The sequence below is a fragment of the Phodopus roborovskii genome, unplaced genomic scaffold (assembly GCF_943737965.1).
Source record: "Phodopus roborovskii unplaced genomic scaffold, PHOROB, whole genome shotgun sequence".
Classification (NCBI taxonomy): domain Eukaryota; kingdom Metazoa; phylum Chordata; class Mammalia; order Rodentia; family Cricetidae; genus Phodopus; species Phodopus roborovskii.
Window position 1 is genome coordinate 11,859,549 of NW_026126540.1, and position 144,179 is coordinate 12,003,727.

Consider the following 144,179-nt stretch of genomic DNA (forward strand, 5'->3'; position numbering starts at 1 on the left):
TAAATACATCCATATTTTTCACCCTGTATAAAACTCAAATTCAACTTGATCTAACCTCAATGTAAAAGCAGACACACTGATTCTGAAAAAAAAAAAATTAGGTGATAACCTTTAAACTAGTCATACTTGAAACAACTTTCTGAGCAGAACACCTGTAACACAATCATTGAGATCAACATGTACACATAGAATGGTTAGGAGTTCATGAAACTGAAAAGCTTCACTAAGGTAAAGGACAAATTGACTGCCCCCAGGATGGTTTTTTTGTTTTGTTTTTTGGTTTTTTTTTTTTTTTTTTGTTTGTTTTCCACAATCTTTACACAATCCACATACAATGGAGTACCGTTATACAAAATATATAAACAAACCAAATAATTCAATTAAAAAATGGGATTCAGTGTTCCTCTTACACCATATCTTCTCCAAAAAAAACTATCATCTGTGATTTTCATCTTAGCCATTCTGACAGTTGTAAGATGGTATCTCAGAATCCTTTTGATTTGAAATTTGCTGGTGACTTTGGATGTTGAGCAATTTTTTAAATGTCTTCCAGCTATTTGATATTCTTCTGCTGAGAATTCTGTTTAGACCTGTACCCTATTTTTTTAACTGGATTATTTGGTATTTTAATGTCTAGTTCCTTGAGTATTTTATCTATATTGGAGGTCAGGCTTTGTTCCCATGCTCCCATGTGGGGTTGTTAAAGATCTTTTCCCATTATGCAAGCTGATGTTTTGTCTTATTACTGTGTACTTTGCCTTACAGAAACTTTTGAGTTTCAGGAAGTCCAATTTGCTAATTTTGTCTATCAGTTTCAATGTAACTGGAATTATGTTGAGGTTTTAATCAACTTGAGTTTTGTGCATGACAATACATATGAATCTATTCACATTCTTCTACATGTTGACATTCAGTTATGCCAGCACTGTTTGTTGAAGATGTTTTCTATTGTCCATTGTTACATTTTGGCCTCTTTGTCAAAAATCAGGTTTTCATAGGTGTGTAGATTAATTTAAGAGTCTACACTTTGATTCCATTGATCCACATGTCTGTTTTTATGCCATTTCGAAGCTGTTTATATTATTATAGCTCTACAGTAGAGCTTTGATTGACTTGTTGCCCAAGGGGTTCCTGAATAGATTTCCAAGCAACCCAGAATAGTATTAGGACAGAGTGTTGCTACCTACCACCTGACTTTAGGGCACCATCAACACAGCTCATTTTATGTAGAGAGGCATAGCTGGTGCCTGAATAAATCCTTTACCCTTATGTTCTATATACTTTTGTACATAAAAATTCTCTGCATGCTACCAAAAGAGAACCTGGGCACCAACGCAGACACATAAGCTTTGACCTGCAATCTGTCATACCTGTAAAATGGACTGCTGCACTAGTGGTATAGAACCTATATGCCAACCAATGCATGTTTTTACTTGAGGTCCACTCCACAAGAGGAAGCCCATGCCCTACACATCCTGCATGGCCAAGAACCTAAAACTGGATTATCCACAGGCTTATGGCAGATACAAACACACAAAAAGAATCAGTGAAATGATTCCTGAATATATTATGCTATCAAAAGCTGAGACTCACAGTCAGTATTATACAAACAGAATTTAAATTCGAGGTCTCCATGAGGTCCCTCCCCTTGGACATCTGAGGACCTGGAGAAAAACTGAAGGAAAGAATATAGGAGTCAGAGGGATTGAAATTCAACAGAAGAACATGAACCCCTGAATCCAATAAGCTGGTCTCATATTTGCTCATAGAGACCAAATATTGGCAAGTGTTTGTCTTGCATGCATTGGCACAAGGTTCTTTGTGTATATTTTAAGTCTATTAGCTTGGTATTTTGTGGGGGTAGGAGTGTGTGTGTATCTTGATACTAGTACCTTCTCTTCATTTTTATTGTGTTGCCTTGACCAGTCTCAATATGAGGACTTTTGCCTTGTCTTTTCATATAATTTTTTGTTTTTGTGCTTGGTTGTTATCTCTTGGAGACATGCTCTTTTGTGTATGGGAAGGTAGGAGAATTGTCTGGATCATATGGAATGTAGGGGTGTAGCTGGAAGAAGTATATGGAATAGCAAATTTCACTGGAGTATAATATGGTAAAAAAAAGAATTTGTAGTCAATAAAAATGTATGTAATAAGTAAATAAATAAATAAACAAATAAATGATACCTTGTACATTAAAGTAGAAATCCTAAATTTTATCCTTATGTGCCAGAAAATCTTAGTAACAATGTTACTGTTTTATTTTTCACTTATGGTTTTCAAAACAAAGTAAAAACTAAACATTATAGTAGTTACAGAGCTTTGGGCTTACAATGAGTTTGAATCCCTTCAAATAAGGTCATGAATACAGTATAATAATGGAAAAGATTTTTTTAAGTGATTCCATAATGGCAGGTGCCGAGAAAATTTATTAAAACACTCTCAAATCTGAAATTCAAATAGAAGAGATTGCCATTCTTTACTCTGTTGAGTACTGATTCACTCATTGTGGAGATGTAAGGCCCTAACAAGATTTTCTCACTCACAGAGTATAAAATTTTAACAGTAATGTAGAGCTTCTGAATTTGGTTATTTACTTAAAAGGGGAAGGGGACTGATTAATTACTGCAATTACAGACAATTTTATATTACTGTGGTCTTATAGTATCAATGATAAAATAATTTTGCTCAAGTAAAATCAAGACTACAATACTGCGTAGTATTTATGTCTCTCTAATTTTCACAATAAATGCCAAAAGGACAATCCACATAGCTGAATTTGTTTTACTTTTTAGTATATTTTACTCCTCTCAGTAAGAGCTAACAAAGGGCTTAAGGCATAAGACACTTTTACTATTAGAGACATGAGTATTGATATATTTGTAAAACTCAGTTTCTAAACATTTTTGGTACAAAGTTACAATTAGAGTCACAGTTTCTTAGGATGAAACATGTAAACAAACTTTATAATTTTATCTTGTAACTATACACACAATTTCCTATTAGACAGTTTTTAATTATTTGTAATTACAAGAATACCTGTATATTGTAGGAGTTTGTGTATGATGTTTTATGTATGTACATGCATATGTATTTTTCTATATGAGCACTTGGGCAGACCTGTGGTTCATAATGTTTGTCAATTTCTACTCCATCTTTTTTTCTGATATGGGGTCTCTCATTGGATTGGAACATTTGTTTTGTAGATGTCCAGTGAGCTGTGAAGGTCATCTTGTCACTATCCCCTATTCCTGTGCATGATGAAATTGCTGACATTCACCACCATACCTGACATTTACAAGAGTGCTGTGCATTCAAATTCAAGTCCTTATCCTTGCACTGTAAACACTTTACCCAATGGCACATTACATAGTGTGCCTGGTATATTTCAACACAAATATCACTGCAATCGCTTCCTCTTTCACTATATTATTAAAATTGACATAATTTTGCTTTAATAATTTTACACTCATTTGTTTTCAATTGCTGTACAGCTAAATTAGTTGAAATCACCCTATAATAGAAAACAATAATAAATATAATGTAAAATTTGTATTATCATGAATTTTAAACTTATATTTATTATAATTTAATATTTGTTTTAAAAACAGAGAGTTAAGCAAAATACCTTTATACTCTAATCTTCTAAACTTTCCCAGTATTAACATTTAATTGTAGATCATATTCTTACTCATTGTAAAACAAAAGCAGTAGTATTAGTCAAACAACTTATTACATGTTATTTTCAAATTTCAGACTTCTGCATATAGACACATGTGACTGGAAATATGTGTATAATCTATTTTGCCATGATTTTTTTTTCCTGAGGAACTAAAAAAATCTAATTTATATCAAAGGGGAGCAAATGCCTCTCAGCTCATAAAACAACACTTTTGGTTAGAGAGATTTTTATATATTGATTCTATGATCAGTTGGATCTTCAACACTGAAATGTCTTATGTTCAAGTTCTAAGTCTATGGATTTAAAAATGTTACAGATTTTAAAAATCATAAAAATAAAAAGATAAAAGCAAGCAATGTCAGCTCTCAGGAGAGAATGTGTACTTGCCGAGAATTTATGGTGTACATTGCCAATATGAGAGATGGGTTACCCCAGTTTAAACCATGCTGTGGCTGCAGCAGTGATGATTCAGATTTAAGAATGCTAATCTTGCGAAGTAGAGAAGTGTGGAGCCCCTTTCATTCATACAAACACTACTCTCATTTGTGAGAAACTTCTATAAAAAACAGTACTTTTCAAATCTCTATGGTATGTCTTGTAGTCTTTTTTTTATTCTAACCCCTAGGGAAAATACAAAAATAAAAATAAAAAAATCTCTGCTATAAAACTTACCTGAAGAAAGTGCCCTAAGGAGCTATGACCTATATCCTTTCAGTCACAAGGAGACACAACAGACAAGCACCAATCACAATAGTCTTTTCAAGCTGACTGACTGAACACTATATAGTCATTATGATTGACTTACATTTAAAATGCAAGCACAAGGACCAATACCTAAGGAACCATGTCAGATCACCTGAGATTATTACATGGGAAGTAAACTAGTGAAATCATTAGTATCTCAGAGATTTGACACAAAATAAAATGTAAATAAGCAGTTATAAAGAAAGATTGCCCATGTCTGGTGAAATACATTAGTTTATTTCTGTCTCAGTCTGTTCTTGGATCAGCTGTCTGTGAAGCTGGGCAAACATTCACAGGTGAGTCCTTTCGGGCAGCAGCAAGACCATTTTATCCAGCCTTTCTTTTGCTCAGAAGGGCTTGGTGCACAGAGAGTTGCTTAAAAAAGAGAAATCCTTGATCTAAATCACATCTGTTCTCCACAGGTCTTGGAAATAAATTATAGTTGCCATTGCTAATCCAAAATATAAATTATTTGGAACTCCATTTGGAGTACTGGTCCCAATTGTGAATGTGTCAATGATAATCTCTTTAGATCATAATTTCTGGTGACTTACAGCCTACAAACATTTTAAAATGCTACAGCCAAATTTACTGCTAAAAATTCAGGTATTTGGCACCCTTCCATTCTGTTATCTTCTCAAGTGGAGTTCCTTAGTTGTTTCATGAGTTTACCTGTCCCAAAGGGAACATATAACAAATACCTTACTATTTGCACACACACACACACACACACACACACACACACACACACACACACACACTGCATCCTGGGTAAGCACAAATCTCCTGTCTATATTTGTGGCACTGATGTCAAAAAAGACTATAAAAGTGCTTCAGAATGGTTTGTCTCTTCTAGTTTATAGGTCCTTTAAATTTATTCCACAATATTTTTTTAGTGAGAAGTTTATTTAGAAAGGGGAGTGATGGGGAAGGAAGGATACATAGAGGCACCAGGAACAGAGAGAGAGAGAGAGAGAGAGAGAGAGAGAGAGAGAGAGAGAGAGAGAGAGAGAGAGGAGCTGGAAAGAGAGCAAAGAATAAAGAAAGCAAAGAGAGCATAAGTTGTCAGGGGGTCTGTCTTCTAAAGGGGTCCTTTACTCCTGCATACAGACTAGTACTCATGGAATCCTGGGCTGAAAAGAGTACTGCCTGAGTTCATTCTGCCAGGTGGCAGGAGTAGACCAGCATAATGCCTGATTCCTTATATACCCACCATTACTTATTATTAAAAAGGTGAATAGTTAGGCATGGCAGGTTAGGAAATAAGGACTACTTCCTGCTGACCTGGGGCGCATTGATCATCTTTGGGGGACCCGAGATTTCTGGGGTGCTGCCATGGTTGTTTCATTGCAGTCCAAGCTATATGAGACTCTGGCATCTCTTTGAGACTTGGCAAGATATTGGCAGAGCAGAGGATGAGGTTAAGTTTAGAAAAAAATTTTTTTTCTTAGGTCCTGGTACTTGAGGAGAGAATTGTAAGATGAGTGAGGGGTTCCTGAGGTGAGGGAAAGGAGTCCCGGGAACAGGGAAAGGTTGAATAATATTTATTTGGAGTGTATCTGTCCTGTTTGGGAGGATCCAATTTAGGATCCTGCAACTTACAAGAATCTTTTGAGTTTGTGAAAACCTAAATATAAGGCACATTAGCAGCATACTCATATCAGTAATGACTTGGATGAAAGAATTAACACTTTTAAAACTGACCAATATCTTTAGCACAATGAAAAGCACCTTATTTTTGAACTTGTAGTTATGGTTATGTAGTTATGCATAGTATGATGTTTAGTACTCTGTCAGAATTGGATCAGTAGCTCATTAAAGCTTCATTGATAAATGTCAAGACTATGGACAGTAGCATAATGAGAAAGAGAAAAATCTGAAACATGTTTCATTCATTTGAATGTCTCACATCACTGTTTTGTCATGACTTAAGCCTTTTCCTCCTCAGACTGTCATAACTTGAATTCATATACCTTACTCAATCATTTTAGACCTTTCCATCCTCAGACGTTTCTGTCCTCATACTTTCATAACTTGCATTTATCACTTAATTTTTGTTTTATTGTTACTAATAGAGAATGGATTTTGTAAATTACATTCCTATTCTCCAACATAATATTTTTATTGATTATTTGGAATTTTCACAAAATGCACCCCAATCCCACTCACTTTCCAGCTCTTCCAGGATCACAACTCTGTAGCTGGGTCCTAATGGCTCCCTCAAGAGAGGGGTTGAGAAGGCTTGGTGCCAACACTACAGAGTCCAGAAGTCAGTGGAAAGGGAAAGAACAGACTGGATTACTTAGCAATGGAAAGAACCTTATATATCCTCCCAGCACCCAAGCATTCTGATCCTCTGACAAGGCTGTACCTCAATGGCTAGGCATGACTAGGACTAGGAACTCCTATAGTACCACAGAGACTCTAGGATTGCTTTTCTCCTGGCCTTATAGGCCTTAATTTCCTACATATAAACACTTTTTTATTTAGTACATGGGCATTCAGTGAGAGTCAGAATTATTTGCTCAGGTCTTGCTGATCCAGACTTAGGAGGGCACAGCAACTTGACTGTGGCTTTCTTAGGTTGGCCTGCTCAACATGATCTTACCGGTCATGGACTACCAGCCCTCCAAAAGCATCAGTTCCTGGACAGTTGCCAGTATGATTGTGTGTGTGTGTGGGAGGGGGGGCTGTAGTCTTTTAAATTTCAGATAATTAGATGTACATAACCTTCTGCAGAAGACTGCAAGATGGATGTCTAAGAGCCATTAAATCCTGAACAATCACCTCAGTTGCTGCGCACTGCTGTTGAATATGCATCAGGAGATATTTAAAGGGAGTAAGGATTAACAATACAATCCAGCGAATTAACGTACATATAAACATCCAGGATGATATTATGCCAAAAATTTCTTTTCAAAAAATGAAGAGTCAAAGGCCATAACCTCTTTTTTTTTTTCTTTATGGAGAAGCTATTTTTATAAATTAAAACAAAATGTGCAGGAATTATTTCTACATATAAGGTTATTTTTTTTTTAAAAGCACACCACCAAAAAAGGTACACTGAGACAATATCAGTTATCTAATAGCAGGGCTCAGGGCAGAAATGAAAATACCATAAAAAGCATTAAACAAATTAAAATTAAATTATAAGAAGTTCATCTTTTAAAAAGCCAGTCTAAAAACAAAATATGCAAAAAGAAACTAAGTGGAATTAATTAGTAAAATGATGTTAACACAATTAAGAAAAAAAATGACCATAAATGCTGACTGATTTGGATACAATATGCATATGTGTAAACTTCAGAACTAAGGGAAAAAACAACAACAAATATTTATGTACATAAGTAATAAACTATTTTTGAGACTATGATGAAAACCCAAACTTACAACCTTCACTCTTAATAAATTATTTTGCTTGGGGAAGGACAATGAGAGCAAAAAAAAAGAAAGTATATACATTACCTATCCTGGGCTATTCTTTCCTTGGTATCAGGCTGACCCATGCCCTGGAGCACATCCATTATTGGGATCCATATTGATACTGTGGCAATCTCACGAAATACATAAGCCTATTCTTTCCCACATATTTCCAGGGGTCTGGCAACTCTCATTGGAAGGAAATAGGATCTCTCCATCTCACCATGGACAGGGATGTAATTTTTGGCAGAGATGCCTAGCGCTTATAGGCTAGGCTGAGCCCCTTGTTCTCTCACTGCAGGAGTTGAGGAGTTTCCCATCTGTAGTTTAAAGGGCAGGTTCTGCAGCAAGCTGTTTGCTGCAATCATTTTCCCAATGAAATCTCTTATTGCATATTGTTTGTTAGTTCCTAGGTTTTTCCTGGACAAGACCTAGATTTCCACATCCCCAGCAAGTTTCATCTACTTGAAGGCCATTGGGTGTGTCATTGGAGAGATGCCTGTTAGCAAGAAGGGCATCCAGAAAAGTGGTGAGGGCAGCAATGGGAGATTACTGGGATCAAGGTCTCTTGTGGCAAGTACCCGCTTGTGAATGTCCTCATTGCATACTGCTCTGGCTGTATTGCATGTTGGGGCATTAAGCCTTATGCAAACACTTTGTTTTGTTAACATTTTCCTGTTGGGCCAGGTGTATTCTCCACTACCTTATTAATAGGTGCAAGATAATCAGAAAAAAAGTTTTCCTGGCTTTTGAATAATATTGCTGAAATAAGTGGAAGGGTGCCATGGTGTAAATACCTTACTATGGATAGGATGAACAAAGTCATCTTATCAGTGAGCAAGGATTATTTAAACACTAATAAAGAGGTTCGTCCATGCTTGAGCTTCTGCTTGATCATTGGAAGCTGATTTCCAGCTAAGAAAGGCAGCCAGCTCAACCACAAGTTTAAATAGACTATACTAATACAAGTACATCTGTAGAGGCAATGCCTATTGAGTGAGAACCTGTTCAAAATGTAAGGTGAATCCGGGCTTGACTCATTAGCTGATTTCAGGACAAGGGAGAGTTCAGCTATATGGGTGGGAATCCAGTCCTAGCTAAGGGCATTTTGTCCCAGGTTGACCAGGAAGATTGTTGACTTTTGAGCTCTGAGATGGGGCTATACCATTTGGGGGTCATACCATGTTGGGAGTGGAGCTGACAGGGAAGTGGCACATGAGGTATTGACTGTGGCCACTCTCTCATTAGCATGTTTCAGAGGGCTTGAAATGTGTTCTCATCATTAGATGTCAAAGAGAGATCAGATATGGATGGGATAGAGATGAAGAGGAGGGTACCCATTTTGTAGAGCGAGACTATAGTCAACCGGGGTAGAAAATTTTGTCTGAAATTTACGTTTTATGCTTAGTGGGGGACGTCTGTTGCTTTTAATGCCACAGCTGTATGTATGCTCACATGGTGTCTCCAGATGAGGATGGAGTTCTGGAGTCAAGCCTTGATCCCACCACCTTAGGGGGGTGTGTTATCCTTTATGTGGAGGTTTGAAGTGAAGTGAAACATAAAAGCATATGCCTTCTAACTGGATGGGCAAACAAAGATGACAGACAACACAAAAGAAGTAAACAATGGGTGTTCCAGTGCTTACCTGTCAAAGGGACTGAGAACACACAACTTCAAGGGGCCTTCTCACTGAAAATATAACATCTTTGAGGTGCTATTCAATGCCAGGAGTGAGAAGAGGATGATGACCTGAGCCTGTTACAGGCAAAACTCAAAATTTACAGCCATAAAGAAAGAAAGAAAGAAAAAAAAAAAAAAAAAGACTTTAAGCAGGCAAGCTCAAAATGCTAAAAATCCACTGTAGAATCCCCTTTTCAGGTACCAGATGTAACTGCATCCTAGCAGTTCCATTGTGAGAATGGGAGAGAAGGTGCTGTGTCAACAGCACAGTCACAGAGAGTCAGGTGAAAAGGAAACAGCAGACATATTTATTTAGCAAATGGGGGGGCATTATCTACTCTCCAACTATGTAAGTGTTCTGATCCATTGACATTACATGTTTTTGTCCTCATTGGCTAGGCATGGTAAGAGGCTCTGGCAATGACTATTACTAGGCCTACAGGTAGCATTGTGTGGCCCCTCAATGGCTAGACATGACCAAGACCTCTGACAGTGCCAGGTAAACTCTAGGTTGGCTTATTTGTCAGACTTGTAGGCCTTAACTTCCTATACCACTCCATTCTTGTAACCCACCCCGGAAAAAAAAAAGGAAGAAGAAAACAAAATGAACAAACAAAATACCTTCAAGTACAATTTGTTTTGCTCATGTTCTCAATGAAGTATGGCCAGTGCCTAACCCATTAAAGAAAACTTAATTCATCCATACCATCATCCCCATTGGAAGCCATCAATTGTGGAGAGCTACACTTCAGAATTCTTATCCCAATTTTAAGAGTTCTCTTGGATAGCTTCCTGTCTAGGCTGTTACTTCTTCTTAGGGGATTAGGGTTTATCATGGAAACCTTCTATGACTCTCTTTCCAAACTATAATTCTGAAGTCATCATTACCACTGCAAAAGTGACATTCATGCACTTTACAGGAAGCTACATACAACATACATTATGAGACTTCACATGTTTTTTTTTGGGGGGGACAGAATGGACCAAACACGTTTACATAGCCTCCAGCATCAGCATATGGTGTGGGCCTCAACATGGTCTCTGATGGCAATACCAACCATGAACATCAACATTGTCCATGCTCAGCATGACCAGAGTCCCCAACATGATCCTTGGCAGTACCAATGTCCACAGACATAAACATGGCTTTAAACGACAGGATATACCAAGATATTCACCTAGCTTTCAGTGGCATTAAAACCACACACATTAACGTGGCATCTGGTGGACCATGGGCTATGGAAACTAGCTTGGCCTCTTGTGTTAGCCAAGTCTGTAGACATTCATCTGGTTTCTTGTGATAGCACATTCCACAGACAATGGCATGGCCTCCAGTGGCAGCCCAGACTTTGAACATCCATATGAACCTTGAGCTTCACCAAGCATAGAACAACAGCACAAACCATGAAAGTCTTTTAAAGAGGTCCAAACAGATAATGAACTATTGTTCAATATAGAAATCATTCTGTTGGTCAGACTTACTTAGAATGATTGTGCATATGTGGACATATGTGGACATAACTTCCAAGAGTGTCATTCCACCCTGCCAGACCTGTACATGTCCCCCATTGATTGTAATCTTCTTTCACTGCTGTTTTGAGTCTCTAGTGTAGCTGCTATCCACCACACACATTCCTACATCTTCTCTACCTCTCCAGTGCATATTCTTTCATGGTAGTGCAGCTGGAAACTGAAGTATGTCACATAGTATAAAAATTTTGCTCAAACAGCCTTACATTGCAATTAATTGTTGGTCTGGTTCAAGGTTTCTGGTTTCAGACACAACATAAAAACCCGATGATCACTGAGACTCATCTGGAATTCCTGCTATTGCCCAGAATCAGAGTAATCTTGAATCTAGGCAGGGTATCTGGGGCCAGGTTCTGTTTGAGCTTCAGGCTGCTACACACTTTCAAGTGACCTATGGGCCTAGGATCAGCCCTAATCAGTAATGACATCTGATTATGAAGGACCAACTTCCATACATGTTCCAGCAATTCTTAGATAGGTTAGATGTTTTGGAAAGACTGACTCAAAATGCTGGGTCTGGTCCCAGATGGCAGCACAGTTGATCATATTTGACCTTTCTCCTACCCAAGCAGAACTTTCTTAGTCCTAAGACTACATATTTGCATAGTAAACTTATTTGAAGTAAAGTCTGAGTTTGAATTAGAATTAACAGTATGAACTCAAGTGTCCATATACACAAAAAAGATATAGTATGTAAATGGAAGATTGGGTGCATTGATTTATGCTCTGAACTTTTTATTATTATATATCAGAATACTTAGCATTCTATAATATGTCTCTATTTAATTTCTAGCTTCCTTCCTATGGCAACAGTAGCCAGAAGAAATAAAATTATAGCAGTCAAAGTTGGTTTATAAATCTGATTACCAACACAAATACCTTGTTCCATAAATATTTACAGTCTTCCAAGAATAGTAAGGACATGTTAAAAAATAAAATCACAGATGCCAGGTAGTATGCTGCATGCCTGTGGTGACTGATATAGGACAGTGGGGAAAAAATCATTAAAATGGCTATATTTCATGTCAAAACTCAGGACCAGGCAGGTGAAAATTCAATTATCTATTGCTACATCTCAAACAAGTATGATATGCAGAGCATCACGATTAGGTTATAATTGCTTAAACAAACTGGTCGATTCACTTGATCTAAAGTTAGATTGGTTAGAAAAAAAGTAGTAATAGTAATAATCAAGGGAAATGTAATGGAATAGACCAGGCAGACTCACCGAGTTTGAGAAAAGAAGAGTGAATAGGGAATCTAAATGCCTGAACCATTAATAGTACAAATTCATGAAATCTAACTCAATAAACTCCCTAATATCCTACTGAAATCACACTGTAATAGAACAATTTTCACTGAGTAATAAATTTATATTTGCCCATTCATACAGAAATTGAAATTCAGAATGCTCACACATTCTATGGTGGTCTATGTAATATTTTATTTATTTATGATTATTATTATTTTAGTTTTAGTACTTTTGTTAATTCTTTGAGAATTTTCTACAATGTAATTTAATTTTGTATACTCTTCTACCCCATCCTAGATACACAATCACTTTTTCTATCCACGCAAATGTGTATTCTTAAAAAAAAAAAAAAAATGAACTAAAAATAAAGTATATTGAGTCCATTGTGTGTTGCCTATATACACTTGGGTATGGTGTATGGTGTTATCCCCTGGAGTATGGCATCTTTATCAGGGGACATACTTTTAAAGGAAATTGATTCTATTCCTCCTAGCAATTACCAACTGAAAAAAAAATTTCTTTAGTTAGGCATCTGAATTTGTACCCATCTCCCCTCCTCCATTAGAGGACTTTATCTTTTTTGAGGTTATGCAGGTCACTCACATACCATTGCAACATGTGTGAGTTTGGGTGTTCAATAACTATGGCATGTCGAAAAATGCTGTTTCCTCAATTACATCTCTTCCTCCGTGATTCTGGAGCCTAAGGTTGAAGAGTTTTGGTATAATTATCTCATTTAGAACTGAGAATTTTCCAATCTTTTATGCACTACACTTGTCCCAGTTGTGGGTTTCTGTATTCACCACAGATAAACAGATAAAGGAAATGTCTCTGGGTACAGTTGGGAGATGAGCAAATCTGGGAACACAGATTCATAGATTTTGCAGAATGATGGTTGTAGGTTCTTCCTAGAGACTTCATCCTGTTTAGTAACAGTTGTTTTTTTGTTTGTTTGTTTTTGTTGTTTTGTTTTAATGTTTATAACTGCCACATATTCAAGCTTATAATATAGGCCTTAAATTTAACCTTAAGCTGGTTGGTTATTTCCTTGACTTTCAGGCACTATTGTGCCAGTTGGTATACTGTGATAGGTAACTTATTATTGTAGCTCAGAGTTCACATCTAAATAAAAATGATGATTACTTTTCCTGTCTAGTAGTGTGCACAGTTTCTTCTAGGACTGATAAAGTAAAACTCTAGGTATAGAGATTCCAATTTAGTAGAAGTTTGATTTCACTATGATCAATCTTATGATATCTTCATAAATAGTGTCATATTGTCAGTTTTTGAAAATTAACAAAAACAAAAACAATGCATTTAAGGGACCCTAGTCAGTGACAGCTCCAAAAAAGGTAACCGATTCTTGGCAATCAACTTTTGTTAGCCACTGTTCTCTAGTAGGAACATTGTCACTGAGTTACTGATAACAGCATTTGAACTCTTTGTTATATTTCTGCATATATATATATATATATATATATATATATATATATAATTTTAAAACATTTCTATGACGGAATGTTTCCTTTTCATGTTTTTCAAATAGTTTCTTTTATATTATATTGGAGAATCCAAAATGAAATGGAAAACTTTAATACCCAGTTTGAGTATGTCAGATGGAATACATTAGCACTTGTATATGAAAGTAACACTGTGAAATATAAGTACCTGCTTTCCTTCTTGGGTAATAAAATGTGAACATATCCTCTATCAGAGGATGTTCTTCACTGGTTGGGAGAATATCTCAATAGCAATTTATTTGTTTGCATGTTTAAGTAAAAACTTGCAGTTCTGAATACTGTTGTGATGAATGAAATTTATTATGTAGTAAGAAATTCTATAAGAAAGACAGTGACAAGATTGGAAATGCACCAGAACAGAGGGTAAATTCATGGAAATTTTTGGGGATCGTAAGAAAAGTACAAGAATGAGAATTGTATGCTACTGTGAAGACATACTGTTTCTTTGTGCCTTGCATTATTTGTTTAAAATACCAATTACACAGAGCAACTTTTTGACAGAGAAAGTGTGCCTTCCCAGGGTTTATTTTGCTGTGGTAAGATATAGACCCAAAACAACAGAGAGAACTTAAAATTTATTGTAGAAATGTGGAAGACACTGTAGTATACCTCCAAAATACCTCTTCTTTTCTTTCTCTTCTTCCTCTTCTCACCACTCCCATCCATTGCTATGAATGCAAATTCCTTTTTTTTAAAAAAACTTCTAACATAAATGTGAATTTATTGGTTATAAAAAATAATCTATTCTGTCTTAGGTCAATGTGAGATTCATAGCATTGCAAATACCTTCATAATCATTACAAAAAGGTGGTGACAATGTCGTAAGCAATATTTTTTTCTGTTTTTTTTTCTTATTTTACATATAGATCCCAGTTCCCTCTTCCTCTCTTCCTTTTTTCCTCCCTCCCTCTCTCCCATGGCCCCCAACCACCCTCCCTTCCCATTCCCACCCACCTACACAGGAAGAGGAATTATTTTTAATGATTGAAAGTTGGTAAAGAAGCAAGAAGGAAAGATGGAAAAGTCTGGTATTATGGATGATAGTTCTATCATTCGGTCTAAATGGCTGTTCCTAGTGTTCTGAATATAATTTATGTGCAGCACAATTGGTGGGGAATTTCCTCATGTTACTTGTTTTTGTTCTCATGAGCATTTTTAGGATTTTATATTTTCAATCACTCTTGGTAACACACACCTTTAATTTCAGAACTTGGGAGGCAGAAGCAGGTAGAAATCTGTGAGACCAGCTGGTCTACAAAGAGAGTTCCAGGATAACCAGGGCTGTACACAAAGAAACCCTTTTAAAAAACCCACATTATTCCTGGAAAATCATATGCCTGAACATCTACTTTTAAGAAGTTTTAAAAAGACTAATGTGCACAACACACAAAAATATGATGTGTAAATTATATATGTTTTGCAAATATATGCGAGTTCACCTTCTTAGTTCACTAATTTAAAACTAGGGTTCCTTATCTTAATAAATAATTTCTAACCATGGAAGTAAGTAAGTCAAAGGGAATTTTTATAATTATCAGCTCTGGGGATGTTTATATTGTTAATTTTAAACACCATATATGAAATTATAAAATATTTTATGTGTAAAGTTGTTTTACAATTAAAAAATAGTATTTATTGGAAAACCTATAGTTGCCGACAACTAGAACTGCTAACTATAAAAACTGTTGCTATGTGATTTGTCTGTTTCTATTATGTTACCTCTCATTTTATATAATTTATTGTTGATGTCTTATGTGATGCTGTACTTTCATTACTCATTTCAAGTATTTAACCTTCACATTATAATTTGTCTGAAGGCTTAGTTTACTCATTCACTGGAAACAAGTGAAATATAAGAAATCAGTTTATATAATGAAAAACATAGTATAATATTATCATTTCATTGATATTAAATTTATTGAGGTAAATAGCACAACATTTTAATAATTTAGAATTATTATAATAAGAGAAGAGTCAATTTTGATGTTGAGGTATTTCAGAACATATTATGGGATGCTGAGTTCATTCAGATAATGATTCTTGTGGATCATACTAAAATTCAAGTAAAATAGGGTGTTTCCAAACAGTTAAGCAGATACTCTATTGAAACTTGACTCCCATTCTATAAATCACAGCTAGAACTTTAGCTCATTCTATCTATAGTTTCACTGTGCAATATTAACCCTTAAAGAAACTAAAACATGACTTTGGGATTTTGATATATTTTTGGCTTAAACAAATAATTTCATATGTTCAAATATGCAAAACACTTTTATAAAGTTAGAATATCATCATTGTCATCCTTCTCATAATCATCATTACCTTGATCTTATTGAGAATAAGTCTTATAGTCTCAATTACTCAGTATTCTGGAATTCTGTATATAGTCTAGATGGGTCTTCAATTCACGTTTTTGTCTCGGCCTAATAAGTGCAAGGATTACATCTTTATATTATTATACTCGGTTCTAAGTTTTGCTAGAATTTTTGGTATTTTTTGATTTGAAGATAATACAATAAATATGAGTAGAAATACTATGCAGAGTCTCACAGCTTGGCAAATGATGTGTCATGATGCATCTTCACAGCAATGTCACCATATAGGACATGTGAATTTTGTTTTCAAAATAGTCAGTAATGAATATAAAGACATGTGATTAAAACAGCTTAAATGTTTGATTTTAATTCACATTAATTTTGCATTGTCCAATCATTTATTTTACTAATATTGGCAATCAATTTTACTTCAGATGTTAATAATTTTTGAAATAAGAAATAGGGGAATGATTCATTTTTCCATGTTATTAAACATGGAAATAGAGAGATCAGTTAATAATTATATAGACTCTAGGAACCATGCCAGCATTTCAAGTAATAGGCATAACCTGAGTCACGTGGCAATTCTTTCATGGTTAAACAAGACATATGTGTCCTTATAACTTATCCAGTTAATATTCAGCAGAAGATAGTAAGTAAAGACGTCAGCATAGAGACAGCAAAGGAACACTCTCATACACATGAAGTTGGGAAAAAAAATACAAGAAAGTGGATTGTTACCTAAAATACATGGTTGAACAAATTCTATTTGATTAACTTGTATGAATTGGGGGGGGGAGAAATTGGAAACTATAAGAAGTTAAAAGAAGGATTGGCATAGTCAGTTGCCAAATTTTGCTTAATAAAGAATATTTAACATAGACTAAAATGCACATTTTAAGGAGTATTATGCCTTATATGGTTACTATAAAGAAATAACAGAGACCTGAGCTATAACAGAGACATGAACTATATAAAACAGATGAGTGCAGAAGGGCAGGAAATAGATTTGCAAGAATGATCTGTCTGATTATGTGAGAGTTCAGGTCAGACAAGATCTATGTTTTAACAGTTGTAGTCTAATGAGTTCACAAGTCATATTAGAAAAGTACCTCATTTTCTCTTTCTGGAACCATTTGTATGTGCTTTATATTTGTGAATATCAATTTTCCTTTCTTATGATTAGATGGATTAATTTATTGATGAATGTCATAATATATCACAAAGCTTATGAATAAAATTCTGACTCACCATTATGAAGTTATTCTTGAACCTCAAGTAACTACGGAGCTGGAAAAACAGGAATCTACCCCTATAGAAAGGAATAATCAATAGATTTTTTTTTTTTTTTGGCAAATGGTAAGTGACCATATATCTGAAATAAAAGGCAATGGAAATATTACAAGAGTGACCTTGGGTTTATACCCGAGAGCAGGAATCAAATACAAACATAGACTTCAGTACACTGCTGCCATCTTAACATACTGATGAATAGAAAAATGATTTTATCAAAGTTTTCATATGACAAAAGTTAATTGGAATTTTGCCATTTTTGAATAAAACTGGTTTCTTTTAGTCGTAAGGGATTCTCCAGTAGCCTGGCAAAGGTTTTATTGAGTATTCATACTAATATTTTTTTTCTTTCATGAGCTACTTGCTTTTCTTAGTAGATAACAGATTCAAAGGGCCAATCCAGATCTTCTGCTCACAAATTTATCTTACCTTCATACCATTCTCCCATACATAGTCTGCACACTGAATTCACCCATAGCATCTTGTCTCTAAAAACAAAATATGTACAAGTCTTCTCCTGAAGAAATGTAGAAGGAAAAGAGTGGAAAATGGTGATAAGTTGATCTTGTTCCTACTAAATACTATCATGGTCTAAAAGGAAGGATTGAGAACAAAGATCCAGCTGCTGATTAGCAGTTAAATCTTGTGTAAAACCCACATAGCTGCTTTTGTGGTATTCAAAAACACAGTTAGAGCTTAAGAAATAATTATAAACTATGGCAAGATTTAGGACAGCGTCCCTGGAATTTTATTATGAGCATATACAATAGGCATATCTGAAATATATATCTTAATGATCAAGCTTTTATTCACTTACTGTCACTGTCTTAGGTTATGATATTTGCTTGCCTGGAAAGTTACTAGGGAGCAAAGGTAACAACAGCATGGCTGTTTTAACCATATACAAATCAATGGTCCATGTTGTATAAAGAATAAATAATGCCTCCTTGAAGACACCAAATGTATGGGATTGAAATACATAATGATCATATTATTTAAATTCAGAAGATAAATTCCCTTCTAAAGTTATATTCTTTGGAATGGCCAAGTATAACATTCATCATCAAAGCTATCAATACTGTGCTAATGAGAAATGTCTTACCATCACTAATTTGTCAATGATAGTGTTTCCTTTAAGGCCTGGTCACATCATATAAATAATAAAATGGAAATAGCAGTTGGCTGTTATAGATTAGGCATCATGCATTTACAGTATGCAGTCACAATGGTAGCTATTAAGTACAGAAGTTATCAAAGGGCTCTACAACATAGAGAAATGCTAAATAAGGCACAGTATCTATAGCAGAAAACTTTTCAGAAGGTATAATAACTACTAGCCTTAAAAGAAATTAGGAATGTTGAGCATTTCCTTAAGTCCCTTTCTGCTATTTGAGACTGCTCTGTTGAGAAGTCTCTGTTTAGATCTGTACCCCCTTTTTTAATTGGATTATTTGGTAATTTGATATCTAGTTTCCTGAGTTCTTTGTATATTTTGAAGATCAGCCCTCTGCCAGATGTGGGGTTGGTAAAGATATTTTCCCATTCTGTAGGGAACTGTTTTATCTTCTTGACCTTGTTTTTTGCTTTACAGAAGCTTCTCAGAATTTTTTTTTAAAGTAAACACTGTAAAAATAAAAGAATTAATAAATCAGAGATATGTAAATCATTGTGTTTGTAATATATTCTAATGCTTAATAGAACAAAATAAAATTCATATAAGGGGTTAATATAGGGCTCAGTATCTAAAGTGACTGCTTTACAAACAATAATCTGACCTAAAATTAGCAGCTCATCCTAAATGTCTGATGTACAGGTCTATAAGTATACATTCTTACAGGTATAAAATGAGGAAGGGTATAAAAACAGGAGAATAATAGGATCTTTCCTAGTCATCTGGTCTAGCTGAGTTAGAATGAAGCTCAATATTCACAGAGCAAATCAGCTTTAAAATAAATAATGCAGTAAGTATTAAAGCAAAGAAAACATAATGTCTACCTTCAGCCTTCATATGTGTACAGACACCAAAACAAAAAATAATTAAAGCAATAAATAAGTGAAGGACAAAGGAAGGGAGAAGGAATGCTTTTTGGCTATCTGTATACTTTCTTTGATATAAATTCTATTTAAACTCTTCATCAGTTTTAATTTTCATTTTTTCTTTAAAAAGTTTCCATTTATAAGTGATTATTTTATGCACTTATGCAGTAGTGACTAACCAGCCTTCCTCCATCTTAGACTCAAAAGCCAACTTTCAATAAAAAACAACCAGATCCATTCCTGTTTATGCTTAAATCTGCTTTTCAAGGATAGGACTTTATAAACCACCTGCAACTTAACTTCAAATGGTTCTGTGCTAGCTTTTACAGAAAAGGGAAACTATAATTTTGTTTCAAAGGATATTATGACCAAATTTTTATTACTACATTGTTATGACCATACTGTTAAAACCACCTTTTTATGACTATTCTTTTATGATACCTTGTTATGAACACCTTGCACCCATGCCTTTGTTTCAGGAGGTTCTTATGAGCAACTAACTATGCTTTATTTTCTTCTTCTGTAATCCCATCTATGTGTCTAAGAGAAACATACATGGTCCCCAGCAGAACGGGAAAGGGAAAAGATCTCCTGAGCAAACTGGGAGCGGGGCGGAGGGGGGGTTGTTGAGGAAAGAGAAAATCAGGAGAAAGAGAACAAGAGAACTGGAGAAGAGGAGGGGAAAGGAGAACACGAGGGAGCAGGAAGATTGAGTTGGGGGAAGAATAGAACAAGAAAAGAGGTATCATACAAGAGGGAGCCATTGTAGGTTTAAAGAGAAATCTCGAAATAGAGCCTTCATCGAGTAGCTGAACAAAGCAGAGGCAGACACTTGTAACGAGTATGGTTTTTTCCTCCCGCCACCGCTGGTCTTGTCCCACCGCCGCACCAGCCCCAATTAACACACAGAGACTCTGTATTTGATATTATGCTGTTGGCCAGGTGCTAGTTTCTTATCGGCTAGCTCTGTCTTGATTATTAACCCATTTCTATGTATTTCCATGTGGTCTTACCGAGAATGGAGGAATGGCAGTTCTGTTCTCTCCAGGCTCTCAATCTTGACTTGCCTTGCTACTTCCTCTTTCCTTCTTGTCTCCTAGTCCCACCTCTCTTGCTTTCCTATTGGCCAACAGTGCTTTATTCATTAAACCAGTATGAGAAACATATACAGAATGACATCTCCCATCAGACACTCACATCTAAATACTGAACTGAACTCCTGGAATCCGATTGTAGAGAGGGAGAAGTGATGATCAAAGTGGTCAAGACCAGGCTGGAGAAACCCATAGAAATGGCTGACCTGAACAAGAGGGAGCTCATGGACTCCAGACTGATAGCTGGGAATCCAGCATAGTATTGACCCAGATCCCCTCAATGGGGGTCTCAGGAGGCCTGAGCAGCCTGTCGTATCTCTGACAGTGGAATCAGGATGTATCCCCGGTGAATGAAAGGACGTCAGGAGTACATTTCTCATGAAGAAATATTCCCTTAGCCTAGAGACATTGGGGAAGGCCTAGGCCCTACCCCAAATGACATGACAGATTTTGATGATCCCTGCTGAAAGGCCTCACCCTCCCTGGGGAATGGATGGGGGTTGGTGGGTGGCATGGGAGGATAAGAGGGAGAGGGAACTGGGGTCTATATGTAAAATAAGAAAAAAATATCATAGCAGAGCAAAGAAAAAAAATCTATGTATCATTTTTGCATATTGGTGTAAATAATTAAGATAGATTCCACATCTCAGCCATTGTGCATGGTTCTTAAATAATGAACACATGTTGTTGATTTGATGATTTCATGTCCTCAGAAGCCAAATTGATCCATATTGTGATTATATAATTGTATGATGTTTTCCAATTCTTCTTAAATTTTATAAATGAATCCAGTAGGCAGTAGTACAGAATTCAATGACAAAAGTGGTTGTACAGGCAATACTGAATTTTTGAAATACAGGCAACACAAATAAACAAAAACCTATAATAAATTTATTTAAAGAAACAAAATATCATCATATTGACAACTATAAAGCATTGTTCATGAAAACTGTAAAGGATAGACCAAATAGTATCACACATGATGGCTGGAAGGAAATATTAAATGTCTGTAATACCTGAGCTCATAAGCATAAGCATTTCAATCTATGCAAATGATGTTTTAAAAGCAAGGGGAAAACTGTTTAAAATGCATATGAAAGAATAAATGACCACAAAAGGTCAAAACACTGAAGCTAAATAGTACAAGACCAAAGCTAGAGGCATCACAATAGGAATTCAGCATGTGAAGAATGTGACAATAGTAACAAGACTTGATCTTGTAGGCACTAAATCAGACACATGATGGTAGCAAATAGGTCATGCTGCTAAAAAATAAAGTAATTTACCTATTGTCAAGTGAGTTTATAAAAGTACCAAGAATTTAGACTTCAAATAGTATATTCTCCTCGATAAATGATTTGTGAAAAATGTTAATCATGTTCAACAGAGTAAAATTAGAGTCTTATATCAGGTACAAGAATGAACTGAACATAGAATAAGAACTTATATATAAGACCTGGTCATTTTTGAAGTATTACAAGAAAATGTAGCACAGAACTTCATGGCAGGACATGGATGTTTTATATTCAACCTCAGAAGCATGGTGACAGAAGTGAAAACAAAATGTTTATCCCATCAAAACAATGAATTCTAAAAAGCATGTATCACAGTTATGTTTCTGTTGCTGTGAAAACACACTGACCCAAACCAACTTATATAAAAAAGGATTATTTTGGCTTACATATCCAGCTCCCAGAAGGGATACCTGGAGGTAGGAACTAAAGCAGAGACTGGGCAGCATTGCTGCTTACTGGCTTGCTCTTCATGGCTTACTTTCCCTACTTTCTTAAACCACCCTAGACTATCTTCCTAGGGTTGGTACTGCCCCAGTGGATTGAATTCTCCTGTATCAATAATTTATCAAGAATGTGTCCAACAGCCTGGTGCAACTCAACCCAATAGGGGAATTGTAGCAATTGTGGTTCCTTTTTCCATAGAACTCAAGCTTTTGTCTAGTTGAAATAACTAGCTAGGACACAAGAAAACAAATAGAAAAGAAATAAGAAACTTACAAAATGGCATAGTAACAGCAATAATAAATAAATAATGATAATATACTGAAAATGAAGGCTATAAAGGCTCATTACTGTAGCATTTATACATTCATTTATGCATTATTTCAAGATTAAGTAGCACTTGTTGCCTAAATTGTATAGAACTAAACACTGAATTAGAAAGATGGAAAGATTCACATACATAAGAAAGAAGGATATTGATATAAACTATACAAGCATCTATATATTCCTGTAATTCCACATACATACATTATAAGGAAAAGCTTCCTTATCTTAGAAATGTATTATTTTTCCAGACATATCATAAAACAGTCACTACAAATGACAACAGAGAACATTATTAAGAGTTCATAATACCCAGCAACAAAGTAAGCAGCAAACAACTTTAGTTTTGAAGAAATTCCAAAGGCAGAAAAAGAATTGGGAACATTTTGCCAGAAAATAAAAACAAAAACTTCAGATACACTCCATTTAGTGGTGCTTTACTTAGCATGGAGAATCTGAAGGTAGGTGAACTATACCCTGTGCATTTTATGTGACTAAAATGAGTAACTCAACACAGAAGCCTGTGTGTCTTTTAGAATTAAGGGTTAATTTTAGAATTAACTATGTAGAGGCTATTGTAGATGACCAGTCCCAAACGTTGTGAAATTACAGTAGTATGCACATAAAAAAACAGTCCTTATCTTAAAGGAATAAGTATCAAACACAGCACATGGAGATTCAGAATGAAGGGTGCTTCTTTTGACATAATGTCTATGTCATGAGCTTACTTTGATTTAGTTGTTAGATCTTATCTTAGTCTCTTCATGTTACAGTTTATAATGGAGTAATTATTTCTATAGGGTATATGTATATAGGAGACATTTATGGTCTTTGACTTGTAATGAATTCAAGGGGAAATTACATGTGTCTGATTCCCATTACTAGAGTAATGCAGAATTTTCCTCTGCTATTTTCACTGGAATCTAAAGACATATAGTCAAAAAGAAAAAACACAATGTCATTTTTTGACCAACTTATGATAGCAATAAAATAAGGATGCTATGTTCTAAATTAATATTCGTAAGAATGAGGAAAGTATGAGGGAAACATTGTGCATGGATGATGAACCACTGCTAATAATCTACAGATTTAAATGAGAATGAGTGTAAGAAATAATGGATGAGAAATAGAACATGAGCTATGCAGAGCTCTTGGTCTGAGGTCTCACATCAAAGTCATACTAAAGAAAATCATCTGTTTATTTATCATGCTTTCTTGAACTAACTACATTGCTTTCTATAGTTCTAGAGTGTTTTATTTAATTACTTATTTAGTTTTGCTTGGATATTCTAAGGAAAAATAGCAGAGGTTGTTTGAAAGTATTGGTCTGAGTGGCTTCTGTCTCAGGTTTTCTTTGTTTTCATCTTTCCAGCTGACTCCTCTTACCTGAATGCACTCCCAAAACCCTGTATTTCTCAGGTAAACACTCAAGTAAAAGTTCAACATTAAATACATGAGTAGCAAAATTAACAGGAAAACAAAACCAAAAGAAAAATCACATATATTTTCATGGGTGATAAACAGTAGTTATCCAAATAATAACCCTGATTCTGTCTCATGTATCTCCTTTATGTGCTAAATAAGTAAATGTGCTGTGATGAAATATTATTCTGCACTAATAAATAAAAATTAACACCTTCAATGAAAAAATCTATACCTATATATTTATTCTTTATATACCAAACACTAATTCCAATGGAAAATTTACATGTGAGCCAAAGACATAAAAAATTAACTTTGTTCTATTCAGTGATTGGAATCAGCTGTTCCCTCTGAGAGAACCACAGGAAAAATATTCTGTGGCATAAATGGTTCTTCAGTAGAGGGAACCACAAACATAAACTTTGCTTCATTACAATGCAAAATTTCTCTGACTTTTGGTATCACTTGGTGTCCTATACTCAATCTTTGCATGTATATCAAAACAAACTATTTTAATTTAATATCTTTACTTGCTCACTAAGGGCAAACAGTATTCACAATTTCATTATTTGATTTGACAATATAGCCTTGAGAATTAATTTCCAAAAGAAAAGAGAACAACAAAAATATATTACATTACATGGAATAACAAAAATAATGTTAGTAATAGGATAAGAAGAAATGTACTGCTTCTAAGTTAGGTCATCAAATGGACAGGTAAAGCCTAGGTAAAAAAACTGAAGATAAAAAGCTAAGGGGCACAATTCAGAGAACAGCTTGTCTTTGGTAGTGACTGTCCACCTAAGTAAAGACTTATAAGCTATGAAGAACAAATCAACAAGTAAAAGAGTTCCTGTGCACATCATACCTGGATAAAAGTCAGTGACCATTCATTGTAAAGTAAATACAGATGGTACCATGATGTACTTTCTGTAAGAGGGAGGAATTAGTCAAAGATCATCAAGGGAGATTAATTTTTGAATTCAGTCTACATTACAAGAAGATCATCACTATTGGTTCTATCTCAAGAAGATGGCAGAGAAATAGGAATTGTAAAACTTGTAGTTTTACAACCAACTGTGGGGTTTGTTGGCCTAGAGAAACTAGGAAAGTCCTATTTCCTAGATGTTTATTTGATTTGATGAGCATAATTGTTGTTTTCTAGTTGGTCCTGACTTGCAAATAGAAACAAGGTAGGCATACTCCTGTCCATTATCCATCTTATGTGGTTTGTGCTGCTTGCTTATGGGAAAATATGCGTGGCTTCCTTCACTGACTGTTGAAGAATTACAGTGTTCACAGTTTGCATCTTAGGTTATTTCTGGAAGACATTGAGGGATAGAGCTCTCCCATCATGTGTAATCTGACAGAGTACCTTATCTATGACAAGACTGAAAGACCATGCTGCTTCGTTTGTGTCTGGTTGGCAACTGGGCTTTCTTCTTACCTTATGCCTAGATACTGGCCATTCAACCTCAGTCCTTAGGAATGTGGATGTCATATTCTCTAGATTTTTTTCCTGTTGTCTGAGGAGGGTTATGGTAACTTTAGGGGACCCTGAGAAAATTGAAATAAAGGTCAAGTCCTGGGGAATCTAGCTTTGTTACTTTTTTGGGGCAACCTCTGTGTGATGGGAAAGTGTAGAACTTATCTGGTCTTGATTGTATAATTTGTGAAACTGGACCATCTCAGTAGTAGCTTTGAAGTTATTCTGGTTGCAAATTTTGGATGAGACTGGAACACATGCCTTCTGAGAGGCTTGATCATTGGGATACTTGCCTTTATTGGTGTATTGTCCATTTTTTCCTTAAAATATAAACTTTTAAAGGAAACACTCACATAAATATATGTATGTATTAACACAAATATAGAATGTGCAGTATATAAAAGTCAGTGAAAGGTGATCTTTTGCCTTATGTATAAACAAGTAAACTTCTATGTTTCTTTGGAATATATAACCAAACCTCTATCCATGAAATATGAAATGATGGCATGCAATAATAAGTTATTAGAACTCTGTAGCCAACAGGATTTATCATGTCTAAACCAGTTTCAGAGCTTTTCTCATAGTAGAGGGATCAGAATATATGTTATCTGTCTTATAGTCTGCTTTGATTTCATTTCATATCTGTAACTAAGATTTTCAGTAGGTTTCCCCCAATCAGATATTATCTTTATTAATTTTGAAGGGATACATGACTTTTTCCCACTTTGGACACAAAGGCATAGCCTCTTCCCAAATGAAGCATATTTTCTGACTTCCATCTTGAAGTTAAGATATTTTTATAATATATATGATGGGTTAATTTAGCAGTTTCCATAATCTAATCCACTGTTTTTCAAAGCCATTGTTTTTTTATCATTTAAAAAACCAAAGCCAACAAATTATCATGCAAGATCCATATACCTTATAATATATATATATATATTAAAAGGTATAATATATATATATATATACATACATACATACATACATACATACATACATAAGGACTTTACTATTTTAAACTATTTTTTCATGATTATCTATACCCACTCTTTAATATATCTATTTAAATGTTTACTCAGTCTGGACCTCTTTACTGTGCAATTGTAGTCTCCTCAGACTGTGAGACAAACCTCAAATGCCCATGCCAGCCACCTTGAAGCTCTCGTTGCTGGCTCTGCTCCCCTTGCTTCTCTGAGAGCTTTGTCTTATGGTATCAAGTTTACTACCCCAGCTTAGGAAGTGGCTGTGTTCACTATGTATCGGGCATTTCCCCCTAGAAAACTGGCTGATCAAGTGCTCTGCTGCATATCAGAGCCTCTTAAAAGAGTTGTGTCTTTGTATGCTAAGCCTACCCAAGAGACCACTTTCCTAAATCCTGTGTAGATATTTGAGGCTCCATGTTGGATGACATATGTAACTGGTCTTTGTCTGTACCAGCAGATAGGTCCCACATTATGACATGGAGACTTATTATTGTTCCTGAACAATCTGTCTTGGCTTAGGCTTGTCCCAGTAGGTCTTACATCTTAAATTAACTCATTTATTGTAATCTACATTCTTGATAATTCACCTCCTCATAGTGTTCATGTTCTTTCTTCTTTATCTGTCTGGCAACTCAGACTTCTTTTTCTGAGGGTTCCTCCTCTGGAAGCCCTACCTATACCTCCTGCCTAGCTATTGGCTGTTCAGTTTTCTATTGCACCAATCACAACAATACAATTTCACACAGTGTCTCAATATCCCACAACAATTACCTGTTCATATTAATAGTCCACATATCACTCAGTGTCTCCTATTATGTAAAAATGGTATAAACAACATTAAATGATAGTTTATGTTTTATTAGCTGTGGTGGCTTAGAAGGGCAGGTATGAAAACAGTATGAAACCAAGATAGAGCTCACAAGATCATACCCCCAGTAATCTACATTCTCCTAGTATAATCCTAGCTCCTAACACTTCCACATACATCTCCAAACATATTACCTACCTGAAAAATCACCTGATTCATCAAAATAAATTACACTAAAATGTACAATATCAAAATATTGTCAAATACGTCAGTGTATACAAGTGTAGACAAAAGCAGTCCAAGAGCAGTAACAACTTTTATTGATGTAGGGAGGACATGTTAAAATGGCCACAAAAGAGAAGGAATGCATCATGCACATGTACACAGCACATGTACACAATTATCAAATAATATATTAATTGAAGAAAAGAGACATTTTGCAGGTTTTACCTAGTGGCCTAAAGAATGTTATGTCACATTAATAGGTGTGCAATGAATGGCTCTAAGTGGAATAATAATAGCTTAAGAAAACTCTAGCAAATGTTATTCACATTTGAAGTCTCCACTATCAGGAAATTCTAACCAGCCAACCAGTTTACAGGAGCTTCAGCATATGTTTGCTTTTAAAGGAAATGTCAATAGGACAGCGATTACAGGATTATCTTTTAGGAATGAATGAAAAATTGTATAAATGTAGTGTGGTAATTGGTTGTGGTTGCTTATTTTTGTTTGTGTGTGGGTGTGTGCTTATGTGTACCTAACTGCTACATTTATATTAACCCACATTTATTAACTGTGCTTTGCCATGAGGCTAATGGCTTGTTACTTCATTTTCTACATGTTCTGCTTTGGTGGATGGATGGCATCTCCCATTACTCTACCCTTCTTCATCCCAATATTTTCAGTTAGATTGTTCTAACTCTGCGTGGCTACCAGCCAATCAGCTTTCTATTAAACCAATTCTAGTGATAAATCTTTATGGTGTGCAAAACGATTGTTTCACAACATATGTGCACATGTATGGATGTGTAAATGTGGTTTCCACATGACACATCACACATCTGAAGGATGAACTTGAATATTGGCCTTCATCTCCTTCCCTGTTTGAGACAGGTTTGAGACAGAGTCTGCTATACTTTGCTTTCTGCTGTCATAAAATACTTAAGAGGAAAAAAAAAAAAAAAGGCATGGGAAGGGAAGTGCTAATCTTGTTAATCTTGTTTTACAGATTAGAGTTCCTCATCTAGATAAACTACACAGGAGGTAAAGCAGGACCCTGGAGGCAGGAAGTGAAGCAAAGGCCTTGGAGGAATGCTGTTTACTGGGTAGATTTCCTACCTTTGCCTAGCTCTGCATTCTAATACAATCTAGGATCTCCTGCCCAGGCTTTCCACCACCACCAGAATGAGGAGTCTTCCAGTTTCGGTCGGTACCCCAAGAACTCAATGTCCAGTCCAGTTGCTGCAAAACCCAAGAGGCTTTAATGAACAGGAAACGTTTGCGCAAACCAGCTCCTCCAGCATGCAGGCTAGAGAGAAGCCCCCTTCCCTGGGCCCAGGTGTTTTAAAGGCAAACCCACAAGCTTAGGGAGGGGGTGGGACCCTCTGTCCATTGAGTACGTGACCCTTGGAGGCCAGATGGTCTGCTATTAAGGTCAACAGACCTTAGGGCCTCAGGGTGTGCTAATTAATTTTGTCTGGGCATACCAGAGTTGCAGCTATCTCTATTTCCTAACAACCCTATTTACCACCTGTTGACTCACAGGAAAGGAGGGGCAGAAAGGAGCGGCAGTGTGAATTTTTGTTATCTCAGGGCCTTGTGAGAGGAAGTTAGCAAATTCCAAGGAACAGATATTGGTTTCCAGGTCAGTCCTTCATTAACTTTTCTCTTTTGTCCTTCATGGACCATTCCAAATTAACCATCATTTAAGAAAATATCCCCCAAATTTGATGGAGGCTTTTTTTTTTTTTTTTTTTTTTTTTCCAGTTGAAACTCCTTCAGGTAACTTTCGGCTGTCTAGTTGGTAGTGTGGCTAACTACAACAGAGCACCTTTGTTATTCCATGGATTAGCTGGCCCATGTGTTCTCAAGGTTCTCCCATTTCTGTCTCTCTGCAGGCTCACTCAGACTACTGATGCTACTCCTACTGGGTCTAGTTTACATGACAATTCGGGGGATTCAAGCAAGCACAGCAAGTGTTTTTACAAGTGATATGGGTTTTAATCACAATTAATAATCTAAGATTATTCATGATTTTTAGACTCTGCCACCAGAAACAAACAAACAAACAAACAAAATTAAAGATGTAGAATTCAAAGAGAGCCTGAATGGATAAACTGGCTCATGATAACAGCTGAGTTCTATATACTAATTCTGATTCGTGAGCCCAGTAATATACTCAGACACAGCCCCTCTAGCTCATCAAGTTACCCTGGTTCAAAGATCAGTACAATCTCCCTATAAGCTCTGACTATGTCATTTACAGCCACTAGGTATCATATAGATTATTTTTTTGTGTAACATTACCTACAAAGATACCATTTAAAATAATTTGCATGGAAAATCAGGTAGTGTACAAAGAGGTAGAAGTGGAATCTTAATTTCACAGGATAAAACACTATTATATTTCATCTCAGTCAAATTGCTGAGGGAAAAATCTCTTTCAGAATATTTATGTTTTATTTTTGTACTATTAAAAGATATATGTGTATACTTTTAAATATACACATATATATTTGGGACAATATCTCACTATTATGCTTGACTATCCTGGATCTCAGTATTTATGGGCAAGTCTGAACTCAATCACAGATATATGCCTGTCTGTGCCTCCTGAGTGTTGGGATTGAAGGCATGTTCCTTAACACTCACTACTTAAAAACTATCATTCATTTTAACACTACTAAGTCACCTAATAGTTTTTCCTCAGGAGATTCCTTCTTGAAGTACATTATCAAATATAAACCAAATTTAGAAATAGATGAATTGCACTTCATAAAAAAGCAATCAATCCATAAGCAAAATGCATATATGAACAATTACTCAAAGTTGTCCATATGTGATAAATTAGTTTTCTCAGTTTACAGTCAACTTGTATATATATATATATATATATATATATATATATATATACAAAACAACAAGTTATATACATATATATGTAAAGTGGAAGATAATGATTAAAATACAAGTAATCCTTTGTAAATATTACAATAACCAATATTTATTGACACATTTTCTCCTGGCATTTTCCTGTGTGCTTATCAATGGAAATCATTGCTTTCCAATGACAAAACTCTCTCTTCAAGTATGTAGGTTAGAACTTGAGCGACTTTCATACTGAAAAATAGAATATCAGCGATTTTGTATTTATGGCTCTTAGACATGAGAGCATTACTACAACAGAATACAAGAAAACAACTTTATAAAGAGTGAAAAAAAATGTGATTCTGCGTTAGCAAGTTCACTGAACAGGAGAAGGGGTTGTTATTGGGATAAAAAAGACAGAAAGTGAAGAGATGATATGGATCTGAACAACAATTGAGGTTAAAGCCACAAAACTCAAAAAGAGAATGTATCTATGCACAGAGGAAATTTACAATCAAGGGCTGACAATTACCAACACTGTCAGATTTTTCAAATTGAAGCCGCTTCATTTGAACACACACACACACACACACACACACTGCAGAGAAAAATGGCAAATAAATATTCATTATTGAAATAAACAGGTACATGAAAACTCAGATATATATTGGTTATTTCATTAAAATACCATATCATTGATGCACTCATTTCTAGACCTTTCTGCAAATACTCAGCATTTGTTGACCATTTTTTATCTTGGATAGCCATTCTGACTGGGGCAATATTAGGTACCAAAAAAGTGTTTCTATTTCCTTTGCTTAATTTTGAATTTGTTTATTCTTAAATGTTTTAACTAATTCTTTGAGAATCATACACTGCATTTTTTATCAGATTCATTTGCACCCAAACTTCTTCCTGGTCCACCAACCCATTGCATTCATGTACAACTTTGTATACTCATTCTTTTATTAGTTCTTGAGTCTAATTACTACTTCCCATGCTGTGTTTGTTCACCCAATGAAAAATATGAAAACTGCACAGTGTTCCTTTCTTAAAGAAAAATAATACCTCCACTCCACTTTAAGTAGTTCAATATCCAAAAGAAACTTTTCTGCTAAGAGTGGTGCTCCCTGAATATCTACCTGCCTGAGCTTTTCCTTTCCTTTCTTTTCTTTTTTCTTTTTTCTTTACATTTTAATTGCAGATTTTTCCCCAATCTGTCCTTTCTTTTTTTATGAATAAATTAGAAACAATCTTATTTTGCAAATCAATCTATTTCCCTCTCTCTCCCATCCTCCCACCCCCCTCAACCTCTCCCCCACCCAATCCCCCAACCATTCTCCAGGGAGAGTGAGGCCTTCCATGGAGTATCATCCAAGTCTGTCTAGTCATTTGAAGGAGAACCTATGCCACCCCAGTGTATCTAGGCTGAGAGAGTAGCCCTCCATGGAGAATGGGCCCCCAAAGTCCACTTGTACACTAGGCATAATTACTGGTGCTGCTTTCAGAGGTCACATAGACTGCCCAGGCCTCCTATCTGTCACCCATGTTCTGGGTTCTGGGTCAGTTCAAAGCTTGTTCTCCAGCTGTTTGGCTGTGGTCCATGAGTTCCCACTTGCTCAGGCCACCAGTTTCTGTGGGTTTCTCCAACATGGTATTGACACCATTGTTCATCACTCACTCCTCCATCTCTACAACTGGATTCCAGGAGTTCACATCAGTGCTTAGCTGTGGATCTCTGCTTCCTCTTCCCTTAGCTACTGGATGAAGGCTCTAGGATGGCATTTAAAGTAGTCATCAGTCTCATTATAGGGGAAGGGCATTTAAGGTAGCCTCTCCACTATTGCTTAGATTGATATTTGGTATCTTTGTAGATCTCTGGGCATTTCCCTGGTGCCAGATTTCTCCTTAAATCTATCATGGATCCTTCCATTAGGTATCTCTTTTCTTGATCTCCTTTATTATTCCCACACTCAATCTTCCTGATCACTCATGTTCTCTTCTTCTCTCCCCTTTCTCCTACATCCCTCCCATCTCCCTTATGCTCCCAATTTGTTCAGCAGCTCTTGTCTGTTTTTTCTTCTCCGGGGTGTGGATTATACTGCAGTAGCTCTCAAGGCTGGAATTTTGTCTGGCTTGAGATTGCATATCTTGTGCATGCTATTACAACCTGAGTGTTCATCCATGCATATTTCCTTTTGGTTCTTAAAATCATTATTTCCTTGCAATCTGCTACAGTCTCTCAAAATGTTTCTACTCATTCATCAACAATAATTTCTGAGATTTAAAGGGAAGAAAATATAATATAGTTGTCTCTTTTAGAATTCTGCTTCACTGTCTCTTATTCTATACATGTTGACCAGTTGTGGTCTCTGTGTGAAATGCCATCTTCTACAAGAAGAAGCATCCTGTTGTGAGGTTGGAAGAGGCCCTCCTCTTTGTGTATAATGGGAGCACACATAGCAATCAGTTAAATAGGATTACACTAATTACCAGGATAACAACAAGTTCTTCCCTAGGGCCCACTATTTATCCAGCTATAGGTTCTGGTGACTGATCCATGTATGAGAGTTCCATTCATGAAGAGTTTAATGGATAATACAATATAGTACATTTATATAAGAGAATATGATTTGGCTGTTAACACAAGTGAAATTATGGATTTTGTAGGTAAATGGGCTTCACTGATCTCCAGTGAAGCAACACAGACACAGAAAGACAAATACTCAATTTTCCCTCATTTGTGGAAGGATGGCAGCTTAGACTATTTAAGATAACAATTTAAAAGTCCAAAGCTAGCAATAAGTTATCTCTATTGGAGTCATTACACAAAAATTTACATAGATTCCAAAATATAAAAGGCTGCTTCTATTATTGTAGGCTATGCTATAGAATTCAATGCTAAAAAGCCAAAAACACATATTTGATTCAAAATCTAGGGAAAATTCAACTTATTATTGACATGGAAGCTTAATGCCCATTGGATAGCTTTCATAGTTTTGGAATGTGCAGTGTATCTTACCAGAGGATAAAAGCTGTTATGACTCTTGGTCAGCTGTGAGCCATATAAGATGTAGTAATAACAAGCCTAGCAAGATATGTATGCCACTGACACAATAGTGGTGTAAATGTTTTCCAAGTAACAAGCCATTTTCCCATTGCATTTAAAGATGAATTTTTGTAAATTGAAAGTTGAAATAACTATTTTATACTAGACAGTATAATATCGGAAGATTCATTGAAAATATATGTGATGCATGAAAATTAATAAAGTCTTGGCTTCACTTGCTATTGTTCAGTCCCTTGAAGTACAGTAAGCTTTCCATTTATCAAAAAAAATGCAAGAACATTTTACTCTGTGAAATAAATTAAAATGAATGTAATTATAAGTTCAAGAACCCATTGTTTTAGTGCATCAAAATATTCAAACAAACCAATTATTTAAAAATGATCAAACCAAATTATTAGCTCAATTAATGCTTACTAAACACTGAGAACATCTGACATATACTTTAATATTTTTGGTGATCTAGTAGACAGAACATAAAGTAGATCTATTAGGCAAATTATAAATGGCAGTTCATCTTACTTATTTTATAAATAATTATATTTATATAAAACCACAAAAGATCATATGCTATATTACATTTAAATAATAGTAGCACACATCAAGGAAGCATAACTGCATAGAAGGCTATGGGTAATATGGTTAATACAGAATCATCCTAACTTACTCAGGAGAGCTTGTATATTTTCCCTTTCCAGGGGAATACATGTATGTCTCTCTTAAGGCCATGCTTTTAACTTAGCTTATCTCGAGTTGGTATCTTTTGCTTTATGTCTAATATCCACTTATGAATGAGTTCATACCATGTTAGTTTTTCTATTAATTCATCTGAAAATTTAAAATTGTCATTGTTTCTTACCACTAAGAAATATTCCATTGTATAAATGTACCACATTTTCTTTATCCATTTTTCAGTTGAGAGATATCTAGGTTGTTTCTAGATTCTAGCTATTATGAACAATACTACTATGAATATAGTTGAGGAAATATCCTTGTGAAATGAGTGTGGATCCTTTGAGTATATACTCAAGAGTGGTATTGATGGGTCTTTTGGTAGACTGTTTCCCAGTTTTTTGAGAAACCAATGTATTGATTTCCAGAGAAACTATACAAGTTTGCACTCCCACAAAAAGTGAAGGAGTGTTCCATTTACACATCCTTTTCAGCATGAGCTTTCATCAGTGATTTTGACCTTAAGTGTAACATGGAATAAAAGAGTGGTTTGGTTTGCATTGCCCTGATGACTAAGGACATTGAACATTTCCTTAAGTGTCTTTTGGCCATTTGAGATTCCTCTGTTGAGAACTCTCTGTTTAGATCTGTACAACATTTTAAAATACATTATTTGGCAGCATAGGGGAGAATAGAGGAAGTTGATAAGAGAAGTGAAAAGGGAGGAGAACATGAGGAAACAGGATAGTTCAGTTGAGGGAAGCACAGGGAGAGATAGGGAGCAAGGGGAGGGGGGAACAAGAAAACCTTGAAAAAGGGAGCCATTAGGGGGTTAGTGAGAAATCTTGCTCTATTGAAATTCCTAAGAATACACAAGGATACAACCCTATACAATAAAAGCACTTCAGGAGGCATCACCATTCCTGACCTTAAGCCCTACTACAGAGCTATAGTTCTGAAAGCAACAGTATTGGCACAAAAATAGACAAGTAGACCAATGGAATCAAATTGAAAATCCTCGTGTTAACCCACACACCAATGAACACCTGATTTTTGACAAAACAGATAAAATTATACAATGGGGCAAAGAGAGCATCTTCAACAAATGGTGCTGGTACAATTGGATGAGTGTATGTAGAAGACTGCAGATCGACCCATGACTGTCGCCATGCAAAAAACTCAACTCCAAATGGAAAAAAGACCTCAACATCAATCCAGCCACAGTGAACCTCATAGAAGAGAAAGTAGGAGGTACCCTTGAACACATTGGTATAGGAGACCACTTCCTGAACATAACTCCATGGGCACAGACACTGAGAGAAACAATTAATAAATGGGACCTCTTCAAACTTAGAAACTTCTGTAAGGCAAAGGACACAGTGGACAAGACCAAATGGCAGCTCACAGACTGGGAAAAGATTTTCACCAGTCCTATATCTGACAAAGGGCTGATCTCCAAAATATACAAAGAACTCAAGAAACTAGTCAACAAAACACCAAAATAACCCTATTAAAAAATGGGGTACAGAACGGAAGAAAGAATTCTCAATAGAGGAAATCAAAAAGGCTGAAAGACACAAGAAAGTTCTCAACATCCATAGCTATCAGGGAAATGCAAATCAAAACAACTTTGAGATATCATCTTACGCCTGCCAGAATGGCTAAAATTAGAAACACCAATGACAACTCATTCTGGAGAGAATGTGGAGAAAGGGAACACTCCTCCGCTGCTGGTAGGAGTGCAAACTCATACAGGCATTTTGGAGATCATTATGGTGGTTCCTCAGGAAAATGGGAATTAGTTTACCACAGAACCTGACAATCCCCCTATTAGGCATATGCACAAATGATCCACATCCATGCAACAAAAACATCTGTTCAACTATGTTCATAGCAGCACTATTTGTAATAGCAAGAACCTGGAAGCAACCTAGATGCCCCTCAATTGAAGAATGGATAATGAAGATGTGGCACATCTACACAATGGAATACTACGCTGCAGAAAAAATAATGGCATCTTGAAATTCACAGGCAAGTGGATGGCACCTGAAGAAACCATCCTGAATGAGGTAACCCAGTCACAAAAAAGAGGAACATAGTATGTACTCAATCATATATGGATTTTAGACCTAGAACAAAGGACCACCAGCCTGTAATTCATACTACCAGAGGAACTAGGATACAAGGTGTATTCTAAGAGATTCTTATAAAGTCCTTCACAGAATCAGGAAGGGACAAGTTCCCCCCAGAGCACAGGGCAAGTGTGGGGGGGCAGCAAATGGAGAGAGAAGTAGGAGAAAATGAGGGGGTGGACATGTGTGATTAGGAAGATTGAGCCCGGTTAGGAATAGAAGACAGAAGAGAGAGAGAAAGAGAGAGAGAGAACATAAAAGAGGGAGCCAATATTGGTTTGAAGAGAAAACTGAACACAAAGAAAGGTCTAGAGAACTACAAGACTGCTGCCAACTAACAATTTGAGCATCCCTGGAAAGGCTACCATAAATGCCCTTCCCGGATAGTGAGATCAACAACTAACTTATCCATGGAGCCCTCATCTAATTCCTGTTGGAAGTAGGAACAAATACCCATACATAATCACTGAGTCAAAGTAGAACCCAGATGCAGAAGGAGAGGACAAGACCAGGAGGCAGAAACACATAGAGACAGCTGACCTGAAAAGGAAGAGTTAACGGGTCCTCAGACTGATAGCTGAGAAGCCAGCATGGACCTGACTCAGGCCCACCTGAATATAGGTCTCAGCCAGAAGGACTGAGCACTCTAAGGGACCTCAGACAGTAGAGCCAGGATGTATCCCTGGTGCACAAAAGGACCTTGCAACACATCACCCATGGAGGGATAACTGCCTTATCCTAGAGACAGGAGAGAAGCCCTAGTCCCTACTTCATATGACCTGTCAGATCTACATGACCCCAACTGGATGGCATTCCCCTACATATGGAATTGGGGTGGGGGTTTGGGAGGGGAGGATGGTTTGGGTGCATGTGAGAGGGCCAAGAGGGTAAAAGTGAGGCAGGGACGGAGGGAAGGAGGGAGGGAGGGAGGGAGAGGGAACTGGGATCAATATGTGAAATAATAAATTAAAAATAAATAAATAAATTAAAAAATGCTTTGACTTCAAAATTTAAGTTTAAGGACAAGTTACTGTGGAAAAGGATTTCTATTTTTGTTTCCACAGAAAATGAAAAGTGGTGGAATCCTTCCAGAATAATGTGGTTTCTTCAAGCCAGACCACCTGAAACATAGTACCAGTTGATTTTACAATCAAAACAGCTGGACAAAGCAGCCTTGCAGACTATAGCCAGGATTTGTGCATCTTCTTAGAATCCCCTATGACAGAGCCCCTTACCAGCAGGAAGTAGTTTGGAAAGAATGATGCCCAAATTCCCAAATATTGTCTATAAGTGTTTGTTTTCATTTAAATGGACTTGGTTATATATATATATATATATATATATATATATATATATATATATATATAAATCCACAGCTAAGCACTGGGCTGAGCTCCCAGAGTTTGAGAGGAAGAGGTTAAGGAGCAAGTGACAATATAAGCAGAAAGGTCAAGACCATGATGGGGAAATCCACAGAGAGAGCTCACCCAAGCTAGTGAGAGCTCAATGACTCTGGACTGACAGCTGGGCTTGGACAGTTTGTGCAGCCACTGGCAGTGGCCCAGTATTTATGCCTAGTGAATAAACTGGCTTTTTGGATCCCATTCCTTATGAAGTGATACTTTTCTCAGTCTACATACATAGAGAAGGGACTTCCTCCTGCTCTAACATGGTATGACATGAGAGATCTCACACTCTCTGATGAGTATATGGGAGATAGGGCTGGGGAGATGATGTGGGAGCACTATGAGGGAAGGAAGAGAGAAGTGGAATGGATATGTAAAATTAAAAAAATAATGTTTTTTTTTGAAATGCATTATTTAAACTTAATTTTAAAAAAATGGTATCATTCTGTTATCCTGTAATTCAGTAGCTCAGTACATATCCCCAAATTAAAGACAAAAGCTCTACCTCATTCTGTTAAGGCTTCTCATGCAGTAGAATAATCTGGGTGACATATAACTAGTGCAAGTTTCTTGAGTGTGAATCAGGAGAACCAAGAACACTAAATTTTCTTCCTAGTGTTACAGATGGTTATTTCTCATTGGAAAGAAACACCCCAAAGTTGCTATACAGTGGCACCAATTCCAAGCATGTAAGAACTCTATTCCCCAAATTTCCACCTATATAGTAATCTCTTAATATAGTAATAATAAATATAGTAATAACTATAATAATGATGAGATGTATAAATATTTAGCTAATAGCAGACTTGAGCCACTTGTTTAAAATTACAATAATAAAAAGAAGAGCATTCTTTTTGTCCTACTGGGCCCACTGCTCAGTGGGAGCATTGGGCCAGAGTGTGAGTCCAATACCCCCTCCACCTCCATGGAACATCCTGGATCAGCTCTGAGCACACTGGACACACCTATCCACACGGGACAACCTTGAGGCTGCACTCACCAGATCTTTGGGCTCCATCACCTGCCATGTGCTAGAGTAGAGACCTCCAAGAGAGCATGGGTCATCCAAAGTTACAGACATTGAACTCTGGACCCATCTATGTCCACAAACACAGCAGGGTAGAGAGACAGAAACTCTACCTGTACCACCTGTAAGTAGCAATACAAGGAAGATGGCAATACAAGAAATCATCCAACCATAGAAACACCACTATGACATCACCAAAATCTTGGGGATCTACATTAACTAGACCTGAACACCCCAAAGCAGATGAAGCAGAAGGGAAGGACTTTAAAAATACCGTCTTAAAAATGATAGAGGCCCTCAAAGATGATTTGAGAAAATCTGTTAAAGAAGTGGAAGAAAGGAACAACAACAACAACGAAATTGGAAGAAATAGAGGAAAAGACTAAACAAAAAAAATGCAAGAAATGAACAAATCTCTTAAAGAAATTATGGAACACCAAGTAAAAACAATCAAACAGATGAAGGAAACAATTCAAATAGTTCAAGACCTGAAAACTGAAATAGAGACAATAAAGAAAACACAAACTGGGGGAATGCTGAAAAACTGGTTAAACAATCAAGAACTACAGTTACAAAGCATAACTAACAGAATACAAGTGATGGAAGAGAGAATCTCAGATGCTTAAGAGAAACTAGTGGAAATAGATCATAGACCAAAGAAAATATTAAATACAAAAAATCCTTAACACAAAACCACCAGGAAATGTGGTGAACTTTGAAAAGGATAAACCTAAGAATAATAGGCATGGAAGAAGGTGAAGAAGGCAAGCTCAAATGTTCAGAAAACATATTTAGCAAAATCACTGAAGAAAACTTTCCCAATCCCAATCTGAAGAATGGAATGCCTATAAAAATACAAGAAGCATACCAAACACCAAATAGACTGAACCAATAAATAAATAAATAAATAAATAAATAAATAAATAAAAGTCCCTTTGCCACATAATAATCAAAACACCTAAAATACAGAATAAAGAAAGAATATTAAGAGCAGGGAAGGAAAAAGACAGGTAACATATAAAGGCAGACCTATCAAAATTATACCTGATTTCTCCATGGAAACTCTCAAGGCCAGAAGGTCTTGGATAGATGTTCTACAAGTACTAAGAATCCACGGGTGCCAGCCCAAGCTGCTATTCCCAGCAAAACTCTTAATCACTAAAGATGGAGAAAACAAGATTCAATGACAAAGCCAGATTTTCACAATACATATCCACAAATCCATCCCTACAGAAAGTTCTAGAAGGAGAACTCCAGCCCAAGGAAGTTAATAACACTTACAAAGACATGGGCAATATATAATCCAAATTTACCAGAACCCAAAGAAAAACAAAGGGCAAATATGCTCACAATACCAACAACAACAAATCTAAAACAAACATGAATTAACAATCAATGGTCCTTAGTCTCCTTCAACATTAGTGGTCTTAACTGGCCTATAAAAAGACACAGGCTAAAAGAATGGATAAGAAGACAGAATCCATCCTTCAGCTCCATACAAGAAACACATCTAAACTTCAAAGACAAATATTATTACCTCAGGGTAAAGGGTTAGGAAAAGATATTCCAATCAAATGGACCCAAGAGGCAAGCAGGTATGGTTATCTTAATATGAAAATAGTTAGACTTCAAACCAATAACACTCAAAAGAGATGGAAACAATCATTTCATACTCATCACAGGAGAAATCCATCAGCACAGATTTTCAATTCTGAACATTGATACTTCAATACAAATGCACCCACATTTGTAAAAGAAATGCTACTAAAATTCAAAGTGCACATAAAACCTCAAACACTCATAGTGGGAGATTTCAACACCCCATACTTGCTGCTAGGCAGGACCAGCAGACAGAAACTTAACAAAGAAACAAAGGAACTAACAGAATTTATGTCTCAACTGGGTTTAACAGACATCTATAGAACATTCCATCCAAACCCAAAAGAATTTACTTTCTCAGCTCCACGTGGAACCTTCTCTAACATTGACCACATACTAGGCAATATAGCAAACCTCAACAGACAAAAAAAAAAAAAAAAAAAAAAAAAAAAATTGGAATAGCTTCCTGTATCTTATCAGACCACCATGCTTTAAAGTTGTAATTCAACAACACAAATTGCAGAAACACTACAAACTCATGGAAACGAAACAATGTGCAATTGTACCACACCTGGTTTAAGGAAGAAATAAGGAAAGAAATTAAAGATTTCCTAGAATTCAATGAAAATGAAGACACAACATACCTGAACTTTTGGGAGCACATTCCTCATGGAGGGATATTCTCTTAGCTTAGAGACAGTGGTGAGGCCTAGACCCAGATTTGACAGATTTTTATGATCCCTCCTGGAGTGTGTCACCCTCCCTGTGGAGTTGGGGGGAATGAGATGGAAGGGGTGTCAGTTGGCATGGGAGGCAGGGAAGGAGAGTAAACTGGGATCTATATGTAAAATAAAAATTATATATATGTATATATATACATATATATATACACACTCATATATATATATATATATATATATATATATATATATATAGAGAGAGAGAGAGAGAGAGAGCATTATACCATAACTTTGTTGATTTTTATTCTAAATGTTAATTTGATTTGGACTAAATTCTTATACCAAAAATAAATATGATTTAATATATTTTTGAGATTTTTGTTTTAATATCATAATAAAGGTTTTAAAATGCAAGTAAAGTACAGTAAACAAAGGTTAATCCAAAGCAGGAAAAACACATCTGTAGAGTTGCTTATAGGAAAGATAGCATCCATGATTAGATTCTGTCTATACAAGGTTATCTACTGAAAGTTAATGGCAAAGGGTATTTATTTATTTTAATGTATTATCAGCTATTAAATAACCTTTTGTTTATTTCTGCTTTATATTAACCTGCCACTACTCAAAATTATAAATAAATGCTTTCACTCAATGGGATTTATGACATTGTTATTCAGAATTCAACAACTGCATGTGTATCTACTTTAACACTGAACACTGAAGAATTTTTTTCATTGATGATTACTGAGCTGATTTATTAAGCAGATCTGTTTCATTGTTCATTACTGATGTATTCACTAAAATGGCATTAACTAACTCTCCTTAGTTTTTTTTTTAAATAAATTATATTTTTATTAATGTTTAAATTTGATATAGTAAAAAGTTTTTATTCGGGTGAGTTATTACATACACAATGTACATGTGTGTGCAGTATGCACAAGAATTGTGCCATTCTATCATGTCTGCAGCAGGAATTGATGGGTATTGTATAAAAAAAAAATACCTACAGGCAGCCAGTGTTTTTCTCTATTGTCAATAATGAGACAAGGATGAGAAACAATTATAGTGAAAAAAAAGTCTAAGGAGACATTATGAATAATAATAACAAGGTCTCTTGAATGGAAGCTTTGCACACAAAATAGTATTACCTCTAAGGAAAACAAAAGATAGATGACAGGGTTGTCCCTTTTTATTACTAATGCATCAGTACTAGGCGATGATCTGTGACAGATGGTAAATTTTTCTACTTTTGTTTTGCCAGAGAAATGTAATTCACATCTTTGCTTTGTAAAGATCTGTGATTTCAGCTAAATTTACTCTTTTGTTTGTATCCTTGGTGATATAAATATATATATTTGTGTGTGTGTATGTGTGTATGTATGTATTATGTATTAAATACATGACTGATATGAACACTTGTGTAAACTGTCTACAGATAACCCCAAGGGACAATAATATATACCCCAAATTTAACTAGACAGAATGATAATTACAAATTCTGCATATAAAGTAAAGTAAATATAAATAAAACAAAGTATTACTAGTGATGACACAAAATTGCATTACAGAATTACAGACAAAGCAAAAATTTTACTTGTCAAGAGAAACATTAAAGGAATACTTATGCAAAGGTATTAAAACCATAACATCCTAGAGTAGAATCTATAGGACAGCATGGAAGCAAAGAGGGGAAGCTAGTGACAGGGATTTTTAACATCTACATCTGATGATGATCCAAATCAAATGAATAGAAAACCTCTGCATAGTCATGAGATTTGAGGTAGTTTTACACCTTGGAGAGCATATCTCTTCTGGGAAGGGTCAAACTGAAAGAGTGCAGATTTCTTTGATTGATAACACTTTTTAAAACTATCTCCTTAGTTCATTTCTGTAAGAGGCACACTTTTGAGCTATTAACTTTGAACTGACTATGTTTCTTACAAGACCTACTTTCAAAGGAGGAAATACTTTGTAATTGCAAGTGCTGTAAATGAAAACGCCAAGAACAGAGAACTCTCTGTGGTTCAATCACAAAACTTGTGTCTGTGGTTAGAGGGAAGCCAACAGCCTACAGGCAGAAATCAGCAGGAGTAAAACCATTCAGAACAACAAAAATGTCTTATTACTGACAAGAAAGAAACCTGGCTAGTGTATTCCTATTATTGCATTTTTAAAAGTAACCTTAAAAAACAATCACCCCTCTTCTACAATGATCACTGAGACACATGGGATGTTATATAGATGCCCAATATGCTCCATTAAATGGCCCTACACTTATCCCTATGCAAGCAAAACTAAGTGGACTCTGTTAAAAAAATACACAAGAAGGTGAGAGAGAAAAATGATGGATATCTAAGGAATCAATTAGAGGGGAAAGACTGGAATAGGTATAATCCAAACATTATATTCATGTATGAAATCCTCAATAAAAAAACCTTAAAAATATATGTGATGTTGTACTCATGCATATTCATTTTCCAAATGTTTGTTCTTTTATTTTAGATAAAGGACAAAATCACAACTGTGATATATTTCACATAATTATGCACAGAAACTTACATACAGTTAAGTGAGATAAAAAATGATGTATTACTAAAATAAACATAAACATATTGTCTATGTGTAAATATATATCTTACAAATATCAACCTAAGATTTATTGTAATTTATGGTATAAATTATGATTTTATATTTGAATGGTATAAAGGTGCAAAAGCAAGTACTGAGCAATGTGAAAACAAACAGGTATAATTTTTATGAAAATATGGTACTCTATTTTAAAGTAGTAGGGTGATTGGAATATAATAGACAAGAAATTTTTTTTAATTTTATGGTCTAATTCAATAGCATTATTATATGAATGATTTATGGAGCTTTCAAAGCCTGAGTGATGCTCAATAAAGAGCTTGATGAAGATATTAGTTCAGATTCTTAACAAATTTTTAATTAAAGGAACATCAAAAAAACCCAAAACAACAAACAACAAAACAAAACACAAACAAACAAAAAACAAAACAAAAAGAGGTAAGGCCAATATCTGCAACCCACCCTAAAATGGTAGAGACAGGAGGGTCCTTGGAGTTCATTAGTCAACCAGTCTAGTACTGTCTCAGTATATTAGATATAGATTGATTGAGAAAGACATTAGAGGTTGACCCCTTCCCTCCACAAACAGACATGAATAAGAATACCTATAATTTCATACAGTATACACATCTAGATATATCACACATAAAATATGACTTGGTTCTCATTTTATATGTAGTGTAATTATTATATAAATTTTCTTTAATTTCTTTTCTCAAAAGTTAATATGATAGCATATTAGCTAAAGTATCTGCACTATGTTTGTGAATTACTGATATATAGTCTTGTTGTTTATAGAACCGGTAGAACTGTAAATTTACAAAATTTACTCCTCCAACAATGTTTTTCTAGCTCATTTTTTTCCCACATAAACACATGCCCTTGGTGCCATGCCTTAATCAACTACTTCAACATCTCAAGGATTTAAGTTATAAATCATATTTTTGCTTTAGGTATTATTTTCAGTCTGGTCATAACGTATTTGAACAAATAAAAAATACATTTTTAATTACCTTGAATAAAAACAATTTAAAATCTGTAAGCGTAATTTATTATTATTCTTTGAAATAACACCTACCATCAAAGCTCGACCTTAATACTGTGTCTGTGAGAAAAAAAAAAAATCTACTCAATGGGAAGCAACCTCTCAACATATCCCCATTGAATTCTCTAAATGATATCACTGATTAATTGGTCTTAGCAGAACAAATTGAATGGCAGTTAATGTCTTGGTCCTTGGAATGAGGTAACACTTACCTAGTGAAAAAACAAATGTTCCATGAGAGAATATATCTCAAACTTAAAATTGTTCATTTAAAAGAGGTGTATTTCATTATCTATATTATACATATATTTGAAAGCATCCACAAAACAGGATAATATGTAACATTTAACCTTTTATAGTGATGTTTTAAAATATTGGATTTTCCAATTTTTAAGTCATAGATATAAGAAATATATATATATTGGCCATTATGGGCATACCTGCACAAATAAAAACTGAAAGTGCTCCAGTATATTTCTCCAACAAACTGAAACAGGTTTTTGAGTATTATAAAATAAAGCATATAACTGATATACTACCCAATCTTACAGGACAAGCAGTAGTTGAGAGATCCAATCATACTTTAAAAGAAATGCTCCATAAACAGGCAGGAGGAACCAAGACACCCAAACACAGATTACATAATGCTTTATTAACATTAACCTTTTTTAATGCTAATTAAAAAACAAACAGCTGCAGAAAAACACTGGACAATAGAAAAAACTTCTGAACTAAATCAGCCGGTATACATCAAGGATGTATTGACCTCGGTATGGAAACCAGGATATATGTTACATTGGGGTAGGGGTTTCACATTTATATCTACAGGAGAATAAAAGTTATGGATACCATCTAAGATAATCAGTATCCGAGTTGAACAAGAGAAACCTCTTAATGAAGAGAAATGACAAGAAATCCACCAATTTGAATCCCATGAGATGTGTGGAGAACTCTCAAAGGTAGGGGAACAGAGAACACCCATCTTCAAACAGACAAAAGACACTGAAAATGTACATACCAACAGAAGAGTAGATAGCTCTCCAGAAAGAATTACTTAATGAAGAGAAATCTGATTTATGATAAAAATCATTTAATTCTAATAAACTATTTCTATACAGAAATCTATTTCTCTTTACTATCTATTATTCCTCTAGTCCCAATTCATGTATACCAATGCTGGCTTTGGAGTTGGATTAGTGTTTCCTTCTCTAAATTCAAGCATGTTGTTAAGATTAAATTCACAGTTTCTGCCTTATATCAAGTAGCCAATTGGTGTAAGACAGAAGAAAACAAATCTGGGAACTCACTTGCTTATACACATTTTTCTCTCTGAAATCCTAAATTTCTCAAATACATTTTAATGCTTATTGTTGCCTTTCCCTATATGCATACCTTAAAACTTGAAATTTTTACTTTGATACTGATGTTTAGTTTTTCCAAAAGGAATAATAATTCCTAACAGCAATCATTGAACTCTCTGGAAAGAAGATAGGGCCCCACTTAGTCATTTCCAATTGACTCAACCTGATGCATCTGAACTACAAACATGACCCTAAAACTGGTTTGAGACTGTTTTGCTTGCGACAACTCATGACTAGCTAGCGGTAATGGTGCACCTTCTTATTACACCTTGGCCAGAATTGTAGATAGAACTCCAGTCAAGCATTTACTGCCACATAGTGACTAGCTACATATGTCACAGCTAATCCTGTTGAGAAATTTGGTTGCTAAAAATTTTCATCTTACAGGATCCCATGGAGCAATCATAGTCCCATTTCAGCAAGAAGTAATCTTAAAATAATGATGGCCCCTTTCCCTACTCTTGGAATTTAGGAATAATATTCATCTTCTTAGGGTTGGTTTTAGTTACTTAGGGTTGGGTATGGAAGCTAATGTTTAGATTCAGGTATCTCTTTTAGACAGGAATAGGGTATGGTTCGGAAAACTATGGTTTAGATGGGATATAGGTAGATTTGCCCATCTTCTTGTGAATTATTTTAGTAATAGTGGGATATTAGTATTATACAGCTTACTATAATATATATATATATATATATATATATATATATATATATATATATGGATGGCAATGTATGTAAAATTAAGTTCATATTCCTTTCACTGAAGAATTGTATATTTTGTCATATTGTATAAATTCTTTCGATTCATGATGTTTTATGCCCATTATCCTTACCATATTCTATGTATGTATACTTTTATTTATGTTCAAGACATTTTGCATATTGACACAATTTAGGATATTTTTTCATGCTGTCCTTTCTAGTTATACCTCGGGTCTAGACATTTTTACTCTACCTCTGTTTTAGGGATTTATATGTATTTTTAAATACATAGTTATATTGCTTAGGTATCTGTCCCTGCTTTGCTCAGGGAAGTTTCAGTCATTTTTCTTTAGCAAGATCCTGAGTATTACAGATTCTTCACACATGTTTCCTATACCTATGAGGTTAGTCAGACATAGATGCTTAATCTTCAATCACTTCGTAGATCTGCAGAACATGGTATTTAAATGTTTTAATATCAGTACTCCATTAACATGAAACACTATTTCTCATGACAGAATTGTGCATTTTCCTGAAAATATGTTAGACACTGTTTTCGCTCCTTCTGGAGTCTATTCTCGCTTTGGCCAATGGCCTGTTTGGCAAGGAACTGTCCCCACCTCGACCACTGATTTGGACATGTGGTCCTATGTGCTTGCAGGACACAAACATAGAAGAGTGCTGAAATTTGCCAAGTCAGGGTAAGACAGCCTTTCTACCACCCTGCTTTTGTTGTGGTCTGTCAGGTACTCTTGACTTTAGCCAAACCTGGCTGTACCAATATTTATGTGAGACCTTGGGTGACTCTCCAGATAGCCTGCTGTTTCTGTTCTTGCTTTGGAAGTTGCTGCAGTTCCTCTCTACCCTATGTGATTTTCCTTTTCAGGTCTTTGATGAAGTTGAAGATTAAACTATCACAACTATTATCCTCTCTTTTATAGGTATATAAAAGCTATATTAGGTACTATACTTAAGTTTTCCAGCTTATGACAATTCTATTGTAAACTCCATTATGCCTTCACCCTAGGATTAGATATATAGGTCTTAAGTTTGTATGTTCTTGATTTTCCTTTTCTTAGAGCTCACTTATTCACTATTTTTGTATATAGTTTTGTATCAAGCCTAAATCTTTTCTTTAAACTAAAAGGGGAATTGTAGTGAGATATTCACTTTGTCCTCATCTGTGGCACTGACCACACCCATTAGGGGTGGAGACAGGGGCAGAAGTGACCTGGGAAACTAGGTCTGAGAAGAAGCCCCAGAGTGCTCTCTCACTGGTGGGATGAGGACAAGAGAGCATCTGGTGGAAGCTGCTGGTGTTCATCTGTCTATGTTGTAAGTTATTTCTCCCTGAATAAACATCTGTTCTGCCTATTTGTTTATCTTGATCCTTATTAAACCACGAAAATCTATAACAAGTATTGCAAGGAAATGGAAAGAGGAACAAAACATGTTGAAAAATATCTGTGGCTTCTGAATTATATAATCTGTAAGTGAAAAGCAAACGGATGTAGACAGAGTTTTTTGTTACTCTTAGTCCCACAGCAATGTAGACCCCAAATAAACCCACAGAGGCTTATATTACTTATAAACTGTTGGTCAATGGTTCAGGCTTCTATTTGGCTAGCTGTATCTTAATTATTAATCCATTTCCATTAATCTAAGTATTTCCACTTGATCTTATCTTACCAGAGAGTGCTCTAGCTTCAGCAGCTAATAGTGTCCTCTCTCCACAACACTCCTCCTCTGGTAGCTGCACCTATACTTCCTTCCTGACTACTGGACAGTCAGTGTTTTATTTATCAACTAATAAGAGAAACATATTTACAGGACATCGTCCATCATCTCTTTTCTGTCTAAACAAAAAAGGAAGTTTTTAACTTTAACAGTAAAATATTATATATATATATATATATATATATACATATATTCATATATGTATATAGTTATCTAGCAAGAAGTATAGTTAACAAAATTTAGTTCATTAATATTTGAAAAAATTTAAAGAAAGTATTTTGTCATCTATCATCTTTATGAATCTAAAGTTTTATGTATAATTTAGCTTTTATCGTAATTAAGGAAAACCATAAAAGACCTCAGAAAGATCACATATAAACTCTATAGTTGACAGAGACATCTCCCTGCCTGGACAGTCAGCCAAAGTTCTTCTGTAACATTAGGGCATCCATCTTCATCCTATAGGCCTAGAGTATCTGGCAGACTTCTCACTGAAGCAGGGACTTTGAAACTGTCCTGCCTGTATTTGTCTGTCATTTTTCTCTGTGTCCTGCAGACTGTCTGGTAAACTCTTCTATGAGGCAGGAATCCTGACAGACTGTTCCTTTCTTGTTCTGGCAAGTTCAGCAGTAACTTTCCTGTGGGTCCTGCATGTACAGTTTTGACATCATGTTGTCAAGCAGTCCATACAAGAGCAATTTCTTGTCCAATAGGCTATTTTTGCCACATTGAAGACTAGCTCCATAACAAGTTTCTTCGATGCCCATCTTCCTCTCTGACAAAATTGGTGTTGACTGGAACAATTGTATGTCTTTGTCATGGAAAACCCTAATACAAATTTTTAAATACCATTTTCTGTAGTTCTTTGAAAGGTTTGAAAAATATCTATCCATATGAAATATACCTCTGTATATCTGGAAAACCCACGTAACATAGGTTTTGACTTATAGGGTACTATATATAATCTGTATTTAATTATATAATACATTGTTAAATGAGCTATATAAACACAATAACTAAACAAGAGTAAATATATATATATATATATATATATATATATATATATATATATATAACAAAATCGACTTTAAATCCATGTCAATAAACCAAAATTCAAATCAATGTAAATCATTCATTTCTATCCCATATTGCCTCTTTTCTTTAAAAAGAGATTGATTATGATCATTAACAGTTTGTAACCAACTTCACTTAAATGCAATAAACATTTATAAACAATATTTTGGAATTTGGGTATCATTATCTCCAAACTGCTTCCTGTTGTTTAGTTTAGGGGTTGATGTCAGTCCCAAGATGATCCTGAGAAAACAGAAACCTGTCCAAATCCTGTCTGTAGTAGTCTGTGGCTGCATCATTTCACCTGTTTTGGAGGTTGGATCACCTGAGCCACTGCTTCAGGGGGTCTTGTTTGATCAAATCACAGTAGTCTAGAAGGAATCCACAGCTTTTCATTTTCTGTGGAAACAAAAGCAGAATTTCTTTTTCAAAAAAACATATTCTTGTAGATCAGGCAACACTCAAATATCTTTTAGCATCTGTTGCTCATTTCTCAGAAGTCAAACTATTAAAAAAAAAAAAAAAGGTTCCAGACTCTATTTTACACCTTTGTGTGGCTTTTTTATTACTCTATTTTTTTATTGTTCTTAATTACTGACCAATCAGAGTTTTATTCATCATTCCCTAAGAGAAACATACGTGCAGAAGGCCATCCTCCATCAGATACATAACAAATATACATAAATGTTCAAGTCTATGATCCATTTCCTCTAACATTATTTGAATATTCATGCTGCTACTTCTGGTATAGTTTTTTTATTTATAATTTTTATCTATTTAAAACCATGTTACTCTTAAGATCTCGTATATTAAAAGGAAAATACTAACATCTAAAAATATAGGCACTAATAACATGCTGAGAAGAACTTCACAACCTGTATTAAAGTTAAGTTCATTGCCATTACACTACAAATTCATCCAAAGGAATGACCTAGCTATGAGATAAAAATATTAGAAACCACCAACACTGAACACAAAATTAATTAAAAGAAAATGCACACACTTTAAAATGAAATGAAATGTATTTTATTTCCAATAATAACAAGGAGAAGTGCTGACATGTCTTCTGAATTTGAAGCTGGCTGGTGCCCACTTTACAATAGACATCATGTATGAATGATTGAGTCAGACCATGCTACATGCATTTGTAAAAGAAACATGAATCACATGAAATCCCAGAATAACAGAACATTCCAACATTTCATATTATAAATGGGATTCTTCCTGTTTATATTTAAAGTAATAAAAAATTATTAATAGTTATTCCATTATGTCCTGGAAGTTGCTATGTAGCCTAAGCTTGTTTAAACTTCATAACAATCTTTTTGCCTTAGAGTCCAGTGGTTTTGTTTTCTTATAGTTCACATTTCCAATGTGGTGTTGGCATTACCTAGTATTTAAAATATGGTTTGTTCAAAATTGACAGCAGCTGTGAGTAGAAACTGGGCTTGGGTTCTTTATTCTAAACACATGTGAAGAATCAAAGTTTTAATATTTCTTTAAGTCATTGGAAAATGACATAATTTGAGATCTGAAGTATATTAATGTTGGTAAAATAGGCTTAATTTTCACATAACTTTTTAAAATTAAATTCACACAGTATTTGTAAGAGTAAACTGTCTTTTGTTTTAAAACGTTAGACATTTATTTTAAAACTATGGAAATGATTTCTTCTGGGCATTTTGACTAAGATCAAGCATAAAATTAAGGAAACAAAAAAATGAAAGTTAATAGAAAATATTAATAATATTTTATGCCATGAACAATGAAAAAATACTTCCATCAATTTTTTTCTTCTACATTTTGGGATTATTGTCTCTACTCATTTGTATTTTCAAAATACATAATGCCTTTATTAAAACTATGATTATTTTTCAAGTTGTTGCTTGGGAAAACTCAGATGTCTCCCAAACAAAATTTACTATTGATATCATTATTGATTACCTGCCAGAAATTTATTGTGAGATCAGATTGCTCAAGAGTGACACTTTGATCACATGACATAGAGACATGTATCAGAAACTGGACTGTCTAGAAGCTTCCTCCCTGCTGGCAAGATTTAAAAGAATTAGAAAATGCTTTGAAGCTGCTAAGGAAAAAAAAATATTCAATAGTCATACTCAGTTTTGAACCTTGTGAGCTATATTGTTTTGACTGGTATCACAAAATATGAAACAATATCTTGGTGAACTATTGGCATGACTGTAATGAGAATAGCAAACATCATTTTAGGCAAGATTTAAAACCTGTCCCAAAGAAAAGAGCTCATCATGTTTGGTACGGAAATCCTGGGCAAAATCCTGTGCCTAGAGAAGTGATAGGACTTATGACCTTTATTTTGATGAGAAACACATTAACAACCTGCCCTCTGAGTAAGTATTTGTATACCTGTAGACTAATCCTTCTCTCACTCCTCATCAGAAAAGCCTCTTCATGAGTCAGATGCCAGTTATTAGACAATTTTTTCAAAGTGCAGAGAATATGTGACTATGGAGTGTCTTCTATCTCACTTAATAAAATTAATATAAAATAGCACTATAATATTGTATTATAAGGCAATAAATTATTTAGGAGACTAATTTAATATTTAAATCATAGCAATATTGTAGTGAGGTAGTCCTGTAGCACTGACCACGCCCATTGGGGGGTGGAGCGATGGGCGGAGAGGACCTGAAGAAGGAGGTCAGAGGGGGCCAGGAAGGCGCTCTCTTTTGCTGGCGTGACTCCGACAGGAGAGGATCGGGTTGAATTTCCTGGTGTTCATCTGTCTAGGTTGTAAGCCCCACATCATCATTTCCACTTGACTCAACCTGATGCATCGGAACTACAAACATCACCCTAAAACCGGTTTGAGACTGTTTTGCTCGAGACAACTCATGACTAGCTAGCTGTAATGGTGCACCTTTTTATTACACCCTGGCCAGTTTCAAATAGAACTACAGTCAAGAATTTTCTGCCACACAGTGACTAACTACATATGTCACAGCCAGTTCTGTTGAGAAATTTGGTTGCTAAAAATTTTCTTCCTACAGGATCCATTGGAGCAATCATCGTCCCATTTCAGCAGGAAGTAATCTTAATATGACTACGCCCCCTTTCCCTACCCTTGGAATTTTGGGATAATAGTCATCGTCTTTGGGTTGGTTTTAATTATTTGGGATTGGGTGATGCTTACACTCGGGTTTATCTTTTAGACAGGAATAGGGAATGGTGGGTAAAGGTATGGTTTAGATGGGATATAAGTAGATTAGCCTATTTCCTTGAGAATTTGAGTATGAATGAGATAGTATTTTACAGCTTACATTGTTATGTATTCCTATGCGGTAAGCTATGCAAAATTAAGTTTATATTTTGTTATATTGTGTTAAATGTTTCCACTTATAATATTTTATGCACATTATTTTTTACCATATTCTATGTATGTATACTTTTCCTGTATTCAAGACATTTTGTATATTGATACAATTTGGGATATTTATCTTGCTGCCCTTTATAGTTCTACCTCTTGTCTTGACACTTATACTCTACCTCTATTTTAGGGATTTACATGTAGGTATATGTAAATAGTTATATTGTTTAAGTATTTGTTCCTGCTTTACTCAGGAAAGTTTTAATAAGTCTTTTTAGCTAAGTTCCCGAGTATTACAGATTATCTTCACTCACATTTCCTGTACCTATGAGATTAGTCAGATATAGATACTTAATCTTCAATCACTTCATAGACATACAGAACATGGCATTTAAATGTTTTAATATTAGTACTCCATTGACATGAGACACTGTTGCTCCTGACAGCACCGTGCACTTTCCTGAAAATATGTTGGACACTGTTGTTGCTCCTGCTGGAGTTCAATCTCGCCTCAGCTAATGGCCTGTTGGGCATAGAATTGCCCCCACCTTGACCACTGATTTGGAAATGCAGTCCTATGTGCTTGCAGGAGACAAATATAAAAGACTGCTTGACTTTGCCAAGTCAGGGTAAGACAGCCATTCTATTTCCCTGCTGTTGTTGTGGTCTGTCAAGTTCTCTTGGCCTTAGCCAAATCTGGGTGTACCAACGTCGCTGTGAGACCTAGGGTGACGGTTCAGGTGGCTTGCTGTTTCTGTCCTTGCTGCACCTTTTGGAAGTTGTCCATCCGCATTTCCTGTCTACTCTAGTATTGTTAATTTCCTTCACAGGTCTTGATGAGGTTGAAGATTAAACTATCACAATTATTATTCTCTCTTCCTAGTTAGATATATTAGGTACTAGACTTACGTTTTCCAGCTTAGGACAACTCTATTGTAAACTCCATTATGCCCTACCCTAGGACTAGATATGTAGGTCATTTTGTTCTCGATTTTCCTTTTCTTGGAGCACACTTGTTATTCACTGTTTTGTATATAGTTTTGTATTAAGCCTAAATCTTTTCTTTAGACTAAAAGGGGAATTGTAGTGAGATAGTCCTTCTTGGCACTGACCACGCCCATTGGGGGTGGAGCCATGGGTGGAAGTGACCTGTGGAAGGAGGTCGGAGGGGGCCAGGAAGGCGCTCTCTTTCTGGCGTGACTCAGACAGGAGAGGATCGGGTTGAATTTCCTGGTGTTCATCTGTCTAGGTTGTAAGTTATTTCTCCCTGAATAAACATCTATTCGGCCTATTTGTTTATCCTGATCCTTATTTACCACAATACAATATATTTGTAGCACTTGTGCTGGCAGTGATAAAAGGTAGAATCATTTAGGAAGATGCCACATCAATTAAATATATATATATATATATATATATATATATATATATATATATATATTCTTCACTAGGTTGGACTGAGGGCAAACCTGTAGTGCACTTTGTTGATTTCTGAGTTTTAGGAGGGTACAGTTAAATATAAGATATTGACACCCTACTATTTTGGTTCTGAGTGCTATAAGAAAGCTATATGAGCAAAACATGAGCAGAAAACTAGTCATCAACATGCCTCAATGCATTCTACATCACCTCCTGCCCAGGTTCCTCCCTTATTTGATTTTCTACTCTGAGTTCCTACTATGAGGAATTGTAACATGAAAGTGAAAATAAAATCAACCCTTTCCTCTCTAAGTTGCCTTTGGTCATGATATTTTAACACAGAAATGGGAACCCTAACAAACAGTGGATACAACAACACAGGGAAGGTAATTTATTCTTTAGACAAAGTTGCAGAAGATTTGACCTAAACATGCATTTCAACAAAATCAATATAGCCTCTAGCTTTTTAGGGACCAGCATTTACTAAGGAAAGTATCATCAATGGAGGTTTGGTGTGATAACAAAATTACAAATACTATAACAGAGTATTCTTACTATCTCTTTACATTTTACCACCAGTGTGGAAACAATGGATAGACCTTTGCAAGTTTTACTTTGGAATAAATATATTTCTACTGCTGAAAATCTTTTGGACTCAGTACAACTCCCTGAACAACTACCTGGGTATCACTATTAAAGACGCTTAGTTGAGCATAATTACTGAAGACAACAAATTGCTCATCACCACTGAAGTCTGTTTCCTTTGTAGTCTGTAGTCTGATATGTGACATTCATTGGAATGTTGTCAGCTTGCCCTGGGACAGCCACAGGAATATGCAGATTTGTGAGAACTATTCATGTTCACAGACATACATGTTTCTTAACACTTCATTTCTTAAATAGAAACAAACAAATACAAAAATGTCATTTATCAAAAGCCAAGTAAAAAAATTAAATATCAAATGACGAAGCAAAAGAAAAAGTAGCAATGTATGTAGATTAAGAATAATAGAACAATTTAGATGAATATATTAGAAGAACAGTATCAATGAGAACGGAGACATTCGACTTCTGGGAGTGGCTCTGAACACAGGAGACCTGCCTATCCATGCAGAACACCAGTAATTTCCACCTGGTCTCTGACTTCCAACATCAGTCCTCTACTGGAGTTCTGGGCCCCACCCAGAGATCTGCCTATCTCTATAGGACCACTCTGAGTTTTTCTCTGCAGGATCCTTGACCCCCATCTCAGGGCCTCTGCTAAAGAGGCCTCAGCTGGAGAGTGCCAGGTCCCAGCTAGATCAGCCTATCGGTGCAGAAATAACCTGAATATCAGCCCAGGCTTTGTCTCCTATCACCAGGCTTTGGCTAGAGGTGAGTCTGGGATCAATTTGGATGGACTCTCCCCTACACCCTTCCTCAGAAATTCCCTGTGTTGGCCCCTGATCCCCCTGTCCCTGTGTGCTGTCCCCATAGAGAGCATTCTTAGAGCTCTGATATACCCTCACCCACCTGAACGGACAGCCATAACCTGCCCACTGTCCCAACACTCTGGTTGAGCACTGGGGCAGAGGGAGGAACCAACAATCCAGACACCTTCGGGGAACTTCCTAGAGCTGCTTTGAACACAGGAGACCTGCTTATCCAAGGGGACCAACCTTAATTTCCACCTGCATGGTCTCTGACCCCCACAGCCAGTCCTCTACTGGAGTTCCAGGCCCCGCCCAGAGATTTGGCTATCTCAGCAGAACCACTCTGAGTCCCTGCCTACAGGATCCTAGACCCCCATGTCAGGGCCTCTGCAAAGAGGCCTCAGCTGGAGAGTGCCAGACACAGGCTAGATCTGCATATAGGCACAAGGAATGACCTGAGTACCAGCCTTTGGGATCTTTGACCACCATCGCCAGTCTTAAAAATCAATGGTCCTTACTCTCCATCAACATTAATGATCTTAACTTGCATATAAAAAGACACAGGCTAACAGGATGGATATGAAGACAGAATCCATCCTTCTGCTGCATACAAGAAACATATCTAAGCCTCAAAGATAGATATTATCTCAGGGTAAAGGACTGGGAAATGATCTTACAATCAAATGGCCCCAAGAAGCAAACAGGTGTGGCTACCCTAATATCTAACAAGTTAGATTTCAAAACAAAATTTACCAAAAGAGATGAAGACAGTCATTTTGTATTCATCGCAGGAGAAATCCATCACCACAAAGTCTCAATTCTGAACATCTATGCCACAAATTCAAAGGCACCCACATTAGTAAAAGAAACACTACTAAAACTCAAAGCTCACATAAAACCTCACACACTTATAGTGGGAGACTTCAACAAGCCACTCTCACCACTAGAAAGAACCACCATTTAGAAACTCAACAAAGAAACAAAAGAACTAACAGAAGTTATGTCTCAACTGGAGTTAACAGACATCTATAGAACATTCCATCCAAACCCAAAAGAATATACCTTCTTCTCTGCTCCACATGGAATCTTCTCTAAAATCGACCACATACTAGGTGGCATAACAAACCTCAACAGATACAAGAGAATTGGAATAGTTCCCTGTATCTTATCAAACCACAATTCTTTAAAATTGGAATTCAACAACAAAACAAATTGCAGGAAACCTACAAACTCATGGAAACTAAACAATGTACAATTGTACCACACCTGGGTCAAAGAAGAAATAAAGAAAGAAATTAAGGACTGTTTAAATTCAATGAGAATGAGGATACAACATACACAAACATATGGGACACCTTTAAAGCAGTGTTACGAGGGAAGATCATTGCACTAAGTGCCCATATGAAGAAAACAGAGGATAGTTATGTAAGAGAATTAACAGCACAACTGAAAACCTTAGAACAGAGAGAAGCAAACTCATCCCAGAGGAGTTTGAGGGCTGAAATCAACAAAATATAAACCAGGAAAACAATACAAAAAATCAATATAAACAAGAATTGTTTTTTTTTTTTTGAGAAAATCAACAAGATAGATAAACCTTTATCCAAACTAACAAAAAAGCAGAGAGAGAATATGCAAATTAACAAAACAGGAACGAAAAGTGGAACATAACAATGGACGTACAGGAAATCCAGACAATTTTCAGGTCATATATTGAAAACCTGTATTCCACAAAAATTTAAAATTCAAAGGAAATGGACAAATTACTGGATAACTATCACTTACCAAAATTAAATCAAGAACAGGCAAACAAGTAAAATAGACCTATAACCCACAATGAAATAGAAGTAGTTATCGAAAGCCTTCCAACCAAAAAAAAAAAAAAAAAAAAAAGTTCAGGGCCAGATGGCTTCAGTGCAGAATTCTACCAGACATTCAAGGAAGAACTAATACCAATACTTCTCAAATTGTTCCACACAATAGAAACAGAACACTCATTTTCAAACACTTTGTACAAAGCCACAATAACTTGGGTACCTAAGCCTCACAAAGACACAACTAAGAAAGAAAACTACAGACCAATATCCCTGATGAACATCCATGCAAAAATACTCAATAAAATACTGGCAAACAGAATCTAAGAATACATCAGAGAAAACATCTACCATGACCAAGTACGCTTCATCCCTGGGTTGCAGGGATGGTTTAACATACAAAATCCTATCAACGTGATCCACCATATAAACAAACTGGAAAAGAAAAAAAAAACATATGATCATCTCCCTAGATGCTGAAAAAGCCTTTGACAAAATTCAACAGCCTTTCATGATAAAGGTGTTGGTGAGATCAGGGATAACAGGAACATACCTAAACAAAATAAGAGCAATATACAGCAAACCAAGAGCCAACATCAAACTGAATGGAGAGAAGCTTCAGGCCATTCCTCTAAAATCAAGAACAAGACAAGGCTGTCCTCTCTCTCCATATCTCTTCAATATCATACTTTAAGTTCTAGCTAAAGCTATAAGACAACAAAAGTAAATCAAGGGTAACCAAATTGGAAAGGAAGAAGTCAAACTGTCTCTATTTGCAGATGATATGATAGTTTATATAAGCAACCCAATAAACTCTACCAGGGAACTCCTACAGCTGATGAACACCTTCAACAAACTAGCAGAATACAAGATAAACTCAAAAAAAGCAGTAGCCCTACTTTATTCAGATGACAACAAGGTTGAGAAAGAAATCAAAGAAACATCACCAAACATAGCCACAAACAATATAAAGAATCTTGGAGTAATGCTTACTAAACAAGTAAAAGACCTATATAATAAACTTTGTGGCTCTAAAGAAAGAAATTAAAGAAGATACCAGAAAATGGAAAGATCTCACATGTTCTAGGATAGGCAGGATAAATATGGTAAAAATGGCAATCTTGCCAAAAGCAATCTACAGATTCAATGCAATCCCCTTTAAAATCCCTGCACAATTCTTCACTGAGCTTGAAAGGATAATAAGCAATTTTATATAGAAAAACAAAAGACCCAGAATAGCCAAAACAATCCTGTACAATAAAAGTACTTCAGGAGGCATCACAATTCCTGACTTTAAGCTCTACTACAGAGGTTTAGTTTTGAAAACAGCCTGGTATTGGCACAACAATAGACAGGTATACCAATGGAATTGAATTGAAAATCCTGATATAAACCCTCACACCTGTGAACACTTGATTTTCGACAAAACAGCTAAAATTATACAATGGGACGAGGACAGCATCTTCAACAAATGGTGCTTACCTAATTGGATGATGATGTTTATGAGACTGCAGATAGTCCCATGTCTGCCACAATGCACAAAACCCAAGTCCAAATGGATCAATGACTCAACATAAATCTAGCCACAACTGAACCTCTCAGAAGAGATAGATCAAGTTACCCTTCAACAGATTGGTATATTACATTTCTTCCTGAACATAAATGCAGGAGCACAGACCCTGAGATCATCAATTATAAATGGGAATTCTTCAAACTTAGAACCTTCTGTAAGGGAAACAATCCAGGTATAATACATCAGAGAATATGCTACAAAGAAACTAAATCAGCATAACACTGGGCCATCTATACATCTTTGTTTTCTGTAGCATTATTCACATAACAAATTACAAAATCAGTCTAGATATGCACCACTAGAAAAATGGACATATAAAATTACATATTTAGATATAGATATAGGTATAGATATAGATATAGATAGCATTTATATTGATGATATAAACAGCCATAATGAATGAAATTGTGTTCTGTCCTAAAAATAAAAATTGATGCAACTAGAAATCATACTAATCAACATAATCCTGATTAAAAAAATTACAGTTGGCTAATAGTTCGTTTTATTTGTGTGTCTCAAAATTCTTCATAGAGATATAAAACAATATGCATGTATGTAATTTACATAAACATATATGTATATATTTATATATACACACTCAGATATATAAACATATATGAATGCAAAAGGGAAATATAGGAAGGAAGAAGACAGTATTGGCAGTTTGAGAAGGATGGGGAGGGATAACTAGGGATAAGGAACAGAATGTTTTAAAAAAGGTCAATATATTTGACATACATTAAATATTCTTTATAAAAACTCAGTATTTTTTAATGACTACATACCTATAAAAAAACTGTTAAACCATTGCATGTAGATCATAGAAAGAATTTAAGAAACAGCCAACAACAGTCAATATTGTTGTTTAAAAATAAGCCGTTGGGTGCCTTACTGAAGATTAATGATCTAAGCAGGAACACACTTAGAAACAAGTTTATGATCATGACAAGTAAGTATGATAATCCTTAACTGTTGGTACACTGAACAAGATATTCTTAAAGAGTTCACATGAATACTAAACTCTCTAAAATGGCTTGATTATCAATATACAGATATTCCCAGATGGTATCAATTATCGATATAACTTAATAAAGAATAAATTAATCTTTTTCCAACAGGTACTAGATGAGGGCTCCATGATGGTGGATAAATTAGTTGTTGATCTCACTATCAGGGAAGGGCATTTAAGATAGCCTTTCCACAGTTGCTCAAATTGTTAGTTGGAGTCCATCAAGTACCCATAACTAAACACTGAGTCAAACTAGAATCAAATGCAGAGAGAGAGGACAAAACCAGGTTGCAGAAACACATAAAAAGAGCTGACCTGAACAAGGAGGAGCTAACAGGCCCCCAGACTGATAGCTGGGAATCCAGCATGGGACTGACGAAGACCCCTGAATATGGGTCCCAGCTAGAAGGACTGAACAGTCTAAGGAACCTCAGACAGTGGAACCAGGATGTATTTCTGGTGCACAAAAGGACCTTTTGTACTCATCCCCCATGGAGGGATACTGCCTTATCCTAGAGACAGGAGAGAAGTCCTAGTCCCTACTTCAAATGACTTGACAGATTTACATGATCCCACCTGGATGGCATAGCGCTACATGTGGAATTGGGGTGGGGGTATTGGAGGGAAGGGTGGTCAGAGTGCATGTGAAGTCAGAGAGTATAACAGAGAGGGAGGGAGGCAGAGGGACATGTAAAATAATAAATAAATAAATAGATAAATAAAGGGGAAGTTCTTCATACAGGTAATGATCTTTGGATTAGTTTAGAAGCATCAGATACATTCCCGATATTACTCATTATTACTGTTTATGTTTATTGAATTATACTAAACCTCTCTGTAGCAACCATAAGATGATTTTTTTTTCTTTTTGGTATTTTGAGAGGTAGGCAGAAATCTGTGAGTTTGAGGTCAGCTTGTTCTACAGAGTGAGTTTTAGCACTGGCTAGGATAGCTAATTAAATCCATGTCCCAAAAAAATTGAAAAACCATAAGAGGATTTTTAAAAGCTGTGTGGTATTTTCCCTGTAGAGAGATTAAAAGATGTATACTCACCCAAGATAGGGAACCAATGTGAGTGAAAAAGAAAATTAGTTTGATTAGTTAATGAGTTACTGGGGTAAGTATGAAGGTTTACTTGCAGGAACATCAGTGACTGAATAGCAACTACACTAACCAAATACCTAGGGCAGTGGTGTTTATGAAAACATTCCTGCCCAACTAGAAGACAGCTCTATTGCAGTGGTCCTCTTCCTCAGCAATGCATACTACTGTTACAGACCCAGGAAGGGCCTTTGTATAATTCCAAGCTCCCTGAATCTCATGTGCTTCATTAGTTTTCATTATCTTATGACTAAAATTGGGAGGGGAAAAGTAGCATCACTTGAGCTGCCTTGTATAAGGACAGCAATCTCTCTCTCTCTCTCTTTCTTTCTCTCTCTCTTTCTTTCTCTCTCTCTTTCTCTCTCTTTCTCTCTTTCTCTCTCTCTTTCTCTCTTTTCTCTCTCTTTCTCTCTCTCTTTCCTTCTCTCTCTCTCTTTCTCTCTCTCTCTCTCTCTCTCTCTCTCTCTCTCTCTCTCTCATAGCAGGTTACCACTTCAGAGAGGCTTGAGCACAGTCCATTCCTCTGCTCTGACAGTCACTAATCTGGCATTATTTTGTTTATGCATTGGCTAGCTGGAGAAAAGGCCCAGGGCTGTTAAAACTTCATACACCCCAGTGGAAGGAAAATCTATTTCACATGACCCACTTTACCTTCTACTCTCTTTTCCACTTAGCTGAAATGTTACTTGGGTTTTAAAGCCTTCTGAAACTCACAGACACAGCATTTGGCTTGCCACCATTCTTTTTTTTTTTTTTTTTTTCTTCTAGAAACTGCAGCCACATTTAATTTCAAGTAACTTAGGCTGACCCTTTGTCTGCCTTTCTTTTTTATTTTCTCCACAGGATTGCTTTAGTGCCTATGCACCTGACTTATGTGCTGACCTAAAATGTTCTTATCTTCCATGGCCTTTCCTGGCTCATAAAGATCACTTCCTACCCAGGTCCTTGCTGACTTTACTTCTTCTTCTTTTTTATTTTTTTTCTTTCCTTTCTTATGAATACAATCCTGGAAAGGTGGGCACAGACTACTTTTTCACTATAAAGGAAAAGTATTTTATTCTAATTTGTTGAGAATTTCATAGGCAGTTGCCCTATTCCTCATTAATGCCTTTCTTTGTTCTGTTGTCTACCATTCATGAGGGACTTGAGCCATGGATATCCAAATACCCTTAGTGGTTACCATTTGCTGCTCCAAGAATGAACAACTTCCCTCATATTGCCTAAGGTTATATAACATTGGTCTCAAAGGAGGAGTTGTTATGTTCCTCATTTTCTCTGTCCCCAAGGCACTCAGACTTAACCCATCTTCCTTGGTGTCCTACAGTCTCATGAACAGACTTTCACCTATAATTTAAAACTCATTCTCAAGTCAAGAACTTTAGAATAACAATATTCCCTAATTAGCAAGTATACCTTTACTGGTCTCTTAATAAGAACCCTGCCTACAAACTGAATTATAGATCTTCCTTTTCTCTGAATTGAAGTTCAGATGTGAGGACTAGCCTCTGCAATTCTTAATATTTTCTCTCTTTTTACTTTGCCCAAGTTCTCTGCATGAATTCCAAATTCTTGGTATCTAAGAGGACTCTTCTGCACACATATAATTTGCATTATATTTCCTTAATGTCTTCTCATCTCTAAGAAAAGGCTAAGTTACATGTTTATCTCATTCTTCCTTTTATGATTACTATGTATTAGTTTTAATAATTTGTATGTGTATGGACATGCACATGTGCATTCAAGGGACATGGGAAGGCATAAGATTCCATTTGTGATTATAGTTACTGATGGGTATGAGCTATTTGACATGGGCTTGGGACACAAATTCCAATTTCTGAAAGGTATGTAAAAGACTATTAACTTCTTAACCATCTCCAACTCCATCATCTTTTCTTTTCAAGTTTCTTATCAAGTCAGAAACTAGCTCAAAGATAGTTCAATGATACAATCCAAATATCTTGTTTTCACTGTACTTTTCTTCTCTGTATGAGCAAGCACATTCTGGGCATACAGTTGAGCCTCCATTGCATCTAATAGCACCCACAGGAAGAGGCATGCAACCGTCAGCACAGAGTGATTACTATTCTATCCCATACATGCCACTTTTTGGGTCTTGTCTATTAACCATTTCGGGGATATTTGCCTGGCAGACTTCATTCGTAAAAGAGGCATTCCATAATACAGCCTAGAAAAAGACAGTCACACTGGGAATATCCCCCAAAATACTATATCATCAGAAGTTCAACTTGGGAGTCCACACTACTTTGGGGGAATTCTCGGAGCAACTCTGAACACAGGACACCTGCCTATCCATGTGGGACCACACGTAATTTCTACCTGCTTGGCCTATGACCCCCACCTCCAGTCCTCGGCTGGAATCCTGACCCCAACCAGAGATGTGCCTATCTCTGCGGGACCACTCTGAGTTCTTGCCAGGATCTTACACTGGATCCTCATCGCTGACCGCATCACCAGACACCTGTTTGCAAGGGGCCTCCTAGAGAGCCTGGACCACCCAGAGCTACAGATATTGAACCTCTGACCCTCATTAGCCCACCGGGGAAGTACCATAGAGAGAGGGAGAGACCCCACAAACACCTACTGGAAGAAGCTATGGGAAGACAGTAATACAAGAAAACATGTAACAACAGAAAGACAAGCATGACACCACCAGAATCTAGGGAATCTACCCCAAATAGAATGGAACACAACAACAAAGCAGAAGATGCAGGAGGGAATGACTTAGAAATTACCATCATAAAAATGACAGAGGATCTCAAAGAAGATGTGAGAAAATCCCTTAAAGAAACAGAAGCAAAAACAAACAAAAAAGTGGAAGAAATTAACACATTTCTTAAGGAAAGTAAAGAAAGTACAGAAAGCCAAGAAAAAACAGTTAAGCAGGTGAAAGAAATGGTTCAAGAATTGAAAACTAAAATAGAGAAAATAAAGGCAATACAAACCGAAGGAATGCTGGAAATAGAAAAACTGGGCAAAAAATCGGGAACTACAGACGCAAGCATAACCAACAGAATTCAAGAGATGGAAGAGAGAATCTCAGGCACAGAAGATAAACAAGAAGAAATAGACTCATTGACCAAAGAAAATCATAAATCTAACAAATCCTTAACACAAAAACATCCAGAAAATGTGGGGCACCATGAAAAGGCCAAACCTAAGAATAATAGGCATAGAGGAAGGGGAAGAAGCCAAGCTCAAAGGTGCCAAAAACATATTCATCAAAATCATCAAGGAAAACTTTCCCAATCTGAAGATGGACATGCCCACGAAAGTACAAGAAGCATACCAAACACCAAACAGGCTGGACCAAACTAAAAAGACCCCTAGACATATAATAATCAAAACACCTAGCATACAGAATAAAGAAAGAATATTAAGAGCAGTGAAGGAAAAAGACAGGTAACATATAAAGGCAGACCTATCAAAATTACACCTGACTTCTCCATGGAAACCCTCAAGGCCAGTAGGTCCTGGATAGATGTTCTACAAGCAATAAGAGAATACGTGTGCCAGCCCAGGCTACTATAACCAGCAAAACTCTCAATCACTATAGATAGAGAAAACAAGATATTTAATGACAAAGCCAGATTTTCCCTATACGTATCTACAACTCCAGCACTACAGAAAGTATTTGAAGGAAAACTCCAACCCAAGGAAGGTAACTACGGCCACAAAATGTAGACAACTGATAATCTAACTACACCAGAAACCAAGGGTCAAGCAGAACAAATATAGTCACAATACCACTGCCAACAACAAACCTAAAACAAACAAGCATCAACAATGAATGGTCCTTACTCACCCTCAACATTAATGATCTTAATTCACCTATAAAAAGACACAGGCTAACAGAATGGATATGAAGACAGAATCCTTCCTTCTGCTGCATACAAGAAACATATCTAAGCTTCAAAGATAGACATTCCCTCAGGGTAAAGGGTTGGGAAAATATCTTCCAATCAAATGGAACCAAGAAGGAAGCAGGTGTGGCTATCCTAATATCTAACAATCTAGACTTCAAACCAAAATTACTCAAAAGAGATGAAGGCGGTCATTTTGTATTCATAGCAGGAGAAATTTATCAACACAAAGTGTCAGTTGTGAACATCTATGCACCAAATACAAAGGCACCCACTTTAGTAAAAGAAACACTACTAAAACTCAAACCTCAATTAAAACCTCACACACTTATATCAGGAGACTTTAATACACCACTCTCAATACTAGACAGGTCCACAAATCAGAAACTCAACAAAGCATCAAAAGAACTAACTGAGGTTATGTCTCAACTGGGGTTAACAGAAATCTATAGAACATTCCATCCATACAAGAATATACTTCTTCTCTGTTCCACATAGAAAGTTCTCTAAAATCGACCACATACTCAACAGATATAAGAAAATAGGAATAGCCCCCTCTACCTTATCAGACCACCATACTTTATAATTGGAATACAACTACAACACAAGTAGCAGAAAACCTGCAAACTCATGTAATGGGAGATATCATTATGTATATATGTTTCTCATACTGGTTAATGAATAAAGCACTGTTGGCCAATAGGAAAGAAAGATAGGAGGGACTACGAGACAAGGAGGAAAGAGGAAGTATTAAGGAGGAGTCAATATGTAGAGTCTGGAGAGAACAGAACCCCCAATCCTCCACTCTCAGTAAGACCATGTGGAAATACATAGAAATGGGTTAATACTTAAGACAGAGCTAGCCGATAAGAAACAAGTAACTGGCCAACAGCATAATATCAAATACAGAGTCTCTGTGTGTTATTCGGGGTTGGTGGTGCAGCAGCAGGACAAGATGAGGCCGAGGGTGGAAAAACCATACTCCTTACACTCATGGAAACTGAACAATGTGCAATTGCACCACACCTAGGTCAAAGAAGAAATAAAGAAAGAAATGAAGACTTTCTAATATTCAATGATAATGAGGAAACAAAATACCTAAACTTATGGGACACCTTGAAAGCAGTGCTAAGAGGGAAGTTCATTGCACTAAGTGCCCATATGAAGAAATCAGAGGATAGTCACACAAGAGAATTAACAGCACAACAGAAAGCCTTAGAACAGAGAGAAGCAAACTCACCCCGTAGGAGTAGTCACCAGGAAATAATCAACTTGAGGGCTGAAACCAGCAAAATAGAAACCAGGAAAACAATAAAAAATTCAATTCAACAAAGAGTTGGTTTTTGTAGAAAATCAACAAGGTAGACAAACCTTTATCCAAACTAACGAAAAAGCATAGAGAGAACATGCCAATTAACAAAACCAGAAATGAAAAGGGGAACACAACAACAGACACAGAGGAAATCTAGACAGTTTTCAGGTCATACTTTGAACACCTGTATTCCACAAAAATTGAAAATTCAAAGGAAATGGACAAATTTCTGAATAAATATCACTTACCAAATTAAATCAAGAACAGACAAACAACTTAAATAGACCTATAACCCACAATGAAATAGAAGTATTTACTGAAAGCTTTCCAACGAAAAAAAGTCCAGTGCAAGATGGATTCAGTGCAGAATTCTACCAGACATTCAAGGAAGAACTAATAACCATACTCCCCTAACTGTTCCACAAAATGGAAAAAGAAGGTTTATTGCCAAACTCTTTTTATGAGGCCACAATAACCTTGGTACCCAAGCCTCACAAAGACACAACTAAGAAAGAAAACTACAGACCAATATCCCTGATGAACATCGATGCAAAAATACTCAATAAAATACTGGCAAACCTAATTAAAAAATATCAGAGAAATCATGCATCATGACCAAGTAGGCGTCGTCACTGGATTGCAGGAATGGTTTAAAATATGAAAATCTATCAACGTGATCCACCATATAACCAAACTGAAAAAGAAAACCCATATGATCATCTCCATAGATGCTGAAAAAGCCTTAGACAAAATTCAACACCCTTTCATGGTAAAGGTCTTGGAGAGATCACCGATAACAGGCACATATCTAAACATAATAAGAGCCATATACAGAAAGAAACTGCCAACATCAATCTGAATGGAGAGAAACTAAAGCCAATTCCTCTAAAATCAGGAACAAGACAAGGCTGCCCTATTTCTCCATATCTCTTCAGTATCATATTTTAAGTTTTATCTAAAGCTATATGACAACAATAGTAGATCAAGGGTATCCAAATTGGAAAGGAAAAAGTCAAACTGTCTCTATTTGCAGATGATATGATAGTTTACATAAGCGACCTAATAAACTCTACCAGGGAATTCTTACAACCGATAATCACCTTCAGCAAACTAGCAGGATACAAGACAAACTCAAAAAAAAGCTGTAGCCCTACTTTTTTCAGACGACAAAGAGACAGAGAAAGAAATCAGAGAAACATCACCCTTTACAATAGCCACAAGCAACATAAAGTATCTTGGTGTAATGCCTACCAAACAAGTAAAAGACCTATATAATACGAACTTTGTGGCTCAAAAGAAAGAAATTAAAGAAGATACCAGAAAATGGAAAGATCTCCCATGATGTTGGATAGGTAGGATGAACATAGTGAAAATGGCAATCTTGCCAAAAGAAATCTACAGATTCAATGCAATCCCCATTAAAATCCCAACACAATTCTTCACTGGCCTTGAAAGGATAATAAGCAATTTTATATGGAAAAACAAAAGACCCAGGATAGCCAAAACAACCCTGTACAATAAAAGAACTTCAGGAGGCATCACCATTCCTGACTTTAAGCTCTACTACAGAGCTATAGTTCTGAAAATAGCCTGGTATTGGCATAAAAATAGACAGGTAGACCAATGGAATCGAATTGAAAATCCTGATATAAACTCACACACCTATGAACACCTGATTTTTGACAAAACAGCTAAAATTATACAATGGGGTGAAGACAGCATCTTTAACAAATTGTGCTGGCACAATTGGATAAGGGTGTGTAGAAGAAGAAGACTGCAGATAGACCCATGCAGCCACATTGAACTTGTTAGAAGAGAAAATAGGAGGTACCCTGGAACAAATTTGTATAGGAGACCTCCTTCCTAACATAAATCCAGAGGCACAGACACTGAAAGCAACAAGTAATAAATGGGACCTCTTCAAACTTAGAAGCTTCTGTAAGGAAAAAGGACATAGTGGAGAGGACCAAACAGCAGCCCACAGACTGGGAAAAGATTTCCACCAATCCTATATCTGACAAAGGGCTCACCTCCAAAATATACAAAGAACTCAAGAAACTAGTCAACAAAACACCAAATAACCCTATTTAAAAAATAAAAAAATGGGGTATAGAACTGAAGAGAGAATTCTCAGCAGAGCAAATCAATAAGGCTGAAAGAAACTTAAGAAAGTGCTCAACATCCATAGCTATCAGGGAAATGCAAATCAAAACAACTTTGAGATTCCATCTTACTCCTGCCAGAATGGCTGAAATTAGAGACACCAATGGCAACTCCTGTTGGAGAGGATGTGGAGAAAGGGGAACACTCCTCCACTGCTGGTGGGAGTGCAAACTCATACAGCCATTTTGGAGATCAGTATGGCGGTTCCTCAGGAAAATGGGAATTAGTTTACCACAGGACCCAGCAACCCCATCTTAGGCATATACCCAAATGATCCATATCCTTGCAACAAAGACATCTGTTCAACTATGTTCATAGCAGCACTATTTGTAATAGCAAGAACCTGGAAGCAACCTAGATGCCCCTCAATTGAAGAATGGATAATGAAGATGTGGCACATCTACGCAATGAATACTACTCTGTAGAGAAAAAATAATGGTATCTTGAAATTTGCAGGCAACTGGATGGCACTTGAAGAAACTATCCTGAATGAGGTAAGTCAGTCACAAAAAGAGGAACATTGCATGTACTCACTCATATATGGATTTTAGACCTAGATCAAATGATCACCAGCGTATAATTCACCCCACCAGAGAAACTAGGATACAAGGTGTATTCTAAGAGTGTCATATAAATTCTCTCACAGAGCACTGGGGTGGTGCATGGAGAGAGAGATGTAGGAGAAAGCGAGGGGGAGGAGAGGAAAACACTTGTGAGTAGGAAGATTGTGTCCAGGTAGGAATAGAAGGCAAGATAGAGACAGAGACAGAGAGAGAGAGAGATAATGAGAAAGAGAGAACATAAAAGTCGGAGCTAATATAGTTTTGAAGAGAAAATTGAACCCAAAGAAATGTCTAGAGAACTACAAGACTGCCGCCAACTAACAATTTGAGCTTCTGTGGAAAGGCTACCATAAATGCCCTTCCTGGATAGGGAGATCAACTACTAACTTGTAGGTAGGGAGTGAAGGATAGAGGGAGTAGGGAGGGAGAGAAGCCGGGAGGGAGGGATGAGGGAAAGGGAACTGGGAACGACATGTAAAATAATAAATTAAAAAAAAAAGAATCTACCCATCCTGATACTTGTGGGTCTGAGTAGCCATATGTGGCCTTTTTTCCTGAACACTAATTATAGTTTGGATCAAGCAGCTATACAATTACACTTTCATCCAAAGGAGAAGAATTCCACCTTCATCTTAGGCACTGTGTTCTGGTTCCCTTCTTTTTGTTGTAAATAATGCTACTAATTTTTGGAGAAAGTTTCAATTATTCTCAGCAGGTCTGCCGACTGTAACAGCTGTCTTGTGCCATGTATCCCAGGTGTGCAGCAGAGAGGAATGGAGATTCAGGGATCGCGACTGCCAGTGCTGCCTTCACCACTGAAGCAATAGTTTCTACCATAGCCCTCTTCCAATCTGTAAATACTGCATGCACAGTGGATCAACTATCATGTGATTTGGCTTAAGCCTTAGCTACCCAAAGCCCACTTGATTATCTAGTACAAATTGGCATTTTAAAACTAAATTTACAAAGTAACTTCCTATAGGAACACTTGAAGTTTTGTGAGCTCATATGGCCTCTTGTCTTCTGTCTTTCACACGTCCCTGCGTTAATGCATCATTTTTCTCCAGAAACCCTGGTGTGATCAGTTTTTAAGTTATACACATGCTTTAGCCATGCAGATCATTAACATCTATGAAACCTGACTGCCCCTTGCCAGTGCGGAAGGCCTTTTACAAGGACTTCAACTTGTGGGCAGAACATTGGGGATTGTAGCCCTTGCACTTAGTGTTACTTTGCCACAGCATTAGATAGGCCCATGCCAACTTTCAAACAAGACAGATACTGTCTTTGGCTCAAGAGAAAATGCCTTTGCCCATGTGTGGCTGACAAACTATTCACCAGTGATAGGTAAGGCAGAGGGGGCAAATATCCAGCCTAAGACAGGAAGGTTACAGGCCTGGGTGACCTCTCCAATGAAGGTAAGGAATTATGCTGAGGTCCTCTGCCACCTAAGGCAGGTGTTAGTTTATATTAAAAGAAAGGGGAACCTGTAGGCCCCTGCATGGACCCCCGAGGCACCTTGAGCAAGCCTGAAGCTGTTGGCCATAATTCCTTGCCCCAAGGCTTTTGTTGGCCCTCTTGCTGTTTTGATGACACACACCACATAACAACACACACCTCGTGACAACACACACACTTCATAGGGAAGAGCTAAGCCTATAAAATTCCTGTAATTTCCCACTGTGCTGTAAGTAGGTATTTAAGCCCATTCTTTCCCCTCAATAAACAACATGGCATTTGGCATTCTGACTTTGCCATTGAACGAAAAAAATAAAAGTTCAACCTTGGTTGCATGTTTTGCCATCCACAGCAGGTGGCATACAACTGTCACTGCAACAAGGGAACTCTAATCCATAGCAGGGAAGGAAAAGAAGCCTTAACTGAATCTCAACCTTCAGTCTTATCTTACATTACAGGGGTCATACAACTGATGTTCCTCAAGTCATCCTTAGCCTGTTAATAATTGGTTTGCAAACTAAATGTGCAATAAAATATTTTAGAGATGAGAACAATGTTACTCCAACTGATAGGATACTAAGAGCAGCCAAATGGATCCACCAACTATATAGTGTCCATCAATTCCACTCAACTGTAGCTTGGTGAAACACCGAGTTCATTAGGCTCACTCACAGGAGAAATGGTGAGGAGTTTTTTGGAGTAGCTAAAACATTAAGCATTCACCCTTCAATCTTCCTGCATAGCCCTTAGACAGCTTTATCAGAGAATCTTCTCTTTCACAGCAGTAGTTTACTCTCTATAGATGCTCAAAGACAACTTCATAAATCTTGTGGCTTTCTCAAATGCCTTTTAATTGTATGTGTCCAAGGAGCTTTCTGGACTGGATAAGTGTCATTTCCTTCTCACGAGGACCCATTTCTCACAAATAGAAAATGTTTCAACTCAGAAGACCTGCCTATACAAGTTTTTTTGAAAATTATAAAAGAAATTAAGCTGTGATATAAAAAATTCCTCAAAACATAAAATACAAGGTCAAGAATATAATGAGATAATTAACTGAATGATGATTTTTATCTCAAAACACCATTTCATTTTTGACACAGTATCACTGAAATTTGTTGTAGAGAAAATAGCATTGTGGTTGGAATTAGATGGCTGTTCCCTGAACTGCCCTGAAAGATTAGCTACAAAAGAAAGCAGTTAAAATATGCTTGCAAGTAAGTTAAGAGATAAATTTACATGTGTCTCACAGTATAATTTCCCCAATGTCAAGAAGGAAACACCAGGAATATGTAAACAGCCACACATTGATTAATATTGGTGAGAAGTCTGTAATTGTGAGCAGGAGAGACTGTATTGGTCTCATGGCATCAGCTGTGATATTTACCATTAATTGGCTTCATGTTTCATTCTCACAGTATGGCAGAAGCTCATATATATCCCTGGCTAGCTTGGATCATGATTTTTAGACAAAGCTGACTTTGAACTTACAAAGATCAGCCAGACCTTGTGCTTGTATTAAAGGAATGAAATATCATTTTAGCAATTATCTTTATTTTTCAACACATGCTTATGCAAAAACTTTGAACAAAATATTATTATAAATACATCCATGCTTTGTATTAACTTTTACCTCTAATCTTTTGTATTTTTTTATTTAGAAACAATCATTTTACATATCAATCCCCCATTCCTTCTCCCTTCCATCCTCACATGACCCTTATTAACACCCCTAACAACTCCCCCAACCACTCCCCAAAGATGGTGAAGCCTTCCATGGGGGATCATCAAAGTCTATCACATCATTTGGGGGAGGGCCTAGGTCCTCCTCTCTGTATCTGACCTGAAATATTCCTCCATATGGAATGGGCTTCTAAAGTCCATTTGTGCACTAGGGATAAATACTGGTTCTGCTTTTAGAGGACCCATGAACTGCCTAGTCCTCCTAACTAGCACCCAAATTCAGACGGCTTGGTTCTGTCCAATGCTGATCCCCAGCTTTATATATGTGAGGTCTCTATACTCTCACTAGGTCAGGTCTTCTCCATTTGAATACCTTAATTGCCATCCTAGTAGCTGATGGAAACAGAAGCAGGCACCCACAGCTAAGAACTGGACCATACTCCTAGAATCCAGTTGTAGAAAGAGAGGTGAGATGAGCAAAGGAATCAAGACCTTTTATAAGTTTTAAAACCTGTGTTTATTAATGCATTTTAAACATCATGATACTTTCAGATAATTTTGTAGAATCCTTGTATGTGCCTTTGTCTTTTTCTTCATGCTATTTTTTCCTAAAAATTTGAATTAGCAGTCTGTAAAGGTAATATCAACATCATCTTTTTAATACAGAATCTGGAAGATAGTGCCTTGAATCAAATCACTCTTAAGAAGCTATATATAAAACACTAGTGCTTTGGTTACATTTTAGTGAATACTTCATAAACAGAAAAAAGAGTACTTGCTACTTGGTGTCTGTATATAATTTTTTGCTTTCCTTACGGCTATCCCCCTCAAGGATTTTCCCCACTCCTTTTATTTATTTTTTTTCTGAAGAAAAAGCACTATATCCTTGAGTGCATTCAATATTGTGTAAATGTCAGTATGCTGTCTTATGTGTGAAAGAACCTATTCAGAATAAAGATTGGTCTGTTAAAAACTGCAAAGCTGAAAGTCTGTCAGACCAGTTGAAATAATGAAGATTTATAAAGCAGTAACAAATTCAAACATATGAAATGTAATGTAAAAGATTTATGGTAACATATGTGGCTTCATTATCAGATAATTGAGGTGTGTATAGTTGCTACTGGATCATCATTAATAACATTATTTCATAAGCCAATGGTTATGCACATATCCAATGACTATTTAATTTCCCATTAATAAATATAGAAATTAATACAAATAGCTGAAGATGTCACTAAAAGGTATTCCTCTTATAGAAATTCATTTTGACATCATTTGATTGGTGTCTTCATTTTAGTATTGTAATTATTTAAAAAGAGATAAAAAAGAATTAACAACAGTAGTGCATATACATTTGGAGGGTGTAACATCACAGAAGTGCTATAGGTAATAGGAATATTAAAACTATTTTTCTAGTTAAAAGTTTACCACTTTATACATGTCAGTATACAGAATCACAATATACAACAATTACAATTTTGAAATAAAACTTAAAGTGATTTTATTAATTAAAAAACTAAGCAACATAAATATCAAAATTTAGTGCTTTCTCTTCATGCTTACCTTACTGGATAACATGAGAATTTTCTAGAAATGAAATGAATGAGTAAAATTCCTCTCATTGATGTTCATAGAAGAACAAAGTGACAATTCTCCAGCGCTAGCTGCTCCTCCATGCTTGTTTGAGCCCTAAGTCAGTTTTCTAAAATTAAGTCTGAATATGACATTAGAGATAGTCTGTCCGCTATACCAAAGAAAGAACAAGTGCTTATCATTATTTTTTATAAAAGCAATTATTACCTCATTACAAAAACCAGAAACAACATAAAACCATAAATGTTTTTGTAAAGGTTAATTTCTATAAATTAAATATTCTTTGCTAAAAAAGAGAAGAGGAAGAAGAAAGGCCTAATGCCATTAATAGCTTCAACAATTCTAATTTTACTAATGTTTGGTATTATTCATAGCTTCTTTATCTATTTTCTTTTCATATATATATATATATATATATATATATATATTCTTATTTTACATATCAAACTCATTACCCTCTCACTCCCTCCCATGTCCTCTGACCCTGCTCCTATCCCACCCACTCCCACATACACTCCACAGGGAGGGTGATGCCTTCCAGGAGGGATCATCAAAATTTGTCAAGTCATTTGGAGTAAAGTCTAGCCCCCCCACCCCGCCTCCTGCTTCTAGGCTAAGGGAGTATCTCTCCATGGGGAATGTGGTCCTAAAGTCCTTTTGTGCCCCCTGGGATACATCCCGTTTCCACTCTCAGAGGTCCCTTTAGACTGCCCAGGCCTTCTGAGTCTTATGTCCAGGGGGCTGAGTCATCTAATGCTGGTTTCCTAGCTATCAGTCTGGGGGAGTCCATGACCTCCACCTTGTTCAGGTCAGCTGTCTCTGGGATTCTGTAGCCTGGTCTTCACCCCTTTTCTTATCATACTTTCAAAAAGCCTTTTTCTTTCAGATAATCACGATGGAGTCATATACCTCCATTTATTTAACTACTGAATGACTTTTACAGCAGCACTTTTTATTTCAAATCATCTCTAAGTTCAGCCTAATTATCAATCTATGTTTTATCCTCAATAACTGACCTAAGAAGAAAATACCATTCCTCTGCTTTTAAGGATTGTTTCATTTCTAGGTAAGAAGAGTTTGTGAGTGAGTGAGTTTGGCCAGGTGAGCCTTGCTTCTGCTTGTTTAGCTAGCCAACTTCCATTTATTTTCTTCATAGATTTGGGCTGATCAGACCTCTATTTGTATTCCTCACTTCCATGGGAAGACTAAAGACCTCCCTCTGAATGCTAATCATAGTATAACTATGACAATATTTTTTTCCCACACAGGCTTCCTCTCTGGAAATATGTCCATCACTTTATTATTACCATAGAGTATGTGCAAACCCTTTTATTACTTTGTTAGATTTTATATAAATAATCTAGATTCTATATTGTGTTTGACCTGGGAACTGAAAATTAGTAAAAGGGGCTAGATTTAGCCCCATGCACCCAGGAACATGCCCATTTCTTTTCAATTAGTGATTTCTTTAAAATCAAAGTGTTGAAGTTTGACATTGGTAATATGGTCCACTGAATCAGCTAAGAAGTGCATACATTGACTCATAGACCTGAAGAGGTAATCATGAGACCTCCAAGGGTTTGCAGTATGTCCTCTGTGTATATATTATAGCTGTTAGCTTGATGCTTCTAGGGGCTCCCTAACTTTGGTAGCCAGTGTGTCTATGATTCTTTTGCCTGTTCTTGAGACTCTTTTCTTCCTATTGGGTTACCTTGTCCAGTATTGGCAAGAGTGCTTTAGCCCTGTCTAGTTGTATTTTGTTTGGTCATGATTGTTGTTTCTTGAAAGTCTGCTCTTTTCTGAAAGAAGATGGTAGGGGAGTTGATCCAGGGAAGAGGGGAAGTTGTTTGGAGCTAAGAGGAGGGAAATGAGGGGAAAGAAAAGAAGGAAGGGAAACTAGTTGGGATGTATTGTATAAGAGAGAAATCTACTTTCATTAAAAAAATTTTAACCACAGTCATTTTCCATAAAGAGTTACATCACTGCTTGCCAAGCTTATAAAGTAATCTTTTCTCTTGCATGCAAATTATATTTGACCAATTATAAGCAATTCCAAATAACATATAATAAATTCATTAGGGTTATTTTTAGTGGGACACATGATTCACACATATTTCGAGTTACATTATGGTCATACGAAACATGTACACAACATGTGATTTTCAAAACAAAATAAAAACTGTTTCCATCTCCTCAAATGTTTTGATGACACTGGCATCCTCTTCTTCTGACATTGAAATATATCCTACTGTGTTTTCACTAAAAGTTGCTTTACTCCACTTTAGAAAACCAAAGCCAATTCTTCTTTATATCTTATATCTATATTTTTCTTTCCAAACACCACAGTGTTTCTAATCCTATATATACTTTTAGCATATATAATGTACAATGAGATCACCTGTCATTAATTAGTTCAAATTCAGACCATCCGCAAATTATTTTCTAATAATTCGAAATTATTATTTAATTATTTTAACGATGCTTCTCTGTCAGCTCAAGATTATGAAATACACAAATTACATGAAAATAGGGACCCACTGACTTTTATTTATATATTGCCTGATGAATTCTGACATCTTCCTGAAATAAACTGCTGTATTATGTATGACTATTATGTATGACTATTCTCTGTGCATTTCTGTTTTTCTGAACTTATGGATGAAAGCTTCTGTCAAAATGTATCATATTTACACAAAATGCAGGAATTTGAATTTAAAACAGTATGTATGGCATAAAGGAATCCCTAGATGAATTTAGAGAGAGAGGAAAGGACAGGGAAGTATAAGGAATTTTTACAGTATAATTTTCAGAACACAACAAAAATAGTGATTAGAATTGAGTGATAGGATTTTTCCAAATGACAATGAGACGGCATGTCAAATAAAAGACAAGAATAATACCTTAGGGAATCTAGTTGGAGGATCGCATTTCATGAGAAATGGTCTTTTTGAAGGATATATAGACAAAAAATGAACTTAATGTGATCTATAATTGTATTTAACTCTATGAGAATATACAGGGTTTCTTAAAACATACATATTTAAATTTTAAGTCAATTGAAGACATAAAAATATTAAGAACACTAGATTTAATAATAGAGCTTTAATTTTAAATTGCCTACTAAAACATTACATATATACATGAAACAAACAAAAAAGTAGTTTATCTAAAATAATCTTGCAAAATAAAAGAACGGCTGGAAGTATAACAATGTAAGATGTCAAGTCCTACTGCAAAGTTATTGTTCTTTTGTTACAATTATAGAAGTAAAGCTGGAGAAGGGGCTGTCCCGCATGGGGGTCCCAAGATAAGGGAACATGTGGGAAAGCATAGAAGGTTACATAGCAGGTAAGGGTGACCGAACGGAGGGATGTCAGGCAGACAGAGCTTGAGTGAGAATTTTATTTAGAAAGGGGAGTAAGAAGGAAAGTAAAGAGTCATAGAGACACCAGGAACAGAAGACACACACACACACACACACACACACACACACACACACACACAGAGAGAGAGAGAGAGAGAGAGAGAGAGAGAGAGAGAGAGAGAGAGAGAGAGAGAGGAGAGCATAAGTGGGTGGGGTCTGTCTTCTAAAGGAGTCCTTTACTCCTGCCTGGAGCATAGCACTCAAGGAACCCTGGGCTGACTAGCTGACCAGAGTGCTGCCAGGCAACAGGGGCAGGTCAGCATAATGCCTGAATCCTTACAGTTATAATAATAAAAAATATGTTGATCAAAGGAATCAAAATACAGACATAATTGTAAGTCTGCACAACTGTGAACATCTTATTTTTGATAAGAAAGTCATCTTTAAAAAATTGTACAGAGTAGAAGGCTGCAAATAGAAGGAAGAATGCAAATTATTCAAATTGTATTATACTGAAAATCTTAAATCTTAATTCCCAATGGATCATGGACCTAAACTACTCACCCCACTGTTTTTTTGTTTGTTTGTTTTTTTTTTTTTATGTTTTTTATTTTTTCAATACAATTCTTTTATTGTCCCAAAAGACATGCCAAATTGTAGTTAAATTCAGGATCTTGTTTCTGGAGCTGGGTAACTTAGGTCTTACTCATCAGCCTGCTGCACGGTTCCTTTTTCAGACACATAGATACCATCCGAAAACTTCCTCATATCTTTGTTTTTTTTACTGATGTGACTTGCTAAATAAGAGCTGCTGAATTTGAAACAAGTTCAATATCATTTACTTCAAGGATTAATTCATCCTTCTGGGCTTGAGAGAAAGAATAAGCAACATCTGTCCTTATCTGAACACTGCAGATGTATCTTTCACCCAAGAAATTTCAGATTTCAAAGACCCATTCTCCTGAATAATGATATTGATGGGGAAGTGAGCATACACAGACCTCATCTTGTAAAGGAAGCCCAGTCTGACAGCCTTGAACATGTTCTGAACATGACTGAAGATGCTTTGGACAGTGACGAGTTCCTTTCTGTTACCCCACCTTTTGTGAACCTGGAGCCTCTCCTTCTTCTTCTCCTCCTCCTTCTTTCTTCTTCCCAAGGAGACTCAGCTTTATGTTGATGTGATTGAAGTTCCTATGGAGGGTTTCTCTGGGGCCTTTCCCAATGACTGTGCACCCCTTCAGAGTGACATCCAAATTTTCTGGAATGACAACAGTCTGATTGCTGAGAATGCTTTTCATTCTCTCAGTAGATCAGGAAAAGGGTCAGGTGTCCCACTATTAACCTCTCCCAAGCATCTTGGCTGGTTTCTTCTTCCAATGTCTGGTTTGGGAGTCGTCTTGGCAGCTTTGTTACACCTTTCTGAGAGGGACTCTCAGTTTTGTTGCTTATTGTTGTGAGGAGCTTGGTGAATATAGTCAATTTCAGGGACATCCTGAAACTGTTTTGGGTTGTTTAGCTTTCTGTTTAAGGAGCTTCCTAATGCTGTACTGAATTGTTTACATTGGTGCTTAAGCAGCTTCTTGAATGATAGACTGTTTTAATCTCAATGCAAACTGTTTCACAGCATCTCAAAAACCTCATGGTAATGTCATATTGCTGAAAACAAAATCTACATATTTATAAGGAGGGTTTATGTGGGGTTACTCTGTAATGAAACAAAACTTTCTCTAATAGGCATTAAATGCTACCCAATAAAAATGCTCATTACCAGGAACGAGTTACTTCTTGGGAATTGTTGGCCTTGAATTCCCATAGATTCCCATATATTATAAGTATTGGTAATGTTTATAGTTACCAATCAGTCATTATAGTGTAATCCTATTGCCAAAGACACCCCATAATTATTCAGAACATAGAGCAGTCAAGTTAGTGCTCTTTTCTACTGATGAGTTTTCATAGTGCTATAAAGGGCTGATGAGAAAACTATTGGTAAGTCTCACACTGCTGGGAACCCTGAAAGCTATTATGATAGACAGCCTGCAAAACATGCCTACTGCTAGCATAGATAGTAGCAAAAACCCTTGGAGTAAATAATTTGTGTTCTAAATCACTCTCTTGAGAATAACAGCTTCTGTAATCTCCAGTGACTTTCTTGCACACATGGTCTCCTTTTTTTCTGTCTTTCTTTCTTTCTTTTTTTATCTTGACATTGACAAATAAACCCACTCCAATCATAATTATATACTAACGACATAAGCATTTCTCTCTTTCTCTTAAAACATTTACTTTCACTTGTCAAAATCAATATCTAAGCATTAGTGTTAATATTTGGGTATATATGTAAAAAGCTATTGACAGGATGCTTATGTTTTCCTCCTATGAAATATTTTACTCTACAAGTTTTATTTTCACTGTGTGTATGTTTGCATGCATGTGCATATACTATGCCCCAACTTCACTGTGCTTATTCTAGAGACTGTTCTATTTTTCTACTATTTGGTTTTGGAGGTTCAAACTCACGTCAGGCTTGGCAACATGGATGTTCATCCATTATGGAATTCCATTGCCCACAAATTCTACCTTAGTATGGTTTCCTTTTTTGCACAAAATATTTTCATTCTTTGTTATATCAATAATTGTACTTATTACTTTGTGATTCCCCATTAACCAAATGGAGTTAAAAGAGAGAAGGAAAATTAGCTCCATGGGGTTATGTAGGGAAAAGCAAAACCAGTATTTCCTTGTTGCGGTATGAACAAGAGGAAGTACAATGGGAATACTGTATGAAGCAAAACCTGGCTGGAGAATGAATTGCTTATGATTAACAACAGTAGACCTAACTTTTAAATTTCTAGTAAAAGTTCCAAAGTGACTATGAAGATGATTTGCTGTTATATAGAAAACAAATGTAGAAAGGTAAGATATCATAAACGGTGATAATGGTGCTGTAGAAGATACATTTTGAAAAGTGTGAGAAAGTGTTCTTTCTGTATCTCAGATAGCTGCAGTAGAAAAGACAGATAGCAGATATATTTCTGAAAGTAACCTGAGAGTGAAAACCTATAAGGATAGAGATGCAACAATGAGTTTCAATAAATTCCTAGATAGAAAATCTCAAATGAGTATGCAGAGGGATTACCTGGGGAGCATAATGAAAAGTAATGTTCAAACTCTGTCCCTAGTGATTATGAGGAGATGAGTCCAAGCAGTATCCTGAGGCTTGCTATGTTTAAGCACCCAAGGGGATGGTTATGTGAAATCCTGAGTACTTATCTCCTCTCAATTTCAAAGATAATCAGGAGAGAGGAAACATAACTCATCTGATAATCTTTACAAAGACTGAAATGACTCAGGGAAGATTTAATTTACATGAAGTTGTAAGGGTAAGAATGTCAGTGCCTTCATTAGTAAACCTATGTTGCCACATCACAGACCACTACAGAATGTAAGACAAGTTATCAATGTTCAGGAAGAGAGGAAAGGACAGTAAAATACCATGCAGAGGTATATGGTAAGTAGACCCAGGAAGGTGATAGTCAGTTCACTCATCTTTGGTAGACTAGAGGCAAACATAAAGCAAGATTGCCAAGGCTTTTCAACATGGATGGAGATATTAGGCTGTGAGTTTCAAGAAGATATCTGAATATTCTTTTTCATCTCTTCTTGGTATCTATGTATGCAGCTGTACTCCAGACTCAGAACTTACTCTGAGACACTCTACTTCATGGTTGGGAGTTTGCTTGTCTTTGATGGATAAAGTTCTGAGAGAGACAGGTTTTTTAAAACTTAAGACAGGTCAAGAGATGGCTTTATCACTGACATATCAAAGAAAAATTTTTAAAAAGCATGCTTTACTGGAGAATAACTCAACACTTGGCTAGAAAGCTTGGAATATTAAATCAAGTTGAAAGCACACATAGCTTTTAAAATGTAACCATGATTTCATTTGCAACTGTCACAAAAATTTTATCAGAAAACACATTGGAATGCAACATGTCAAATTAAAATTATTTCCAAAATGGATGGACATACACTAGAAAAATAATGGATGCTCAACATAAAAGCAAACCACAATGTAAAGATTATCTTAATATAAAAACATATATGCCATTGTTGCTGCCATTGATAGATAATGATAATATTACTATATTATCATAAATAAGAAAACAATTTCCAAAGGGATTTGAAAATTAGCTGAAGACACAATTAGGAAATAGTAAAAACAAATCTACACAAAACAAGCCACATGACAATTGACTGTCAACCAAAGTGACATTATACTGGTTAGTCAGATTTGGCGTGAGTGTATAACAGTGATTAAGAAAAAAGAGGCTTTGAATTGTAGCAGGGCTCTAAGGGAAGGTTTGGTGAAAAGCAAAGATAGGGGGAAATGAACTATGTAATTATTTTATAATCAAAAATATGTAAAATAACTAGGCCAAGAAATGAAAATGGGAAAGAAAATGATGAAAAAATCACTTACATGGACAATTTTCAAGAAATGAAGTATGTGTTAACAAGTCTTTCCATAGGCCTGGTGGTGGTGGCACTCAGCACTTAGGAGGCAGAGACAGGCAAATCTCTATGAGTTTGAGAACAGCCTGTTCTAGAGACATCCAGGACATCAAGTACTGTTGCACAGACAAACCATGACTCAAAAATAAAAACAAACAAACAAATAAAAAGGTCTTTTGTTCACTATCCTTGTTACTAGTTTCAATTTTGTGATTTTTATTTCTTTTGACCTAGTTAAATGTGGTTTTGTAATTAATTTCCTATTTCCAATATCAACTGAAAGACATAGAGAGCAGAGTTTTGAACTCATTGATAAAAAATCTGTTATTTTTTGTAGAGCCAGGATGTATCTATCCCTGGTGCACAAAAAGACCTTGTGGACATATCCCCCATGGAGGGATAACTGCCTTAACCTAGAGACAGGAGAGAAGCCCTAGTCCCTACTTCACATGACCTGTCAGATCTACATGACCCCAACTGGATGGCATTCCCCTACATATGGAATTGGGGTGGGGGGGATGGGAGGGGTGGGTGGTTAGGGTGCATGTGAGAGGGCAGAGAGGGTAAAAGTGAGGGATGGAGGAAAGGAGAGAGGATGGGAGGTAGGGAGTGAGTGAGAGGGAACTGGGATCGACATGTAAAATAATAAATTAAATAAAAAATAGGAAAAAAGATATAGATTTAGTTATCTAATGGTTAACACATCTCAAAGCATCACATAAAAAATGCATTCTTGTTTTGTAATTGTGGATCAGATGAAAATAAAGTTTGATAAAAAGAAAAAATCTGTTATTTTTTTATATAATAGTTAGTAATTCTTGATATAATTAACCAACTTGCTGCTATAGATTATGATCTTATTCAGTTTACTAGTTTTTCTAGCATGGTAGTATATGCACATTGTTATATTGAAGATGAGTTATCATAATTGCTATTGGTCATTTATGTTTGCAAAAAGGGTTCATTTCTGATCTTTCTTTTTATTATCTTTTTACAAAGACAAAGACTATTTAGAAACTCTTATCATGTACAACATGTATTTCACATGCATTTATGGTCTTAAATCAATGTAACTTAAAATGCTATGATGGAGAAAATTCAAAATAAAATTAAACAAATATTTTTAACATGTATGCCTATGAATTATGAAGAAACTCACAGTAATATATACCAGCGTTTTCTTTCCTTTTTCTTTCTTTCTTTCTTTCTTTCTTTTTTTTTTTTGTAGCATTCAGAAACAATTTTATTCCACAAAATATAGTGCTAACCAGTTTTTTCGTTTCACCAGAGAATTCAGATTCTTCAGGAGGATTTTAAACTCCTCCAGGGAATACTTGCTGTTGAAATTGCTTGCAATGTCCTTTCAGTTGACACCACTATTCATAAGTAGAGTTATTGTTTCCAGAGCTGGTTGCCATGGATCTCGTGTTCTGCATGTGTCTATTTCTTTTGTATAAAAGGCCTGGGTCTGAGGTAGGGCAAGTGCTCTGATGAATATGTCTTAATGGGGGATGATTCCTTCCATATTAGATCAGAACACCTTTCACTGTGATTTATTTTTTTTTAACGCTTTTGTTTTCTTGTTTATTTATTTATTTATTTATTTAACATGTCCATCCCAGTTCCCTGTCCCTTCCTCCCTCCCTTTCTCCCTCCCTCCCTACCGCCCTCTTACCCTCTCTGCCCCCTCACATGCACCCTGACCACCCTTCCCTCCCATACCCCAATTCCACATGTAGGGCTATGCCATCCAGATAGAGTTGTGTAAATCTGTCATGTCATTTGAAGTAGGGACTAGGAATTCTCTCCTGTATCTAGGTTAAGTCAGTATCCCTTAACCTAGTATTTTAATGGGGATTGCATTGAATCTGTAGATTGCTTTTGGCAAGATTGCCATTTTTACTATGTTTATCCTACATATCCAAGAGCATGGGAGATCTTTCCATTTTCTGGTATCTTCTTTAATTTCTTTCTTTAAAGCCACAAAGTTCTTATTATATAGGTCATTCATTTGTTTGGTAAGCGTTACCCCAAGATACTGTATGATGTTTGTGGCTATTGTAAAGGGTGAGGTTTCTCTGATTTCTTTCTCAACCTCATTGTCATCTGAATAAAGTAGGACTACTGATATCTTTGAGTTTATTTTGTATCCTGTTAGTTTGCTGAAGGTATTTATCAGTTGTAGGAGTTCGCTGATAAAGTTTATTGGGCCGCTTATATAAACTATCATATCATCTGCAAATAGAGACAGTCTGACTTTTTCCTTTCCAATTTGGATACCCTTGATTTACTTTTGTTGTCTTATAGCTTTATCTAGAACTTAAAGTATGATATTGAAGAGATATGGAGAGAGGAGGCAGCCTTGTCATGTTCCTGATTTTAGAGGAATCACCTTAAGCTTCTCTCCATTCAGTTTCATGTTGGCTGTTGGTTTACTGTATATTGTTCTTATTATGTTTAGGTATGTTCCTGTTATCCATAATGTCTCCAAGACCTTTATCATGAAAGGGTGATGAATTTTATCAAAGACTTTTTCAGCATCTATGGAGATGATCATATAGATTTTCATTTTCAGTTTGTTTATATGGTGGATCACGTTGCTAGATTTTCGTATGTTAAATCATCCCTGCAACATAGGGATTACACTTTCTTGGTCATGATAGATGATTTTTCTGATGTATTCTTGGATTCGGTTTGCCAGTATTTTATTGAATATTTTTGTAAGAAGTTCATCAGGGATATTGGTCTGCAGTTTTCTTTCTTAGTTGTGTCTTTGTGAGGCTGGATACCAAGGTTATTGTGGCCTCTTAGAAAGAGTTCAGTAATGAACCTTCTGTTTCTATTATGTGGAACAATTTGAGGACTATTGGTATTAGTTCTTCCTTGAATGTCTGGTAGAATTCTGCACTGAAGCCATCAGGCCCTGGGCTTCTTTGTGGTTGGAAGGCTTTCTATTGGGGGTTATAGGACTATTTAAGTTGTTTGTCTTTGTTTTAATTTTGGTAGGTGATAATTATGCAGAAATTTGAATTTTCATGTTTTATGGAGTATAGATTTTCTAACTATCACTTGAAAGTTGTCTGGATTTCCTGTGTGTCTGTTATTATGTCTCACTTTTCATTTCTGAATTTGTTAATTTGCATGTTCTCTTTCTGCTTTTTCGTTAGATTTGGGAAAGGTTGGTCTATCATGTTGATTTTCTCGAATCACCATCTCTTTGTTGCATTGATTTTCTCTGTTGGTCTAGTGCCTTCATTTTTATTGATTTCAGCCCTCAATTTCACTATTTCCTGGCATCTGCTCTTCTGGGGTGCATTTGTTTCTTTTTGTTCTAAGGCTTACAACTGCACTGTTAATTTTAGGATACTACTATCTACTGTTTTCTTCATATGTGCTCTTAGTGCAATGATATTCCCTTGTAACACTGCTTTCAAGGTGTGCCATAATTTCTGGTATGTTTTGTCCTCATTCTCATTGAATTTTAGGAAGTCCTTAATTTCTTAATTTCTTCTTTGACCCAGGTATGGTGCAATTGAACATTGTTCAGTTTCCATGAGTTTGTAGGCTTTCTGTGATTTGTGTTGTTGTTGAATTCCAATTTTAAAGCATGGTCGTCTGGTAAGATACAGGGGACTATTACAATTCTTTTGTATCTGTTCAGGTTTGTTATGCCATCTAGTATGTGGTCAATTTTAGAGAAGGTTCCATGTGAAGGAGAGAAGAAGGTACATTTGTGTGTGTGTGTGTGTGTGTGTGTGTGTGTGTGTGTGTGTGTGTGTGTGTGTATGTGTGTGTTTGGATGGAATGTTTTAGATGTCTGTTAAACCCAGTTGAGAAATAACTTTTGTTAGTTCTTTTGCTTCTTTGTTGAGTTTCTCATTGGTGGTCCTGTCTTGCATTGAGAGTGGTGTGCTGAAGTCTCCAACTATAAGTGTGTGAGGTTTTAATTGAGGTTTGTGTTTTAGGAGTGTTTTTTTTTTTTTTTTTTTTTTTTAACAAATGCGGGTATCTTTGTATTTGGGGCATAGATGTTCACTTTGAGACTTTGTGTTGATGGATTTCTCCTGCGATGGATACAAAATGACGGTCTTCATCTCTTTTGATTAATTTTGTTTTGAAGTCTAACTTGTTAGATACTAGGATAGCCACACCTGCTTGCTTCTTGGGCCCATTTGATTGGAAGGTGTTTTCTCAGCCCTAGGTTCTGGTGGTGTCATACTTGTCTTTTTTTGTTGCTAAGTGTTTTCCTGTATTGCTGTCTTCCCATAGCTTTATCTTCTAGGTGTTGGTGGGGTCTCTCCCTCTCTCTCTATGGTACTTCCCTGGTGGCTTTTGGTGGGTCAGAGATCATTGCCTATAGCTCTGGGTGGTCCAATCTCTCTAGGAGGTCTCTCCACGGGTAAGGGCCCAGCGATGGGTATCAGCTATCAGGCTCCAGCAGAAGACTCTTGCCAAGGCCTGGTGATGGGGGACAAAGGCTGGGCTGATACTCAGGATGTTTCTGCATCCAGAGGCAGATCTAGCTGAGACATGGTATTCTCTAGCTGAGGCCTCTTTAGCAGAGGTTCTTTGATGGGGGTCCCCAATGTTTTCTTTAAAATTTCTGTAAGTAAAGGTACATTCTGTGAACTTCAGTGAACAGATTCTGCCCTAATTATAATAATTCTTGCACCAATTCCCCTATGTCTTTAATGCTCATGTTGCTTCTATTATAGTGTTACTCCAGGTAGGCAGGAAAACATGCAATCTTTGCATTTCTGGGTTATACATATTTAGCTTTCTGAAAATGACACTGTGTTAGTGTCATTTTCTGAAAATGACACTGTGTCCTTCCTCATGTATGTGTATAACTCCTCCATGTGTATTTATATAACTAAGTATATTATGTATATGTATGTTGTTATAAAAAATCTCAGTATTTTATATTATATATGCTCATAAAATTATAGAACTTATTTGTCTGACTCATAGTGTGAAAATGTTACAAATCAATTTTTAACCTTCATTTTTTAGTGCATCTCGTCCATCTGGTTCATGATCATGGGCTCCTGGCAAATCTGGTTAAGGTCTAAAGACTATCCTTATAATTCATTAACTGAATTTCCAATTAAGTCTGTTATGTTCATTAAGGTCCATAGTAAACTGATTGAGTACTATATCAGAATATTAATTTAGTTCCAAGAATATCAGCTAATTCCATTACACCACAAAATAATTCCTTTTTCTGGATTGGAAATTTCAAAGTCCTTCTATACATGCTAATCTTTAGAGAAGTGTTTGTAAAGAAGGTCCATTTGTTACCATACCTCTTTTCTACATATTTTCTCATACTTTGCCAAGATTGTTATCTTATGAAAATTGCATATAGCTGATTTTCTGGTCATATTAGTTTCTTTGGGCTCAAAATTCTCATTCTTTGCTACATTAAAGTGTTCCTTGTTTTGTAAGACATTTTCTTTCATGACACACACCCAAGCTCCACACATAGTATGCTAATATCCTCCTATGAGACTATTTCCATTTTATTTTCCATAAGTGCTTTAATTTTGTAATGTGTTTGAGTGTTTAGCCTGCCTGTATGTATAGGCATCACACTCATGCCTGGTGCCTGTGGAGGCCAGAAGAAGGCATAAGATATTTTTGAGCAGGAGGAACAGTCTAATATGAGCTGCCATGAAGGTGATTTGATTTGAACTTCCATCCTCTTGAAGAGCAACATTTGTCATTAACTGCTGAGCACACTATCCACCCCTCATCATGCTTTAAAGGCCCAACAGAAAATTGATACCACTCATATTAATTTTTTGATCATTTGGACTTCATGCACATTTCAGTGGATACCTATGTCAGATTCAACTGGGCTCTGATTCAGACTTGGGAAACATGTTCATGTTCAGTCTTACTATGTTTCTGTATTAGTTCTTCCTCACAGGATCAAAGACAGCATATAATCTAACATGTTGGAAAATTTAAGTATTTTATCTTTATAGTTCTCTTCCTCCCCACCCAGATGTAGAACTTCCATGCAAACAAGGTTGTTTTCAGAACTTTCTGGTGTGCAGTGCCTGTACCTTAACCTTAGATATGGGTGATGCATGACTTCCTCATATACTTAGCCCATCCCTGGCTTGAGTATATAAGCTGATTACTCTCCGTAATTAATAGCAGCAGCTTCTTCTTCACTTCTCATGGTGGTCTGTTAAGTGTTTCAATTCCAATACCCTTCACCAAGGCCAGTACTCTGGCTGCCTGGGCACACCACTAACATATAATTCTCAAGCTTTAAAAATATTTTGTTCCATTAGGAAATTACACATAAAACAATTCCTACAATCCTATAGGACAAACCATTGTAAAATTTACCAGTGGTCTCTTTAAAACAAAAAGGGAGGGCAGGTTCCTTTATGCTTTCTGATTCACTATCTCTAAGTCTTTTAGTTTTCACCCTTGACCTTTTTTAAACAGAGATAATGGATGTACTTTAGAGAAGTACTATGTAGAATCTGGGGTTTTTCTGGAGATATTCTGATGAGATCTAAATGGAATGCTGGAACATGGGGAAAACTCAGACATTCTCACTTGTGGTAAAGGGTTTGTCTGTATAAGTCATAAAATTAACTGTTTGAGTACAGGAAAAACACACATACACAAGAAAACAACATTCATCAATAATGGTGCTGTAAGCCTCCCACCTAGACATATATACTTTTAGCTCAAGGTTATGCCCCTGACCTATTAGGGTCAAGAAAAGAAGATATTTGATGAGAAAGTCCAAGAGTTAAGAGATTTGAGCTTGTCCCATTCCATTACAAATATGTTCTTTATGATGGTTTCCATCAACAGTGCTTTGATTGGTTCTGCATATAAGTAGATTTAGTGGTCACAAATTCTTCAGTCACTGGAGCTCATCTTTCCATTTGATTTGACACTCACTCAGTGGTGATTTTAATTAGCATTGCATACTTGCTCATCTTTGTTAGATACTTTGGCTACTTGCCACAAGCTAGAGTCATTTGAGAAGTAGTCTGAGTTGAGAAATAAAATGCACCAATTTGGTCTATATGCAAGTGTGTAGGGCATTTTGTTGATTAATGAGTAATGTGTGAGGTCCTAGTCCACTGTGGATCCTGTCACTATTAGTCCCTGGGTGGTATAAAAAGGAGGCTGAGGAAGCCATGGAGAGTTAGTAAGTAATCATTGCTCTCTCATTCTATTTGTTTTGGATCTTCCAATAATGGATAATGACTGAGGATATGTAAGTTAAATAAACCCTTTCCTCCTCAAGTTGCTTTTTTGTCATGGCCTTCCCTCATAACAATAATGATCTAATAAGACACTATTTGAATTATTACTACCCACAAGGCGTATTGATAGAGTATCATTAACTACATCGGTTTAGCTTCTCAAACTGTGCTTTGTGTGGCTGCTAGTGACTGCTTTTGTTATCACCCATAGTACAGACCTTGTTGATCCGAAAGTGATCAAAAGATTATATTGAATTTTATAACATCTTAGTGATTTGACCCAGGAATCCATATAACTAACTCTTATATTCCATATACATCAGTTTGTGTTAACAATACACAATGGGATCCCACAAATGAAGCTTTAGGGTAGTCTGAGTGTGTTATCACATATTCCTATAGTAAAAGCCTAGCTAAAAAAGTGCTGATAGATTGGGGAAAACAGAATTGCTGGATGGAAATAATCTGATGTTGAAATGACAATTCATTAAAACATAATTTGATTACTCCTATCATGTGGTGATGCCACTATAAACTATGTTATGGAAGGGTTGAACCCCTCTTCTGTTATTACACACACAGTGTACCATGGAAGAGTGGAAGAGTTAGCATCCCCCACATATTGTGTGCTGTGGAAGTGTTAGTAGCCCTCACACCCACTTGCTATGGAAGCATTTGGTCTCCCCCCACACACACACAAAGTTTTCTATAGCAGGATTAGCAACACCCCCTAGACATACACACACACACAGTGTGCTATGGATGGCTAAGTACCCATCCCTCCCCCCCAGTGTTATGAAAGTGTTAGCAGCGACCCTGCACAAGCACACACAATCTTAGGATGGGATTATGACTTGTGCAGGACCTCTCTGAAATTGGGGGGGGAGGGGCAGTTGTAACATGGAGATTATACCTGGAATGAAACTCAAAGTGTTTTCTATTTAATCATAATCACAATTAAGAAGATTCATGTATTAGGATGTGTCAAGAATTTGAATATTTATATCTCATTTTTGTTTTACCTATTATTTGCAACTATTAAAAGATTCTGTCTTTATGACTCTTAAAGTCCAGTGGCTTTCTGGATTGAAGTTTGTCTTAAAATTCCTCAGCCAGAGACTCCAAATGTAGCCTTTATGCAAGAAATGTTGAGACATATTAAAGGTTTATTTGATGTTCAATTGCTAGAATTGTGACCTCAGCTAACAATGTTGTTACAGCAACCAGTGCAGCCATGCCTTATACTGGGAAGAGAAAACAAGTTCAAGTGTTCAAGAATTTAAAAAGAACTTTGTAAGCACAAATCCATATTGACAAAATGATTCTTCATTAGATTTAACACTTAAAGGAGTCGATATTTCAGTGAGGTGAACAATACAAAGACTTGAGACACTCAAAGTATCTGAAATGCCATCTTAATATCACTCAATATTATATTAAATCAGTCATATTGACTTTGATAAAGCTCAAGAAGTTGAAACATGGCCAACAGGCTTGTCTGAAGAAGAAATATTTTGTATTTAAGAGCATTCTGAACCCTGAGACACTTAGAAGAGAAGGAAATTGTCAAGGAAGCTGGAGTATGCTACTTCTTAAGATGAAATGGTGAGGTCTTCACAATTCTTCATTGTCTTTTTTCCCCTGGTGAATTAGCCACATCTATTACTTTTAAGAAAAATATTGTGCAGTATCTTTGCAAGTAGTTACTCTAATAAATTCTCAAGGACAGAGGCTCAATGGGTCCTTAGAACTTTCCAAATGTTTTTTGGGTATCAAACATCTCCTGACAACTGAAACAGGCACAGACCCACAGACAGAGAGACAGACAGACAGACACAGACACAGACACACACACACACACACACACACACACACACACAGAGAATTTTGTGTGAATGTTAGTGATCAAATGAAGATCAGTCTATCTTCACATATCCAGTATTACTTGAAGTCAGACTTTACAAAGACAGTGTATTTTTTTCTTAAGTCATTATTATTCTTTAATCCACTGCTGCTCTAGGACAGACTTTTACAGAAAAGTCTCTTCATTGTGAGAATGGATGATTTTATTTAAAAAATTTATTTCTTTAACATGTGTAAAATATGTATTTCTCTAGCATTTATAATCCATTCCATATTTCTTACTTTTCTTTCCATAGTTTATGATTTATTTCATAAAAGCACCTTGTGTCTACATAACAAAATTTGCTACTTAAAACAATCAATTTCTATATCTTGTTCACAATTAATGTCAAAGGTCATATGTTCTTGTCAAACATACTTATTTTTCCCAATATGTATTTGGTGCCTCCGGGCTACATTTTGAATTTTTACTGGTGTTTAATTCATTATTTTCTCAACTTTGAGCCTAGAAATCAAATGCCCTATTATTCTGCAGGCTTTTCACGCAATATTAAAACAATGAAGAATAACTTTCATTCAAGATTTCAGATACTCTGAGCATGTTGGGAAAGACAACACATTTACAGATGATGAACTTTTATAGATACATATGCAAAATAATAGCCTTTTGTTTTCTTAACTGAAGATTTATAAAATTAAAATAAGCCTATAATTATGATGCTTTAGTCCTAATACTGTACATTAGTTTCTGTAATTAGCCTTACTTGAATAAAAGCTGTTTCCACAATGATCAATATCCCCATTTAAACAAAGTAACCATAAAATATCTGAAAAGTATTTTCAGTAGTCTTGTAAACAAGGTCACCAATTTAAATCATATTTTCTACAGGATAAATTGCAGTGCAATTGTTTACAAATAAAGCTTGGTTTTCCCAAAATGTTCTGCAATTAGAACTAAGAAAATTTATCTCAGCTTATAACTAACCATGATAAAATAACAGTTGAGTTTGAGTAACAGTGAAAGGGGAGAAGCACCTTCTGCATGTGCTTACCAGAAAGTAAATTTGGTAAACGTTATATCTCTTGTTATTTCTTCTAGAATATCTGATACATGGATGCAGATATGTGACAGATATTTATAATAGTATCACAGAGCAAGCATTCCCAGATGATGCCAGGACCAAACATTTAAGTAACACATTAAGTGGGGAAAGACAGATTAATTTTTGTTTGTTTGATGCTTGTTTGTTTTGAAGTACTGTCCATGAATCTTTTCATGAGAAGTAACAGAAGAAGAAGACATAAAAATTCTTTAGATGGGGAATGTCCTTCTGATTGTTGTGAATATGCTTCTTATTGATTGCTAAATAACACTTTTTGGCCAAATGATAGGCAGGAAGTATAGGCTGGGATAAAAAACTAGGAGAATTCTGAGGGAGGAACTCAGGCAGTGAGTCACCATGTAGCTGGTAAGAAAAGAAGAGGCTCGAGCATTCATTGGGTAAGCCAAAGCCATGTGGAGTCACATATTAATAATAGATATGGGCTAATAATTTAGAGAGATAGCCAATATGAAGCCTGAGCCATCTGCCAAACAGTTTATATTAACATAATCCTCATTGTGTTTATGTGGGACTAAATTGCTGCGAGATGAGGTGGGACAGAAACTTCCATCTACAGTCTTTAAAAAACCATAGAACTAAAATTCTTTGATGTGTACAAATATATGGTGAGTAAAATGAAATATAAGGGCAAGAATTGACATCAGCCAGGTGTTTGGTATTTAGCTTTAGTCTCATTGATAGGAAGAGAGGCAGGTTGGTTCTCTGGAAGGTTCAGGCCAGCCAAAGATACACAGTGAAACCCTATTAAAAAAAATCAACAATGAATTAAGTTTTCTCATTTTCAATAAAAATAAAATGCATATTAAGTATAAATATGTAGTGCCCCAGAATCATAAGCTCAACTATAAACAAAATTCATTTAAAGAAACACTAAGTATGTTCTGAAATAATACAATATATGTATATATATATATATATGTATATTTATATGTGTGTGTATATATATTCATACATATATATTACCTCCATATATATGCATATTTTTTGACATTTAAATTACATTTGTTTTCATGGATGCATAAAACCATAATTTGCATATTAGTGAAGTGTACTGTGATATTTTTGACATATATACAGAATATATTATAGTAAATGAGCATATTATGTATACACACATTATTTTTGTATTATAAAGCATGGTTTTATAGAGAATTTAGACTCACTCAAACACTGGATGTCTAAAATATATCTGTTAAAAATTTGAAAACATGAATTACTAACTGTAATTTATGCATAGACATATTATGATATATGTATGTATATAAACTGTCATAAATATATACTTATAAAATACAGAAAACATAGACTAAGAACAAACACAATTAACACAAATATAACATAAAGTTACATAAATATACATTTTAAACACAAACACATATAGTTGCCTAATCATGTATAGTCTTTAGTTTAGTCAAAATGTTTAAATATTCAAAAACTATCTTAACGGAGATCTAATCTTCATGGGCCTCTGACTTAGTTGTGAAAGAAAATGAACAATGAATCTCCCTAAATGTGCAACTTCACATAAAATCTCAGTTTATATCTGCCACCAGAGAGCAGGAGGTAAAGCTCTGCCTCCTTCCCCTAATCCAGTGAGGATGCTCTTTGCTCTTGTAATGTCTATAATGTCCAGAAGGGCTCAAACACACTTCACATTCAAGTGTGCATAGTCCGGTGGCAAATCCATTAAGTGGATGGAGAAGACATCATTCTGAAGTATAAAAATCAAAATTAATTCTCATGTTAACCACAACAATGGTGATGATAATGACATCAGAGACAGTGGACATGACCACATATTTCTGATATTTCAAAGTCATGTATTCAGTTTAGTGTACATATAATAAAAATTAGTTGTCAAAGGAATATAACAAAATTCCAAATAAGAAACACACAGAAGCAAATGGGAGGCACATCACAGTGAATTTAAAATATTTAATAAATATAACTAATACACATGTATATACTTATATTTATACACATACATAGGGTCTTTCTATAGCAGCCATAATAACAGGTAATCATAACTGAACATAAATTGACCAGTTCTTAAAGAATAAATAGAATAAGTAAGCTGAGGCACAATGTATTTTATCTAAGTAATAAAAGGTTTTAAAAATATTTCTATATTTCATTAAAACTCAATTTGTTTAATTTTTCAGGCAAAGAAAATTTAATTTTGGGAAACACACACATACACAAATCATCATACTGGAAATCTTTAAACTCAATATCTGTCATAAGCAGAAATGTTTAATTTTTCTGAGCAAAAGCTTCTATCCAATATCTAGAGTACAGATTCTGAGTGACATAGCTTTATAACCAACAGGTTTGAATAAACACACTGATATTCCATTTAAACCCAAAATGTTAGTATACAATCTGAGACGACTCATAATAACTAAAAGGTTTTGAAGTATTTATTATTTGAGTATACAATATTTTATGGGCCACTAATTATGTTTGTTGAAATAAATGTAAATCCTAATCATACCAGGTCAAACTGTCCCTTATAGCAATATGTGAACAATGGATAGTATTCAGTTCTCAGCTAACCTCCATAAAGGACTGTGAACCCTGATTTACTTATACATTTGTCTCCTAATGGATCTAACTGTGCACTTAGAAAATTAAAGGATCTTTGCAATCAAGTTTACAGCATTATGAGCTCAATCAACTTGCTCAGCAAGCTAGTTTTATAATTATAAATAAAAACCATGAAAACTCCCTTTTATTATTAATATTTTTCTTATTTTAAATATTGATCCCAGTTCCTCCTCCCTCCTTCCATTCCGTGCCCCCCATTACCCTCCCATCCCATCCCCACCCCACCCCCCCAATGCAATGGAGGGTTATGCAATCTGAGTAGGTCCAATGCTGGATTCCCAGCAATCAGACTAGGGGTCTATTAGCTCGCCTTTTTGGTCACCTGTCTCTGTGGATTTTTGTAGCCTGGTCTTGTCCTCCTCTCTGCATCTGCATTCCAGTTAAGCTCAGTGTTAAGCTGTGGGTATGTCCTTCTGTTTCCATCAGCTACGAGATGAGGGCTCTATGATGGTGGATAAGTTAGTCAACAATCTCATTATCAGGGAAGGACTTTTATGGTAGTCTTCCGTTGTTCAAGTTGTTAGTTGGGGCCAGTCTTGTAGGTCTCTGAACATTTCTCTAGAGTAAGTTTTTTTTTTTTTTTTTTTCAAACATATAATGGATCCCTCTTTTTTGGTCTCTCTATCTCTCTCACTCTCTTTCTCCCTCTAGTCTATTTCTCCCCTGACTCAATCTTCCTAGTCCCACATGCTTTCTTCTCCTCACCTTCTCTTTCTCCTAACTCCCTCTCCACTCTTTGCCCCCCCAACTCCCAATATGATCAGGAGATCTTTTTCTTTTCCCCTTATATGAGGGACCTTGTATGAAACTCTTAGGTTCCTCCATGTATCTTAGTTTCTCTGACAGTGTAAATTATAGGCTAGTGGTACTTTGCTCTAGGTCTAAAATCCATATATGATTGAATATATACACTGTTCCTCTTTTTGTGACTGGGGTACCTCATTTAGGATGGTTTCTTCAAGTTCCATCTATTTGCCTGCAAATTTCAAGGTTCCAGTTTTATTTATTTATTTATTTTTATTTCATTGTGTAAATGTGCCACATCATCTTTATCCATTCTTCAGTTGAGGGACATCTAGGTTGCTTCCAGGCTCTTGCTATTACAAATAATGCTGCTATGAACATAATTGAACATATGTCTTTGTTGCTAGGATGGGGATCATTTGGGTATATGCCTAAGAGTGGAATTGCCAGATCCTGTGGTAGACTGATTCTCATTTTCCGGAGGAACTGACATACTGTACAAAATTATCTGTACAAGTGTTCACTCCCACCAGCAGTGTAGGAATGTTCCCCTTTGTCCACATCCTCTCCAGCCTAAGTTGTCATTGGTGTTTCTACATTTAGCCATTCTGGCAGGAGGAACGTGGTATCTCAGAGTTCTTTTGATTTCCTTTTATATGATACTACAAGAATGTTTAACACTGCTCTAACTTTTCCCTATCAAGAAATTATTTGCTGAATTTCTAGCACCCAGTTGAGCCAAACATGGAAGTTAATCACATACAAAATATAATGTTCTTGTCAACAGTGCAAACAAACCACAAATTGGCAAATCACCTGAATAAATATTTTTATAACCAAAGATACATATCTTATTAGTCTAGTCTCCAAGGGATTGCACCATAGAGAGCATTTATTGTGACTACATTGCATATCCATCTTGGATTAAACAGAGAAATGCAAGGAAAATAATTAGTCTTAATGAAGATGATACACATTTATAATTATGCCTTAAAGGATAGAGGGAAATTAGTACATTAACTAAAAAAAACTCTATTGCACACTATTTAAGGTATACATTCAAGAACCTTCCTTGCAATGTTATTTATAAGAAGTGAATACTTGAATCAATTTGTACATTCACCAGATGCCAGATAGATGATTAAAACATAGTAAATTCATGTAATGTTATAAAACAATGGAAATTTAAAAATCATCATGCAGATTATGAAACATTTTATAATTCTACAATATTACATGTATAGATGAATCAGGCTTTATAGTTTAATGGCTACTGTATTCAATCATGTATGAAATAGAAAGGCTAATACATAATAACAACAAAAAAAGCAGTTACATATAAATAAATTGTGGTGTCTTCGTAGATGCAGGCAAGAGATTTTAAAAATTCCAGCCGCTTCACTCTCGGGATCTAATCTAAATTATAATTCATATATATATGTGTTTGTGTATATGTGTATATGACAAACGTAAATAAAACTAATTTCATATGCCATATATCAAATATGTAAATGGTATTGTTACATATTGTCTATAAAGAAGAGTTACTACTTTGATATTATTCTTTGATATTGTTATTATTTTAATAATTCTTTGTTTTATAAATATAATTTGCAAAATGCATGGTTATCCTTTAGTCACCACTTGGAGAGTATATGTATTCTGATGCAACATGTCTATCTTGATATATCTCAGTAAATGGATCATTTTACAAAAGAATTCAGGTTATTAACATTGTCAATGAAATTAATTCCTAAGATTCATGTATTTCATCTTTGAGATTATACAAAGTTTAATTTAAAAAAGGAACCATTAGTAGGAAATTGCATTCAAACTTACAAGGATTCTAATAAGAAGTTTTACAGACTGTTTTTCTCAGTAACTGCCACAGAAGTGGCATTGCCATGTTCAATTTTCCTCTCTGTTATCTCTTTCATAAGAAAGATGTAGAAGGAAACATCGTTCTACTCTATTAAAAACTATAATTGGACTGGATTGATCCTTCAGTTTGATTTGCTAATTGTACCCAATCCTTTATTATTGTCGTATCATATTTTTTTTTTTTTTCTGTAAGAACTAGGGGAAAAAGAGGGCTGTGTGAAAATTGCCTTTCACAGTCTATTAGACTTCATTGCTGCAATCTGATGACAGGAATTTCTAGGAGTAGAGACATTTTGTAGGTATATTGAAGACTGTGAAAACAATGATTTAACTAGAATCTTTCCAAATACAGAGTGAACACTGAGTCTTTTTATGTGCTTTTCTATGAAGTGGAATCTCAGTCACTAGGTACACTAAAATATTGTGACTGTTTCAACTTTGTTACATAATAATTATCAATGCATCTATGTATATGCCCACATTACAGGTATAAGAGTCTTAAAACAAAAATTGTTTTTGTGTACTTTAGTTGAACTCAAAGTTTTAATGGTCTGTCCTTACTTAAGGTTTCACTTTCAAAAATGAATATTGAACAGCAATTCCTACTCTGTACTATACATATGTAGGCACTTATATGTTTTGTATATAAAATATGTATACAAAGGCTCCCTCCCACTCAATGAATTGAGTCTTTATAAAGTCACTTAATCATAGACATTTTCACCTAATTAGTGGGTTAGTACTTTGGTGAATTCATAATACAAAATGAAAATTTTCAGAAATGAAGCCTAGTTGAAGAAGTTGTAGCAAGTAGGTCACTGGAATACACCAAGGAAAGAGATGTCCTGCCTTGACAAATTTCTCTTCTTTGCTCCATGTCCCCATGAGGTAAAGAGCTTCCTTTTACACATGTACTCAATGCGAGGATGTTGTTTTGTCTGACGATTTAAATAATGGAGCCAGCTAAATATTAAGAGGACTCTCTGAAACCATAAGCCAAAGTACTAATAATTACTATTTTAAAATCATTTTTCTTAGGTATTTGCCATAGCAGAATAAAATAAAACCTTACTCATACAAATAAGCATTGTTCATGGTAGTTAAAATTAACAAAATAAAATTAAACTTTGCAAAACTCCTATTTAAAATTACAGATACTCAGTGCTCAAATAAATTACTATCTAATCATGTCTAACATGTTGTACATTCATGGGCATAATTATACTGTATTTCCCCATGATGAATTTTTCAATATCCCTTGTTGGTGACTGAAACTGTCCTTTATATGGATATATATACAAGATATACAAGATAAAGATTATATATACAAAATTTATTTAACTATGAAAAATTGATGATTTATTAACTAGCTACATTAAGAGACTTGCAATATAATAAAATGACATGATTATAACAATCTACTATATTAAAAGTTACTTTATCTTACTATATCAACAACTCCTATAAGATACAGCAATGATTAAATGGCAAGATAGCTAGAAAGAGCTGAACAACAGGCAATGTGGTAGAGCCACTTCAATAAATTAACAGTCAATCTGAGACAGCAATTAAATCACTTCTGAGGTTGGCTTACATTTGAGGAATAATGGAGGAGGAAAGCCTAGATTCAGACTTTGAATTTAGAATGTCAGAGAAAAATTTACAAATTATTTATGCATAGTAATGTACATATAATAATTTAAGATTACTACTAAACCCATTGATGTCAGAGCATAGGATACACATATGCAAAGCAGATAACCATGAAACCCTTGTTTCTCCTGCATTGCAAAATACCGACCAGAGTGCATGCAAGAGAAAGAGGGGGGGGGCAGAGAGGGACAGAGAGGAAGGAAGGGAGAGGGAGGAAGTGAGGGAAGGAGAAGGAAGGAGGGAGGGAAGGAGATTGAGAGACACAGAGACAGAGATACAGAGAGAGACAGAAAGAGTTACAAACTTATAAAAATATGGCTTTATGAACTTGAGTTACATGTCAGAGGATGTATTATTCAAAACTGATTGTCTTACTATTGAAGATGACTATAATGTGATACCTGCTCAGTCTGTGAAGCTGGATGGCTCTGCACTCCTGATTTGACACTGTAGTGCATAGAAGATTCTTGGAGCATTACTGATGTTTAGTCAACATTAAGGGGGAATATTGTTAGAATCTAATATGAGAGGAAGAAGGAAGCAGTGACACTGTAAGAGGACCAGACTGATGTGTAGTGTGGGGTAGGTAATCCTCCTTTAACCCTAGACATCCTTCCATTGGGAATATGGACTGTTCATTATGATGGAGGTCTTCCCTTCTAGAAACACCCTCAGAAATACATATATACCTAGATTTAGACCTTATAGTTCATTCATAATTAAATTCATAATCAAGATTCACCATGCTAGTAAATTCAGTGAATTTATTCTTTTGATAGAAGAGTGGTAAAACCTTTGTTTTACATAGGATTTACTAACCTGAGTATAGTTTGGCACACCATTAAACTCTGCACTTGGGAAACTGGGTCCCCCTGTGGGTTATTCAAAGACAATGGGATATATGGCAAGACAAAACATCATAAAATAGGGTTAAAGTAAAGATATGATGTTTGACATTATTTTTCTGGTACTGTGATAAAATATTGACCAAAAGCAACATGTTAAACAAAGGATATATTTAACTTATGCTATGATGAAATGATCCATCATTGAGGAAAGTCAGGATAGGACTTAGGCAGGAACTCAAAGCAAGACTCATGAAGGAATGTTGTTTGTTGGCTTGCTTTCACTTACTCTGGTTCATGCTCAACCAGATTTCAAATGCAAACCAGGACCACAGGCCCAGGGATGTTATGGCCCAGAGTGGGCTGGATCCTTTCATAATAGGCAACAGTCAAGATAATTCCCAAGAGGCTTGAGACTACTTTTCTAGTGACTCTTAGTTATGTGAAGTTGACATTATAAAACTAACCAGGGCATGTAGTTGTCCTTTTTACAAGAATGTAACAGTAAATTAAAATGTATGTCATCTTTCTGTATGACTTTAGATCTTCCATTACCTCTTGCAATTCAGAGCTCATCAGCATGTGTTTCTGATTTACCAATGACTTTGTGGCATTTTCTATCAAACACAAAATGTACTGTCTTAGAAGTGGGTATTAATTATAACAGATAGACATTTTACTATCAACAGACTCAGAGAGGCTAGGTAACAACATTCTCATAGTCAATAAATTTAGTGGGTAAATATATAAGGAAACAAGAAATGAGATTTAGAAAGCAGTTCCTGTCCATTTATGCTGCACGGCAAAAGGTCTGTAATATCTTAATTAGCCTGAAGAAAGCAGCCGGGGTAAGACAAAAGGAATGCAATAAGTATCTCCATTTGTTCATTATCACATGCATGTAGAACCTACAAAAAATTCACTATAAAGCTTACAGAACTGTGCTAATATTTTTAAAGTTTATCTATTTTTATAGTAAATTTGCCAAGCTTATATTGAAATTTACAGATGATATTTAAAATATATACTGTAAAGTCTATTTCCTTTCCCAGTCAAAGTAAATAAAAACATCTAGAAAATGCTGAAAGATTGGTTTAATAAATATGAACCACCACTGTGCATTGCTTAGATAGCATACCTAGGTTAGAATGACTAAGTTTGCAAACTATGTTTAAGTATGTAAGAACTCATCATAAAACTGTAACCAAATTATAATACAAGGATATTTAAATTCTTGAATATATTATTTAGTTAAAAAGGCTAATTTAAATTTTATACATTTGATATAAACTGACAGAAAATACTGCAAATTACAGCAGTGGGTAAGAATATGCATACATGTCTATACTGAAAATGTATGGAAGTATATTCATAAATTTCTTTGTAAGTAGTTATATAGATTATTTGATAGAATAAAAACAAAATTATTAGTGAAAATACCTATGTAGGTAAGAAAGTATTGTAGATAACAAATTTTCACAAAACTTCTAGTTGATTTAATGAAATTGATATAAAATATGGTTAAAAGATTTTATACCACTTGCATTTCAAAAAAATCTATGTGAAAGAGAAAAGAGACAAGCCAAGATACTTCTGCATAGGAAGGAGAGAAGAGTCTGTGCTATGCATATTACAGAGATACTGTATTGTTAGAGCAGAGTTGAATAAGTCATTTAATAGAATGTAGGCAAAGAGTTGTCCATGGTTCTTTGCAATGTGATAAAAGTAATATCAGAAATCAATAAAGAAGTTAGGATGTTTAAAATGAATAGAGAAGGAAAATGATAATTTCTATGAAATGAATGCAATTACATTCCATTCTTTAATCAAAGTTAGATCTGTATGAAATAAGAAGGTATGTCAAAAGCAATACTTTTGAAATCTAATTCCCAATTGCTCTATTATTTAGCTTGAGGCTGTTCAGCATCTCTTAAGACAAGATTTCCTTTCATAAAACCAAAGACTGACAAATGGGTTTACAATAAAATGAGCAGGCTTCTATATCTTAAACATTTTATAGACACTGAAAATTCAATTTGCAAACCAAAATACATACAACCAATAAAGAAATATAAAAACCTTTCACAGACCAACATGAAAATGACAAAGTAGCTAATACAAAAGCAAGAAATACACATGAAAGTACTTTGAAAGATGCAATTCATAGAATTATGGAAGATGTCAATCACATTTATTATCAGATACATGTAAACTGGAAACTGAACGAATTCAATTTTACACATTTTCAAGGCAGAGTGAAATATCATGTGCTGTAAGTCAGATTTTTCAACCAGTCCAAAGTGGTGGCCGAAGCAGCCATACATTTTAGCCTTGAAGGTATGGTATATACTGTCCTATGAATTTTAGCATTCATACCCTTAATAACCATGAACTATATTTGTAAGTACACATGCATAAAATCATGACTAAATTCTATAATAATACTAAAGGAGGTTATTGCAATAGTCTTCTCACAGGTATGGTGGAGTAGTGTCACTCTACAGCAGCTCTATAGAGAAGAGCAAAGCTGTATCTCACATCAGCAAAGTAGATGAAAGGGGTATGAAGTATTAAAAGCCATTTGCAAAAGGCTCAGCACAGATTATATCTACCCTCAATATAAACACACATGTTAACATAATCTTAAAATCATAAAATGTCCTAAAATATTTAAAAATGCAAATTTCAAGCCAAATATCTTCTAAAGTATTTGTAAGTTAAAAGTTCAAAGGTAGGTAAGATAAAAATATTTAGTCTAGTAGCTGTCGTATGAGAGTTAAAAAGAGAATACACTCAGGTTAGACCATATCAGAGGAACTGAGTCATCAACATTAACACTTTTGTAAGAATTTTTCTTGTTGGTTTTCCTGTGTTATTCATTTAGATTTATATCCTTAATATGATATTAATAGCTAAATACACACCTATTCATGTTTTTGCACATGAACCATTCTGAACGATGATAAAATGATAAGAATTTCATCCTAAAATTATCCTATTCTTTTTATTTGAAGCCTAAAAGTTAGCAGCTAAAAAGATGAAGACAGGTAAAATAGAACCAATTTCAAGGACAGTCAAAACCCCTTCTTTTCACAAACAAAATGCCATTTTTGTGATAACATTGTAATTTCTGCCAACAACATCCCACTTATATCCTTTTCTAGCTTGGAGTCTTTCATTAAGGACATACCTCTTACTCTATATGTTTTTGCTTTATTTTGTGTTTTCAAATTTGTGGCTCATTTATCTCCCCATCTTTATAACCTCAAGTCTATAAGATATCCCTATGTAACCAAGACTGACCTTGAACTTGAGTTCCTGTTGCCCTGACTTCCAAAGGACTAGAACCACAGGCCTTTACCACCCTAGATTTTATTTTATGTTCTGTTTAATAAGGTTTTTCTCTGGTTTGCCCCTTGCTTGCAGGCAACATTCAACTCTGTGCGACCATTATACTTGGCTGCTTACTTGAAGGAGGTAGTTTTCCTTCCTGGACTGTGAAAATTTTAAAGCATGATTATATGTCTCCTTAACTTATATGTTTCCAAACTCTGTACTTCTCCTAGAATGTAAGCTGACATCCAGAAAATATCAAATTAACTCAAGAATAAGCATCAAAGTGAACCTGCTAATTGAAAACTCCTGGACTATATCCATTCTAACTACTGTTCATTGTAAAGGATCCCATCTCAAATGAACCCTGAAGTGTTCAACAATTTAGTAGACCAGAGCCGTGGGAATTTAGTGTGATAGGCATAGATAGCTCCATACCTAGTACAAAAGATTGGGAAAAAAATGTTCCACACACTAGAAAAAGAATTATTTTTACCCTACAATTTCTGGATCCTTTCTTTCTGGTGACAGTGTCCCTTAGCACTGTTTTCTTTTCAATAAATTTCCTCTTTCCAGATAGTATTTCCTGTGCCCTCTCCTCACTGGCTTTATATTATATACCTACTAATATTACCACCCTTCACATAGTCTCTTTTCAATTTACAGAGAACGTATCTGAAACTGTACCCATAATTACTACCTAAAAATGCAGAATAAAAATTATACTAGTTCACTAGCTGCTGCTTTGACTTGTACAGTTGTTGTAATCTAATCCACAAGACAGAAACTCTGAAGTTTTAGGAAAAGGGCCATCCTAAAACTCATAGATAATATCTCTGAAAATGTGCTCAGCCAGGCTGTGCAGATGTCTAGTCACACTCATACATCTTTTCTTGATTTTACAGTAGTTACTATCCCTGAAAGCATTTCAGAGTTTCAGAGTCTAATAAGGCAAAACCAAATAATTCTTCTGTCAGTATTCATCAAAATGCTTCTCGAATACCCACTGTTAACTGTGGCAGTTTCTCCACCACTTCCTTCTACTTCCTCAATTCCAAACACTAACATAGATAATGGCAGACAGTTATTTTTCACCCTTTTGATTTTGCAAGTATAGGAATGAACATGAAACTATGTCTGGTCCATTTCCTCAGCCATACTCTGCTGGTCTTTTCTATTTCTTGCACTTCTGCTATATCGAGTTTCCTTTTTTGCATCATATCAGTAAAGAAATAAGTCTATTATATGTAGAAAATTCAGCCTGGTGTTTAGGAAAGGAAAACACTGCAGAGGGATCTTCACCCATCAACCATTGTTACAAAGCACAGTGTAGGATCTCACAAAGTATACAAAATGTAGGCTTCGGTAATTGTATTACTGGCAAAGTGAAAAAGCCTGTTCCAGATATTTTAAACAACTGATCCTTATGCTTCTGTTGCTTGCGAACCACTCCTGATAAAATAGTCTGTATTATTCAGGATACTGAGAAGATATGGAACTGGTAAATTGAATATGATAGATGACAGATGGATAGATGAATAGATAGATAGACATAGTTGATATAGATATAGATCAAGAAGAACTTTATTAGAGTGACTTACAGGCTGTGGTCTCATCTGGCTAGTCTATCAAAGAATATAGTAGTTATTCAGTCCATAAATCTAGATGTCTCAGGTGGTCTTATGTATATGTTGGAATTCTATAAACAAAGGCTCACTTGCACATGAAAAAATACGTCAGGAACAGAAGACAGAAAGCTACCAGGGACATTAGGGGTAAGTAGGCAAAAGCAGATGTTTTCCTTCACCTATGTCCTTTATATAGGCTGCCCGAGAAGATACAGCCCAGATTGATTGTGGTCGTTCAAACATCAGATGATGTATCTGATCATGAAAATTTCTTCATACATGTGCCACTCTGTTTGGGTTATAGTTGATTCCAGATGCAGTAAAATTGACAAGAATGACCATCACATTTTGAAAGGGAAGATAATATGAAAACTTGGTCATTAGTAAATTGTAGTACTTTTTTATTAACATTTACTCCATTTTAATTTATTTTTATATTTATTTTACATATTGATCCCAGTTCTCTCCCCTTAACTCCCTGTCATCCTCCCTCCCTCCTTACCTCTCTCCCCCCATCACATGCACCCTGACCACTCTCATCTGCAACCCCAACCCCCACTCCACATGTACGGTGAAGCCATCCAGGAGGGGTCATCTAAATCTGTCAAGTCATTAAGTCATTTGAAGTAGGAACTAGGATGTCTATCCTGTCTCTAGGTTAAGGGAGTATCTCTCCATGGGGGATGTGCCAACAAGGTCCTTTTGTGCACCTGGAATACATCCTGGTTCAACTGTCTGAGGACCCTTAGACTGCTCAGGCCTTCTAGCTGAGACCCATGTTCAGAGGGTCTGAGTCAGTCCCATGATGGATTCCCAGCTATCAGTCTGGGGGCCCATTAGCTCCTTCTTGTTCAGGTCAGCTGTCTCTATGTGTTTCTGCAACCTGGTCCTCTTTGCATCTGGATTCTTGTACGACTTAGTGTTTAGTTGTGGGTGTTTGCTTCTGTTTCTTACAGGTACTAGATGAGGGTTCCATGATGGTCGATAAGTTAGTTATTGATCTCATTATCAGGGGAGGGCATTTATGGTAGCCTTTCCACAGTTGTTCAAATTGTTAGTTGGTATCAGTCTTGTATATCTCTGGACATTTCTTTAGGTTCAGTTTTCTCTTCAAACCTATAATGGCTCCCTCTTTTTTTGTTATTTAATTTATTATTTTACATGTCGATCCCAATTCCCTTTCCCTCCCTCCCTCCCTCCCTTGTTCTCTCCCTCCCTCCCCTTTACCCTCTCTCCCCCTTCACATGCATCCTGACCACCCTCCCCTCCCATCCGCCACCCCAATTTGACTTGTAGGGCAATGCCATCCAGGTGGGGTCATGTAGATCTGTCAGGTCATTTGAAGTACAGACTAGGGCTTCTCTCCTGTCTCTAGGTTAAGGCAGTATCCCTCCATGAGGGATATGTTCGCAAGGTCCTTTTGTGCACCAGGGATACATCCTGGTTCCACTGTCTGAGGTCCCTTAGACTGCTCAGCCCTTCTGGCTGAGACCCATATTCAGGGGGGCCTGAGTCAGTCCCATGCTGGCTTCCCAGCTATCAGTCTGGGGGTGCATTAGCTCCTCCTTATTCAGGTCAGCTGTCTCTATGTGTTTCTGCAACCTGGTTTTGTCCTCTCCATATGCATCTGGGTTCTAGTTCAACTCAGTGTTTATGTATGGGTGTTTGCTCCTTTTTCCAACAGGTATTAGATGAGGGCTCCATGGATAAGTTAATTGTTGATCTCACTATCCGGGAAGGGCATTTATAGTTGCCTTTTTATGGATGCTCAAATTGTTAGTTGGCGGCAGTCTTGTAGGTCTCTAGACCTTTCTTTGGGTTCAGTTTTCTCTTCAAACCAATATTGGCTCCCTCTTTTATGTTCTCTCTCTCTCTCTCTTTCTCTATCTCTCTCCTGTCTTCTATTCCTACTCTGGGTCAATCTTCCTAGTCACATGTGTTTTCCTCTCCTCCCCCTCTCTTTCTCCTACTTCTCTCTCCATTTACTTCATCCACCCCCCCCACTTCTCCTGTGCTCTGGGGGACTTGTCCCTACCAACTTCTGTGAGGGACTTTATATGAATCTCTTAGAATCCACGTTCCTCTAGCCAAGGGCTGGAAGAAGAGGACCTTTTTTTCAAAATTTATTCCTTATTTGCCTTAGCTCTCCCTAACACATAATTAATTCTTCCTCAGTATCTGTTCAATTCTCTATGACAGTGATAGAATCCTCACATTCATCTTCCCATGACCAGGAAACACTCCACAACTGTAGGCTTTGTATAGGTATGTGGGCGTGAGGTGCCATTCCTCCAAGTGGAGTCAACAAAGGCAACAGGGGGAAACCTTTCTAGAAACTGACTCAAGACATTAATGAATTGTTTCTGGACACTGACCACTTCATATGAGGTGCAGGGTGCTGACTATTGACGATGTGGTTTGATGTCTAAAATGTTATTACTAGATCAAACACTGAGGAAGAACAATAATGACAAGGATACTTAAGTAATCTCTGAGGTGTCATTTTCAATCATAGAGAGAGTTCATTCTCCAGCACGTTTTGACTCCAAATGTTAAACATGAGTTAGTAGACTTTGTATATTGAATTAGTATACTTTGTCACTCTGTATGTATTTCTTATTTGCCATTCCAAGTAAAGACGTTCTCTTGGGAAGAAAGAACTTCCTATCTTTTTATTGAAGTACAATAAAACACTCATTCTTCAATAAATTTACTTTCATTAAAAAAGCCTATAAACACATATAATTTTTAAATTTTAATGTGTTGTAATAATTTATTATTAATTACATTTAATAATTTGTTTTAAATCTTGATAGTTTCCATCTCTCCTCTCTCATTCTCTCTCTCCAACCCCCACCTCCAATCTACTCCTCCTGTGCTTGTTGCAGAAAGGTACATGGGAGTCAACAAAGCATGGCAAAACAAATTGAGGTAGGACCAAGATCCTCCCCTTGTGTTAAGGCTAGGCAAGGCAACCATGTATGAGAAATAGGTTCTTGAAAGCCAGCTAAAGCATTAGGGACAGCCTCTGCTGCCACAATTAGAAGACCCACAAGTAGATTAAGCCATACAACTGTCACACATATGTAGAGGGCCTATGTCAGTCCCATGCAGGCTCCCTAGCTGATGGTACAGAGTCTGTGTGCTCACATAAACCAAATTAGTTTTTGCTATGGGTTCCCTCATGATTCCCTTAATGTCAGCTGCACACACACACACACACACACACACACACACACACCACCTCATACAATCCTCCCTCCCTTCAAACAGGATTCCCTGAGCTTGGCCCTTTGCTTGGCTGTGGATCGATCTCTGCATTCGTTTTGATTAGTCACTAGACACAAGCCCACCTGTGCTCGAAGCAGGTTTAGTCTCATAATTCTCTCCAGCTGCATTATTTCTTCCACACATTTAACACGAGAAATATTGAACTTTGTAGTCAGTCAGCAGATAATGTCTCATCTAACCTGCTCTCTCCATGGAAATAATGCAAGTAGTGTATCATGGAAAATAAGGATCTGGAAAACAGGCTGCACAGATATTTATTCAGGGAGAAATAACTTACAACAGAGACATGAACACCAGCAGGTTTCAGTAGAAGGATGCCTCCGGATGCCCTCTGTCGTCATCCAGGAAGTAAAAGATAGTGCATCAGGATTCCCTACTGCAGACCTAGTTCCCCCAATCTTATTTGCACTTGGCCCTACCCTCAATGGACATAGTTGGTGCAACAGAGTCCCACAGAGTAATTTCTTACTACAATTCCCCTTTTAGTTTAAAGAAAAGATTTAGGCCTGATATAAAAGTTTATACAAAAACAGTGAATGACAAGTGTGCTCTAAGGAAAGGAAAATCAAGAACATACAAACTTAAGACCTATATATCCAGTCCTAGGGTGAAGGCATAAAAAAGAGATTACAATAGAGTTGTCCTAAGCTGGAAAGTTTAAGTCTAGTAACTAATATATCTAACTACGGAGAGCGAATAATAATTGTGATAGTCTCATCTTCAATATCATCAACGATCTGAGAAGGAAGATAACAATATTAGTGTAGGGAAGAAGTGCAGATGGGTAGCTTCCAAATAGTGTAGCAAGGAAAGAAACAACAGGCTACCTGGTCACCCAAAGTCTCACAGCAACGTTGGTGCAACCAGTTTTCGCTAAGGCCAAGAGTATCTGAGAGACCACCACAGAAGCTGGGAGGTAGAAAGGCTGTCTTACTCTGACTTAGAAAGTTGCAGCAGTCTTTTAAGTTTGTCTCCTGTAAGCACAGTAGACAGCATATTGATGTCTGAGGACAGTTCTTTGCACAAGAGGCCATTAGCTGAGGAAAGTATGGACTCCAGAAGGAGGGACAACATTGTCCAACATATTTTTGGGGAATGTACAGTGCTGTCAGGAGCAATAGTGTTCCATGTTAATGAAGTACTAATAATAGATCATTTAAATGTCATGTTCTGCAGGCCTATGACTGTTTGAAGATTAAGCATCTATGTCTGACAAAACTCATAGGTATAAACACATGGGTAAAGATAATTTGTAATACTCAGCACCTAGCTATAAAAATGGTTGAAACTTCCCATAGTAAAGCAGAGACAATTTTTTTAGCAATATAACTATATACGTATATATACATGAAAATTTCTAAAACCTAGGTAGAGTAGAAATGGCTTGACTAGAGGTAGAACTGTATACTGTGGCATGATAAAAATATCCTAAATTGTTTCAATATAAAAAATGTCTTGAACATAAGCAAAAGTATATATACATAGAATATTATAAGGATATTGTGCACAAAACATTGTAAACAGAAAGATTTTGTAAAATATGACAAAATATAATATACAAATCATCAAAGAAGAGAAGAAAAACTTAATTTTATATAGGTTACCACATATAAGAATCTATAACAATATAACTAATAATTACTGAGATATATCTCACTATAGTAGTGTTCATTATATATATTACCAGATCTTTCTGTATCTATACAATAAGTGAGAAATAATGACTCAAAGATTCACATACCATTATTCACTGAGCTTCAGATAAAATTTTCAGTTCTTAGGCAAATATAAAGCAAAACTATAGAATTCCATGAACCCTCCTTATGAACCAATACACACATACATAAACACACAGAAATACACACACTGACACAAGTGCACACACACACACACACACGCACACACACACACAATTTCACTTTATTTTGATATATTTTCTTTTTTTTAATCAAAGGAAAAGTAACCAAAGCCACACAGGCATAAGCATGTTCTCAGAATAGAGTTTAATGCATTAGTAACAATTTATCTTTTCTTTTTTTGTCTGATTCCTGAAACACCATAGTCATGACAACTTAACTCCCGTTTCTATTCTAAGAGAAGGAACATTTTTATTTTTGATCATTTTCATCTCCTTGAAATGGTTACCTGCTATAGCCTTACATGCATATTTCTAAATATCATTTATTATAGTAAGAGTAACTTCAATCCTGAAGTACTTAAGGATTCAATCCTGAAGTACTTAAGGAGTGCATATACGTTTGCTTTAATGATCACCTATTGTGCAAGATGCAGTTGTACTCTTATTCTTTCTCTTCTACTTCAAAATGCATCAAAACTCCAGAGTTAGACAGTAGGGTGATCAGGAAATGATGATGAAGTGATGATCATAGTGAGTCAAAAGGATTGGCTGAATGCAAAAATTTAGAGTCAAACATTCCATTTTTTGTTAGTGATGTGCATTTATTTACTGTTCAAGATTTTATGCAAATGAGAACTGAAATCAATAATCAAACTTAAAATGACTCCAAATGCTGTGCCTCTTCCTATCATCCCCCAATAATATTGCACTTGCATTTTCTAAACCATATTTTACCTAGTCCGGATTAAAATATTGCTCTCCTCTGCCTTACTTCTTTTGAAGTGACAACTTGAAAGTGATACCTTGTGTGATAGAGACGACAGACTAAAATAGATTCAATAAACTGTCTGCCTAATTTATGCTGCACACAACATTACACAGGGACAGTGTGCCATGAGGCAAAAAAGGAAGGAAATAAATAGTGCTTTTTCCTTTTCTGTGAGTTCCAGTATTGAAGCCCTGGAGACTAATTCATTTTGGCTGTTTACACCTCTATCTCAAGAACTTGTTGGATTTTTAAATATCCCTTAAGTCCCACAATATCATTTGTTTCACACAGCTATCTTGAAAATATTGTTTAGCAAAATTTGGCTGGCTTTTTCCCTGTGGTGGAAAAGTGGAACACATTTCTACATATGGTATGTGTTTGGCTATAGTGCTGTACCTGTATAACCTGTTTTTTTCCAAGAAAATGGCCACTCACTTGATAATTATAAACACAGGCCCCTTTCCAGGATTACAAGCCAAGAGAGAAATGTTAAGAAAGAATCATGAACATAGATTTGTTCATCTCACTAACTTATACAAGTCAAACATGTCTTTAAAATAATGTCCACATGAAATTCACTGGTGGGAAACTGCAGATGCTTCATTAAACAAATAAAGTTAAAATGTTAATTGATAATATCATATTCAAGTGCATAACACTTCATATCTCAAATACCATATTGCCTATATTGGATAGTTAGTTATCTTCTATGCCAACTTATAATTCCTTTAAAATGTTAAATTTTGAGGTCATTTTTACCATATTTGAAGTAACTCCATACTGCTTAGACTCTATAGATTCAGGCAGAAATTCACAAGGTAAAAGAATTAAGTGGTTTGGTATTTTAATTACTTACGGCTAATGATAAATCACTGAAATCTTCAAAGTAAAAATAAAAGAATAGTAAACAATTTTTAAAATACTACAATGTTATTTATCATGTGGGTTTATTGTATTTAAAAGAGCCACGATTTGACATTTTGTTCTCTTCCATACTTAGCTGAAAAAGTATTCTACTTTAAAGAACTGTATATTTCTTGATATTTCTTATTGATTGAGGACTTACATTGGATCATAAATTTGACCTTCCTTTATGACTCTCATATTCACCTTCAGACACCTTAGCTGTAGCCATAAAATGAAACAGAAGCATCCCTCTCAAATAAATATCATATTTTCTGACCATGTTTTTAGAATGTAATAAAGAGGTTACACTGGAACACCATAGAAATGAAGGGGGCACTCACTGACAAAATCAGATTAAAGAAGGGCCTGGCATAGTCACTTAATTGAGATAGAAAATGAAGGCAGCAGCACCTTCTCAGTTTCTAGGAGTTATACATGTGACAATACTCAAATTTCTGGAATGATCTGTAAAAGGAAATAATGATACTGCTAAGATATTATGACATAAAATTCATTTGAAATGTATTTTAATGTGAACTATGCTTCATATATACTTACTCCTTTTCCAAAATCATTACTGCATGTTCTAAATATTAAAAGTTAGGTTCTTATTATCTCTCCCAAATAAAAATATTACTCTAAACTTCTTAAGGGTAAAAGGCCAATTAAGGTCTAAGAAAAGTTATCAAAGGGAAAATGGACAATTTCTTGATGTAATAATGTTAGCTTTATTTAATAATGTCCTTAAAACCGGATGCAATGGAACACATTTGGCCTATGTTTTCTTGGCAATCTAAGAGCTGAGAAGATCAGCCCCTGTAGGTGGTTACCTGTGGAAACCAGAATAAATGCCTACAGAGAACTTTTGGCCTGCTCTTGCAGTTACTGCTCTGGGTTTCAGACAGAAGTCTGAGAAGACGTCCCTCACTGCTACCATCTCTTCATTTTCTCAAGTTGGGCCTCTTACACAATGCACTGGTTGCTGCATTTTCCCTCATCTAAATCTTGCTCAAATCTGGATTTATTTAGTGAACTATAACCCAGAATAATATGAGGAAGGAATGACCCACAAAGGTAATTTTAGAATACCCAAGAAGAAATTAAGTTTGCATAATTCGATTAGGTTGTTAATTACTGTGGACAGTTATGTTAATGAAGCACACCATATAACAAACTTCTAGACATGGATCCTGCATGTTGACAAAGTTCCTGTCCATCAGACAGGGTAAATTTCCCTGTACAGAAGTTTTTGCTTAAATTTCATATTGTTCTTTGAATTCCTATGTGTCTGTCAGATTGTAATCATAACTGGGATGACTATTTAAATGAAAAAAAATAATGCTTTCTTTACTGTTGTTGAATATCCAGTCGTTGACAGGTTGGCTCATGACTTGCATCTTTTTGTAATACATCTCATCATGGTGGAAATACAGGTGCTGTAAGGATTTATCCCCTTGCTCTGGAAGCAAAAGCAAGGAAAATAATCTTATGATACTCATTGATGTCCATCTGCATTTCTGTAAAGACTTCAACTCCTAAAGTTAGCACAACCTCCCAACAGCAACATACCAGAGACCTAAATACCAAATCTTAAGCATATGGGCCATGGGAAAGCTCACAATTTGACATATAATGTACCTGAAGGACAAAGTACTGATTAAATTTCAGTGAGAGCTATCAGTGTAGGCAAATGACCAATGTGTCTCTGGCAAATGCATTACTGTAACGAGTACGGTTTTTCTGCCCGCCGCCGCTGGTCTTGTCCCCCTGCCGCGCCAGCCCCAAATAACACACAGAGACTCTGTATTTGATATTATACTGTTGGCCAGGTACTAGTTTCTTATCGGCTAGCTCTGCCTTAGTTATTAACCCATTTGTGTTAATCTATGTGTGTCCATGTGTTCTTCTTACCGGGAGCCAGCTGCCGCATACTGTTCTCTCCTGACTCTCCATCTTGACCCCTCCTTCCTACTTCCTATTTCCTCCTTGTCTCCTAGTCCCTCCTATCTTCCTTTCCTATTGGCCAACAGTGCTTTATTATTAACCAGTATGAGAAACATATACAGAATGACATCTCCCATCATCTTCTCTTTTCTGTCTAAATAAAAAGAAGGGTTTTAACATTAACATAGCAAAATATATCATACAATAGTTATCAAGTAAGAATCATAGTTAACATTATTTAGTCCATTAACATTTAGTAAGATTTGAAGAAAATATTTCATCATCTATTTTATCTTTTGTGTCTAAAGTCTAAGTAACAAATCTTTAATCCTAATTAATGAAAACTATAAACATTATTATATGTCTTTAATTCCTTTAAAGACCATAGAAGGATAATATATAAACTCTAGAAATGACAGAGACATCTTGTCTTTTTAGTCATCCGAAGTTCTTTTGTCATCTTTTATCTATAGCCCATAGGCCATAGTGTGTCTGGCAGACTCTTTAGCAACGTAGGAAACTTTAAACTGTCTTCTTGTATTGGCAGTTTATCAGTAATTTTTTTCTGTGTCCTGTATATTGTCTCGCAGACTCTTTTATGAAGCAGGAATTCTGTAGCAATGTCCATCTTGAATCAGCAGTCACTTTTTTGTGGGTCCTGTATGTCCAGTTTATACAGCATAAAGTCAAACAGTTCAGACAAGAACAGTATCTTGTCTATATGGCTAGTCTTGTCATATTGAAAGCAAACTCTATAACGCGTTTCTTTAAGGTCCAGTTTCCTTTTTGACGCAGGTGGTGTTGCCAGGTGCAATTATGTCTCATTGTTAAGAAAAACCCTAAAACATTTTAAATGCCATATTCTGTAGGTCTTTGAAAGGTTTGAAGAATGCCTATCTATCTCAAATACATCTCTATATATCTAGAAAACTTAACTTAATTATAAGTTTTGACTATTATACATGTAATTAAATTATACATTACATTTCTAAGTTATATAAACATACCATCTAAACAAAAGGAGAAATATATTTAATCATAAAATTGACCTTAAATTGTATTAATAAATGAAAATCCATTCCAAAACAAAGTAATCATTAAATGAAAATCCATTCCAAAACAAAGTATTCATATCTATACCATAATCCCCTTTTTACTTTTAAAAAGATATTGGTTATAATCATTAACCATTTATAACCAACCCCATTTAAATGAAACAAACATTTATAAACAATATTTGGGAATTTGGGCGTCGTTCTTTCCAAACTATTTCCTGCTGATAGGGGATGCTGTCATGGGGATCCTAAGAAGATGCAGAAATCCTGGCTGTAGTCTGTAAGGCTGCTTTTTCCAAGCTGCCTTTGAATGTTGGATCACCAGCGACTCTTTCAGGGGGCCTGCCTTGATCAAACCACATTAGTCTGAAAGGAATCCACAGCTTTTTTTTATTCTGTTGACACATAATAAACTGTGTAAAATCTAAGTTGCAACAATGCACTATGTACCCACTCTGATGAGCATATCATTCAGCTTCTGAACATTTGTGTGTTCCTCTGATGGAAAAGGAGAACTTCTACATTGATTTCCTAAAAGTGGAATGGTTATTTCATACAGGACACTTCTTTGAACTATGATTCACACTATAAATCATTTTCAAAATAGATTTGTAATATATTTTCAAGGAGGATAAGTTTACCATGAGAAAGTTATGAAGCATTGGTTGTGTTTTTCATATTCTTCCTGTATTCTTATCAATAAATTTTATTTTCTGATTGCCTCCCTACTATTATGTAGCAATCTATAGTTGACCCCACTAGCTTTCAAAATATATCATTTGCTTCTGACTTCACACAGAATATTTTCAACACACATACTATGCAACTAATTCTTCACTGGGGGAAAATGCTTCACCAGAGAGCTCAACTCATTATACTATCATTTCCTTTATGTACACTGTCAGAAATTCTTAGGAGTTCAAAAGAGCTAAGCTGCCAAGTGTGAGAGTAGGTAAGACAAGCACTCTAAATTAGAATTTCCCCTGTGATGATATCCAGAGTATAAATAAAAGATGAGTTAGACAACCCCAATTTTTGCTTTTTCTACACATTAGTTCCATATCTTCCCATAAGAAATGAAACGGGTGGATCAAAATAGATGTGAAATGATTTTCATTCCAGGTAGTGCCTAATCATTTAGTGAATGAAGATAGGGATTGCCTACAGAGCAAAGAGCAATCTGTCGAAACGTGGCAATGCACTAAGTACTGAGTCAGCATAAAGAGTTATCTTCAGGTGCATCCTTCCTCCCTAAGGAGGTGTTAATGAAGCATCTGAGCTACCCTCAGCCTAAAACCCCTGATAAAGCAAACAGCACATGAAGATGCTGAAGCCAAAGATGCAGATATATGTGAGAACATAGCCTATATGTGACTGCATAGTGATTATAACTTTCTTCAGAAACTGAAAAGACCAGGGCTGTGCTGTGTATAGAACAAGCAATCCCCAAAGAGACTACATAGTAAAGTATTTACATCTGCCTACTCTAACCAGAAAATATCACAGTAAGTTTGTCATACAGAATTCACTCTTCATTACTCCCAGTGATTTAATTAAACTTTATATAGTCAACTTGCTTTTGTTCTTTGAATCTCTTTACTCTCATTTACTTTCTAGAATTTTGTGTGATTATATTAAGAGCCTATGCATTTATTTTTTAACAAACTTTGTTTTATATACACAAACTAATATTCTCACTCTATTACTTGCATCATTTAATTAAATTGAATATAATATATAATATATATATATTATTTGATTGCCATTCTACAGCTACTTTTTATTTGTTTTTATTTGCTTTACTGCTTGCCTTTGGATTAATCTATAATTGGTTGCTATTCAATTTTTATCTTTTTATTAAATTGTAGTTTATACAAGGCACTTAATCTTTTTATTCAAAAAACTCAGAGATTAAAACATGCATTCCTGATGCATTATTATTAAGTGTGATAAAACTACAAGTACTTGAGGAGAATGTACCTCCATCTCTTATTGCTTTTATTGTTTGCTCACTGCTTTTGATATTCACTACTCTGGCAATGATGTGTCCAAACATAATATAATTAACTTATTTTGGTGGAAATCTAATGTTTTATTAAGCTACTTAAGCTACACAATTTTGAGAAAAAGCATTGGTCATTTGTTATCCAAATTTGATTTTACATTATTTATTCTCTTCTCCATTGGCTTCACTGTAGAGTGATTGTTCTCTTTGTGTCCTTCTTGTATTTACACTATCCCCCTCCCACTGTGGTATTAACTTTCATAACAATGGATTGATGGGAGATGTCATTCTGTAAATATTTTTCTCATACTGGTTAATGAATAAAGCACTGTTGGCCAGTAAGGAAGCAAGAGAGGAGGGACTAGAAGACAAGAAGGAAAGAGAAAGTAGGAAGGAGGGGTCAAGTTGGAGAGTCTGGAGTGAGCAGGAGAGCAGCTGTCTCTCTGTTAAGATGACCACGTGGAAATATTTAGATTAACAGGAAGGGGTTAATAATTAAGACAGAGCCGGCCAATAAGAAACAACTAACTGGCAAACAGCATTATATCAAATACAGAGTCTTGGTGTGTTAATTGGGGCTGGTGTGGCGGCAGGACAAGACCAGAGGCAGGCAGAAAAACCTTACTCCTTACAATGGATATTAATATCAAAGAGTATATCAAAGAGTATAATATAACACACATGACAAAGGACAATAAGAGAAAAATGGGAGGAAATTTTAAAATGGTGATGGAATGAGAGGTTTTCACAGAGCAGGGAATCCTTTCTAACACTAAAGATGTTTGAAAATGCCTGTGAAATTGTACTATTTCATTATATATATATATATATATATATATATATATATTTACATATGTGTGTATGTGTGTCTTACATACACATACTTTTTCACACACACATACAAAAGAGTGTAATTGAAGTTGTACTTGAAGAATATACTGTTCCTCCTAGAAGCCACAGATTGACAAATGAAAATATTACCTTCAATATGGGATAACTACAATCAAGTTATTGATCATGGATGTCCAAGATACTCATAGACATTTCAAGCTATTATTCCAACTCATGATTCCACACCAAAAATTTAATACTTATGTGTTCAACCTCATGTACCCATAGCTGTGAAAATCAGATTGAATCCATGAGAGATTTCATTTACTAGCATTTGGAATTCACCATGCACTGTGATATAGTAATTAGAGATATCTTTAAGGTACATATTCTCCACTTTATTCAGTACTGAAAATTCTGTTGAGAAAAATGTTAGAATGCTATAAATTGACTCATATCCCCTAGAAATAAACTCTGTCTTCTAGAGCATATTCTGATGTCAAAATATGGATGTCAAGTTACCTTGGTATCTCAGCTGGATTCTGCAATTTGATAGATTTTTAGGAAAAAGACTGTGGTGATTATCTTTATTATCCATTTGATTCTACCTAGAAACATTTGGGGAGAAAGTTACAATGATTCTCCATAGGGGTGATTGTTAGGAAGTAAATAATATGGGAAAACCCATCCTTAATGTCAACAAACTCTTAGTAGCAGTCCAAATAATAGTATGCAGAAGAAGGAAATTCTTGCTATTTTGTTCACAAGACTTTCACTCTTGCTGTTAGTTCACCTATTATGTAGCTGTCTCAGATGGTTATTTTCCTAATATGAGAACTAGCTTCTTTGCACTTCAATAACAGACAGGAATGGCAGCTCTTCCAGAATCCTATAATCCTTTGGTTCCTAAGGCATCCAGCATGACCTCCACTCTTACTGACTAAGAAACTACTAGGGGTTTCTCAGCCTCTCCAATAACACAGCCATTTTTTAGCTACTCTTACTATAAAATGCAAGTGATCTTGATACAATATGTTTTAATACATATGTAATTTCTGGATTTTTCTGGAGAATGCTGAGCGACCACTCTGCATGATTTACATAACAAATGAAGATGGATTTGCGACCACTTTTGACTACTATCAAATATTGCTTGGGGTCATCATATTTAGAGTTGTTCTCTATATCTATGCAACATATAGTGTAATGAAATTAAAGTAGAATATAATTTTTATATTTTTGTATTTCCTTTTATCATGTTGATTTTTTCATTTAAATTTTGACAATTTTATTATGCTTACTTTAGAAAAAAGTATAGAAATCATTCAATAAAAATAAAAATTTCCCAGTACATTGTTCATAAGTACATTAAAGGATTATGCATATGTCTTTATTTTTTCTGTGTGTTTACACACTATTTAAAACTAAAAACTGCCATGAGATTCTTACACCTTCTTAGTTTGTGGTATGATGTGATGACCTCTTCATGATTGTGACTTGATTTTTTTCACATTTCAAATATAATGGAAACATGGTACATCTATCTAAGTTTTTAATATTCAGACTTTTATGAAGACTTTTCTATTACAGGTAATGGCCTTATTAGCACAGGATTCTTTGAATGCATCTCTCATAACTTCTTAGAGAGAAGTTTAGTAATGAGGTACATTAAGTATTTTTGAGCCTCTGAAGCACTACCCCAAGCTTCCCTACAGAACTACTGTGCCAATTTCCAATCATAATCATATCCAGTCCCATTTTGATCTCATGGCAATTTTGTAGCAGATTGGGGAACTGGATATTCTCTCCATTGTCATAGCTGTGGATTTAATAGAAGAAGCTAGCTTAATAGGGTTTTGAACTTTGCTCCCCTTACAATGGAATGCTTCCCAATTTCTGTAGGCTATTTTCTTTTTGGGAGGAGAGGGAGTTCTGGAAGAGTCAGCATTTTGAATGAGCCTTTTAACAGTACACTGTCTTGTCTTTCTGAATAAATGTTCCTCTTTGTAGGAAATGGCATGTTGTCTGTGTATCATTCTCCCCTTTTTAAGTTTTTATTTAGTTTACATCACTACCACTGTTCCCTCTCCGTCCTCTACTCCTAGTCCATCCTCTACACCTCCCCTCTTCAACCCAGTATCCTTTATTTCTATTCAGAAAAGAACAGTCCTCCTATGGATAAAGACAAAACATGGCATATTAACTTGTAGTAAAACAAAGCACCTCACCTTATATTAAGCCTGGTTAAGGCAATCCAGTGTGAGGAAAAGGGTTCCCAAAGCCAGAAGAGTGAGAAAAAAATCCATGGTCCCAGTGCCAGAAGTGCCACAACAAGACCATGCTATACAACTGCCAAAATATATGATGAAGTATTAGGTGAGTCCCATGTGAGCTCTTTTTTTTTTTTTTTTTTTTTTTTTTTTTTTGCCCCTTAAGTATCTGTGATCTCTATGAGGACAGGTGAATTCATTCTGTGGGTTTTCGTACGATCTTCTCGACCCTTCTGGCTCTTACAATACTTCCTCTTTCTCTTGAGCAGATCAAATGGCACGAGTGAATAGTGTTCTTTGAACTCAGAAGACCCATGCACAAACAAGATAAGAATATCAACAAAGAGAAAAATCAGTATTGAAAAGTTTTAAAGTTAAATAATATTAGGTTAGCATTTAAAAATACCCTGAATATTTCAAAATTGCACTTATTTAGCAGATGGAAAGTTCATTTAAGATTATCCTCTCTGAGAAGCAAAAATAGAAAGATTGAATAAATAAGAATTAAGAAAGTCCAAGACCTATACAGTATCATCAAGGGAATGCATTATACATAGTTCAAGAGGAGAATAGAAAGAAAAGAGTCAGCAGGATCATTAAGAAATAATGGCCACAAAGGTTCAAAATCTATGAGCACAGAATATATCCAGATTCAAGAAACACAGTCACTTATTTGGGGTTAATACACAGACAATCAAACTAAGGAACCCTATGATCAAATAGTCAAGATAAAGAACAAAATTGATTTCTGAAAGAAGCAAGTAAAAGGCAATTCATCATATTGAAAGGTGAAACAAGATTATCTAATTTATTTACACCAGACAGCGGGGTGATATTTTCAATGTGCTGAAACTCAAAAAAAGAACAACTATGCCAAACAAAAGTAATGTAACTAGTGAAATTTCCTTGAATGGTGAAGCATATTTTAATAAAGTCATCCAAAGGTAGATAAAACTGTGATGTTTATTGCCATTAGGTCTGCTCATAGAAATAGATAGTGAGAACTGTTCTGTGTTATGAGAAAGATATTGAATAGCATCATGAAAACCATTCATGCATAAAATACACTGGTGAATCCAAACGCTAAGCAGATAAAGAACAATGATTTGCTGTGGTTATAATGCAAAAATTCATTTTATTCATTTTAGGCTTAATTTAGAAATTAAAATAGAAAAATACATAATTAAGTGCAACCATAGACATGATAGGGAATGTATGTATGTATATATGTATGTATGTATGTATGTATGTATGTATGTCCATAGTGGGTTTCTGTTCTATGTCCCAAACCATGGATATTTTTCAAACTAGGATTTCATTCCTGTGGAATACACGTTATACACCTCAAACCCAATCACAAAGTGGTTGGATATTTCCATAGTAGTCATGCCACAATTATAGCAGTGGGTATGTCTCTGTGTGCAGATGGTATATACATAGTCTAGTGCAAAGTAAGAACATTAGTGTGTTTTCTTCTGCAGTAGTCTGAATAACTTCTAGCATTATAAAAGCCAAACAGCAAGAGGTAAATTTCCTAGTAGATTTGATATCAATATCTCCTTGTGCTACAGCCAAAGAGTATGGTGACTATAACAATAGGGTCTTTTTTATTTTTAAAGGTTTTTTTTTTATTTAGAAATAATCTTATTTTACTTATCAATTCTAGTTCCCTCTCCCTCCTATCCTCCCACGCCTCTCATGGAACCACCCATCCCACCCACTATCCAGTCTGCACAAAGGGTAAGGCCTTCCAATGGGTATCATCAAAGTCTGTCAAATCATTTGAATGAGGGCCTAGGCCACCCCAATGTATCTAAGCTGAGAGATTAGCCCTCCATTGGTAACAGGCTCCCGAAATCCCCTTGTGTAATAGGGGTAAATACTGGTGTCACTTTCAGAGGTCACATAGACTGCTCAGGCCTCCCAACTGACACCCACATTCAGAAGGCTTGGTTTGTTCAATGCTGGCCCCACAGTTTTATGACTGGGGTCCATATGCTCCTACTTGGTCAGATCAGCTGTTTCTGTGGGTTTCTCCAGCATGGTCTTGACCCCTTTTCTCATCACTCCTCACTCTCTACAGCTGGATTCCAGAAGATTGGCTCAGTGTTTAGCTGTGGATACCTGCATCAGCTCCCATCGTCTACTGGATGAAGGCTATAGTATGGCATTTAAGGTAGTAATTAGTCTCCTTATAGGAGAATGGCATTTAAGTTAGCCTCTCCAGTATTGCTTATATTCATAGTGGGGGACATCCTTGTGGATCTCTGGGCATTTCCCTAGTGCCAGATTTCTCTTTAAACTTATAACGGCTCCCTCTATTAAGGTATATCTTTTCTTTCTGTTCTCTATTCTTCCCTGATTAAATCTTCATGTTCCCTCGTGTTCTCCTCTCCCCTCCTCGTCCCCCCTTCTCTTTCTCCTACCTTCCCCCATCTCTCCCCATGCTCCCAATTTATTCAGAACCTCTTGGCATGTTCCCCTTCTAAAGGGGACTAAGTATGTCTCTTTTAGGGTACTCCTTGTTTCCTAGTTTCTCTGGATATGTGGACTGTAGACTGCCAATCCTTTGCTCCATATCTAATATTCATATATGAGTGAGTATATGCCATTCTTGTTTTTTTGTGATGGAGTTACCTTACTCAGGAAGATTTCTTCTAGTTCCAATAGGGGCTTAAGGTGTATTTTGTATTAAAATGTTACTTCCCCCTAGTTATACAATAATTATTAGAACTATAACTAAAAATTTTAGGTGATACCAATTTGCCTTTGTGGCAACATGAACATTTTTGGTAATATTTACTGTGATTTAAATGAAAATTCACACCTGGGCTCATATATTCCGATGCTCAGTCACAGAATTGTTTAGAAAGGCTTGAAGGATGTGATTTTGTTGGAGTATTGTGGCTTTATTGGAGGATGCCTGTCACTGGAAGTAGGCTTTCAGTCTTTCTTTGTATATCTGTTGTCTGAAAATCAGGATGTAATCTCACAACTACTTTCCCAATACTATACCTGTCTATTCCTTGCTGTCATGATCATGAACTAACTCTAAATCTGTAAGCCACTTCCTGATTAAATGTTTTATTTTCTAAGAGTTGATTTGCTCACAGTGGCTTTTTACAGCAATAGCCAAATAACTAAGACAGTAATACCACTTTTACAAATAATTTCTTTTTAAATAATATTTATTAAATAACAAATATGTAAACTTTTTACAAATAATTTATTTTATTAAATAAGCTTCTGCTAACAATCTCAGCTTCCGTGGAAAGGCTATCATAAATGCCCTTCCCGGAGAGTGAGATCAACAACTAACTTCTCCATGGAGTCCTCAACTAATGCCTGTTGAAAACAGGAGCAAACACCCATAAATAAACACTGAGTCAAACTAGAACCCAGAAGCAGATGGAGAGGACAAGACCATGCGGTAGAAGTACATAGAGACAGCTTACCTGAACAAGGAGGAGCTAAGGGCCACTAGACTGATAGCTGGGAAGCCAACAGGGGTCTGACTCGGACCCCCCTGAATATGGGTCTCAGCCAGAAGGTCTGAGCAGTCTAAGAGACCTCAGACAGTGGAGCCAGGATGTATCCCTGGTGCACAAAAGGACTTTGCAAACATATCCCCCATGGAGGGATAACTGCCTTATTCTAGAGATAGGAGAGAAGCCCTAGTCCCTACTTCACAGGACCTGTCAGATCTACATGACCCCAACTGGATGGCATTCCCCTACATATTGTATTGTGGTGGGGGGTTGGGAGGGGAGGGTGTTTAGAGTGCATGGGAGAGGGTAGAGAGGGCAAAAGGGAGGGAAGGAGGGAGGGATGGCTTGGGGGGGAGGGAGGGAGGGAGGGAGAGGGAACTGGGATCGACATGTAAAATAAAAAAAAAAAAAAAAAAAAAAAAAACGCTTTGACTCCAAAATTTAAGTTGAAGAACAAGTTACTGGGGAAAAGTATTTCTATTTTTGTTTCCACAGAAAATGAAAAGATGTGGATTCCTTCCAGACTAATGTGGTTTGATCACACCAGACCGCCTGAAACAGAGTACAAGCTGATCCTACATTCCAAACAGCTGGACAAAACAGCCCTACAGACTACAGCTAGGATATCTGAATCTTCTTCAAATCCCCCAAGACAGAGCCCCTTACCAGCAGGAAGTAGTTTGGAAAGAACGACTCCCAAATTCCCAAATATTGTGTATAAATGTTTGTTTTCATTTAATTGGACTTTGTTATATAAAATTAAATAAAAAATACTCTATAAGCAAAAAAAAAAAAAAAAAAAAAAAAAAAAAAAAAAAGAAGAAGAAAATCCAATTGGCTTCCTTTCCCTGCCATTTTCTTCTTCTTCTTTTTGTACAGTGTGACTGAATTGAGAGAATGTTGTTAGCTAACTTGAAAGAATAATGGGAAAGCCTTATTCAGACATCAAATCTGCCATGAGCATGAGGATTAGGGAAAATGATTAGTTCTCTAACACTGTGAGACATCATTCTGGGTGTAGGAACATATAAAATGTGCAGGGCTGACCAAATCTCTGCTTCACAAAGTTTTGACAGTGTCATGCTTCATTCCCAAGGAATTTTTTCACTGGCCACACAATTTACAAACAAAACAAAACAAAACAAACAAAAAAAACTACAAGAAATCACAAAAAAACCTATGTGTACATCTTTGATACCTTGTCAGAGAAACAAACAAACATCACATTTGAGCTGTTCCTGAAGATGACAGAACAACTCTAGCAAAGAGGAATTTTAAAATTGTTTACTTAGCAAGGAAACTGATTTCTTAATGCAGTGTTTGGCAGTTCACATACTAATTTTGCCTAGATTCTTCTTTGTTTGATGTAGGCCAGGGAATAAATATACTCTATCCCACACATTTGATAAGAACTTCTCCTCATTATCACATTTGTGTTCAAAGGACATTTCATGTAAGTGGCAGCTTTTGAACACCAAGGATGGATATGAAGGAATACACTGATAATACTTTGAATTCACATCAATTAAAAGTCACATTCAGATATACAGACCTATTCGAATTTGTTAATTGCCACAAATAGTACATTTTGGGTGACAGAGATAATTAGCCCAGGAAAAAAAACTTGCCACCCTCTGATCTGGGAAATAAACAGTTATTGGAGGCTCATTTGGAAGAGTATGTGCCAGCTTAGAACAGCTGCTTCTGACCAGTGCCTACATAGAGCTTCAATTTTGCTGTCATTTTGCCTGAGGCTATTAGATAATTTATGAAGATATTTTTAATGGTGTTCTTTTTTACTTCAGTCTTATAAAGATAACATTTACAGTAAAACATCTTCATTTATGCATCCCTGTTGGTTAATTTCACTGAGAAATTTCAACAAAGCATGGAGACCAATGTTGAAGGTTCCATGAGAAAGAAGTAACAGAAAAACAAAACAAAACAAAACAAAACAACAACAACAAAGACACACACACAACACATAGTGCTCTTTTCTAATTATTTTAGGCTAAGAATAAACTGAATATATAAATATAAGAAAGGGATTAAGACGTTCAAAATTTATTTGAGCCTTGTGTTATACTCCATGAGTTTGAGACCAGCATGGTCCACATAGCAAAATCTAAGCCATCAAGGGCAATATTGCAAGATGGTATCTCAAACCAAATCAAATAAAATAAACCACCACACTTATTTCAGAAAATAAGTAATAACCAAACCAGAAAAATATGAAATACAATAAAAATTAAAACTATAGTATTGTTATCATTGAGAAGATTTCCATGATTTAATTTACAAAATAATAAATAGAGATATGCTAAACAAGTTCTGAGATTGAAGTGTTATATTGGCAAACAAAAAATATTAAATTATTCATTATTAAAATATTAATTTTTCCACAATATAGATGCTTTTGACCACATTTTTAAAATTGAAAATCAATTATTTTCTCATACTATGCATCCAAAACACAGCTTCTCCTCCCTCAAATTCTCCTGGCTATCTCTGCGTCCATTCTCCTCTAAATCTACCCACTCCTTATTTCCTATTCATCAAAGAGCAAACCTCCAAGGGTTCCAAACAGGACAAAATAAGATACTAGACAATGGGTCTCAACATTTCTATTGCTGTGACCCTTTAAAATTTCTCAAGTTGTATGAACCCCCCTCCTAGTCCTGTTCTCCACTTTCTCCCTTTCAAGTTCAGTGTATCTAGTTTTATGTTGAGAGGTCTTTGATCTGCTTGGACTTGAGTTTTGTGTGGAGTGATAAAGATGAATACATCTGCATTCTTCTACATTCAAATATCTACTTTGACCAGAACCATTTGCTGAATATGCTTTCTTTTTTTTTTCCTTGAATATTTCTAGCTTCTTCATCAAAATGCAGGTGCTCATAAGTGTGAGAATTTATCTTTAGTTCTTTGATTAATTTCCTTAAACAAAGAGTCTCTTTTATGCCAATACCATGTTGTTTTTATTAGTATAACTGTATAGTACAAATTGAAATTAGGAATGCTGATACCTGCAGTAGCTCTTTCATCGTTGAGGCTTGTTTTTACTAAACTTGGTTTTGATTTTTAATATGGAGTTGAGAATTTATTTTTCAAGGTCTCTAGAGACCTTGTTGGAATTGTTTTGGGGATTGCTTTGAATCTGTGGATTGATTTTGGTATGATGGTCTTTTTCCCTATGTTATTTTGACAATCCATAAATACCGGAGATCTTTCCATCTTCTGATATCTACTTTTTTTGTTGTTGTTGTTGCTTTTTTTTTTAACCAAGTCCATTTAAATGAAAACAAACATTTATAGACAATATTTGGGAATTTGGGTGTCTTTCTTTCCAAACTACTTCCTGCTGGTAAGGGGCGCTATCATGGGGGATTCAAAGAAGATTCAGAAATCCTGGCTGTAGTCTGTAAACCTGTTTGTCCAGCTCTTTTGAATGTAGGATCACCTGGTACTCTGTTTCAGGTGGTCTGACTTGATCAAACCACCTTAGTATGGAAGGAATCACAGCTTTTCATTTTCTGTGGAAACAAAATTAGAAATCCTTTTCCCCAGTAACTTGTCCTTGAACTTAATTTTTGTATTCAAAGCATTTTTTTAATTTAATTTATCATTTTACATGTCGATCCCAGTTCCCTCTCCCTCCTTCCCTCACCTATCACTCCTTCTCTCCCTTATACCTCTCTGCCCTCTCACATGCACACTAACCACCCTCCCCTCCCATCTCCCCACCCCAATTCCATATGTAGGGGAATGCTATCCAGTTGCAGTCATGTACATCTGACAGGTCATATAAAGTAGGGACTAGGGCTTCTCTCCTTTACTTAGGATAAGGGAGTTATACCTCCATGGGTGATGTGTTCACACGGTCCTTTTGTACACCAAGGATACATCCTGGATCCACTGTCTGAGGTCCCTGAGAGTGCTCAGTCCTTTGGATGAGACCCATATTCAGGGGGGGCTGAGTCAGTCCCATGCTGGATTCCCATCTATCATTCTGGTGGGCTGTTAGCTCCTCCTTGTTCAGGTAAGGTGTTTCTGCAGCCTGGTCATGTCCTCTCCATCAGCATCTGGGTTTTACTTCGACTCAGTGTTTATGTATGGGTGTTTGCTCCTGTTTCCAACAGGCATTAATTGAGGGCTCCATGAATAAGTTAGTTGTTGATCTCACTCTCCAGGAAGGGCATTTATGGTGGCCTTTCCATGGAAGCTCAAATTGTTATTTGGCAGTAGTCTTGTAGTTCTCTAGACCTTTATTTGTGTTCAATTTTATCTTCAAACCAATATTGGCTCCCTCTTTTATGTTCTCTCTCTCTCTCTCTGTCTCTGCCTCTCTTTCCTGTCTTCTATTCCTAAACAGGCTCAATCTTATTGGTCGCACATGTTTTCCTTACCTCCCCCTCATTTTCTCCTACTTCTCTCTCCATTCCCTGCCCACCACCACTTCCCCTGAGCTCTGGGAGACTTGTCCCTTACCAGTTCTGTGAGGGAATATATATGAATCTCTTGGAATACGCCTTGTAACTTAGTTCCTCTGCTGGTGTGAAATATAGGTTGGTGATCCTTTGATCTAGGTCTAAAATTCATATATGAGTGAGTACATACTGTGTTTTTCTTTTTGTGACTGAGGTACCTCATTCAGGATGGTTTCTTCAAGTGCCATCCACTTGCCTTCGCATTTCTAGATACCATTATTTTTTTTTTCTGCAGAGGAGTATTCCATTGTGTAGATGTGCCACATCATCATTAACCATTCTTCAATTGAGGAGCATCTGGGTTGCTTCCAGGTTCTTGCTATTACAAATAGTGCTGCTATGAACATAGTTGAACAGATGTCTTTGCTGCATGGATGTGGATCATTTGGGTATATGCCTAAGAGGGGGATTGCCGGGTCCTGTGGTAGACTAATTCCCATTTTCCTGAGGAACCGCCATACTGATCTCCAAAATGGCTCTATGAGTTGTGGGAACCAGCAGTAGAGGAGTGTTCCCCTTTCTTCACATCCTCTCCAACGTGAGTCATCATTGGTGATTCTAATTTTAGCCATTCTGGCAGGGGTAAGATGGTATCTTAAAGTTGTTTTGATTTGCATTTCTCAGATAGCTAAGGATATGGAACACTTTCTTAAGTGTCGTTCTGCCTTTTTGATTTCCTCTATTGAGAATTCTTTCTTCAGTTCTGTACCCAATATTTAATAGGGTTATTTGGTGTTGTGTTGACTAGTTTCTTGAGTTCTTTGTATATTTTGGAGATCAGCCCTTTGTTGGATATAGGATTGGTGAAAATCTTTTCCCAGTCTGTGGGCTGCCATTTGGTCTTGTCCACTGTGTCCTTTGCCTTACAGAAGCTTCTAAGTTTGAAGAGGTCCCATTTATTAATTGTTTCTCTCAGTGTATGTGCCCCTGGAATTATGTTCAGGAAGCGGTCTCCTATACCAATTTGTTCAAGGGTACCCCCTACTTTCTCTTCTAATAGGTTCAATGTGGCTGGATTGATGTTGAGGTCTTTGATCTATTTGGACTTGAGTTTTTTGCATGGTATGTAGTGAGATAGTTCTGTTACACTGACCACGCCCATTGGGGGTGGAGCCATGGGCGGAGTGACCAGTGGAAGGAGGTCGGAGGGGGCCAGGAGAGGCTCTCTCTTTCTGGCATGACATCGGACAGGAGAGGATCAGGTTGAATTTACTGGTGTTCTTCTGTCTAGGTTGTAAGTTATTTCTCCCTGAATAAATATCTATTTGGCCTATATGTTTCTCCTGATCCATATTTACCGCGATAATGGTATCTTCTACACACCCTCATCCAATTGTGCCACCACCATTTGTTGAAGATGCTGTCCTTGCCCCATTGTATAATTTCAGCTGTTTTGTCGAAAATCAGGAGTTCATAGGTGTGTGGGTTAATATCAGGATTTTCAATTCAATTCGATTGGTCTGCCTTTCTACTTTTGTAACAATACCATGATGTTTTCAGAATTATAGCTCTGTAGTAGAGCTTAAAGTCAGGAATGTTGATGCCTCCTGAAGTTCTTTTCTTGTATAGGGTTGTTTTGGCTATCCTGGGTCTTTTGTTTTTCCATATAAAGTTGATTATTATCCTTTCAAGGTCAGTGAAGAATTGTGGTGGGATTTCAATAGGGATTGCATTGAATCTGTAGATTGCTTTTGGCAAGATTAACATTTTTACTATGTTTATCCTACCTATCCAAGAGCATGGGATTTCTTTCAATTTTCCGGTATCTTCTTTAATTTCTTCTTTAGAGCCACAAAATTCTTATTATATACATCTTTTACTTGTTTGGTAAGCGTTACACCAAGATACTTTATGTTGCTTGTGGCTATTGTAAAGGGTGATGTTTCACTGATTTCTTTCTCTGTCTCTTTTTTGTCTGAAAAAAGTAGGGCTACTGATTTTTTTGAGTTTATCTTGTATCCTGTTAGTTTGCTGAAGGTGATTATCGGTTGTAAGAGTTGTAAGAGTTCCCTGGTAGAGTTTATTGGGTTGCTTATGTAAACTATCATATCATCTGCAAATAGAGACAGTTTGACTCCAATTGTTCTCTTATAGCATTAGCTAGAACTTCTAGTATGATATTGAAGAGATATGGAGAGAGAGGGCAGCCTTGTCTTGTTCCTGATTTTAGAGGAATTGGCTTAAGTTTCTGTCCATTCAGTTTGATGTTGGCAGTTGGTTTGCTGTATATTGCTCTTATTATGTTTAGGTATGTTGTTCCTGTTACCCTGACCTCTCCAAGACCTTTATCATGAAAGGGTGTTGAGTTTTGTCAAAGGCTTTTTGCCCATCTAGGGAGATAATCATATGGTTTTTCTTTTCTGTTTGTTTATATGGTGGATAATGTTGATAGATTTTCATATGTTAAACCATGGTGTATGACTTCTCTGATGTATTCTTAAATTCAGTTTGCCAGTATTTTATTGAGTATTTTTTGCATCAATGTTCATCAGGGATATTGTGTGTAGTTTACTTTCTTAGTTGTGTCTTTGTGAGGCTTGGATACCAAGGTTATTGTTGCCTCATAAAAAGAGTTTGGCAATGAACCTTCTGTTTCTATCTTGTGGAACATTTTGAGGAATAGTGGTATTAGGTCTTCCTCGAATGCCTGGTAGAATTCTGCATTGAATCCATATGGCCATGGACTTGTTTTTGTTGGAAGGCTTTCGATGACTGCTTCTATTTCATTGGGGTTATAGGTCTATTTATGTTGTTTGTCTGTTCTTGATTTAATTTTGGTAAGTGATAGTTATCCAGAAATTTGTTCATTTCCTTCGAATTTTCAATTTTTGTGGAATACATATTTTCAAAGTATGACCTGAATTGCCTGGATTTCCTATCTGTCTGTTGTTATGCTCCCTTTTCATTTCTGATTTTGTTAATTTGCATGTTCTCTCACTGCTTTTTTGTTAATTTGGATAAAAGTTTGTCTATCTTGTTGATTTTCTCACAAAAACCAACTCTTCTTTGCATTGATTTTATATATTGTTTTCCTGGTTTCTATTTTGTTGATTTCATCCCTCAAGTTGATTATTTCCTGGCATCTACTCCTTTGGGGTGAATTGGCTTCTCTCTGTTCGAAGGCTTTCAGTTGTGCTGTTAATTCTCCTATGTGACTATCCTCTGTTTTCTTCATAAGTGCAATGAACTTCCCTCGTAGCACTGCTTTCAAGGTGTCCCATAAGTTCGGGTATGTTGTGTCCTCATTCTCGTTGAATAATATAAAGTCCTTAATTTCTTTCTTTATTTCTTCATTGACCCAGGAATGGTACAATTGCACATGGTTCGGTTTCCATGAGTTTCCAGGTATTCTGTTATTTGTGGTGTTGTTGAATTCCAATTTTAAAGCATGGTGGTCCGATAAGATACAGGGGGCTATTCCTATTCTCTCGTATCTGTTGAGTTTTGTTATGCCACCTAGTATGTGGTTGATTTTAGAGAAGGTTCCATGTGGAGCAGAGACAAAGGTATATTCTTTTGTGTTTGGATGGAATGTTCTATGGATGTCTGTTAACCCCAGTTGAGACATAACTTCTGTTAGTTCTTTTGTTTCTTAGTTGAGTTTCTGATTTGTGGTCCTGTCTAGTCTTGAGAGTGGAGTATTGAAGTCTCCCACTATAAGTGTGTGAGGTGTTATATGAGCTTTGAATTTTAGTAGTGTTTCTTTTACAAATGTGGCTGACTTTGTATTGGGGGCATAGAGGTTCAGAATTGAGACTTTTTGTTGATGGATTTCTCCTGTGATGAGTATGAAATAACCGTCTTCATTTCTTTGATTAATTTTGTTTTGAAGATATTAGGATATTAGGATAGCTATGCCTACTTGCTTTTTGGTTCCATTTTATTGGAAAATCTTTTCTCAAACCTTTACCCTGAAGTAATGACTCTTTTTTGAAGCTTAGATATGTTTCTTTTATGCAGCAGAAGGATGGATTCTGTCTTCGTATCCATTCTGTTAGCCTGTGTCTTTTTATAGGTGAGTTAACACCATTAATGTTGAGGATGAGTACGGACCATTGATTATTGATGCTTGTTTGAATTAGGTTAGTTGTTGGCAGTGGTATTGTGAATATATTAGTTCTGCTTTATCCTTGGTTTCTGGTGTAGTTAGATTATCTGTTAACTACATTTTTTGGGTGTAGTTACCTTTTTTGGGTTGGAGTTTTCCTTCGAAAAATATCTGTAGGGCCAGATTTGTAGATATGTATTGGGAAAATCTGGTTTTTTCATTAAATATCTTGTTTTCTCTATATATAATTATTGAGAGTTTTTCTGGATATAGTAGCCTAGGCTGGCATCCGTGTTCTCTTAATACTTTGAGAACATCTATCCAGGACCTTCTTCTGGCCTTGGGAGTTTCCATGGAGAAGTCAGGTGTAATTTCGATAGGTCTGCCTTTCTATGTTACATACCTTTTTCCTTCGCTGCTCTTAATATTGTTTCTTTTACAGAAGGTTCCATGTGGAGCAGAGAAGAAGGTATATTCTATTGTGTTTGGGTGGAATGTTCTATAGATGTCTGTTAACCTCAGTTGAGACATAACTTCTGTTATTTCTTTTGTTTCTTTGTTGAGTTTCTGATTTGTGGTCCTGTCTGGTGTTGAGAGTGGTGTATTGAAGTCTCCCACTATAAGTGTGTGAGATTTTATATGAGCTTTGAGTTTTAGTATTGTTTCTTTTACGAATGTGTGTGCTTTGTAATAGGGGCATAGATGTTCAGAACTGAGTCTTTGTGTTGATGTTGATGGCTTTCTTCTGCAAAGAATATAAAATGACATTCTTCATCTCTTTTGATTAATTTTGGTTTGAAGTCTAAATTGTTAGATATTAAGATAGCCATGCCTGCTTGCTTCTTGGTTCCATTTGATTGGAAAATCTTTTCCCAACTCTTTACCCTGAGGTAATGTCTATCTTTGAAGCTTAGATGTGTTTCTTGTATGCAACAGAAGGATGGATTCTTTCTTCGTATCCATTCTGTTAGCCTGTGTCTTTTTATAGGTGAGTTAACACCATTAATGTTGAGGGTGATTAAGGACCATTGATTGTTGATGCTTGTTTGTTTTAGGTTTGTTGTTGGCAGTGGTATTGTGAATATATTAGTTCTGCTTTACCCTTGGTTTCTGGTGCAGTTAGATTATCTGTTGCCTATATTTTTGTGGGCATAGTAACCTTCCTTGGGTTGGAATTTTCCTTCCAATACTTTCTGTAGGGATGGATTTGTAGACACGTATTGGGAAAATCTGGTTTTGTCACTAAATATCTTGTTTTCTCCAGCTATATTGATTGAGAGTTTTGCTGTGTATAGTAGCCTAGGCTGGCATCCGTGTTCTCTTAATACTTTGAGAACATCTATCCAGGAACTTCTGACCTTGAGGGTTTCCATGGAGAAGTCAGGTGTAATTTTGATAGGTCTGCCTTTATGTGTTACCTGTCCTTTTTCCTTTGCTCCTCTTAATATTTGTTTCTTTATTCTGTATGCTAGGTGTTTTGATTATTATATGTTGTGGGGTCTTTTTTCTTTGGTCTAGCCTATTTGGGTTTCGGTATGCTTCTTGTACTTCATGGGCATGTACTTCTTCAGATTTGGAAATTTTTCTTCTATGATTTTGTTGAATATGTTGTCAGCACCTTTGAGGTGGATTTCCTCACCTTCAGCTATTCCTATTATTCTTAGGTTTGGCCTTTTCATGGTGTCCCACATTTCCTGGATGTTTTGTGTTAAGGATTTGTTGGATTTATGATTTTCTTTGGTCGATGAATCTATTTCGTCTAGTTTATCTTCTGCGCCTGAGATTCTCTCTTCCATCTCTTGAATTCTGTTGGTTATGCTTGTTTCTGTAGTTCCTGATTTTTTTGCCCAGCATTCCTTCGGTTTGTGTTAACTTTATTTTCTCTATTTCAGTTTTCAAGTCTTGAACTGTTTCCTTCACTTGCCTAATTGTTTTTCTTGGCTTTTTGTACTTTCCTTAAGGAATTTGTTCATTTCTTCCACTTTTTTGTTTGTTTTTTCCTCCATTTCTTTAAGGGATTTTCTCACATCTTCTTTGTGGGCCTCTATCATTTTTGTGATGGTAATTTTTAAGTTGTTCCCGTCTGCTTCCTCTGCTTTGTTGTTGCTTTCCATTCTAGTTGGGGTAGATTCCCTAGATTTTGGTGGTGTCATGCTTGTCTTTCTGTTGTTAGGTGTTTTCTTGTATTGCCTTCTTCCCATAGCTTCTTCCTGTAGGTGTTGGTGGTGTCTCCCCTTCTCTCTATGGTACTTCCCTGGTGGGCTTATGTGGGTGAGAGATTCAATATCTGTAGCTCTGTGTGGTCCAAGCTCTCTAGGAGGTCTCTCCACAGACAGTGACCCAGGAATGGGGTTAAGGATGAGGATCCAGTAGAAGATGCCAGCAGGAACTCACAGTGGTCCTGCAGAGATGGGAGGGGCCCCTGACTCCAGCAGAGGATGGGAGGTGGGTCAGAGACCAAGCAGGTGAAAATTACGGGTGGTCCCATGTGGATAGGCAGGTATCCTTTGTTCAGAGTTGCTCTGAGAAGTCTCCAAAGTAGGGTGGACTGTTGGTTCCACCCTCTGTCCCAGTGCTCAACCAGAGTGGCAGGACCATGGGCAGGGTAGGGCACAGGGTAGGGGGGGCAGGCTCGTGGTGGGGATGGGTAGGGGAGTATCAAAGCTCCAAGGGTGCTCTCGATGGGGACAGGAGACAGGAGCAGCTGGATCAGGGGCTAACCCAGGGAGTTTGTGGCTGGGAGAAGTTGTATGGGAGAGGCAGCCCCGATTGGGCCCAGACTCACCTCTGTCTAATAGCTGGCAGAAGAGGACAAAGGCTGAGTTGAAACTTGAGAAGGTTTTGCAGGATAGTTGGATCTTACTGGAAACTGGAACTCACCAGCTGAGGCCTCTTTGTTTAGCTGAGGCCCGGATTTTGGGGGTCAAGGATCTTGTGGGCAGCATAAAATGCCTTTGGTGTTTTTGATTTTAGCCATTCTGACAAAAGTAAGATGATATCTCAGAATAGTTTTGATTTGCCTTTCCCTGATGATTAAGGATGTTGAGCATTTTCTTAAGTGTCTTTTAGCCATTTTAGATTCCTCTATTGAGAATTCTCTATTTAGTTATGTGCCCCACTTTTCAATTGGATTATTATTTGGTGTTTTGGTAACTAGCTTCTTGAGTTCTTTGGATATTTTGGAGATCAGGCCTCTGTCAGATATGGGGTTGGTGAAGATCTTTTCCCATTCTGTGTGGTTCCATTTTGTCTTGTTTACTATGCCCTTTGTTTTACAGAAGCTTCTCAGTTCCAGGAGGTCCCGTTTATTAATTTTTGATCTCAGTGTCTTTGCTACTGGTGTTATGCTCAAGAAGCAGTTTCCTGTACCAGTTCGTTCAAGGGTACCACCCACATTCTTTTCTAAGAGGTTCAGTGTGGCTAGATTTATGTTGAGGTCTTAAATCCATTTGGACTTAAATTTTAGCATGATGATAGATATCCATCTATCTGCAGTCTTCTACATTCAAGCATCCAGTTGTGCCAGCACTTTTGTAGATGATGCTTTCTTTTACATTGTATAATTTTATAATATATTATATATTTAACTTCTTTGGCAAAAATCAGGTGGTCATGTATACATAGGTGTGTGGGCTAATATCAGGGTTTACAATTCAATTCCATATATATATATATATATATATATATATATATATATATATTGAAAATACCAAGCTATTGTAAGTACTTTAGCTGTATAATAGAGCTTGAAGTTGCAGATGGTGATGCCTCTTGAAGTTTCTTCATTTTACAGGGTTGTTTTGGCTATCTAAGGTCTTTCAATTTTCCAAATAAAGTTAAATATAGTTCTTTCAAAGTATTGAAGAATTGTGCTAGGATTTTGATAGGGAATGCATTGAATCAGTAGAGTGCTTTTGGCAAAATGGCCATTTTCACTATCTTGATCCTACCTATCCAAGAGCATGGGAGATCTTTCCATTTTCTGGTTTCTTCTTCAATTTCTTTCTTTAAGGACTCAAAGTTCTTATAATAAGGTCTTTTACTTGCTTAGATAGCATTATGGCAGGATATTTTATTTTGTTTTTGGTTATTGCAAAAAGTGATGTTTCTCTGGTTTCTTTCTCAGCCCCTTTATCATCTGTATATAGAAGGGTTACTAAGTATTTTGAGTTAATATTGTATCCTGACACTTTCTGAAGGTGTTTGTCTACTGTAGGAGTTACATGGTAGAGGTTATTGGGTCACTTATGCAAACTGTCATATCATATGCCAATAGTGAAAGTTTGACATCTTTCTTTCCAATTTGGGTCCCCTTGACCTACTTTTGTTTTCTTATTTCTCTAGCTAGGTCTTCAAGTACAATATTAAAGAGATATGGAGAGAGTGGGAAGTCTGTCTTTTTCCTGATTTTAGAGGAAACATTGAATTTCTCTCTACTTAATTTGATGTTGGGTATTGTTTTGCTGCATGTTGCTTTTATTGTGTTTAGGTATGTTCCTGTTATGCTTGATATTTCTAAAACCTTTTTCATGAATGAGTGTTGGATTTTGTCAAGGGCTTTTTCAGCATCTAGTGAGATGATCATGTGGTTTTTCTTTTCTCAGCTCATTTGTATTGTGGATTACATTTATGGATTTTCACAAGTAGAAACATCCCTGCATCCCAGGGATAAAGCTTGCATAATCATGGTGAATGATTTCTCTGAAGTGTTTTTGGACTGAATTTGTCATGATTTTGTTGAATGGTCTTGCATCAGTGTTCATGAGGGATATTGGTTTGTAGTTCTCTTTCTTACTTGTGTCTGTGTGTGCCTTGTGTACTAAGGTAATTGTAGCCTCATAAAAAGTGTTTAGCAATGACTCTTCTGCATCTACTGTGTGGAAAACTTCAGGAGTATTGGTATAGATCTTCTTTGAATTTTTGGTAAAATTCTGCACTGAAACCATCTGGACCTAGGCTTTTTTTGGTTGGTAGATTTTGATGACTGCTTCTATTTCATTAGGGATTATAAGTCTATTTAAATTACTTAAATGTTCTTGATATAATTTTGGTAAGTGATATCTATCCAGATTTTCTATTTCTTCTGAATTTTTGAATTTTTTGGAGTACAGGTTTTCAAAATATATCCTGAAGATTCTCTGGGTTTCTGTGTCTGTTATGTTCCCCCTTTTGTTCGTTTTCATGTTCTCTCTGCCTTTTCATTAGTTTGGGTACAGGTTTGTTTATCTTGTTGATTTTTTCCAAAGAACCAACTCTTTGTTACATTGATTATTTGTATTGTTTTCCTAGTTTCTACTTTATTGATTTCAGCCCTCAATTTATTTATTTCTTGGCGTCTATTCCTCCAGAGGAGTTTGATTCTTTTTGTTCTAGAGCTTTCAGTTGTGCTGTTAAGTCTCTAGTGTGACTATGCTCCAGTTTTATCATGTGGGCACTTAGTGCTTTGAACTTTCCTTTTAGCCCTGTTTTCAAAGTGTGCCCTAAGATTGGGTAAGTTAAGTCCTCATTCTCACTGAATTCTGAGAAGTTTTTATTTCAATATTTCTTCCTTGGCCTAGCAATGTTACAATTGCACATTGTTCAATTTCCATGAGTTTGTGAGGTTTCTCCAATTTGTTTTTTTGTTGTTGAGTTCTAATTTTAAAGCTTTGTGATCTGATAAGATAAAGGGGGTTATTCCAATTTTTTTGTACCTATTGTGGTTTGCAATCTTGCCTAGCATGTGGTCAGTTTTAAAGAAGGTTTTATGTCATGATGATAAGGTACATTCTTTTGTGTTTGGATGGGATGTTCTATAAATGTCTTTTAAATCCAATTGGGTCATAAATTCTGTTACTTTCATTGTTTCTCTGTTAAGTTTGTCTGGTGGACCACTCTAGTGTTGAGAGTAGGGTGTTGAACTATCCCACTGTACGTGTGTGAGTTATTTTTTTTTTTTTTTGGTGTGTGTGTGTGTGTGTGTGTGTGTGTACATGTGTGTGATTTGAGTTTTAGTAATGTTTGTTTTATGAATGTGGGTACATTTGTATTGGGGGCATAAAGGTTCAGAATTGAGACTTCATCTTGATGGGTTTCTTCTGTAATGAATAAGAAATTACCTTCTCTGTGTTGATTGATTTTAATTTAAAGTCTAAATTCTTAGGTATGAGGATTGCTATACCTGCTTGTTTCTGGGGTTCATTTGATAGGAAAATCTTTTCACAACCCTCAACTCAGAGATAACATCTGTTTGAACTTGAGGTGTGTTTCTTGTATGCAGCAGAAGTATGGATTCTCTCTTTGTATCAATTCTGTTAGCCTGTGTCTTTTTATAACCAAATTAAGACCATTAATATTGAGGGATATTAATAATCATAAATTGTTAATTATTGTTAGTGTTGGATTTGTTGTTGATGGTGGTATTGTGGGTGGATTTCTTCTCATTTTTCATTTGGCAGTTGGTAAAGTGAGATTATCTATTGCCATATTTTTATTTATTTATTTATTGTGGGTCTAGTTAACATCCTTGGAAGGAATTTTCCTTCCAGATCTTTCTGTTGGGCTGGATTAGTTGAAATGTACTGTTTATATTTGGTGTTGTTATGGACTATCTTGGTTTCTCCTTATAGAGTGATTGAAAGCTTTACTGGGTATAGTAGCCTGGGCTGGGATCTTAGTGTTTGCAGCATATCTATCTATGCAGGACCTTCTGGTCTTCAGAGTTTCCATGGAAAACTCAGATTAATTCTGATAGGTTTGTCTTTATAAGTTACTTGGCTGTTTCCTTTGCTGATGTTAATATTCTTTCTTTATTCTGTATGTTTTGTGTTTTGATGTTATTATCTGATGAAGGGACTTTTTATGTGGTCCACTCTATTTGGTGTTCTGTAAGTTCTTGTACTTTCATTGGCACCATTGGCATGCCTTTCTTTAGGTTAGAAAAGTTTTCTTCTATGATTTTGTTCAATATATTTTCTTCACCTTTCATTTGGATATCTTCACCTTCTTCTATACCTATTATTCTTATGGTTGGCCTTTACATGGTGTCCAACATTTCCTGCATATTTTTTTATTAAGGATTTGTTGAACTGAAGATTTTCTTTCTTTGATGAATCTATTTCTCCTAGTGTATCTTCGACACCTGAGATTTTTCTCTTCCATTTCTTGTTTTCTGTTGGTTATGTTTGCATGTGCAGTTCCTTTTCATTTACCCAGTTTTTCAATTTCTAGCATTCTCTTAGACTGTGTTTATTTTGTTGTCTCTATTTCAGCTTTCAAACCTTGCACTGTTCAAATTGTTTCTTGCAAGTTTTAGTTTATTTTTTCTTCTATTTATTTAATGGGTTTTCTAATTTCCTCTTTTAGGGTCTCTGTCATCTTCATAAAATCTTCATAAAGTTTTTTTTTTTTTTTTTGGATCATTATCTTCTGTTTCGTCTTGTTTGGGAAGTTGAGATCTTGTGTGGTGGAGTCCCTAGAATCTTCAGGTGTCATATTGACTTTACGTTGCTGACTGTGTTCTTATACACTGTTCTACCCATCCCTTCTTCCAGTGCTTACTTTTGGGGTCTCTCCCTCTCCTCGTGGGTACAGGACCAAGGTTTTCTTCCAGTAGGTGCAAGCAGGTCCAATATTCGGATGGTTCTCCTCTTCCTGTGAGTGCTGGCAGAACAGTTCATTGGGACAGATTACCCCATACACATTCCTCAGGATGTTCTGAGCAGAGCCCCCCCATTGTTGGAGGCAGGACCAGGATGTTGTCAGACTCTGGATATGCCTGTCCACCAGGATGGGGTCCCCTGTTTGTGTGTAGTCCCCAGTAGGCTTCAATTGTTTATCTTATATGTGTGATGAAGCCATTATAGTTCATGTTTACCAATATTAATGCAAATGGACAAACATAATATATATATATTATATATATATATTTATATGTATGTATACTAAATAGTGTATATAATAAATGTTATGCATTTTTCAGTGCTGTGAAAATTGAGCAGTGCTGTGGTCTTAGGCACATTTTCTTTCATCTGTTGTGAATTATGAAGTAGAATTGCTCATGATTGTACATACAGTATAGAAAACTGCCTTTGGCCAACAGAACATGACTTTTGTGTCAAGATAAAAGTCAATAATGCACAAATTTAACTTTCCAATGGATATTTAACAAAGGTAATCAGTTTCTTAAAGGTTATATCTTCAGCAGTTTTGGGGAGTCTTATAATAATAAGTAATGAAATATTTTTTTAATTTCTAAAATATGTGCTATTTTATATACTTATATTCTTCCAATGCACATTCAGCTTCTCATAATTTCCTTCCATAAATAATTGTTCTTTGTAACAAATTTTAATTTATTCCATTTAATTGTTAAACAGTTGGAAGCTTATTTATTTATTTTTTTTATGCATATAGAGTATTTTTTATTTAATTTTATATAACAAAGTCCAATTAAATGAAAACAAACATTTATACACAATATTTGGGAATTTGGGCGTCGTTCTTTCCAAACTACTTCCTGCTGGTAAGGGGCGCTGTCTTGGGGGATTTGAAGAAGATTCAGATATCCTAGCTGTAGTCTGTAGGGCTGTTTTGTCCAGCTGTTTGGAATGTAGGATCAGCTTGTACTCTGTTTCAGGCGGTCTGGTGTGATCAAACCACATTAGTCTGGAAGGAATCCACATCTTTTCATTTTCTGTGGAAACAAAAATAGAAATACTTTTCCCCAGTAACTTGTTCTTCAACTTAAATTTTGGAGTCAAAGCGTTTTTTTTTTTTTTTTTTTATTTTACATGTCGATCCCAGTTCCCTCTCCCTCCCTCCCTCCCTCCCCCCAAGCCCTCCCTCCCTCCTTCCCTCCCTTTTGCCCTCTCTACCCTCTCCCATGCACTCTAAACACCCTCCCCTCCCAACCCCCCACCACAATACAATATGTAGGGGAATGCCATCCAGTTGGGGTCATGTAGATCTGACAGGTCATAGAGACAGCTTACCTGAACAAGGAGGAGATAAGGGCCACTAGACTGATAGCTGGGAAGCCAACAGGGGTCTGACTCGGACCCCCCTGAATATGGGTCTCAGCCAGAAGGTCTGAGCAGTCTAAGAGACCTCAGACAGTGGAGCCAGGATGTATCCCTGGTGCACAAAAGGACTTTGCAAACATATCCCCCATGGAGGGATAACTGCCTTATTCTAGAGATAGGAGAGAAGCCCTAGTCCCTACTTCACAGGATTTTCTTCTTTCTGGCATTTTCTACCTGGTATCTTCATCTAGTCTTGTTACCTGATCCGCATTTCAGACATTGTTGGGAACATTCATTTGTAGCAGCTGCCATATCCAGAACCAACAAATTGACATTCTTTCTGTCCCTTTTGTTTTGTGGGTTCATCTATCATCTTTAATCAAAATCACTATTTTAAAATTGTTGCAATTAGAATACGAAAAACATACACCTGTCCTGATTATTATTATTCCACATATGCTTAAATGTTTTCAACATTTCCTCCTGTCCAACAAACCCTTTGTGGTTGTACCTCCATTACCTTAAAGTCTTCTTAATTCAGGTAAAAATGATCCCATTGTCTAGTCAACATCCACAGTGCTTCTCAGCATTCTATTTTAACTTTCCCTAGGAAAACACTAGCAACAAACAAACAAACAAAAATCTAAATTTCCTCTTCTCTAAGTATGTGGTTTAGTGCCTAAATTTCTCTTCCTAAGAGCCAGGTGTGATTCCTAGCATTTCATACTGTCTATAACTCCAGGCTCTGGTGATTCAATACCCTATTCTTGACTGTCTTGGCAACAAGTACGCTATATGTGATACATAGACATAATGCAGGCAAAACAATCACACACATAATTTAAGAATAATATTAAATTTGGAATTAAAGTTACAAATAAAACTTACTGAAAGTTTTAAGTTGTGGAACCCTGTTTTACTTGGAAGCAACAAGATGCCCCACAGGAAAAAATGAGCATTTAAGGAGGTTTGAAAGGTGAAGTTCACATTGTTAATGTTATACCATCTTCCAGCTGTGATGGATGATTTGCATACCTTGATTAAACCTATTTTGTGTATACATGTAGACAACTTTGCAAAAGATACTGGCATTTAAGTCAGTGGACTCAACAAAATGCACTCAGTCTTTTCAAACATTGCTGGACATAATCCAGTTCACAAGCTGGACTTGGGGAGGGAGGGATCTCCTCTTCTTCACATTTGACCATGATATTACCTCAATTTATCATGACATTGAAATAAGACTTATGGCCATGATCTTTCCTGTTTGTAGGCTTTTGGGTTTCTGGATTATAGATAACACAGGGATGGATCAATGCATTATACATTTCTTTTGACAGTACTTGTTTGTCATTTCTTGTCTGAAGGACATTAATAATTACACTTATATAAAAAAACCTTATCTCCAGAGAATAATTTGGAAGTTTTAATGTTTTGAAACAATAATATAATTACATTATTCCTATTTTCTATGGCCTCTTCAATGGCTCCTACACAATTTTCCCTACATCACTATTTCACAAATGCATGACTTATTTTCTTTAATTGTAGATATATAGATATTGATATAGGCTAAGGAGTATCCTTCCATGGGAAATGGGCTTCCAATGTTTGTTCTTGCACTAGGGGATACATACTGACTCCATTCACTGTCAGAGGTTCTATAGACTACCCAGGCCTCCTAACTTTGACTCACAATTAAGGGGTTTGGGTCTGTTCTATGCTGGTTTCCCAGCTATCAGTCTGGGGTTCCTTGTTAAGGACAACAGTTTCTAAGGGTTTATCTAGCCTGGTCTTAACCCCTTTTATCATCACTTCTCCCACTGTGCTACTGGATTCTAGGTTTCTGGCTAAGTGTTTAGCTGTGGGTATGTGCTTCTCCTTCCATCAGCTACTGGATGAGGACTTTAGGATGGCATGGAAGGTAGTCATCAATCTCATTATCAGGGAAGGTCATTTAATATAGCCTCTCCATTATTGCTTAGATTGTTAGTTGGGATCACCGTTATAGGTATCTGGACATTTTCCTAGTGCAAGATTTCTCTTCAAACCTATAATAGCTCTCTCTATTAAGGTATCTCTATTCTTGTTCTTCTCTTTTCTTCCACCAACTCAATCTTACTGATCCTTCATGTTCTTCCCCCTCCTCTTCTCCCCTTATCTTTCTCCTGAATCCCTCTCCCCTCAACCCTGCTCCCAATTTTTTCAGGAGATTTTGTCCTTTTCCTATTCTGTGAGGGACCATGTATGTCTCTCTTAGTGCCCTCCTTTTATCTTAGCTTCTCAGGCAGTGTGGATTGTAGGGTGGTTGTCCTTTGCTCTATTTCTAAAATCCATATATGAGTGAGTACATACCGTGTTTGTCTTTTTGTGATTGGGTTATCTCACTCAGGATGGTTTCTTCTAATTTCATCCATTAGCTTGAAAATTTCAAGATACCATTGGTTTTTGTTTTTTTGTTTTGTTTTGTTTTATTGTTTTATGTTTTGATATTTCCCTGCTGAGTAATATTACATTGTGTAAATGTGTAAATCCTCAACCTTTTCTTTATCTGTTCTTCAGTTGAGGGGCATCAATGTTGCGTCAAGTTTCTGGCTATTAGAAATAATGCTGCTATGAACATAGTTGAACAGATGATTTTGTTGCATGACTGTGCATCTCTTCGGTATATGCCTAAGAGTGGAATTGCTGGATCTTGAGGTAGACTGATTCCCATTTTCCTGAGGAATCACCATAGTGATATTCAAAGTGTCTATACAAGTTTGCACTTCCACAAGCCATAGAGGAGTGTTCCCCTCTCTCCACATCCTTTCCACATAAACTGTCTTTGTTGTTTTTTATTTTAGCCAATCTGCAAAAGTAAGATGGTATCTCAGAGTTGTTTTGATTTGCATTTCCCTGATGGCTAAGAATGTTGAGCACTTTTTAAAGTGTCTTTCAGTCATTTTAGATTCCTCAATTGAGTATTCTCTATTTAGTTCTGTACCCCACTTTTTGATTGGATTATTATTTGGTGTTTTGGTAACTAGCTTCTTGAGTTCTTTGGATATTTTGGAGATCAGGCTTCTGTCAGATGTGGGGTTGGTAAATAATTTTTTTCTCATTCTGAGCACTGCCGTTTTGTCTTGTTGACTATGTCATTTGTCTTACAGATACTTTTTAATTTCAGGAGGTCCCATTTGTTAATTGTTGATCTCAGTGTCTGTGCTACTGGTGTTATGTTCAGAAAGAAGTCTCATATGCCAATTCTTGCAAGAGTACCTCCCACTTTCTCTTCTAAGTGATTCAGTGTTGCTGGATTTATGTTGAGGTCTTTGATCCATTTGGACTTAAGTTTTGTGCATGGTAAAAGATATGGATCTATCTCAGTGTTCTACCTGTTAGCATCCAATTGTGCCAGCACCATTTGTTGAAGATCTTTCTTTTTTCCATTGTATAAATTTGTCAAAAATTAGGTGTTCATAGGTGTGTGGATAATATAAGGCTTTTCCATTTTATTCCATTGGTCTACCTGTCTACTTTTGTGCCAATACCAAGCTGTTTTCAGGACTATAGCTCTATAGTAGACTTTGAAGTCAGGGAGGGCGATA